The 138,037-nt window shown below is 47.4% G+C and overlaps 8 protein-coding genes and 2 non-coding genes across 23 annotated transcripts; 5 read left to right on the forward strand and 5 right to left on the reverse strand.

The window, feature by feature from the left end:
* Positions 1-1,440: 1,440 nt before the first annotated feature.
* STPG3 (sperm-tail PG-rich repeat containing 3) lies at positions 1,441-10,372 on the forward strand. The gene is made up of 7 exons (XM_035113537.2): positions 1,441-1,553; positions 2,272-2,343; positions 3,379-3,518; positions 5,750-5,838; positions 7,022-7,133; positions 8,992-9,117; positions 10,239-10,372. The coding sequence occupies exons 1-7, from the start codon at positions 1,441-1,443 to the stop codon at positions 10,370-10,372; spliced, it is 786 nt and encodes a 261-aa protein (XP_034969428.2).
* A 710-nt stretch (positions 10,373-11,082) lies between these two features.
* On the reverse strand, positions 11,083-16,509 carry LOC118084173 (large ribosomal subunit protein uL11). 2 transcript variants are annotated; one of them, XM_035113538.2, is made up of 7 exons: positions 16,258-16,416; positions 15,027-15,100; positions 13,914-14,012; positions 12,469-12,550; positions 11,830-11,916; positions 11,292-11,404; positions 11,083-11,182 (listed from the first exon to the last, which is right to left on the reverse strand). In XM_035113538.2, the coding sequence occupies exons 1-7, from the start codon at positions 16,292-16,294 to the stop codon at positions 11,177-11,179; spliced, it is 498 nt and encodes a 165-aa protein (XP_034969429.1). In that variant the 5' UTR covers positions 16,295-16,416; the 3' UTR covers positions 11,083-11,176. The 2 variants fall into 2 exon arrangements, with proteins under 2 accessions (XP_034969429.1, XP_060126214.1); XM_060270231.1 differs by lacking the exon at positions 15,027-15,100 and having other exon boundaries at positions 16,258-16,509.
* Positions 12,044-12,175, reverse strand: LOC118084597 (small nucleolar RNA SNORA65). Its single transcript, XR_004692519.2, has one exon. It is a non-coding gene; the product is annotated as a small nucleolar RNA SNORA65 (small nucleolar RNA).
* LOC118084595 (small nucleolar RNA SNORD38) lies at positions 14,837-14,905 on the reverse strand. The gene has a single exon (XR_004692517.2). It is a non-coding gene; the product is annotated as a small nucleolar RNA SNORD38 (small nucleolar RNA).
* Positions 16,510-16,817: 308 nt separating the features above from the next.
* Positions 16,818-49,642, forward strand: LRSAM1 (leucine rich repeat and sterile alpha motif containing 1). Of its 2 annotated transcripts, none has more exons than XM_060270660.1 (25): positions 16,818-17,020; positions 19,112-19,346; positions 21,203-21,259; positions 22,322-22,366; positions 23,196-23,273; positions 23,820-23,888; positions 25,392-25,476; positions 25,829-25,950; positions 28,023-28,113; positions 28,578-28,708; positions 29,277-29,306; positions 30,729-30,851; positions 32,347-32,486; positions 33,334-33,378; positions 34,002-34,072; positions 34,959-35,058; positions 36,274-36,361; positions 36,914-36,988; positions 38,696-38,776; positions 41,489-41,584; positions 41,899-41,997; positions 42,179-42,310; positions 43,331-43,412; positions 43,637-43,770; positions 44,275-49,642. In XM_060270660.1, exons 2-25 carry the CDS (start codon positions 19,275-19,277, stop codon positions 44,398-44,400), a joined length of 2,172 nt encoding a protein of 723 aa, XP_060126643.1. In that variant the 5' UTR covers positions 16,818-17,020; positions 19,112-19,274; the 3' UTR covers positions 44,401-49,642. The 2 variants fall into 2 exon arrangements, with proteins under 2 accessions (XP_060126643.1, XP_034968562.1); XM_035112671.2 differs by lacking the exon at positions 16,818-17,020 and adding an exon at positions 17,169-17,406.
* Positions 49,643-58,109: 8,467 nt separating this feature from the next.
* FKBP15 (FKBP prolyl isomerase family member 15) lies at positions 58,110-90,602 on the reverse strand. Of its 4 annotated transcripts, none has more exons than XM_035112668.2 (27): positions 90,346-90,602; positions 84,542-84,651; positions 84,046-84,175; positions 83,175-83,244; positions 81,665-81,739; positions 80,254-80,352; positions 79,835-79,981; positions 78,937-79,005; positions 77,926-78,069; positions 77,648-77,784; positions 76,078-76,126; positions 73,263-73,382; positions 72,639-72,720; positions 71,943-72,025; positions 71,034-71,124; positions 70,139-70,245; positions 68,898-68,993; positions 67,445-67,539; positions 66,799-66,901; positions 65,507-65,539; positions 64,468-64,639; positions 63,462-63,598; positions 62,825-62,908; positions 61,917-62,024; positions 59,953-60,380; positions 59,136-59,232; positions 58,110-58,646 (listed from the first exon to the last, which is right to left on the reverse strand). In XM_035112668.2, exons 1-27 carry the CDS (start codon positions 90,396-90,398, stop codon positions 58,572-58,574), a joined length of 2,994 nt encoding a protein of 997 aa, XP_034968559.2. In that variant the 5' UTR covers positions 90,399-90,602; the 3' UTR covers positions 58,110-58,571. The 4 variants fall into 4 exon arrangements, with proteins under 4 accessions (XP_034968559.2, XP_034968558.2, XP_034968560.2 ...); XM_035112667.2 differs by having other exon boundaries at positions 70,139-70,248; XM_035112669.2 differs by lacking the exon at positions 65,507-65,539 and having other exon boundaries at positions 70,139-70,248; positions 90,346-90,601.
* A 180-nt stretch (positions 90,603-90,782) lies between these two features.
* On the forward strand, positions 90,783-115,091 carry SLC31A1 (solute carrier family 31 member 1). 8 transcript variants are annotated; one of them, XM_035112661.2, is made up of 6 exons: positions 90,783-90,861; positions 94,578-94,748; positions 110,849-111,023; positions 111,864-111,936; positions 112,407-112,575; positions 114,033-115,091. In XM_035112661.2, the coding sequence occupies exons 3-6, from the start codon at positions 110,892-110,894 to the stop codon at positions 114,232-114,234; spliced, it is 576 nt and encodes a 191-aa protein (XP_034968552.1). In that variant the 5' UTR covers positions 90,783-90,861; positions 94,578-94,748; positions 110,849-110,891; the 3' UTR covers positions 114,235-115,091. The 8 variants fall into 8 exon arrangements, with proteins under 8 accessions (XP_034968552.1, XP_060126595.1, XP_034968553.1 ...); XM_035112662.2 differs by lacking the exon at positions 90,783-90,861 and adding an exon at positions 91,198-92,114; XM_060270611.1 differs by lacking the exon at positions 90,783-90,861 and adding an exon at positions 92,139-93,953.
* Positions 115,092-115,227: 136 nt separating this feature from the next.
* Positions 115,228-120,674, forward strand: LOC118084515 (barrier-to-autointegration factor-like). The gene has a single exon (XM_035114123.2). The coding sequence runs from the start codon at positions 119,465-119,467 to the stop codon at positions 119,714-119,716; it is 252 nt and encodes an 83-aa protein (XP_034970014.2). The 5' UTR covers positions 115,228-119,464; the 3' UTR covers positions 119,717-120,674.
* A 1,179-nt stretch (positions 120,675-121,853) lies between these two features.
* CDC26 (cell division cycle 26) lies at positions 121,854-125,037 on the reverse strand. The gene is made up of 2 exons (XM_035113361.2): positions 124,820-125,037; positions 121,854-123,799 (listed from the first exon to the last, which is right to left on the reverse strand). Exons 1-2 carry the CDS (start codon positions 124,898-124,900, stop codon positions 123,626-123,628), a joined length of 255 nt encoding a protein of 84 aa, XP_034969252.1. The 5' UTR covers positions 124,901-125,037; the 3' UTR covers positions 121,854-123,625.
* A 136-nt stretch (positions 125,038-125,173) lies between these two features.
* On the forward strand, positions 125,174-137,515 carry PRPF4 (pre-mRNA processing factor 4). 2 transcript variants are annotated; one of them, XM_035113359.2, is made up of 14 exons: positions 125,174-125,282; positions 126,440-126,617; positions 128,129-128,315; positions 128,418-128,505; positions 128,690-128,769; positions 128,997-129,090; positions 129,551-129,645; positions 130,128-130,186; positions 131,397-131,520; positions 134,142-134,231; positions 134,844-134,966; positions 136,121-136,228; positions 136,654-136,772; positions 137,192-137,515. In XM_035113359.2, the coding sequence occupies exons 1-14, from the start codon at positions 125,250-125,252 to the stop codon at positions 137,383-137,385; spliced, it is 1,572 nt and encodes a 523-aa protein (XP_034969250.2). In that variant the 5' UTR covers positions 125,174-125,249; the 3' UTR covers positions 137,386-137,515. The 2 variants fall into 2 exon arrangements, with proteins under 2 accessions (XP_034969250.2, XP_034969251.2); XM_035113360.2 differs by having other exon boundaries at positions 125,181-125,273.
* The last annotated feature ends 522 nt before the right edge of the window (positions 137,516-138,037 follow it).

Genomic DNA, 138,037 nt, shown 5'->3' on the forward strand with positions numbered 1-138,037 from the left:
ATTCTGTTATATTTTGTATATATTGTTACAAAAGTTGGCTGCCTGCCCCTCTCTCTACCAAGCGGGTCCTTCCAAGAGGGGTTGGTACCCCACAGCAGAGCAGGCAGCCTTCAGCCATCCTGCCCAAAATGGATCTCAACTGTTCTTCCTCCTTCCTCCCAGCCACCCTTGATCCCAGAGCAGTTACCCTGGAAACCTTCCAAACCCCCAGCCTCTGTTCACACCTCGGGACAAGGGGGAAGGAGTTCTCTTATATGTTAATGTCCCTCAATTGCTCTGTTTCCTTGATGGCAGTAGCTCAGCCATAGGAATTCCTCTGCAGCTTGCATCCTCCCTTCATGTCCCAAATAATCAAAATCCTAGCATTTATTAATTTATAGCATCTAGGGATTAGGTGCGCCCCCCCCCAAAAAAAAACATTAACACCATGCAACAAAATGTTTTGTGACTGAGTTTGTAGATTTTGAATTAATAGAAAACCAATAAAGAGTGAATTAAAAAGCAATTTCTCAGAATGGATCTCAGATGGGGTCTTTATCAATAAACTCTCAGCATCCTTATGAAACTATAGTCCCCTGAATTCCTTGAGGGAAACATTTAATACAGTGGAACCTCAGTTTATGAACACCTCGGTTTACAAATTTTCGGTTTACGAACATCGCGGACCCATCTGGAACGGATTCATTCACTTTCCATTACTTTCAATGGGAAAGTTCGCTTCAGTTTATGAACAGACTTCCGGAACCAATTACACCCATGCTTCAGGTTAAGTATGCTTCAGGTTGAGTTACTCCGCGGACCCGTCTGGAACGGATTAATCCACTTTCCATTGCTTTAAATGGGAAAGTTCGCTTCAGTTTATGAACGCTTCAGTTTAAGTACTCCGCGGACCGTCTGGAACAGATTAATCCACTTTCCATTACTTTCAATGGGAAAGTTCACTTCAGTTTATGAACGCTTCAGTTTATGAACAGACTTCCGGAACCAATTGTGTTCATAAACCGAGGTACCACTGTATGGTATCACAGTGTATGATGTGAATGTGGCCTAAATTATAGTTTTGCCCCGTCCTCCTTCCTACAATGGCAACACTGAGTTACCTGAGGAGGAAGCAGCCAGCCAGCCAGCCAGCCAGTGTTACCTCCTAGGCTGATTTTAAGCAAAAAGGCAGGCAGGTGGCCGGGGGAGAACTATGGTTAGTAGAGCCCCCCCCCCCATATTAGCCCCAAAGAACCAACCTCTGTTGATCATAGGTCTGCACCTAGCTGGACCGCCCTGTCTATCTATTCCCCAACCTTGGGGAAAACAGACGCCACCATCAAACAGCACAGAACGCATGGAGCCATGGAATGAGAGAACCCACCGATGTCACACAACGTGCAGCAACCATTCCGCCAGAGGGGGAACATGGGGCCAGTCAACATTGTCCGGCTGTAGAAAATGGAGTTCCAGCAGAAACATGTCAAGTTCTTGGCCCAGATGTACCTGGACACCAGCCAGAAAAGGAAACCCAAATCTCAGTTGGTTTTTAATAGGCACCACTACTTGTATCGGTAACGCAGGCAGAGAAGGCCTCAGGCATATGCCTGCATGCCCCGCAAGGCCAGATTCTCACCTAACCCCATTAAGTTAAAATGGGATAGATGAGTCTGGCTGGGCCAGAACCAACCCCAGGAATCCCCACATGCCACAAATACCCTCCCCATACCTGGCCTCAATAGCCCTGCATCACACCCACCTGCAGTGATTTTGCCTGGGTGGAATGTGTCCTTGAACTCTGATCATGCCTCTTGCCTGCCTGGATGGAGGATAGAGAGGGGTGTTTGTGCAGAAACTAGCCTCTTTTACCTCTGCCCCATCCTGCAGCACAGTGGCCAAACGGATGCCTAGGGGAATCCTACAAGCAGAACCTGAGTGCAAATAATATTGATGCATTCTTTCTATTTCAATTTATTTTTACTGTGCTGCAATTCTTTTTTTAAAATGTCAATAGCCCGGAGTGCTTCCCACAAGCATCTGGTCGGCCTCTGTGAGAACAAAGTGATGGATTAGATGGGCCTTTGGTCTGATCCATCTGGGCTTGTCTTATGTGCTTACATAAGGAGTGTCAGGAGTATAGGGAATAAATTTCAGTTTAACTAAAAAAAAATGGTGGGATCCAGGAAATGCCCGATTTCACCCACTGGCAGCAGTAGTGGCATTTACTTTTTTCTTCCATTTCCAGCTGCTGGGACAGCCTTTTCTCATTTGTTGTTTGTGTTTTGTTCTCAGGGGTCGCCTGAGCAGGGAACCTAGCTCAGCAGTGTTCTTCCCAGCAATTAAGTTCGGAAAGCAAAGCAGTAAGTAGGAAGGAGGTCTGAGAGAGAGAAAAGAGCAATCCAAGGCTTTCTCCCCATTGGTTTGTGGGTGCCCAATAGAGAAACCAATAGTGTAGTCTCAATGTAATTTTGTAAGGTAGAACATCAACCTTGCAAGGTAGATTAGACTGATAGACAGTAACTGACCAAAGATCAACCATTGCATTTCATGTCTGAGAAGATTTCTGAATGCAAGTCTACTCATTGCAAGTCTAGCCATTGTGCCCAGAGACAGAACTAGCAGCTCCAGTACCCGGAGTGGCGTGCACCCGGTGTGTGTGTGTGGATCGCATCCCGGGGGGGGGGGGACATGTCCCAAGGGTTGCGTCGACCGCCTCGAACGTCCTGGGAGGGTGCCGCCCACGGCCAGCATTGGGGAGGCGGTGTGGCGATGTCAACCCCCACCAGGGATGGCACCCAGGGGGCCACACCCACCTTGCTCTGCCTCTGATTGCGCCACACTCTCAAATTCAGGGCCTCTCTGTCTTCCTTATTTTAGACACTTACAATACCTATTGCCTTGAGGGGTAGACAAATCTGCAGAGCCCTGCAGCAGGACAGACAGAAGCAAGTACTATATTTCTTGCATGGCATGAGTAGCCAGTAAAGCGTCACATATTTCTATTAGGATCAAAAATACAGGGTCACCACTAAAAAGGCCCTGTTTATAGAGCTGAGAGACCTTGATGGTAAGGAAAGCAAGCAGAGCCTCAGAAGCTGGCCTTATGGAGTACAAATACGTAACACATGCGTCGTAGTTCAGGGCTGGGGAAACTGTGGCCCTCCAGATGTGGTTGTTCTCCCACTCCCAATAGTCCAAGTAAACGTGGCCAAGGCTCATGGATTTACAGAAGTTGTAATCCAATAATATATGCAGGACCACAGATTTTGCATTCTTGTGTTAAAAGCGTATGGGCAGGAGGACAGGCTTTTGGGGCAGGGGCAGCCAGGAAGCCTCCTTGCAGAGCATTCAGATCACAACCTGCATCAGCTGGAATGATCTTCTCTTTGCTCCAGGCAGTCGCACGACCCCAGAAGGCCGCTTATCGATGGCAGTGAACACGGACAGCCCTGGGCCAGCAGCTTACTCAGCCTGCAATGTGAACTTCCGGCAAACCAGTGCTCCATCCTACACCTTTGGGTGGAAGTCACCTTCTAAAGGTGCGAGTGGAGGGAAGGGATTAATAGAGCATGCTTTCAGTTTCCAGCTATGCATGAATCAATATGGTTTGTGTTTGGGCTGCTAGACCAGAGGTTTTCAACATTTTTGAGAGGCCATCTTGGATCTATCCTCTGAGAAGAAAAGCACAAGCCTTTGTTTCCTCTTGGCTAGTTAGTTTAGGATTAGAAACTCTACAAACAACTTCTTTGTTTTTATCTACCAATATCGCTTGGTGTGTTGTTACAGATGAGGAGGCTATTCATTTATAGTGTTGCATGAATTTGCAGAACTTCCTAATAAAAAAGGGCTTATTAGATGCAATGTCTCCAATGCAGAGAGTAGGGAAAATCCTAGGGCTAGCATGCTTGCAGGCTGAGTCTTTGAGAAAGGAGGTATTTTCTCGCTCTGGGCAAAGGCAATAGAAACTATCATATTGTTGTGCCTACTAGGGTGATGACTTTTTTTACAACCTCATTTCCCTGTATCATAATTTGATGATCTTTCATTAAAGATTAGATAAAATCTTACTTTCAAAGAGATCTGATAATTAAAAAAAACCTCACGCACAAAATGATTTTAAAAATTTTATTTATCAGTTTTTGGACCATTTTTGAAGTCACTGTAAGCAGATATAAAATTGAACCCAAGCTTTAGAGTCACATATATACAACATTATATAGGGTCATCAAAGACACAAGAAAGCTTTTTTTTAGCTGCAGTAACAGTATAGACACCGCTAGAGGACGATTGCTACCTCTCCTGTAGGTTCTGTTCCCAGCATGCCCGGCAGGGTCTGCTGGCTGAGTTTTGAGGTCCCCAAAAGGGGCTTTTACCTTGCGCAGGTGTGACATTTGTATACCCTATGTTGCTAAGATCACTGGCCATTGTGGAATGTGGTGTTGTGTCCAAATTTGATACGAAATATATATAGAATTGTTAATACAATTTTATGAAATGGTAAAACGACAAAAAAAATATAAACGGTTTGTGCGTAACCTTCTTAAATATTTCAATGGAATATATCTCATTTTAGTCATTAATAGGCAAAAGTTCATCCATTTGTGCTACAGGAAATAATTTTTGAGGGAAAAAAATGAAAAAGTCATCACCCTAGTGCCTACATTTCCCACCCTGCCTTGAGATCTAAAAGGGGGGAAAGGCACTATCTTTTCACAAAGGAGCAGCATTGTTATTCCTTCTACCTAATACAAGTGCTTTTTTTTCTAAAATGAAAAATAAAAATGTTTAGGGGTACTCTCATTTTCCTACTCATGTTGAAATACTGCCCCCCCCAATGAGGCCAAACTTAGATTCACAAAATGCTTAGGGGTATGTGTATCCCTGCATCCCCCCAGGAAAAAAAGCACTGCCCTTGTGTGTGCAAAAAAACCCCCAACAAACCTGACCCTTGTGTGTGCAGAACATGTGTGATTACAACAGGCAAGGTCTACTTTCTGGATATATTCACAAGTTACACTTTCCTCCAAGAAGTGGGGGACCTGAGGGCCACATTTTCTAGAAGGCAACCTTCTGGGGGCCACAATGGCAAAGGATGTGATATAGACTTACTGTAACAAAAAATAATAATGAATAGCTTATTCTACCAGCATATGGAGAGTCTGTTCAGCCCTGCTTTCTGTCACCTCACCCTGTTACATGAGTAGATTCAGGGTCAGCCCACCCATGAGGGAAGATGAGGCAATCGCTTCAGGCAGCAGGATCCACAAGGGCAGCACATGTGGCCACCAAGGAATGCATCGTCCAACCCCACTTCTGTTGCCACTGCTGTCACTAACTGTGGCATGCTTCTTAGAGGCCCGATCTGCTGTCTCCTCAGCAGCCCCACCCTCAAAGCTGCCTCTACAGCAGCCTCTTGGAGAAAAAATGGCACTGCTCTTCTCCCCCCCCCCTTCCTGCTGTAGATCTTTAGAATTGTAGAGTTATAAATTTGCAAGGGTCCCCCTGGGGTCATCTAGTCCAACCCCTTGCAATGCACGAATCTCAACGAGATCATACATGTTCCAGATGTAAGTCTTCACTCAGCTCTTCATCCCAGGTTGGGGAGGGGATGCCATTTTGTGGTTTGCCTCAGCTGCCAAAGTTTATTGGGCCAGCTCTATGTAGGCTGGGTCCCATGTCTCTTGGGATGACAGTTTGGGGCCTGGTTCAAAGTTCAAGGCTTCGTAACAACACTGATGCTGCCTCAACCTTGCCTGTTCTGTTTCTCCAGAGGGCGGAGGGCGGCGTTCTTGGCAGAAGTCTTGGTTTTTGAGCAATAACCCGTTCTTTAAGAAAGTGGATTTTAGCAACGAGACCAATGTAAGTGTCACTCATGGGGGTGTCCATTGGTGTTATGCCCCCTCCAATTCATACAGTTCAGTGACAGAGCACATGCTTCATTCATTAATTCATTGGAATATTTACAGTCCTCCCTTTCAGAAAGTGCATCAGATCCATAAATATCTATAAAATGTAAATATAAAGAATCAAGAGATGCAAGTCCTGGGGTCAGTCTCCATGTTGCAAAGATCAGGTAGCAACCTGTATACTATATAAATGCTAGTGGTGGCCTTGTTGTAGTTGGAAGCAGCCAGAAATTAAAGGCCCCATCCACACTATGCATTTGAAGCACCTCATACAAGTAGGGTCTGAGCACAAGAGTGCACTCTCTTACTGCAATTTCCAGCAGCTGGATAGCTACAGCGGGAAGGAAAACGGCGTTTCCACATGACCTGGAAGCTGTACGCCGGCTCCCTTGGCCAATAACGCAAGATGAGTGCGCAACCCCAGAGTCGGTCACGACTGAACATAATGGTCAGGGGTCCCTTCACCTTTAATTAATAATATAATAGTAATACCCCATGGATCTGACTGGGTTGCCCCAGCCATTCTGGGCAGTTTCCAACATATATAAAAACAGAATGTAACATTAAACATCTTCCCTGTACAGGGCTGATTTCAGATGTTTTGTAAAGATTGTAAAGTTACATATCACCTTGGCTCGGGGTGTCAACTCAGTTACATGACTGCCTCCAGTTGTGGAAGGCAGGGCAGAGCCATCATGGTTAGTAGCAATTGATAACCTTATCCTCCTTGAATTTGTCCATAGAATTATTTTAATCATTTCAAGACACCAGGCCAATCCCTCAGGATAATGGGAGCATCTGTGGACCAAAGTTGGGCAAGGCTGCTTTAGAGAACCAGAGATTTGGAGTCCTATTAACACCATACATTTAAAGCACTAGAATATCATGGCTTCCCCAAAGGAATCCTGGGAACTGTAGTTCATTAAGGATGCTGAGAGTTGTTAGGAGCCCCCCTACTCCATCACAGAGTTACCACTCCCACAGTTTCCTTGGAAGGAGGATTGATGGTCAAAGCATTATGGAAAATGTAGCTCTGTTGGGTCTCACTGGTCATATAGCCTTTATGCTCCTCCACCATGTGGGTCCCCTTCCCCAGGAAGGATCATGCAGCTCAGCTGTCGCTCTGTTATTTGCAGTGGCCCTCTCCTTTCCACTACGCCCAGCCCCTGGATGTCAAGCCAGCCAACCTGCCAAACAGCCCCCATTTCACCATGGGACAGAAGGGAGAGTTCATTTTTGTCAGCAAAAGTAAGAACATAATGGGTTAAGTTATCAAGAGGTATTTATTTCATAGAATTTTAGTGTTGGAAGAGATCCAGGGGGTGATGTAGCCCAGGGGTCCCCAAACTTACGTTGCTGAGGGCCGGTGCTGCCAGCGCCAATTGCGCTGTGGGCCGGAGTACGTGGGAGCGTGCACCCATACGCGTGTGCACACACGATTTCCAGCGCACTTCCGGGTCGCTGGAGCGTCGGAAATAGCTTGTGCGCATGCACATGGGCCTCCTCTGACCCAGAAGTGCGCCGGAAATGACGCTTGTGCATGCACACAAGCTATTTCCGACGCTCCAGCGACCCGGAAGTGGGCAGCCACGCTGTTAGGAGCATGCGGCAGCAGTGGGTGGCGGGGGCCACATAAAAAAGCCTTGCGGGCCGCATCCAGCCCCCGGGCCTTAGTTTGGGGAAGCCTGATCTAGCCCAAACCTTGCAATGCAATTTATTTTTTTGACAAATATGGGTCACAAACCCATGACCCTGAGATTATGAGTCTCATGCTCTACCAGCTATTAGCCTTATCTGAGTCAAGGTGTGCCCCAGGACTCTATTCTCGCCCTTTATTGCCAGCCAGGAAGCTGAGCACTTGCTGAGTGCAAACTCCAGATTTTTACCAGAAATCTGTCTTTGATAGGGTTCCTCCCTTTTTAGTGAGACATTGCCAGTAGCTAACACCTCTGCTCAAAGATTTGTTATGAGGCAGTTATTTGGGACCAGTTACTTGCACATTGCCTTGTCTATATAAACCCATTCGACCGCTTCAATTTGCAGATCTGACACTGTTACAGTTGCCAAGTTGCCACCCATTTATTCTGCACTTGCCAAGAAAATAATTCTTTTGTTATAGGACCCATTTTGGAACTCCTTGCCTATTGACACCAGGCAGGCACCTATGCCATACTTAACAGTATCACCACCTGCTGAAAACATTGTTTAGGCCAGTGTTTCTCAACCAGTGTGCCTCCAGATGTTTTGGGACTACAACTCCCATCATCCCTAGCTAGCAAGACCAGTGGTCAGGAATGATGGGAGTTGTAGTCCCAAAACATCTGGAGGCACACTGGTTGAGAAACACTGGTTTAGGCCAGCCTCTCCAGAGACATAGATGCCGACAAGATCTAATCCAGGCATCCCCAAACTGCGGCCCTCCAGATGTTTTGGCCTACAACTCCCATGATCCCTAGCTAACCGGACCAGTGGTCGGGGAAGATGGGAATTGTAGTCCAAAACATCTGGAGGGCCGAAGTTTGGGGATGCCTGATCTAATCTCTTACTGTTAATTTTAAGTATTTTAAATTACATGGTTTAAACGTTGAAAACTGCTTTTGTAAGCTATTTAGCAGTTTTCCTATGTTCAGACAATACTGTTTTGTGTGGGGGCAGCATTCCTGACCATGCATGTAGGCACACCACACGTAAACCTGCTCCACCCATTATGCCCCTACCCTTTTCCAGCCATGTCCAAGCTGCAGGGATGCACTGTGTATGGTCAAGCTTTCGTTGAATGTGTGCAACGGGGAAGTTGCCTGTGTGTTTTGTTTCATAAATACATAGGGTATCTACACTGCCCATTTAACTTGACCTCTTCACTTGGGTCCACTCAACACTACAAGGGGGTGGGCAAGAGGAGAATAAGTTGCCTTCCAATCAGTTGCTCCTGGCAGGAACAGCAAGTAGAGCTACCGGTATGCTAAGCATATCCAGGAGTGCCTGTCAGGGTTGCAGTTCTCAAAGTCAGTGCCTGGCAATGCCAACTTCTCCCCTCCCTCCCCATTAGTATCTGGCACCACAGATTGGACCGGCTTATCTCTGACGCCAATTTTCTCTTCCCTAGATAATATGATGGATCCAGCACCCAATAGGTACAACACAGAAAGGGCCTACAATCGTGTGATGTTTAGATCACCCTCTATAATCATCAACCCTCCCCAAAAAACCATGCACAGGTGGACCAGGAAAGGTGAGGAATGGTAACAGGTTCCCTCTCACCACTCTTTTAACTATTTACACTCGTACCTTGGAAGTCAAACAGCCTACTTGGTGGCTCTCAAACATTTTGGCTCCCGAACGATTAAAACCTGGAAGTGACTTCAGTTTTTGAATGTTCTTTCAGAAGCCAAATATTCAAGAGGGTTTCCACGGCTTCCAATTGCCTGCAGAAGCTTCCTGCAGCCAATCAGAAGCTGAGCTTTGGTTTTTGAATGTTTTGGAAGTTGAACAGACTTCCAGAAGGAATTCTGTTTGACTTCCACGGTATGACTGTACATAAAGGGGCAGGTGGAATATTAGTAAGGGTTAGCAGTAACCCTGACCATCGCGCCACTACAAGTGTATAATCATCCAGCAATTGGTTCACAGCCAAATATATTTTGGCCCAGGCTTTAACCCAGCCAGCATTTTTTTAAAAAATTAGACAAATACATGGGGGATAAGGCTATGTTCTCCCTCCACTGTCAGAGGCAATATGTCTCTGAATGCCAGTTGCTAAGAACCAGTGCCACTGCTCTCAGATCCTGCTTGCATGTTCCCAGAGGATCTGATCAGCCACTATGAGAACAGGATGCTGGACCAGACAGGGCTTTTTGGCCTGATCCAGTAGTGCTGCTCTTATGACTTCTGCAAACTTTTAGATTGTGTTGTAATGTTCTTTTGTATTTTTGCTGCTGCATTTTTACTGTTCAGGTGCAGTGGTAATTCTCACTGACTAGCTAATACTAAGTGTGGTTTAGAACAGGCTGGGGAAAACTCAAGGGCCTCCAGAAACTTTTCTTCTGAATCCCAACTCCCACCAGCCTCAGGCAGCATGACCAATGAGCAGAGATAATGGAAGTTGCAATCCAAAAGCACCAGCAGTAGTTTACCCACCCGTTCTAAGACGTTTAGTAAATAGACAGGCTAGGTGAAATCAGACTAACCTTTGCAAGGCGGTTACATTTTTTATATTGACTGCTGGTTAAAAGCTTCACTTGGAGCTGTTGCCATGACTGCTTGTTGAGCCTGAGCCCCAAAACATTTACATGTGCAGTTCTGGTCACTGCCATCCAGTTAGTTACCTTCTGCCACTTTCTTCCTTGATTGCAGACACCACCCCTGGTCCCGGCACTTACAATGTGGAGAGAGGGCACATGGCTCGCCTACCTTGCTCCCCCAGCTTCTTCATCCAAGGCGTGAGGCGACCCAAGAAGCACGAGACAGGGCCATTTTCAACGCTGTGACACCCCCTCTACCTGATTGCCCTGACGCTGCATGCCCCATTTTTGCCCAGTGTTTAACATTCCAGGCAGCTCTTGCAACTTTCAATACAGGCCGAGACTTGTTAAAAGCACAAATCCTGTTATCTTAGCCATCTGGGTATCCACCTAACCCAAATTAATGGGAGGGGGAATAATGTACAGTACCTAAGTAAAAAAAGAAGCTACATGGGTATAACAACTTAATAACAAAGCAGAGGAATCTTATTTGTGCAGTTGGATGACCAACACTATTTCACTCTTTTTCATGCAACTCCTTAAAAAATAGTGGGGTGATGGGACTCTGTAAAAATATATACCATTTAACTTAAGCTGCAGTTTTATAACTAGGAAGGCTCCACAACTTAAGTTGAAGTTCAACAGTGAGACTATTGGTGCCACCAGTGATGTTGTGGGCGGCGTCTCTTTTCCCCACTCCTGTCTTAAGACCTTCTAACCACAGTGCTTCGCCGTGGAGAAATGTGACTGTCCAAAAAGTAGGAAATCATGTGGGTGTAACTATTTTTTTACAGGCTTACATGTCTGGTGTGCATTTTTTTTATAGTGCGGAGTAGTCAGTCAGTTATTGCACATAGCCAAAGGCTGCCGCAGTGTACACAGAATCATAAAAAAACAGCCGCAGAATCTCTAACATGAGAAATATTCTTGATAGAAGTACGCATCAGAAAGAGAGCTATTATCACCACAAGTGTGAAACTGCATTTATTACCAATATTCAGCATACAGAACTTTTGCTTAAGTTGCATTATGTCCATTCAGGTAGCAGTCTTAGCTCTGTTGGGAAGAAATTAAGTTTGTAATTAGAAAAAGATGGTTTAATTTGGTACCAAGGTAATGTGAAAAATACATATGCAGTCTGTTTCATGGGAAGGCAGGCACTTACTGGAGGACATTCAACTGCACCACTATTGATATCATCAATGACGTCGTGAGGGTGTCGCCCATCGATATTGCAGCCAACAGACTGGGCTGTTCCCAGGATCTCCTTAATGGTTCCTGCAGAGGGGGCAGAAAAGTACATTATGTCATGATGGCTGCTGTGCTCATGACCTTTTTGCTAGATGGGTCAGCCAAGCATAGCTTCATCCAGATTAGAGCCCCCTGAATTGCATCACGCCAGCTACAACTTTACGGAAGGCATGGGTAGCCAATATGGGTAGACATTGCTGTTGGACTACAACTCCCAGAATCCCTGATGCCAAGGGGCATGCTGGCTGGAAATGATGGCAATAACTTGAGTCTCACAGGACATTCAAAGAAATAAAGCAAAACTTTGGGGGGGGGGCTGTAATAGTGAGGTACAAGGGGGCCTGGGAGCCAACTAAATAAAAGGCAGCTACATTTGCTTCAGCATTTGTCACATGGAACCCATGAGCTGATCATACATCCAGACGCTTCGCCCTCACCTTCCCTGTTTTTACCTGAGAGTTCCCGGGCCAAGGATCGGTGCCGCATCTGCCGGGCGATGTTCACGATCTCCTCAAAGCTGACATTGCCGCTGTGCTTAACTGTAAACAAAGAGAGAACTCACATTAGTCAGGCTTTGGGAGCAGACCACCAAAGGCAACACACAGAGCACCTCATCAGCCAGTCTTCTTAAAAAAATAAAAAGGGCCTGTGGCAGTGTTGTTCTGGCTCTGTTCCCATTCTTCGGCACAGAGTTACCCATGAAGAGAAATAACCCTGTTTCCTTGAATGGGGGTTTCCTCTTAGCTCACCACTGGAATGTACAAGCCACAGATGAAATTAGGCAGGTACAGTGGCGGGTGGCTGTTGCATACAGAACTACAGCATCACACTGATCCATATTATATATATTTAAGCTGTTTTGGCGTTGTTGCTTTCCAAATTTCCCATCTACCCTCATACAAACCAGATTTTTATGAGCATGATTGAGGACACTAGTACAGTTCCTTGAAAGGGCCTCCTGATTCTGGGAATTAAGTTTTTAATCATTTTATCCTAAATATTTGAAAAACAAACCATGGTTCTACTTCCATTTTCATAACTGCCCAGCTGCAATTCACCACCTAAGCACACCACCACCACCAGACACTCACTGTTTTTCTGCTTTTTGCGGTCACGGGGAGGCTCCTTCAGAGCTTTGATGATCAAGGCAGAGGCTGATGGGACCACCTCAATCTAGAAAGCAAAACAGTCCAGATTTGAGACTTGTGTGAGGCAGGGGTGGGAAGGAGGAGCAACACACTGACTACAGAAAACCTGACATGGAAAGAAAAATCCCATCCTCCACCACAGCTCCTCCCAACTCTCAGGGCTGTTATCTAACAAAGTTGTTTCATTCACATAAGGACTTATGCTTGTGCAACAGAACACCCTCCTTGCTTTCTGCCTCCTGTGCACCTACTCAATCTGTTCAGGGGCCCATGAGGAGCAGACACTCTGTTACAAAGGCAGAAGTACTTGTGCTAGTAAACGCTGGATGACAAAGCATTATTTCACATATAAACTCCTAAAACTTTTTAACATTAATTTAACTTATCATGAAACAAAACCATCCTCTCCTCTGTGAGGTTCGTGTCCCCAGTTTTTCGGCACAGGACTCTCCACGGGTAAGATAGAAGAGTTCTGCTTCCTAAGCTGGGGTTTGTTATTAGCTCACCACTGGAACATGCCAGTCACTGTTGCACGAAAGGCATGGTGGCGGGTGGCTGTCAGGAAAGCCCAGGGTCCCCCAGGAACTTAGCTCTGATCCATGGTTTATCACATTTTGGAGCTGACTCAAGGTACACAGCTGCATAGCAAGGGACGACCACGGCTGGCCTACCTCACAAGGCTACTGTTAAACAAAACAACCTTATAGCAATTTTATCTAAAATCCTTTAATTGACACTTTGCCGCTTTTGGGGGGCGGGGCAGCAGGAGAAAAAGCAAAACAAGTAGCAACTCCCGTCTCCCCTTATGGAAATCGTGCATGAATAAAGAACAGAGCAAGGGGGTGGGGTCAGATGCTCCTTTCTGCCCCTGCGGAAGAAAATGAGCCCATGATCGACTGCTATCAACCAGGGATTGACCTGTTGATCGCGGTCAACCGGTTTCACATCCCTTGTCTAAATCATCTTGACAAGCTGCTTTCCACAGCTTGATATCACAAAATTCCATGTAGCACAAGGAAACAATTAATTGGCATGGTATCAATTATTTTAATATACTTTAACGCAGAATAACTGCTGACATTCCTGATATCATGAACTACAACTCCCATCAATCCTGATCACTGGTCCTGCTAGCTAGGAATGATGGGAACTGTAGTTCAACATCTGGATACATTGCAACCCCCTAATGACCAGGACCGTGTTTTTAAGGTCTGGATCCAGAGACCTCCCACACAGCAAGCTGCATGGCACTCATTTTATCGACCTCGGAAGGATGAAAGGCTGAGTCAACCTTGCCAGGATCATGGCTCTGCGGCACCAGCACAGCTGGGCATTTTAAATGCCAGTGCTTTTGGCCACAGACACGTCCTTTGTGGCGTTGTCTGTACCTGAGCTTGCCTGTTCTGGATGGTCAGCTTAACTGTGATCCTCAGGCCCTTCCAGTCGCCGGTAGCCTTGGCAATGTCATCACCCACCTTTTTGGGAGACTAAAAGAAAAAGAAGAAAAAACCAATGGGATATTTTAGTCCTGTCCCCCAACCCCCCCCCCGCCAAACCACAGATTTAGGTGCTTCACTAACTACATTCTGCCTCAAGTCTCAAGCCATGCACCACCCAAGCAAGACATGTGGGAAACCTGCACTCCAGACATACAATGCTTGCCTTGCAAACAAGCTTTAAAATTTGTTATTATTTATTAACTAATTAAATTTCTATGCTAGCCCAACAATCATAGGGTGGTTTACAATATAAACAAAATATCTATCTAGTCCACAATGTATTTTCTGAGCCTCATCTGCATAGGCAGGTGGTGATACGTCGCATTGAGAAACAAAATAAAAAAATTCCTTCCAGCAGCAACTTAGAGACCAACTAAGTTTGTCATTGGTATGAGCTTTCATGTGCATGCACACTTCTTCAGGAGAAACAAATTCTGAAGAGCTTCCTTGCCTACTATCCTAGAGGGGTGACCAAAACCAGCAAGTAGGTACTGTAATTTAAAAGCCTGCAGGTATGTATACTTGTATACTTCAAGTATTTCCACTCCCCAAATCAAGTTGCATAAAAACAGAAATTAAGAAACTGCTGGGCAAGGAGAACGTTTTACTTATCAGTGTACCACAATTTCATTTAAACAATCCAAACAATTTACAGCATAAGCATTGCAGAAAATGTGCAGCTGGCTTAGTTGCCTGCCTAAGCCAACTGGCACTGAAAAGTTTTCTGCACGTGTTTAAACTTTAAAAAAGGTACCCTGCTGAATCTCTATGGGAAGAGCCTTCCACAGGAAATGGGCCAATAGTGCTACTTTGCCTTCAGAATTTGAACTATCACCACTTGCATTCAGCAGCAGAACTGGACAAAGTTTTCATCACAAGGCTTTGGGTTCTGTGCTGTACCAGAACAGAGGTCTGGATTGCTGCACCTGGCCCCTGGGCATGTGGCTCTCTACTCCCACTCTACCTCTTAGCATTCCTATGGTTGAATAAGAACTGACTTACCAAACCCAGAGGCCCAATTTTTGGAGCCAGAGCTGAAGTGGCACCAACTTCGCCCCCAGTGCATCTTAAGAATACTGTAAGAAAGGGGGGGAACCAGCACTTTAAATACAATTATAAGCCACTATGGTATCATGGCAAAAAAATACAAAAAAATCATACAGGGGATAAACTGCTGGAACATGGTAAGAGCTTCACCCTAAAGCAAGGTCTCACTTCCCTTTATCTGAGATTCCTGCACTGCAGAGGGTTGGCCTAGATGACCCTCGGTGTCCTTCCAACTCTATAATTCTATGATTCTAAGAACCATGTTCAAATTTCAGCTAAGCCACAAATCAGGGTGACTTTCAGTCTGACACTCTCTTGTCTTCCAGCACAGCATATATACCCAGGGTTGTTCTGAAGATAAAAATAATGTATGCACGTAAAAAGAACCATATCAATATGCTGCTTCAGGGCCTTTGTAGAAAGGTTAAAAATGAAGCAAATACATGAGCAGAAAGCAATCCTGTGAGCTGGACTAAATAGGCCTGATCCAGCAGGGCTAGTATTATGTTCTTAATGTATCACCAGAGCTGAATAACTTAAAGAGCGTTTTAATCAAGTCTATGAATCCTACCACTCCCAAATGATATAGCACTCTTTGATTTTCATGTAAGTGTTGTTGATGCACTTAATGCAGAAAGTGAGAATATTCAGTCGTTGGTTTTCAAGTTAAAATAATCAGGTCACAGTGCGGTTTGCCAGTCTGAGTACATAAATACCCTTGCATGTGGTGCAAGGCATCTTGCTTTCAAAGATAGGAAACTATAAACATAGTACAGAAAATAAACACAGGGTTTGTACGCTGTTGGTACGGTCATGTACAGGTACCAATACAAATGCATGCAAAAATAGATAAAACAAAAATACAACGGGGAGGAAAACCTAAAAACCGTGTTATATCTATTTAAAGTACCGGTGCCGTTTGAATGAGATGAAGGAACACTGGTCGATGTAATTTTAAAAATATACCATTAACTTGAAACGGGCTATGGGAGGTTCTGTGGAGAAACATAGCAAATAAAGGCTAAAAAGCAAGCTGAACACGCGGCAATCATTCACACGTGCCAGCCGGTCCCCCGCCCCCACCGAGATGTAGACGTTACCACTCCATAGGCCAGCCCAGGCGAGTTGATCGGGCCCCAACCCCAAATAAGCGGTCTTCCAAAACGCTTCGAGCCGACAGACTTACCGACTTTGATCTCGTTGGGGTCGAACTTGGGCGGCATGGCTGTGAATTGGATGCCAAGCTAAGATCCAAGGAGGATGGCGTCGGATTCAGGAGAACAGCGAACCCTGCCTCTACCGCAAGATCGATGTGGCCAAAGGACCGCTTGCGTGCGATTCCGCGGAATATAATATCTGAGATCTCGCGAGAGTGCTCTCGTCCGTCCTCTGCGGCTTTGAAGGTTGAGTCAAAGGAAGTCATCTTAGGCCTGGCCAAGAGGATCGGACCAAACTTCCGGTCCTTTACTGAAAAACCGCCGTGTTCTCTTTGAATTCATAGTACGTAGTGCTTCTCTACACCTTAGTATCTCTACTTTGGGTTGCCTACATCCTTCCCCACCAACCCTCCCGCCGCCCAACAAGCACCGTTGCTCTTCCAGCCACAACCTCGCGAGACTCTAAACGCCCTGCCGCCATGTCCACTATGGGCATTCACTGTGGAGGAGCGAGGCTGCATTCCCCATTTTAGATGTGGGCCCTGCCGCCATGTCCACTATGGGCATTCACTGTGGATGAGCGAGGCTGCAGTCTCCATTTTAGATGTGGGCGAGAAACCGAAGTCCGTAGGCACAAAGGATCGTTCTGGGGTGTAGCCTCTGTGGCTGGCGGGAACAGACCGCGAATATTTCCTGAGGCGGTTCGATGTTTGTTTATTCGTTTACGGAAGAGAAGTGAGCGGGGAGAACGACAAAGAGTTCGGCGGACGGCGGTGGTGAGGGAACGAGCCGGTGAGTACAGGGCGCGAGAGGGGACATTGCCGAGGTGGGCGTGGCTTAAGGCGTGGCTGGAGGCGTGGCTGCTCCTCAGCATTCCCCCTCCCTCCTGCACTTCTGGGTGTGGCCAAGGGAGCTGCTATTTCTCTCCTCCACCCCACCCCCGCCGTGTTACAATGGTTGCCTGAGAGCAGCCAAGGCTGTCATTGGGGCTCCTTCTCCACACCTCCTAGCATGACAGGCTTGGCAAAGCCGCACCTGTTGAGCTTCTGCCTACCCATCGAGCCTTCCAGCGCCTCTTGAGTGACAAGCGCAGCCCTGGGCAGTGGGCATGTTTACTTAGAAGTAAACCCCACAGTACACCCTCGTCTCTCCCCCCCCCCCATAGGGATTTCTCCCAGGTAAGTTACTAGTCCTCATGTCCCTGTTTTTCACCCGCTGGCTCTGATTGCCCGTTCCTGGGGAAACCGCAAGCGCTGGGAGGGTTGCTGCGTTCGGGTCCTGCTTTCGGGCTTCCTGCTGGGGCTTCTGGCCAGCCTTGGACAGATCCTGCAGGGCTCGCCTTATGTTCTTCAATTAACAGCCCAAGCTCTGCATGCAACCCAAGGCAGGGGCTCCCTAGGAAGCAGAAGCGCCAGTCCTTGTAGGGCATGAGGTGGTGCCAGTGGATCTGACGAAATTTGGTTTGAACCCACAGGATAGAAACCCAGCTTTTATCCCATTTGAATCCATAACTTAACAACTGCCCATCTCATTTAGACACCAGTTTGGATGTATGGACTGTGTACATTAATCTTTGATGGTTAAGTCAGAATTGAGGGGATATTCTTCATGTAAATACAAACTAGGAAGATTGTATCTTTCTTCCTCTTCTGACATATTTGCAATCTTGTATTAAAAGCAAAAGCTCCGTAAACAAAGTGCTCAAGGGAACAGTTCTCATGGAGATTTTGGGGAGTCCGGAAAGATTGCTGCGCCAGTTTAGACCGTATTTGGGAACTCTTACGATGTGATGCTCTTCCACTGAAAAACCAAAAGCTGAATGCTTTTAAAAATAGTCTGGTAGAAACGTTCTGGCAGGTTCCCTATATTCAGGGATCGGAATGGAGAAAGTCAGGACCTTCCTGCAGTTTGAAGTAGCATAGCGCTGCCTGCTTCATGATGGATGGAGATGGGTCAGGTCCAGCATTGTCTATCACTGCTGGGAATCACTTGGTTAAATGCCTGTCTGCTGGTAGCACTCAGGATTGTGGCTCATATTTGCTGCGGGGAGCAGGTGTGTGTGTTTTGCCTGTGAGTCCTGGAAGAACTGCTCCCTGCCTTACAGGGCTTTTCCCACTTGGACTGAGAGGATGGGGCCCTGACTGACTCCAGTTACAGAATAACTGACTCTTGGGCTGGGGTGTTGTTTAGGGTTTTTTGTTGCTGTTATTTATATTAATTTTTAATACACTGTATCTATTTTAGGTCTTATGATGATATTTGTGGAAATGGTTCAGTTTGGTTGTGTATTGTTTGACACCCTGGAAAGTCAGTCAGTGTAGACAATAATGAGATTGAGGAATCAAAGTGACTCAGCATAAGGCAGCTCCCTATGTTATTATGGGAGCTTTTCCTGTCAGTACACACCCATGCGATGAAAAGTTGCCCCTGTTGAAACACACAGCAGTGTGTGTTTTATTGTACTGGGAGTGGGAGGATTACAGGCACATTTTGGTCCAGTGGCTATCGGTGGCTGACCCCTTTCTTATACAAATGTCCCAACTTGTGTAACTGAGGTGCCACGACAGGGCAGGGAATGTGGAACCTTGGGCCCAGGGGCCAAATACTACCCTTTAGGTGTCTGTATGGCCCTCTGCACTCATCCCAGGCCACATACCCCTTAAGCCAGGCCTTTCTGCACCCACTGGCCAATTTTATGTGATGGAGGTCACAAGTGGTATCTGTTTGGCCACATCCACCATGGCAGCCCCTGGAAGGTTCCTCACAAGGGAATGTAGCCCTTGAGCCAGAAAAGGCTTCTTCACCCCTGAACTACAGAAGGGTTATTAAAAAGAAAATTCATTAATGTGTTTTGATTTATTCTCTCCCCCCACCCGCCCCCAGCTTCTCCAGAGGGCAGCACCTTGAGCAGAACTCGTCTGACATGAGCAGCTTCTTCTCAGACTGACAGAGATGTAGTTCCTGTTGCTCAGGTTGTGGTTGCCTACCTGCCTTTCGTTTCCTTTTTCCATCTCTGAATTGGAGATAAAGGGAAGACAAGAGGAAGATGCCGCTCTTCTTCCGTAAAAGGAAACCCAGCGATGAAGCCCGCAAGCGCCTTGAGTACCAAATGTGCCTGGTAAGTTAACCAGAGCTAGGTGGGCCAGCTGCTGGGATCAGGCTAGCGGGGGCTCCATTAAGGTCTGAGGAATCTCCTGGAACCCTGAAAGAATGTCATCACCTGGTCTTTTCTGTCCCTTGTTACAGATGAATCCTAAGCAGGCTGGATGGATGTAGCAGATCCACAGTATAAAAACCCTGCCGCCATGTGATAATTTGTTTCATAAAACTATACCAACTCTGGGATGATGCAGCTAAGGGGGGGGGGTTAGGGGGGTCAGGCCCTAGACCCACCGGGGATCAGCTGGTGCCTACTCCACACAGGCACCCAGAAAAACATGCCCCTTATTGGTGGAAAGTCTCTTATTGGTGGAAAGGAGTGGGGAACCAAACCAGCAGAGTTCCCAACAAGGATCAGGTGAGAGGCAATGTCAGAGCACTCCAAGATCAGCTTTGGCCTGGGCAGAAGCTTGGCTAGCAGCAGGGCCGTCTTAAGCATGATGGGTGCCCGGGCGCTGTGGTGCGGAGATCGCTCCGGCGCCCCCGCCCCACCCCGTTTCTTGCCGCGGCTGGTGGGCGGCCCCGCGGCCTGGCGCCCCGCTCCACCCAACCTACCCCTAGAGTCGGCCCTGGCTAGCAGGCAGGGCACTGAGCTGGTATATAGACATTCTTAGAAGCTCTTCCAGCCCTGGGCTGGTTTTCGAGCTCAGCCGAATCCTATCATCTACCTTCTGTCCAGGAGTCTGCTTGAGAAGATGGTCTTACATCCCAAGGAGACCTTGCCTGTAGTTGGGCTCTTCTCCAGATGGACTTGGTGTTTAAGGCTTTCCATTGGGCTTGAGACATGTTCAGCCTCAATGTGTCGGGACCACCAGGGGTCAGCGGAGAGCCTGGTGTATTGGAGCGAGGGCTCTCGGATGCTGCCTGGCAGCTTCCTCCGGAAGGTGGGACTGGGGCTCAGGAGGAGATGCAGACCCGTAGGGATGTAGAGGAGACAAGAGCTCCAGAGGGAGAGTTGCAGAGGGCGGACCAAAGCACTCAAGGGGGGGGGGCTCCAGGAGTTACAGCGCAGGTCCCTCTAGTGGAAAAGGTGCTCCACCAGCACCCTCACCCCAACAGAGGAGGCGGGGAAAGAGAACGGACCAATGGAGGAGGTTCAGGGTGCCCAGGGGGCTATGTTGGCAGAAGTCACGAAGGGAGGCGCTTCCGGATTCTGAATCAGATTAGTGCAGTCATGCTTTTTGATGCTCTGTCTTGTACATATGTATATAATAAAACCCTGTAAAAACCAAGCATGGGGTTTGGAGCTGCTGACTTGTGAAGAAGCTACCAACACCATTACACAATGCCAGAGGCCAAGCTCACCCCTGGTGCTGGTCATCTGTCCTACGCCTCATTGCTCCTCACTCCCAGATGGAGCCTGACCCAGGGCTTGGTGTAAGGCTGGAGCCTCCTGGTCCTTCTCTGATGAGGAGTCACACTGTCGAGGCATGACACCCACCTCTGATTGGGACTCACCCTGTTGGGACACCACATCTGTATTGTCTGCACCGACTGGCAGTGGATCTCTAGGGTTTTCAGAGAAGGGATGCTCCCAACCCAACCTGGTTGAACCTGGGACATTCTTCATACAAAAGAAATGCTGTGCCACCAAGCTACAGCCCTTCCCCAAAGTTTTTGGGTGGAGCACACCGCTGACAACTGGAGACTTGTAAGCAACATGGGTGCAGTGAGGTTTACTCGCGCCCCCCCTCCCTAAATATATATTACCTTATATATTACTTTGATTACATTCAGTGAGCAATTAAGATAAGGCCAGCAACCATCTCATTTCTGATTTTTGCAAATGCAGCTCACCTGTCTGTCTCTCAACAGGCAAAGGAAGCCGGAGCTGATGATATACTTGACATATCCAAATGTGAACTCTTAGAGGTACGTTTCTGGTGATGCTGACTCCCAGATGTTGGCCAAGTGGTTGGGTGGGAGATATGCTGTTGACATCAGAACCTTAGAAGAGCCCTGCTGGATCAGGTCAATGACCCACCTAGCCCAGCATCCTCTTCTCACAGTGGCCAGCCAGATGCCCCAATGGGACAGCCGCAGGTAGGACCTGAGCATAAGAGCACTCACTCCTCCTGCAGCATCGAAAAGCATTACTGCCTCCAACTGTGGAGGCAGAGCATAGCCCCCACAGCTAGTTGCCATGCATAGCCTTCTCTTCCATGAATTTGTCTAATATTCTTTTAAATCTATCCAAGTTGCTGGCCATCACTGCCTCCTGTGTGAGGGAGTTCCACAGTTACTATGCATTGCATGCAGAAGTACTTTATTTGCAGTGATAGTTAAGGATCAAAAGCTCTGCTGGTTTCACTTCTGGGCACTGCTTTGGAACTAAAAAAAACCCCATCCTTTGGGCATTATCTTTGGGTTGTGGTGTCACATTCTGAAGAGTGATACCTTTTATTATCATCCTTCAGCAGAAGATGTTATGCAGGAGCGGGTTCCTCTTTCCGCCTGTTTCAGAGGCAGAAATGTGTAAATAACTGTGCTTGACACCCATCACCATAGGATCTGTGTTGTACCTTGACATCAAGGACTGGGAGCTCCAGCCCTCCTGACGTTGTTGGACTCCAACGCCCATCAGCCCCAGTCAGTGTGGCCAGTGGTGAGGGATGATGGAAGTTGTAGTCCAACAATTATCTGGAGGGCTGAAGGGTCTTCTAAAGCAGAGATCTTTCCTCATCTGCATTTGCATTTCAATTGCTTTTATATGGTTTAATGGTTATAGTGCTTCTGTGTTTGCCACCCTGGGCTCCTTTGGGCAGAAAATGGGGGGGGCCTATAAATCTGATAAATAAAAGTAATGTGCCTCAAGTCAAAATGGCCCTTGCATAAAGTATCTCTTTTGTGTGTGTTTTTTCTGATCCCCCCCCCCTCCCTCACAATAACATTTTATCTGACCAGCATTTGGTTTTGTCCTATGCCTGCTTTTAGCTTCCGTATGGAGCCTTGGCGACCTGTAAAGTCTTGCAGAAGAAGGTAAGGGACATGTTTTCAATGGATTAGTACAGGCTTTGTCCAATGGGCAAAAGCTCTCCATACATTCTTGCCCTGCAGTTCTCATCAGCCCCAGCCAGCATGGCAGTGCTGGCCACGACTGCTGGGAGTGGTAGTCCAAAATGGTTCTGCTGACTGGGGCTGATGGGAGTTGTAGTCCAAAATACCCAGAGAGCATTAGGTTGAAAAAATCCATGTTGACACACAGGCCAGTATCATAAAATTAGGTGGTGGCATCTCTATGCATCAGACTTTTCCTGTGTCCTCCCCTGCTAAACAATTTATGAGGCTGGAGAACCCTCTTGTCCACGCAGAGCAAGAAATGGCTGGTGGCCTCAAACAACAGGCAAAGCCTCATATGTCCATAGTCAGAAATGGGGCCCTTTGAGTCCTGGCCAATGTGCTTTTAAATGTGTAGCGATTCCCTCTCCCTGTTGTGTTTTAACTTTCCTCAAACACCCTGGAAGGTTTTTCTGGGAGCAAAAGCAGCCCAAACCTATACAGTGTCCTGCTGTCAAGGACAATTTATTTATTGCCTCCCCCTGCAGATCACTTATTGCACTGGTTTCCCAAATCGTAGTAGCAGTAAACCATGATTTAAATGGGTGCACTGAAATTGCAGGCACCTCACTCCCTCTGCCCCTCTGTCTCCACTCCCAGGAAACAAGTCTGGGTTAGCGCTACCTCTGAACCCAGGTTCACCATTTATTTCTCTCCAAGCAAACCACAAGTGAGTTAGCCAAGAACAAACCTTGATTGTGGCTCCCAGCATCACTCTGATAGTATCCTCTCTGCTTCTTTCATTGCTTAGGTGCTGATTGCTCACACCAATTGCTTGACATCTCTGACCCCTAAATCCTGTAGCATCCTGAATCTCATAACTGTGAAGGTAACTTGAAACACACACTCTATCTCCCTCTCTCTTTGCAAATGACTCAAGAGGTAGGAAGGAATAATTGAGTGGAAGCTTCTGGACCTGGTAGTGAAGAAGGCACAGAACCACTGTGCGTGTGTAGACAGAAGGGGGACTCTTGAAACCAGGTCCCATTCCAATGTGATTTTGTTCCATGCCTTGTTTAAATATATGAGAGACCTCAGAGAGAGAAGGGGAAGGTGTCAGAGATACACAGAGAAGAATGGGAGGAAGAGAGAAGCAGGGTGTCGCAGACCAAGAAAGAGGAATAAGGGGATGTCAGGGACAGAGAAATGTGTGTGAGAGAGGGGAGGGAGGGAGGGGGTGCCACAGACAGAGAAAGAGGAAGCAGTTTGTCAGAGACAGGGAGAGAAGTGAGTGGTCTACTCTCCACTGGCTTTGACCTCTTATCAGGTTAGTGCTGAGGGAGTGTGGCCCTCAATAGGGGGAAAATCTTATCCAGCCCTGCTATGAAGGCTTACCAGATAAATGAATGGCCATTTTCCTTCTCTGCCCTTCCAGGTTTTAGATCTACATGACAACCAGCTGACCTCACTTCCTCCTGATATTGGCCAACTGACGTCTCTCCAGGTAAAAGAGACAAAATACATCCTGGGGGAGAATCCTGTTCTGAATTGTTTCTCGTATGCAGTGTCAGTGTGGTGACTCAGAAAGTATGGGAACTTTTCCATCTCTTTTGGGACCTTGAAGGCTCAGACTAGCCCCTCAAAAGTGAAACCAGGGGTTGAATAGAGAGCCTCCTTATTGCTTGAGGCTAGGGCCTTGCTGGGTGAGTTATCACAGAGCAGAAACAGAGAGAAACCTGTGTGGAACTGGCTGCCAGTGTGGAACCTGCTGATTGGCCAGGTCTCTATGAATACCAAGAGCCTGGCATTCCTGTTTGTTTGTTTAATGTTTTTATATCCTGACATTCTCTCAAGTTGGGATTCAAAGTGACTTCCAACATACAAAAGAATCATTGTAAAATACAAATAAAATCAGACCAGTTTAAAAAAATAGCTTAAATACATCAAAACACAATTAGAACCAGCAGTTAAATCCAATTTGCCCTGACAGCAGCTGAATGATCAGTATCATCTGCACCTTAGTTTCCAGAGGTCCATCCAAACATGAAGGTATTAGTCTATTGGCGGAAAGATAGCAAAGAGGGAGCCAGTTTAACCTCTCTTGGGAGGGAATGCTACAATCAGGGTGCAGGTTCTTTCTTGTGTCATCACAAACAATGCTTTCAATGTTGATTGGACCATGAGAAGGTCCTGCCATGGACTGGCTGGACACAGAGGAATAGTGGGAGGCACCTGCTGGGCACTCAAGGGACAAAGTTTTCAGAGTCCAGGGATTGGTGGTAGGACAACAATGCGTGGTCAGAGGGAGAAGCCTGGAGGAGGACGTGTTGAAAGCTGAAGCACTAACAGGTTCTAGTGAGCAGGGAGAGTCTGTGAGAGAGAGAGACGTCCAGAAGCAGAAGTAGAAGCAGAAGCAGGACAGGAAGGAGACCAAGAGGCAGAGAGGAGTCAGGTTGGTGAAGATACCAGGATGTCTCCCCCTCCTGCTGCCACAAGCTCTTCTCCCCTTCCCCTGGTCCCCCAGGACCAGGAGAGGCACGAAGAGGGAGGAGCAAAGACAGGTGCATTGGCGGAATCTCAGATTGCTTTGGAAGGATCTTGGGAAGAATCTAGGGGAGGAGGAGATTTAGGCAGCTGTGGGAAGGTGGGGACCTTCAGCCTCCACAACTGCCTCATAGGGGCAGAGTTGCTGTGCTCATTAGGCATGACACCCCTGAGCTGACCTTGTTTCTTCTAAGAAGGAGTTAATTTACTCTGTGTGATTTATTGCTGGCTGGCTCCCTTACGAGTGCTCACCTGAGGACCTTAGCACTTGAGATTTTAGCAGGGTCATCAAAACAAGACATTTTGTCTCCTGCCCTCCAGACCAGGCTGCTGAACTCAAGAGACTCAGCACTCTGTAAAGTGCACCGTCTGACTTGAATTTCACAGGAACCTCCTACAGCCTCTCCTTAATGAAACAGGAAGGAGACCGATCCCTCTTGTTTCTGCTCTCTGTCCTTGATAGGTCCTGAACTTTGAAAAGAATCTATTGAAGGCCCTTCCAGATTCGATAGGGGACCTTGTCCAGCTGCAGACGCTTAATCTGAAAGGTAGGAGGAAATGCCTCGTGCTGCAATCTGCAGGGATACGGGAACATATTTCACAGTAATAAAAACACATAAAAATAGTTTTATAATTAGTTGTAGTAAAAACATCCAATTCCTGCATCTGCCCAAATGCCCGGGATAACCAAGAATGTTGTTGCCTGGTGCCCAAGCAGTGACAAGGCTGGTACCAGACGGGACTTCCCCAGGGGAGCATTTTGCATTCTAGGGGTCGATAGGAAAAGAATGGAAAATGAAACTTCTGACATCAGCAAACCATTATACAAATACACACAAGCACACATATCCAAGAAGTGTGTTAATATCTGCGTCTTGCACATTCTGCCTTCTCTGGCAGGCAACAAGCTGAAGGAACTGCCAGCCTCCCTGGGTGGCCTGCGTAGCCTACGGACCTTAGACATCAGTGAAAACCTAGTGCAGGAGTTGCCGCAGGCACTGGCTCACATCCGAACACTGGAGGTACGTGCCCAAAGAGGTTTTTGCTTTGTGTGTGTGAGTTGCAAAATTCATATTGAGTGGAAGGAAGAGGTCCATGTGGAGCTGGAAATGAAAGCTTTGCTTCATGCAGATCATACTAGGATGGGGATGAGGAACTCTTCTCTTCCTGGGAAGCTTGTGTGCCAATCTAGCCTAGTACAAAGGGCATGAATCTCAAGACTTCTACCTTGTTCATCAACTAAGACTCTCCTCCAAGTGTCGTCTGTTGCTGAAGTGTGTTATGATTACATCAGTAGTTTAGTGGCCAGTTCAGAAGTGCAGGGCCCCCTTCTTGATGGTCAAAGCCACACCCCTTCACAGCTAGATCCCTTTCTAAAATGCAACAGTTTTATAATTATACAGTAATAATAATTAGTGATGGATTGCAGCAACCAGTGCAGATCTTCATTTGTTGCCTTTCAGCTAGATCTTCCATTTACTGTGTAGGAACTGTGCAAATGATTTGGAGTCCAACATCTTCTCTCAAAGTGACTAAGTTGTGATTCTCCTGGAAGTTCCATTGTACCTAACAGAACTTGCACACTATTCTCTTGAAACCAAAGCAGCTTTTGTTTTCAGGGTTCCTAAATGCTTAACTGTGGAGCTCACATAACTCTTTCTCAGAATTTCCCCCATTTGCTTTCTCCAGAGCGATCCTTGGAGCCAGCACTCAGAAGATGACTCCCCTTCCTTTCATTTTGATTGGCTCAAATCAACACAAAGGCTAAGACTTCTTCCCAGTGGCTAAAACACCCCCTTTTATGTGGATTGGGTGACACTGGAGACTGGGGCCATGTTGGGGGGGGGGATTGTAATGGATCTTTAGCCTTCCATGACCCTGGACCACTGCACTTCTGGGTTGAACAAAAGAGAAGAGGTTGTAGCCCACTAAGTTCTGCTTGGAGTAGACCCATCAAAATCAATGGGTCAAAGTCATTTGTTACCTTTCAAAGCATCTACTCTGAGTAGGACTAGTTCAGGAGATAACCCATGGATTTTTTGACAGTGGCTCCTTGATTTTAAAATGCCCTTCCTAGAGGAGCTCGATAGGCACTCACCTTGCTATTTTTCCAGCAATTAGTTAAGACTTTATTGTTGACCAGGGCAATTTGAAAGGGGTTCTGTTTGGGTTTTAGGTGGCTGCCTTTCAGTCAGTTTTCTTGTTTTCTGAGGGATTATGTTTTTCCTTTTATTGCATTTCATCATTATTGTGTGCTGCCCTGGGATCCGTTTCGAGGAAGGCATTTTGGATGTTAAAATGCATTTCAAAAGAATGTTTTTTTTTGTCCACCTCAAAAGGAATTTTGCAGGGCTAGAAAAGGTTCAGAAATTAGCAGCTAGGAGGATAAAAGGGATGGAGCAACTCCTGTGAGGGAAGGTTACAAAGTTTGGGCCTTTTTAGTTTAGAGGAAAGGCAGGTAAGTGTCAGGAGGGGGACATGATAGGGGTATATAAGATTATGCATGATGCAGAGAAAGTGGTTTCCTCCCTCTCATACTGCTAGAATTTGGAAGTGTTTCTGTTGCACTTGGGTGCTGCTTGTGGGCTTCCCATAGGGCAGCGGTGGCCAACTCCTGAGAGACTGCGAACTACTTTCAAAATTAAAATCTGGCAGTGATCTACCCCCGTTTTTTTAGGGGTTCAGGCCAAAGTTGATGAGCTTTTTTAAGGGAGGGAGAATGACCCGTTTTATAGGGGTTCAGTGACTTTTTTTGAAGCTCTTCTGAGTGAGGGGGAAAGCCCCCTATTTGGGGGAGGAACAGAAGCAGCCACTAACCTTACGGTCGCTGGCCAGATAACAGCCTCAGCTTCCCTTCTGCAACAATAGAGGCCGGCACAGTGAGAGGAGGCGGGGCCGGAAGGGGGCCAGCGATTGACCGCGATCTACAAAAACCTAGCAGGGGTCGACTAGTAGATCGACGTGTTGGACATCCCTGCCATAGGGCCATCTGCTTGGCCACTGTGAGAACAGGATGCTGGACTAGATGGGCCTTGATCCAGTAGCCAGGCTCCTCCTACGTTCTAAAATAATTATATTTCCGTCTGTTCTGCAGACACTGACCCTGGATGCTTCGTCCATGTCCTACCCGTCCAATGACATCTGCAGCGCTGGCACAGAGGCCGTCCAGCAGTTTCTGTGTGGAGGTGAGCAGAGCAGAGGGCCTGCCGAGTGCAAGCAGGGTGGAGAGGACCAGCCCATCAGTGCCTGTTGCCTCAGAGACTCTTTCCTTTCCTGCACGAAGGGCCTAGGGAGGGGCTGTAGCTCAATTGGAGTGCATCTGCCTTGCATGCAGTAGGTCCCAGGTTCAATGCCCGGCATCTCCAAGTAGGGCTGGAAGAGAACCTTGTCTGGAATTGGGAAGAGGGGCTGCTAGCCAGTGTAGATGGCCCTGAGGTACATGGGCCAACGGTCTGGCTCAGTATAAGGCCGCTTCCTATGAAAACGCACTTGCTGAATTCTGGAGCCACCTTGATGCATTTGGTGGTCAAGCAGGGCTCAGGTCTTCCTGACTCATTTTTAGTGCTCTTCCCAGTGCATCAGACTTAGGTGTGATGCCTGAGCCCTGCCAATAACTGACCTGCCCGTGCTGTCTTCCGGTTTCTCCCAGAATTAGGAATCGAGTACAATTCTCCCTCCCAGTATTTACTCCCAGTGTTGGAAAGTGATGGAGGTGATACTTCGGTGGACGGAGTCAGCAGGATGGTCATGAAACATGCGGAGAATGAGGCTGAGTGGCAGGTAATTTCTGAGAAGCAGGCAGTGGTCTTCAAATCAGGGATGGGGAGCCTGTTACTGTCTGGATGTCGCTGGATTTGCATCGCCCTTGACCAATTGGCCATGCCGGCTGCAAGGGCTGATGGGAGTTGGGCATCCTAACAGCATCTGGAGGGCCACAGATTCCCCAGCCCTGCATTACATGCACCCTAACAATGGTCACTGGCTCCTCTGAACTGTGAGAGGTAGTGTGTGTGTCTGTGTGTGTGTCTGTGTATGAATGAGTGGGTGGGTTGTGTTAAACCCAGTTAAATCCAGGCTCCTTTTGTGAGAGCCAGTGTGGTGTAGTGGTTAAGAGCAGTGGACTCGTAATCTGGTGAACCAGTTTCGATTCCCGGCTCCTCCACATGCAGCTGCTGGGTGACCTTGGGCTAGTCACAGTTCTCTGAAGTCTCTCAGCCCCACTCACCTAACAGAGTGTTTGTTGTGGGGGAGGAAGGGAAAGGAGATTGTTAGCTGCTTTGAGACTCCTTAGGGTTGTGATAAAGCGGGATATCAAATCCAAACTCTTCTCCTCCTCCTCCTTTTTCAGAACAAATTTATGGACTACGAGAAGCGGAAGGTAAGAAACATTTTCCATTGCTCAGCCCTCCTCCCTTTTGGGAAACTGTTATGCCCTCCAGACGGCTCCCTCAGCTTGTTCCATTTGTTTACTGGATCCCCAGTTTCTGTGGGACAGCATTATTTATGTACACAAATGGCTCACATATAATAATGATCATGATGATGATGATGATAGTGCCATCTGAAGAAAAATAGATCTGGCTCAGTTCCCTCAATTAGCAAATTCATTTGGATGGGAAAACTTTTGGCCCTTCAAGGTTGCTGTAGTACAGCTGCCATCATCCCTGAGCATTGAGCATGCTGGCTCAGTTAAGAGTCCAGCAAGATCAGGAGGACCACAGGTTCCCCCCCCCCCAGTGTAAAGTATTGAAATAATAAAAATGCTTCAGGCAGAATGGTTGCCAGAGCACCTTATACAAGATGAGTAGAATCATAGAGTTGGAAGAGACCACAAGGGCCATCCAGTCCAACCCTCTGCCAAGCAGGAAACACCATCAAAGCATTCCTGACAGGTGGCTGTCAAGCCTCTGCTTAAAGACCTCTAAAGAAGGAGACTCCACCACACTCCTTGGCAGCAAATTCCACTGCCGAACAGCTCTTACTGTCAGGAAGTTCTTCCTAATGATTAGGTGGAATCTTCTTTCTTTTAGCTTCAGTCCTTAACCTGCAAGTGTAGCAATCAGTCCTTAACCTGCAGGTATATAAGACATGGCACAAAAGGAATGAAGAGCGAAGAGGCAAAGAAGTAAGCTCATGCATTAGTTCTTACAAAGTTCTTGTAACAAGCAGCTTGGAAAGGGTTTAAAGAGAGAGGAGGAGCCCAAAGTGAGCTGGTTTGCCAGCTGAGTTGATGGAGTGGGCCCCCCGCTGTCCCATCTCACTCTATGCTCTAGCTTGATGGATTAATTGCCCACTGGGTGGCAGCTGAAGGAGAGAGGAAAATTCAATGGAAGATGAGGTGGCAGCGTTGTGTCTGGACCATACCGCTTCAAACTGCAGGTGTTAGCTCGTACAATTGAATGCTCCTCTGCTCAACCCCCTCCCCCAAAGAAAAGTAGCATATCTAGCCTAGCTTTTCCATGGCATACTAGATTTCTACATCTATGGGGATTATCTATTGGGAGGGTTTTTTTCCCCAAGAAGCTTTATTTGTAAGACTAGTTGACAACAAGCAAAAAAAAAACATGCAGGGGGATAACCCTTATTATATTTTGTGTGGGTGAGCTTTCAGTTAGGCAAGCTCCCACCCCCAACCCCCACCTGCAGTCTGTAGTCCAAACACAGGTTTGTTCACTTCCATCTGCTGTTTATGAACACACAAGCCCTGTCTCTCATCATGCACCGGGAGAAACACTACAAGCCACGGTATGTTCACATGCTTGCATGTGTGTGTTGATGAGGCTTCATTGGTCCTTTCCAGGAGCAAAAGATGCAGGAGAAGCTGGAGTTTGAGCGCTGGTTGGATCTGGAGCAGCGAGGTCAAGCCCAGCTCATGCACCAGAGCCATGCCCAGAAAGGGGAGATCCTCCAGAGCATGAAGGAGGTATCTTGCCTGTTTCCCTTTTCCACCACCACCCCGGACCCTCCTGTTGCTCCATGGTTAAGCTGCTCAAAAATATTTCTAAGTAAAAGAAAATGAAATAGGTCATCCTAGGATGGATTGATAGTTGCCCTGTAGGCAGTGATGACTGTCGCCCATTGGGACTGGTAGGGAGGAAGGCAGGGAGCCCAGCAGTAGATGGCGCCATAGCCAATGACAGGTAAAGACTGCTAAGTACTTTTGTCCTTATCCTCACTGCTCAGTTCTGCAAGGGGCCACCCAGAAACTAAGAAGGAAGAGAATGGGAGTGGGATGAGGAAATTCTGAACTTTAAGCAGGGCAGGGGGAAAAATGGATATGGAATCTGGATTGTATTACGGAATTGCTGTATCAAATGGGGGAAGGAATCTAGGGGAGAGGAGGAGGTATGGAATAATTAAGGATAGAAGAAAATATATGGGAATAGAGAAAGGATTAATTATATGAAATTTTTCTTGGGAGAAAGATTAGGCTAGAGAAAATATGATATTTGTTAGGAAAAAAATGTTTATATGACGTCTGAAAAATAGGCAGAGGTGTAGCTAAATAGAAAATTTAGGTTTAGGTAGATAGTTGGGCGGCTCACTGCCTTTATTCATCTCTTCTATTCTAGGGCCAAAAGGGGGGGGGATAGGAAAAGATGGAATATGTTGAAGAAGAAAAAGAGATAAAGTTTAGGAATAAGGATTAGCTGTAAGAGGGTTTATGTTAAAGAAAATGAGCTGAAATTGGGTCATATGAAACTGTTGTGAAAATATAATTTGGTCAAAAATGAAAATCAGTTGGGAGGTATCTGGGGAAGTCATCAAAACAATGCCAAGCAAATTATGAATTAGAAAATGGGATATGTGTGTTTTTTGTTGTTGTGTTTTTTGTGTGTTTTAATCAATAATGTTTGCTTAGATAGATAGTGGGGTGGACACTCGCCTGCATCTCTCCCTGCCATACTAGAGCCTCTTGGTGGCAGGGAGGGGTTCTGGGGGGAGGGAGGGTGGGGTGGGAAAAAACCCAATTATAAAATAGACCACCTTCGACTGCCCACTGTTCATGGGACTCTCTTGTGGCAGGAGGGGGCTCGTGGAGGGGGGGTCAGAAGAAGGGGGACAATATGTTCTGTATGTTTTTTCTTTATTATGTAAAATCAATAAAAAATTATTATAAAAAAGAAACTAAGAAGGAAGAAGCTGGCAGGCAGTGCTGCCACCCGCTGAACTGGTTGCAAGTAGGAGGGTAGGCTGGGGAGGCAGTGACCCATTCACCCCGATGGACCAGCCTCCACTGCCCATGAGAGAGGTTCATACGTTGGCTTATTGTGGTTGGGGAAATGTGCCATTCTGAGGAATCCGGATGTAGGCTTACCCTCGGGTCGCAAGGTCCAGGGAGGCCTCTGTGGGAGATAAGGCTGTCCTGGAGATCAAGTGAAACGGTCCTTTGATGCTGTTCTCCTCTCTGCTTGCAGGAGCAAGTGAAGCTGGAGCAGGGCCTGACCCGGCACCAGGAGCGCCTGGGAGAAGAACGCATGAAGCTGTTGGAGCAGCTGAAGCAGATGGAGCAAGGGGTTTCCGGCCGGATCAAGAAGCTGCTGGAAGAGAACAAGAGGTCAGAGGTGGTGTTGAGAAACAGCCTCGGGAGCTAGGGAGCTACGTTTGCAACTCTTGACTGTTTTCACTCCCAGTCTGGGTTCATTGCACCAAGGCTCAAAGACTGGATTTTCAGATCTGATGGTGTGACTCCAGACAAGGAATTCAGTTAGGGCTGGGGAACATTTTTAGGTGGAGGATCATGTTTCCTTCTGGCAAGGTTTCCAGGGGCCACTTGCCAGTGGTTTGTGGGGCCAGAGGCTAAAATAGGTGGAGCATCACATGCAAATTATATATTGGAACTCTCTCTCTCACACAGCTCTCTATCCTCCCATCTAGTCAACCAAGAGGCATTATCAGAGTTCAGGGGCACATACCAGCCAGGCAAAAACACTCAAGAATTTAAGTAGGGCTGGCAAGGGGGTTGGCTGGGGAGAGTCCCAGGGACCAGGCAGAGAGGCTTGGAGGGCCAAATTTAGCCCCTGGGTCTGAGGTTCCCAGCTCTCAAGTTAAGAGGTCAAACAGGAATACCCCTGTCAGGACATCCCTGATGTTACCAAAATTGGTCCAGGATTTTTCCTTTGAAAGTAAATCCCAAGATTCGTGGTCTGGAAACGCCAGGCCCTTCATAGCAGAATTAGTTTTTCTCTCGCTATCTTTTACCAAGATCCTTCACCCTGTTGCTTCAGCCATGATTTGGTTCAGGTGGAGAGTTTATATAGGGGCTGGAGGTTCCACTCCATGCTGGTTCTTAGCCAGGCGCTGGTCCACACAGGTGGTTGCATGAGCTTCCCCCCTCCTCTTAGAACTGAACAAGGACTAATAATGCCTTCTGGCATTCCCCCCCCCCCTTGCTTTCTTTCTAGGCAAAAGCAGAGCTCTGAGATTCTCAAATCTCTGGAGAATGACCGGTGAGTGTCCCAGATGCTCTTGGCTGGGTTAGGAGTGGGGAGGATGGTGCCTTTGCATGGGAACATAAAAAGTGTTGCCTGGGTCAGGACAATGGACGGTCTAGTTTAGCATCTTGTTCTCACAGGGACTGGCCAGATGCATCTTCTCACCACCACCAGCAACTCTCTGCATTCATAGGCATGCTGCCTCCATTGTAGCTTGCAGCCATGGATCACCACCAGGGAAAGGCCATAGCTCAGTGGTAGAACACCTGTTTTGCATGCAGAAGGTCCCAGGTACCATCCTTGGCATCTCTAGGTGAGGTTGGCAAAAGCTCCCTCTCTAAAACCCTGGAGAGTCGTTGTCAGTGTAGGCAGTAGTGAACTAGATGCGCCGAAGGTTTGACTTGGCATAAGGTAGCTTCCTGAGTTCCTAACATCTTTTCATCCAAGAGTTTGTCTTATCCTCTTGAAAAATTTCACATGCTATGCATAAATGGGAGATGACTGTTGCTTTCATGCCCAGGCTTCCCAGAGGCTTCAGTCTGACCTAAACAATGAAAGAGGCAGGGCAGGCCTTGTCATTGGCCGACAGTTGAGGGAAGGACATGCAGTGGCTGAATCTCTCCCTTTTTCGCTGCCAGGATCCGCATGGAGCAGCTGATGGCCATTACTCAGGAGGAGGCTGAGCAGCTGCGCAGGAAGGAAGTGGCTTGTGAGTGCGGCTGTGGAAGTTATGGAGTGGGACCCTTTACACCCCAGGCATAGAACTGCTGCTCCTGACTATGCTGATTTCTACAGAAAGAACGTGGGATATTTTCCCTCTCAAGGGCTGCATTCTCTTCTGGGCAGCCATCTGGGGGCCACATGCCAGGGTGGGTGGGGCCAGAAGCTAAAGTGGGTAGGACAACAAATATAAATTTTTCCTTTTGTACTGTAGCCTATTTTTTACATACACATGCACACACACACCCACCCGCTCCATCGTGACAAACGAGGTATTTTTTAGAATTCAAGGACACACTTCAGCCAGGCAAAAGTAAGGGCCAGAGTAAGGCGTTGTGTCTTGGGGAGGATTCTGAGGACCAGACAGAGAAACCTGAGATGCTACATTTGGCCCCCTGGGGCCTGAGGTTCCCCACCCCTGGCTTAGTGCGTGGAAGAGATTGTTAGGATGCTTTTGATACAATCTTAAGCAAGAGCGCTGCCCGCAAAATTCTGCACAAATCCCCCAAAACTCTCCAGGGTTTTGCACCATTGAGGTTTATGCACTCTGTATTTCTTGAGGTTTATGCACTCTGTATGCCGTTTTGGTTCCTCCTTCCCAAGAAGCAGACACAACGCTTCCCTCCCTACCCCTTCCTTGTTCTGCTCTTTGAGCTCTCCTGTAACACCCCCCCCCCCAGGTTTTCCTACCTCTGCTAAATTGTGGAATGTTGGAGGCAGGGAATGTATTTGGAAGCCTCCTGAGCTGCTTCCTGATCTCTGGAAATTTTTGGTGCTATTCTAATGTGCGGGAGATGGCAGTTTTTGAACAGGCTCCTATAAGCTCAGGAGAAGACTCCAGGGCCCTGACTTCCTGCGTTTTCTTTCCTCCACAGCGGCCATGCAGCAGATGCTGGCCGAGACCTATAAGAACAAGCTCCTGCAGGTGGCTTACGAGTCACGCCGGCAAGATCTCGTCAACCAGACCTGTTCCAGGTACTCCCAGAGAGAATGGGACATTTCTCTGCTTTGTGGGGAGGGGGCCATATTATTATTATTATTTAAATCTAACCTTTCATCCAAGAAGCATAATGTGCTTTCCCTCCACTTTTTATCCTCACAACAATCCTGCGAGGTGGGTTTGTCTGAGAGAGAGTGGCTCAGACTCACCCAGCAAGCCTTGTGGCTGAGGGGTGATTTGATCCCGATTCTTATCCCACAGGCTGACTTTCTATCCACAACACTGTACTTGTAGAAAGGGAGCTGATGCTGTTATTATTATTATTTTGTGTGTGTGTATTGCTGTGATTAACAAGAGAAAAGTTTTATACATGAGGTGAAATGTTTCCTGCTTTTCACCTCACTAGCTGCTCTGGCTGGAAAGGTGGAGCAAGCAGTTGCTTAGACATTTCGATTCTGAGGGCCGCATTCTGTTGGACTTGTCAGTAGCAGCAGTAGAAATTATGCCACAGGATTAGCAAAGAGGGATGTGTGCACTTGCCACCATATGCCCTCAGCCTGGAGAACCACACCAGCATCACTTAGCTTCTGCAAACGAAGCCCTTCTGAACGTTCAGTCTCAAAGCTCTGTAAGTGCCACTTTGGAAACAGCGGGCTTTCATTTTTAGTGGAATAGCTGGCAAAGGTAGAAGCTGAAATGTTTTGCCACATAAATAGAGCCTCTGTTTTGTTAATCACAGAAACGTATAGATATGTGAGTGCAGGGGTGGGAAACCTCTGGCACATCGGTCAGTCTTGCTCCTCACATTCAGGGAGTCTAATTATGGCCCATGATGCCATTCATTGATCAGCTGACATCACTTGTCATTTAGAGCGATTGGAAGTCTGGCAATAGATGGTGACATGGTGGTGTGCATGGGAGTGGGGGGTCCCTCCATCCCCATGTGCCAGAACCCAAGAACACCATGCTCACACTGGCCCTGCTAGAGTAAGCCAGAAAAGTGGAGGGAGGGGGAGAGGGAGAGGGAGAGGGAAAGAGAGAGTGCTTGGGGTATTGGCTCTGTTCCCTGAACCCACTGGAGTTAGTTTGGTTCCATCCTCTGACGGGCTTTGGTTTTTTTCAAACGTACTGATACTAGTGGCTCCTGTCCTAACAGCCTCTAAAGGTCTTCCAAAGTGCTTCTCACCCTCAGTTTGCGTATGTCTCCCGAGAGGCAATGGCGGTAACCCTTGGAATGTTTTCTCTTGTAGCCTAGCCAAGATGGATCAGAAGTTCCAGCAAATCCTAGCTTGGCAGGACCTGGATCAGAACAAAGCCATCAGCCAGATCCTACAGGAGGTATTTTGCTGGATATGGGTGCAAAAAGGGCACCTCTGTATGCAGGATGGGAGAGGGCGAACAAAGCAAAGTATGGACGGGGGGGAGAATCAGAATTGTAGAGTTGGAAGGGGCACAAAAGGACATCTCGTCCAACCCCCTGCATACCAAGTCCATCTAGCTAAGTTGTTAGCTCTTTCTGTGCTTTGGCCCCAGGTTACTCTTGGAGCACTTCTGGGTGGGAGGGAAGCGTTCTCAAAAGAGTTCCCTTGCCCCTTTTCATCACAGCCCACCACTCTGTTTTGGCTTATATGCACAGTGTTTTCTGTCCTGTTCTGTACTTAATAATGATTTCAATTTATGATTTGCCTCCTATGAAGCCATTATGGTTGGGACTGATAGGAGTTGTGGTTGAAAATGTCTACAAGTAGGCAAGGTTTGTGGCAACTGGGGTAAATCTTTAGGCTATTTCTCAACGCCCACAACAATGGGGCCTGATGTTATTCCGTTTGGAACATGTTCCCCAACTGGCAGGGGGGTGCTCTCCTGAACTTGCATGCTCTATTTTTTCAGAGTGATATGCAGAAGGCTGCATTTGAAGCCCTCCAGGTGAAGAGGGATCTCATGCACTGCCAGATCAGAAACCAGGTGAGCGGAAATCATGGGTCTGCAGGGACTGGAATTGGGTGGGATGAACAGTTCACAGTTGGTCCAGCTTCCTTCTCAAAGCCATTGGAACAAGGGGAGCTCTCTGGGGCTCTGGGCAGCTGAATCCTCTCCCTACCTCCCTCAGGCCCAGGAAGGTCTGCCTCATCTCTGGGGGCAGGAGGGAAGGGGGCTCCATTTGCATTTCCATCCCATGGCAACCCACGAATAGCATGATCTCCATTATTACAGTGGTTGCTGTGTATAAGTTTCTTCATTCATTTTAATTTGTTTCTGACCTGCTTGTCAAATCCATTCCGGCCAACATGTAACACATTGCTTCTTAAGGTCAGGCTGTCCCCCACCGGGGGCAGTGAGCTGTTGCCAGTGGTTTGAGGTGGTAGAGTTTGCAAGGTTGTCTGCGCTATCCCACCGCCCGGCCCTTAGCACTTGGCTAGCTGGGGTCCCAAAGGCTTTTTCTTCTGCCCAGGGAGAGGGTTTCCTGAGAGGTGCTGGTGTTTGTGGTCTTCCCTGTTCTCTGGTGGCTTTGCTGAACTGTAACAAGCTCTGGAACCTGCACCCAGTTTCTCCCAGAAGCCTCCTGGATGCTCAGTGGCTCACGAGTGATCCTAGGCTGGCCAGCTAACTAGTGGGAAGAGCCATAGCAGAGTGGCAGAGCACCCGCTTTGCATGCAGAAGGTCCCAAGTTCAATTCCCAGCAGCAATTTCCAAGTAGGGCTGGGAAAAGACTCTTTGCCTACAGCCCTGCAGAACGGCTGCCAGTCAGTGTAGACAATCCTGAGCTACATGGACCCAATGGTTTGGCTTGGATAAGGACACTTCCTATGTTCCTAAGCTACCTCCACTTCTAGAGTGAAGTGGGGGGTGTCTTTATCTCAGGACTGGGGCAACTTGTGACCCTTCAGCTGTTGCTGGACTCCAATTCCCATCAGCCAGCATGACCAGTGGTAAGGGACGATGGGAGTTGTACTCTGCTATCAGCTGGAGAGCCACAGCTTCGCCCAGCCCAGGTTTACAGGTATGTGAAACCTTTTGGCTCTCCAGATGTTGCTGCACTACAACTCCTATCACTCCTCTACCACTGACTGTGCTTGCTGGGGCTGCTGGGAATTGTAGTTCAGTGGCATCTTGCGGGCCAAAAGTTCCCCGGCCCTGCTTTAGCTGAAGGCTTGCATCTGGCCTTTGAGGAAAGGGCACCTCAGTTCCCAGGATAAGGTTTCCCCTTGGTTTTAGGAGAGCAGGGTATTTCATTGTGATTTGTCAGGGGAGGGGATTAAAGCTGCATTTCCAAAGACTCTTTGCAGCGGGCTTTGTTTATCCCCACATCTTTGGCCAGGGTTGATGAGAGCTGTGGTCCAGAGCATCTGGAGGATTCCAGGTGGGTGAAGGCTGTTCTTGAGGATCCCACCTGCAGTTTGCACACTCACAGCGTAAAGCTGGTCACCATGAGGACTCCCTTCCCCAGAGTGAAACCCTTCTTGGCCCCACAGCAGTGACAGGCAAGGAGGGTGCTGTGGGAGAGACCTCCAGGTGCTCATCTTAATTCTCCTTGGGCCAAATGAGTGCTAGAAACCACAGCAATGCAGTTATAGGACCAGGGTGCGAACAGCAGAGAGTGAAGTCCTTCCCAATGCAAGTAAAAACCGAACAAACCTTCCCCCTCCCCTCCTTGTTTCATCTTCTGCCTAGATTAAGTTAATAGAGAAAGAGTTACTGCAGCTGACCCAGCTGGAGTTAAAGAGGCAGCAGCTGGACACAGAGGCGCTGCAGGTACGTCAGCCTCTTTTGGACCTCTCCCTTGGCTCACGTTCTTCCCGCCCCGCTCTCCCTTCTGCTTTCTGAGGTGTTTTGGTGCTTGAGGCAGGAATTTGGGGGGATGAGACGGGAGGATTCCCTGGTTCCTGCCTCCTGGGGCTTCATTTAGCATGCACTGCAAACGCTACTGCTCTTGGAGACCTGGGGATCCACATGAATAGCCTGCTGCAGGGTTCAGAGGGGGAAGTGGTGGGTGGGCTGGCAGGAAAAAGGGGTTGAGATCTGCTGAGCATTCCACATTTCCTGCAAATTTTTAAATTTGAATTTATTTATTTATTTTGCTGGTTTTGCTTCAGTGTTTTTTTTTTTTTTTTTTGTTGTTGTTCTCAAATCGCCACTCCAAAAGCAACATCCCCAAAGAGCACTCCATCCTCTCCATTTGCTCTCCTCAGCCAGCGGAGGACAGGGTGTATTAATCACAATTAGTATACCCGGCTTTTATTTTGCAAGGTGGGGGAAAGTGGTGGGTTGGGGAAATCCAAGCAAGGCTCTGGTTTTCAGGGTTGCAGAAAGGTGTTTGAAAGTAGGAAGGGGGGGGGGTGTCAAAGCCTGCTCAAATCTCTGAAGCCAGGGCGGGAGCTGTGCAAACTGAGCAACTCTTTGCCCCGTGGCTAGCAGAACAAATGGAGTGGTGCAGAATTTCAGCTTCCATCCACCCAAGTGAGGGCAGAGAATTTGGGAGTAGCCAAAAACAATTTGGGATTTGGGATTAGCCATTAGAGTGATGACTTTTTTTTACAACCTCATTTCCCTGTATCATAATTTGATGAGCTTTCATTAAAGATTAGATAAAATCTTACTTTCAAAGAGATTTGATAAAAAAAAAACCTCACGCACAAAATGATTTTAAAATTTTTATTTATCAGTTTTTGGACCATTTTTGAAGTCACTGTAAGCAGATATAAAATTGAACCCAAGCTTTAGAGTCACATACATACAACATTATATAGGGTCATCAAACACACAGGGAAGCTTAGTATAGACGCCGCTAGAGGACGATGTTTTGCTACCTCTCCTATGGGTTCTTTTCCCAGCATGCCCGGCAGGGTCTGCTGGCTGAGTTTTGAGGTCCCAAAAAGGGGCTTTTACCTTGCGCAGGTGTGACATTTGTATACCCTATGTTGCTAAGAACACTGACCATTGTGGAATGTGGTGCTGTGTCCAAATTTGATACAAAATATATATAGAATTGTTAATGCAATTTTATGAAATGGTAAAACAGCATACAAAAAAATTAAAAACGGTTTGTGCGTGACCTTTTTAAATATTTCAATGGAATATACCTCATTTTAGCCATTAATAGGCAAAAGTTCATCCATTTGTGCTACAGGAAATAATTTTTGAGGGGGGGAAAAATGAAAAAGTCATCACCCTATTAGCCATCCTTGTTGTGAACCAGGCGAGGGAGAAACCTTTCAGCCCCCCAGAGGTTGGTGGACTGCAGCTTCCATCTCCTCCTGGCTGCTGGGGCTGCTGGAAGTTGCAGTTCAGCAACATCTGGAGGGCCACAACTAATTGCCTCCCCACCTGCTTTAAACAAACCTCAAACAGAAGGTTCTGTATGAGGGTGAAGGAACCTCTGGGGCTTTTGTGACCCAGCTTAGCACCTTTGAGTCTGTGCTGCATCTGGAGCTTGGGGAGCAGGCAGTGGAATATGGAGATGGGGAGAGGATGCATCCAGGATGGTCCAGGTCGAACTTCAAACCCTAGAGCTAGGACGATGTTTGCAAGCCGCCTTCTAGCCTTGGGGATGGGGAACATTTTACAGCAGCACTGCTTCATGGGCAGCCTTCCAGGGGCCCCGTGCCAGTGGTGGGTGGGTCCAGAGGCAAAGGTGGGTGGAGCAACTGATGTGACTCTTTGTTCAGTATGCCAAATTTGAGTACGTGGTGCCTCGCAAGACGAATTTAATTCGTTCCGCGAGTCAATTCGTTTTGCGAAAAATTCATCTTGCGAATCTTGGTTTCCCATAGGAATGCATTGAAATTTCTTTTTTTGCCCATAGGAATGCATTAATTGAATTTCAGTGCATTCCTATGGGAAACCGCGATTCACAAGACGAATTTTTCTCAAAACGAATGCGTCTTGCGAAAAATCCGTCTTGCAGGGCATTCGTCTTGCGAGGTAGCACTGTACAGTAATTGGTTCCAGAAGTCCGTACTTAACCTGAAGCATACTTAACCTGAAGCCAACTTTCCCATGGAAAGTGGATTAATCCGTTCCAGATGGGTCTGCAGAGTACTTAAACTGAAAGTACTCAAACCGAAGCGTACTTAAACCGAGGTATGACTTTAGCGGGAAAAGTCAGTGGTTCACTCCCCACCCCCCCCAATCTCCATCAAGGCAAGCAAGAAACATTATTATCACAGTTCATGGGCACAGCCTGGGGTGGGGGGATGCAACCTGGGGAAATAGGGCATGCCTTGGGGAGAGTCTCAAGGGCCAGGTAAAAACACCTGGAGGGCTGCCTTCAGATCCCAGGAGGCCTATGATTCCCCATTGTGGATGCCGGCTTGAGCATCCCCCAAAAGGTGGCTGGAGCAGCCTCTGCTTTGGAAGGCTTGCACTAAGTGGAAGAGCCAGCTGCCTCCTCTGGGGGCAGCCACTTCGCACTGCAGCACAGCCCTCATGGTGCATGCTTCCTAATGCCTGTGTGCTGCATTTCAGGAGGCAATCACAGAGCAGCGGCAAGCTCTCACTTACCTGCTGCAGCAGCTGCTGAAGGAGAAGAGGCAGCGGGAAGAAGAGCTGCAGGCCATCTTGGTAAGGAGACAACTCACCTGTGAGCGGGGCTGATTCTCTCTCTCTCACTCACACACAGGCTCAGCCTTCTGCCCGTTTCCACACCTGGTGGCTCTTACCCTCTCAGAGGTGCTTTGGAGCAGGCCAAGTGTCAGGCTACACTCCTGGAATCTGCAAAAGCTGCACACGATGATCATTTGTTTGCTTGTATATCCCACCTTTCCCCCCCAAGAAGCTCAAGGGAGGCATGCATTTGAACCCTGGTCTCTCCCAGACCCTAGTCTGACACTCCTAACCACTACACCACCCTGGCTCTCTGTTTCTCTTCCTTGCAGAGGGAGCTGGAAGCTAAGAGTGAGACAAAGCAAGAGAACTACTGGCTGATTCAGTACCAGCGGCTTTTGGACCAGAAACCCCTTTCACTCCGGCTGCAGGTGACTGGCTAGCAGAAGTGCTGGGTTGGAGAAGGTCGCCTTTTCCATGGGCTTCACTCGGTCTGGCAGCACCTTACGGTTCTGGCCTCCTCTTTCACCTGTGGCAGGTTCCAGGCTTCCTGGGTCTGGGTTTCCCAGTCAAGAGGCCACCTGGTAACACTGCTCTCCTTTTTCTTTGAAGGAGGAAGGACTGGAACGACAGCTCGTGAAGCTCCTGGCAGACCTGTCAGCTGACCAGTACACGCCCGTCTTTGCACATCACCGGATTTCGCTCAAAATGCTAAGCACCATGGTCCCAAGTGACTTGGCCAAGGTATGTGGGGAAGGTTAGAGCAGGGGTGGGGAACCTCAGGTACAGGGGCCGGATGCTTCCCTTATGGCCTCTCTGTTCAGCTCTCAGAACTTTCCTCTGGGCCGCACCACTGGAGGCTGGGCATGTGGGGCATAGCTGTCAACTTCCGGATTGGAAAATAAGGGATCAGCAGCGGTGCAGCAGCGGAAGTCACTTCTGCGCATGTCCAGACATGCGCAGAAGTGACTTCCGGTGCCGACTCTGCCCGATTTCCGGTGCCCAGACATGGGCATAGCAGCACCAGAAATCGGTTCTGCGCATGTCCAGACATGCGCAGAAGCGACTTCCGGTGCTGGGCTGCCCGTGTCCGCATGTCTGGGCACCAGAAATCGCTTCTGCGCATGCCCGGGCATGCGCAGAGGCAATTTCCAGCAGCACTCAGCAAGCCAAGTGAGTGAGCAGCCTGCCGGGAGCCGGGACAGTTATGCAGCTGAGAGCCTCCCTGGCCGGCAGGAGCTGCTTTCTTCTAAATCCGGGGGGGTTTACGGGATATTTTGTAATTCGGGATAACAGCGGGAAATGGATTTAAATACGGGGGTTTCCCGCGAAAAACAGGAGAGTTGACGGCTATGATGTGGGGTGCTCCCCGCCCCAGCTTCAATCTGCCCTCCCTCAGCCAGCCCCCACCTGCATACCTTCGCACAACAAGTCCGGGGTGGTGGTGGAGGTGGCACAACCTCTCAACTTCACACTGCTCTTAAGTCTCAGGGTTGCCCCTTGCAGGGAGAAGGATGGGGACAACCTTAGAATGAGTTGGCTCTGCCTGCGATTGGCTCTGGCTCCGCCTACCATTTGGGCTCCCTGCCTTCCGCCCTGCCAGTCTCGATGGGCACCCGCCACCTTTCGCCGAACTGGAGCGTAATTTGTACTGATATAGAAGTTACACACACAGTGAAATGGATAAAAGTAAACCTGGGAGAGAACCATGCTGTTCAGAAAGCTCCTTTCTGCGCTCTGCCATTTGTTTATGTCCTCTTCCAGTTGGGGATCACAGAGACAGGCCTGCAGCACTCCATCATCCGGAAGGCCCGAGAGATCCACGCCGTGGCTGAAACCATCCCAGGTAACTTGCTGGATCCTCTCTCCTAAGGACATAAGCCGCCTTGCACAGAGTCGGAGCAGGGATTGAGGTTTGGCACAAGCCCCATTCCCCTCGCCATCTCTCATGAGCTTGTTTGGGGCAGGGTGGCATTCTTCCACTCCCTTTCAGCCCAGCTCATCAGCAAAGCATCCACTCTGCATAAAATTGCTTGCTCTCAGTGACCAGCTCCTTCCAATTGCTTGCAGAGTTGCTGAAGCCTGAAGACGAGGCAGAGCTTGCTACTCCGGGGACCAGCAGAGAGCCCCCCACCGCCATGGCTCCTTCTGCCCCACCACCAGAAGAGCACCGATGTGAGTGTGTGGTCTGCATGGAGCGAGAGGTAGGTTGACCTCCACCCAGGAGCTTTGAAAGCTTAACCTGCATGTCGGGCAGAGTCAGTGATCCTCAAGAGGCATCAGGGACTTAGTGTGACACAATGGAATGCTACTCCATCTCTAGGCCACGGCTATAGAAAGCTTTCCTAAAACCCATCAATCCTAATCTGTGATGTTTCTCAAGGCCTGATCCAACAGGGATCCTCTGATGACATTCTTATCTTGTGCCTGAACTTGCTTTTTTCCTTCTCCTTCCCATCCCTTTTTCCTTGTGTGTCATGTCTTAGATGTCAAACCTGAGAGAAGAAACTGTTTTGTTTGTCAGATGCTCTGGCAGGCTTTTTTTGTGCAGGTAGGGGGTGAGGATGAAGCGCAGGATCAAAATGCTTTGGAATAAAACGCTGATCTCTGACGACATGTATGCAAGGGGCAGGTGGCAAGGAGACCCTGCTGTTGGTAAGAGCTGTGGTTTTAGCATTTGCCTCTTCCTCTTCCTCTCTTTCCTCCAGGCCCAGGTGGTATTCCTGACTTGCGGCCACGTCTGCTGCTGCCAGACCTGCTCCGAGGCCCTGAGCACCTGCCCGCTGTGCCGCAAGGACATCGTCCAGCGCATCCGTCTTTTCCACAGCGGATAGCCCCACGTGGGGACAGCGTCACTCTCATCATGTGCCCACTTCTTCCCCCTCAACCTTGCGCACTGGGTTGCCAGGGGTGGGGTGGGGTCAATGGTTCTTTTGGCGTGCTGCGTAGGCCAGTCCGGGATTTGCACTACCTCCTTGCTCTTTGTTTGCGTAACCATCACCATCCTCTGCTCACAGAGCATGGCTGCAATTCCCCCCCTCCCCAACGCTCAGCTGTTGGCTGTGGCTGCTCTAAGGCCAAGATGGAGGCACATCTCCGGGTTGAGGGCAGAACGGTGCTTGCAGTTCCTGAAAAGCTACCCTCACATTTTGGGGAACAGGCAAGCACCACGTCTTCTCTGGCAGCCTGGCTGGGGTTATTTAAAGATGCCAGTCCCAACCTATAGGCAGAGTGGGTTCTAGGGGCTTCAGTACAGGAGAAGTGATTCCCTGCTGTCTGCCCACCTAACGAATCAGGGCTGGTTGTGTATATTATATATATATACACACACACACACACACACACACACACACGTATGTATTTCTGTGGCTGGGTTTTAGGTCACTACTGGCTGAGTTGTAGCAGCACCCAGTGGAGCAAAAGTGCCTGGGAGCTGTCTCACCTGTCACCCTGGGAGAGAGTGGTTGGTGATTCCCAGCTGTCCAGCATCCAGCTCCCAATCTAGACCACTTTGAACTCTTTCCAGGCCAGCATTTTAAAGCTGCCACCCGCAACCTGGTGCCCTCTAGCTGGGATGACTGCATTAAGGACCCCCCCCCCCAAAGTGTGGGTGGGTAAGTCAAGGAAGAGCCCTGGTTGGGTGGAGGTCTCGTCCCACCCACTACATGTTTTTTGCTAGTCGAGTATGTGTGTGTTTGGGTCATCATCCCTCTCGGTTCATTGGTCAGTAATTGACCTTGATTGTCTGCCAAGGCAACATCTCCTCCAGAAGAAACCAACCTCCACCCGGTTTTGCTTGGCAGGTTTCCTGCCAAGAGAAAGTGGACACTCGTATTTGCAACTTCCAAGAAACAAATCCCTGAACCTTTTTCACTGCCTGACCGCTCGCTCACACTCATCGTCCTGTGTTCTCTTGGAGCCAGGTGAGTGAGGAAACCTTTTGGCATTGCTGAACCACAGCTCCCATCTTCCTCAACAAGCGTGGCCAGCACCCAGGGATTATGGGAATTGTAGTTCAGCCGCAACAGGAGGGCCAAAGGCTCCCTACATCTGAACTACCAGAAAGCCAAGAGGTTAGGTCTGTCCTTTTTAGCAAAGTCAGCCAACGTGAACGACAGTGCAATGCTTTATTCTATCACAATTCTCTCCAAAAGGATCTGCAAATATTTTATAAGTAAAAGGTAAAATGCATCAGAGGAATGAAGTGTTGTTTTGCCTGCCAGGAAGCCTTAGTCCCAGGTGCAGGTGTGGGGATTCTTTGCCACTCCAAATGAGACTGAATTACAACTCCTGTAATCATCCCTGGCCTTTGGCCATCCTTGCTGGGCCTGAGAGGAGCTGTAGTTCAGCAATGTCTGGAGAGCCTGAAGTTCCCCCACGCTTACAAGGAAAACTTAAAAGGAAAACCAAGAGAAGAGAGATTGGCGGAAACCCTATGGAAGGGAGGCCTTGCCTATGCCTGGTCATGGAGGCTGTGCCTCAGTAATCCCTCTCCACCCACCTACCCACAATTCCTTGCTCAGGGTGGTTCGTGCCCCATCCAGATAAGGTGCCTTGAGTCCCTGTCAGGAGAAACAGCAGGGTACAAATATAGAACAGAACCACAGAATTGTAGAGTTGGAAGGGACCCAGAGGGTCATCTAATTCAAACCCCTGCAGTGCAAAGATCTCGACTAGATCATACACGACAGATGGCCATCTAACCTCTGCTTTAAAACCTCCAGTGAAGGGTGAGTCCATAGGGAGAACATTCCACTGTTGAACAGCTCTTAAATTGTCAGAAAGTTCCTCCTGATGTTTAGTCAGAGTCTCCCTTCTTGAAGCCACTGATATTTGTGTGGGCCGGGTTTTAATGGGTAGCAGAGGGTATATTAATTGCAATTTATCTTTCCAGGCACCCATGTTTGTGGGCTGAAACAAAATAAAGCATAGGAATTTGTCTATAAAACTTTGTTTTGAGCACATCCAGCTAACAAAGTAAGGTGCCTTCCCCCTTCTTACCCCTCTTAAACAAAAAAACAGGCAGCAACTTGTAATAGGTTCACAGCAACAGTAGCAGTAAAAACCATGCAGGCAAAATACGGTATATTTACAGTATAACCAGCTTCATGCATGTGCCTAAAAAACCTGAGCTAGCAGAAGCATGTCTGCATCCATCAAAGGGGGAGAGAGAGCTACGTGAAGTACTATATGCTTCTTCCTATCCTATCCAGGTAAAGGAGTGGAAACGACACCACACAGCCAATTATATTTCTATGTTCTGAGTACAGTATCTGCCTTTCAGTAATACACCTCTGTGGTATTAACCACTTCTCATGCTAACTAGCAAGAATGTGCATTCATTCGGTTTGTCTGCTAATCTCAGGTGGCTTTTGCAGTCTGCAGGTGGCTATAGTATCTCCTCTCACTCTCTTCCAGGCTAAATGTACCCAGCTCCCTCAACTATACCTCATTCAGCAGTATATGGAGGGCCAAAAGTTCCTCACCACCAGGTTTCCCAATCCTACTTTGATGTTTCTGGGCTGCAGCATGAGGTTGTGCTGGCTTCACTTGCTGCTGTGCTCCCACATCCTCCGAAGAACCCCGCTGGGAAATCAGGGGCAAGGCCAGACAGACCTATGTGGCAGTTGGTGTGCAGTGTGGGCAGCACAGATTAGTTGGGGGTCTGGGCCCTTCCAAAGCAATGGAGGGTAGATGGGTCACTGCCTGGGCATTTGTTGTGGGGTGAGGAGCACAGCAAGGTCCCCAGGGAGGGTTTATCAGTCTTGTGCCTTGGGGTCTAGATTTGTGGGATTGCAAGTGGTAGGCCATGGGGTGTGAGGAGCCTGTGGTCACCTTAAGCTCCCACTCCTATCAGCCCTAGCCAGCGTGGCCGACAGCAAGGGATGATGGGAATTGTAGTGCAATGAACTCTAAAGGGCCAAAGGTTCCTCAGCTCCCTGTCAGGTGAGCCATACCCCTCCTTCCTATACTCCTCCCACCTCAAGACAAAACCAATTAGCTTTGCTTCTGAAGACGGACCTTTATAGGGAAATTTTTAATGTTTGGTGGGTTGCAAATAAATACTAAATTATTATAATACTATTTACCAGTCAATGGGTCGGTGCTTCAAAATTGCCTTCCCTTCCCAGCAGGAACCGACCCTGAGGCCTGAGTTCGAATCACTCTACTCACAAGTTCAGGGTGCCTATGCTAGGACCTTCACTTCTCCCAAAGAACCTTGCACACTGTTGCCCCTTTCGGTGGGTGTGGAGGGGCTCTCCCTCTCCCTCTCCCTCCACCCACTCACAGAGCCAAAATTCGCAGAGGTGCCCTGGGGAAAGAAGACACCATTATAGTGGTACCTTGGTTTACAAACTTAATCTGTTCCGGAAGTCCGTCCTTAAACCGAAACCGTTCTTAAACCGAGGCGCGCTTTCCCTTATGAGGCCTCCCGCCGCCGGTGCCCTTCAACCATTCGAATTCAGTTCTTAGACCGAGGTAAAGCTCTCAAACCAAGACACTATTTCTGGTTTTGCGGAGTTTGTAAACCAAATTGTTCTTAAACCAGGCTGTTCTTAAATTGAGGTACCACTGTACACATGAATGAAATATAGGCCTATGGCCCACTTTTGCTTTGCCCTTGGTAGAAAGGATCATTGGCCTCTGCCAGGGACTCAGGCAGCGGCTTAGCTGGAGCAACGACCCCTTTGTCATCATCACACGTCCTGCACGAATCTCTGTTTCCCCCAGTGTTGGTCTGTTTTTATGTGATTGCATCACATGTATCCAGCAGAGAAATAAAAACGGGGTATGAAACTCAAACTGCATTGTCTCTTCCTGCTCCCTTAGGATAGACAGATGGGCAGGTATCCAATGGTTGGCAGAACCCTTGGAACAGATTTAGGGGGGGGCACTGGGCAAGGGGAGGGGGAGAAGTTCTTGCACAAGTATGGAACCTTGTGCGAGCTGAATTAGTTACCTAGTGCTACTTTGGGTGCAACTGCAGAAAGAGGTGTGTTTGACATGGTTCCCAAACTTTCCCCTGTGGACCACTTGAAAAGTGCTGACAGTCTCAGTGGACCACTCAATGGTCTTTCTGCCTGCTGTAGCAGCTGTAATGCACGGTGCTGTACGATTTTTGTTGTATTTATATTGCTCCTTTTGTTTCTTGCGTTGTATTTTATTGATTTCAGTTTGAATTCAACCTGTGTTTTACGGGCCAACTGAATGAATTTCATGGACCCAAGTTTGGGAACCCTTGGCTCAGAGCTGCAGCATTTTATGGGATAATCCATGAGATTGATAGTGAGGTTGAACCTTAAATTAATAAATAGTTTCATCTTGTAAAAAAGAAATATTTATTTCAGGGCTGAGGAACTAGCTACCCTTCCCAACTCCCTGGTCTACCAGAACCAGAAGAGGTATGAAGAGGGAGGAGCACAGGCATGTCAGCAAAGTCTCAGATTGCTTTAAATGAATCTAGGGAAGGAGGAAATTTAGGCAGCTGTGGGAACGTGGGGGACCTTCAGGCTCCTCAACTGCCTCATAGGGACATGACCTATTGAGAAGAGTTGCTGTGCTCATTAGGCATGGCACCCTGAGCAGGCCTTTTTTTTCCTAATAGAGGTAACTTCTCTTACTCCATATGATGTCTTGCTGGCTGGCTCCCAGAGAACAAACTACCCCAGAAGGAGCATGGTACTACCTCTCCTGTAACACCCCACACACTAATAACAACACAGGCACTGTCCAGGATTCAAAATGGCACCCAACATCCACACATCAATTAAGACCTCCCACACACACGCCTTGAGCACTCTTGGCTCAACCTAGCGATCGTATCTCTACTTGTGGCTGAACATATGCCACAGAATGGGCAAAGTCATGCCAAACAGAGATTTCAGTCTGCCATCTTGATTCAAAATGGCACCCAACATACAAACAGCAATAAGGTCTGCTGCCTCAGCCTGGGAACCCTCATGGCAAGTTTGGTATTATAGATGGAGAGGTGTCCAAATGTAAAGAGGGCAAATGGGCAAACCATTTCCCAAAATATCAGTCAAGTCAACATGACTCCAGCATGACATCTGAAAAAGTGGGTGGGAGGGTGGGTGGGAGAGCTGGACTCCCCAGAGTTGGAATTCATAGATGGCAGAAAAAGCCAGTGTCTTGTCAATTCATAATTCCATTTAAAATCTGTTAAATCATGAGTCCCATCTCTTGGGAGCAGGAAAGAAGGGGCTGGGAAGCTGCCTCAAAGTAGCTTGACTGCATTCTCCCAGTTTTTCACGCTTGGTTGGGAAGCTGGACTGTCCTTTTTTTTCCAGGTGCCATGCATCACCAACTGCCCTTTGCCTTGGGTCCTCACTGCTGTTTACACAAAGATGCTAAGGTTGTCCTCCAGCCAAGCCACTGAATTTTAGGGGGTACAGCAGAGTTGCAGCTGGGAAAGGTCCTCCTCTCCATGTTCTCAGCCACAAAAGAATAAAGCTGTCTTAAGAGGCGTGTCTTATTTTGCCTGGAATCCTCCTCCTTGCTTGTGCCCAGTCGATGTGAATTAACTTTCCAGCAGTTGAAACTGGTTCATGAAGCCGAATGGCACACTGCCCCACCAACCTCAGCCTGCTCTCACCCTGTCCCCACCTGCCTTCCTCTGCTCTCCTCTCTCAATTGACCTCCATTTCCAGGGCACACCAGGGAATGCCTTTGCATCTCAGGTTTGGGCCCTTTGTTACTGGGAAATTGGAAAGCCTTGCCTCTCCACACCATGAGACAAAGATAAAGAGTTACTTGCACACATACCACACAAACCTCTCTGCCTTTTCACCTGTCAAACCAAAACCTCTAGCGTCAAGAGAAAACAACAGCAGCATACAATATATGCAAAGGCATTGCATCTGCAAGGGAAGCTCAGCTCAGGAGTCTGTGGCTCCCCGCTGAGCCCCAGGTCTCCAAACAAAGGAAAACAGGAAAAGTGTCAATACCAAATGTAGTGATTCCCTGATAAATGTATTTATGCACTGGGAAAACTTTAGAAATTCACAAGAAATAACTCATTGTATCAATCTTCTCAGTTCCAATGGCATTTAGGACCCAGGGAAGTGAGGTATAAGGGGAGGGGTGAGCGAGTCCACCATAATCCCTGAGATGTACAGTCACATCCGCATGGCCTTCCCAAGGAGTCATGACCAGTGATATCCTGCCCCAAGAGTGTCAGACAGATAACCATCTCAGTCACAAAGCCTATCCACCCCATAGTGGGATCAAGCTGGACAAGACAGAGGGATGTATTTGATTTGACTCAGGGACCAAGGAACTGTAAATACTTTCCTTTGTGAAAGACTATATTTGCATGACGGGTATGCCTTTTCTGTGACATATCTATCCTGAGATGTATCATGGAAACTTTGAAATATGGATGTAACCATTGATAGGGCTTCTGGCTGCTTTAGTCTTTGTGGCATTGGGGAGCTTTGTTGCAACAAGAAAGATCAGGTCTTCTGGCTGCTGTTTTGTTTCCATCTCCTGGCTAAAGTCTCTTGCTTGTGACGCTCGACCTGAACCTATGGGAGTCAAGGTTAGGTGATTGTGGGGTGCTCCAAGGACTCCCTGTTACACCTGAAATGGAAGGGTCTGGAATGCTCCTAAAATGGCAACCCTGGTGAATAGCCTTTGCTAACATGGGCGTACCCAGGATCAAAACTAGGGGGGGCACACCAGCCACGCCCCCCCAGCCACCCGATTGGCTGGCTGGTGATGATGTGCCCAGGATCCCCCCAGGAGGCGTGGTCAACGTCCACACACCCCAGAGGGGAGGGGGCCGTTTCCAGCCTTGGCCGAGGCAGCACACGGAGCCACCCGCGCTTGCGCTTCTGCCTCACCTGCTACTTTACTGGCAGCAGTGACTAAAACGAGGCAGTAGCAGCAAAGCTGCCTCCGTCGAGGGAAACCTGGACCTAGGCTAACTTCAGCCCACACTCCTTCAAGTCACAGTAAGCACAGCACAGAAAGTGCTGCCCCACAATGCTCCACGGCACGGGGCAGCACTTTCTGTGCTGTGCTCGCTGTGACTTGAAGGAGTGTGGGCTGAAGTTAGCCCAGGTCCAGGTCCAGGTTTCCCTCAACGGAGGCAGATTCACTGCCGCTGCTGCCGTTTCGCTTCAGCCGAGCAGGCCGAGGCGGAGCACAACTGGCAGTGTCCCTGCCTGTCGTGCCGTGCTCTCCAGCTGCCAGCTCCAGCTCGAGCTGTTTTATACCATTCCCCCCTTGCTTCTAGGGGGGCAGTTGCCCCCCTGCCCCATGCTGGGTACGCCCATGTTTGCTAATGTGTAACTTTGGAATGTGTGACAGGTGGTGTGTGTAAAAGAGAGGGGGGTGACATGCCTCACCGCACCCCCGAGACACTCGCCCCGTCCCTGCTAGCTCTGCCTCTGGGGACCATTGCCATTCTAAGAGAATGAGGGAGGTGTTTATGGTAAGTTCTGCCACATCTTTTTCTTGAAAAATAGCACTGGTTGCAGAACCTCCAGGTGTCCATATTTACCAGGAATGTGTGGGAATGTTCAGGGAGGTAGGAGAGGATATATTGTTTAATGATATCCTTTCTAACTTGCGTTAGCAAGTTCTATATTTTAGCAGAGTTTAAACATTCCCCTTTAAATGCATAGTGGTTTGCTTTTTGCAGGCTCGTCTGAGCCTCTCTATTTAAGATTCCTGGTAAGATCCCTTCTTGTCCCTCTTAAAAAGAATAGACACAACAATATTATTAAAGTCAATATAAAAGTAGTTTACTCACATCTATTCAGTTCACAGTTGGATCCCTGATGGCAGACTTAGATTACAAAAGTGTGTGTGTGTGTGTGTGTGTGTGTGTTTGTGGATGGAACTATCCCATAAGGGAGTTAGTCCCAAGTGACTGCGAACATGCAGTTACTTCTGCTCTCACATAGAGAAACAAAAATGGAGAAGCAGCAACATAAGGAGGTGTGCTCCCCTGTCTAGGTTAGGCCGTGCGCACCTCTAGTCACATGCAGAGGAAGTTTGTCCCAGCTGAGGAGGAAACAGGAAGTATTCTCCTGGCTGGCACAAAGCATCCCCTAGCATGTCCATTCTAGGAACTGCTGTGTGTTTCACATCCCACAGAATGTTCCTGATTTAGAGAAGCCATCCTGGTTTCTGATTTGATCTCAGAATGTCCCACTTTTCCTTAGGATGCCCCAATTTTCATTGGAGAAATTTTGGAGGGGATGGAGTTATCCAACCCCTGAGCCATCTGAAGGCAATCCTGTATAGGGAAGTTTGTTTAATGTTTTATTATGTTTTTATACATGTTGTAAGCTGCCCAGAGTGGCAGGGGCAACCCAGTAAGATGTGTGTGGGGTAGAAATAGTAAAACTATCATTATGGAATGGGAAGTCCCTATTTTCATCAGAGAAATGTTGGAGGGTATGTGGTCGTAAGCATTAGCATACTCTTGTTTTGTTGTTGTTGTTTTTTTAAAAAATCTGTGAAGCAATGAATGATATTCCTAGGCTGGCATGCCTCACAGCCAGTTCCCAGCACTGACCCCACCCCAGCCCCATGGAGATAGATCCCTTCACAAACAAAACAAGCCGGCTTCTGTTAACAAGTCATCAATTAAGGATTAAAGTTCAGCCTTGGTGTGGCTTTGGAATACAAAGATCCCTCCCTTATCTGCCAGCCAGCAGCCCTCAATTAGCACACTGGGGCTATTTAGCTGGGTCAGAAGGCTCTGAAGGCCACCTGGAAGGAGCCTGTCCCTGGGTTCCGAACTATTTGAGCTGATAGATGGGCAGAGCGCTCCTGGCTTTGTGGTCTGGGGGTTCTCAGTCAGAATCCCGAAGCAGGGGAGCTGGGAAAGAAACCATCTCAAAGGCAGTAGAAAAGAGAGGAGATGGCGCTTTTGCTTCCCGCCATTGATTTGCGGCCAGAAGCGCGCATGGCAGAATGTGGGATTTGCTACGAGGCATACAAGGAGGCTTCGAGTGGGCGAGTGCCGAAGTTGCTGTGGTGCTGCCATTCGCTCTGCCTGGCCTGTCTGAGGAAACTGGTTTGCCAGAACATGGCCTTCTCCTTCGTGGTCTGCCCATTTTGCCGCATGGTGACCCTTGTGCCGGAAGCAGGGCTCCAGGCCTTGAGGAACGACGAAGCCCTTCTGTGTGAGATGGCTCCCCAGAAAGAGCTGAAGCTGGATGACAGAGAGGAACCGGGAGACAGCAAAGACTCCCCGGGTGCCTTAGACCTGCCTCTCAGTGACTCAGTCCTGACTCTGGATGTGGAGTTCAACTCCCGGGCCGGCTCTCCTGTCTTCACTGTCAGTAGCATTGTGCCGGCATATCCAGCAACGCGTTTCCATTCAGGGCCGGGCTTCCGGAGCTGGTTCCATGTGCAGGAAGTGCAGAACCCTGTCTTGGTGGAGCTTCCCTACACAGCCTCCTCCCGAGACTCTGAGGCTCCTGCGTCTGTGGAGAACTTGAGGCTTTGTTTCGCCGTGACCATCATTCTCCTCATTGTCTCAGTCTTCTTTGCACTGGTCTTCTTCAAGTAGGGAGGCTGGGAAGGCAGGAAGAGGCACTTCGTGGATCTTAGTACATACAGACAATTCTCCCCAGAAATGCCTGCATGGCACCATATTTACATCTCTTCAGGTGCCAGGCAAAAACGTTCCTTTTTAACCAGCTTTTAACTATCAATGGCTCGATGGTTTAATGTACTGTACTGTATTTTTTTTCTCTCTCTCCCCCCCACCCCCCGGTTTTAACATACAGGGTTTTAATGCAAGCCATTTTCTAAGCTGCTCTGAGTTGCCAAAAGGAGAGGGATTCATTTAATTAATAAAAATAAAAATAGTAATTTAGGCATCTGTATGCAGCTTTCCAGCAACATTTCTTTTTTTAACCCAATGCTTTCCCAGAATTGTGGTTTGGACTTACTTGGGGGTTTAGAGAAGTTTTATCCAGCAACCCCATTCCTAATGGCTTTACTCAAAACGAGCCCCATTGGTTTACCATGCATTAGGTGCTGTCAGTACGCTTAGGATTGCAGACCTTCTGGGCATGCCCAGAAATTCATAAGTTTTGGGAAATGGTGCACACAGAAATCCAGAAATTAATAAAAGCATCTTTTGCTAAAAAAGCAGAGTCCTATCTTCTAGGTATTTTAGGTAGCAACATACCACATGACAAAGTAAATATCTTTTTATATGCTTCAACCCCCGCTAGAATGATAATTGCTAAAAATTGGAAAGGAACCCTCATACCGACAAAAGGAGAATGGATAAATAAAATATGTGAATACCTAGAATTGGTGAAACTTACACTTAATATGACAAAAACCCAAAGATGAGATCAAAAAACAATGGGACTGCTTAAATGAATATTTAAAGAAAACAGACATGGGGAACAGAACATGGTTATGTTTAGAATAACCTTGCAAGATGAGAGAATTAAAAACATACGTGTGGATTAGTATATATGCTTGAATTGTAAGAGTTTACGGAAAGACAGGGAATTTAATGAATACAATGTAAATTACTGTGTAGAAGGCGGTGGAAGTATCCGCTAAGATCTGAACTTCTTTGTATAAAATTTATTTTTTATATTTTTCTTATTGTTTTTTCGCCTTTTTCTAATTTTCCAACTTTCTGGTTTTTCCCCCCCTTAGATATTCTTTTTCTTTTTTTCGTTCTTTTTTCCCCTTTTCTTTTTTTCAAAGCTATATAATATTATCTGCATATGAATGTATCTCAATGTTTTTTTACATTTATGTATTGCAATAAATGCTATCTTAATAAATAAATAAATAAAAAGGATTGCAGACCTTTTTTGCAATGGCACCAAGGTGCTACCAGCAAACCCAGCTTCAATCTAGCTGCATGGGTCACACAAGACATATTGTAAAGAGCCCAGCTGGCTTCCAAAGTGCTTTGCTTTCATCTACCAAGGAGCAAAGGCAGACAGCTATTGAGGGAAAACATTGAGTGAATCAGCATCATCATAATCCCAGACATTCCAAGCAGTGCTGGTTTGCCCATGAGGCAATGTGAGGCAACCGCTTAGGGCAGTGGTTCCCAACAGGTGGTCTGGGGACCCCCAGGGGTCCGCGAGCTATGCCAGAGGGGTCCTCAAGATGCTATTAGATGCCAAGCCTCTGGCCCGCCGGAAACGGCGGAACTGCCGCCGCTGGTGCGCGGGCGCCAAGCGAGCCCGGTGGATCAACTGGGGAGCCACTGAAGGCCCCCCAGCGACCCCACCGGACCGAGGCTGAGTGCGCCCGGCCGGAGACTCGGCGGAACCCCTGGGCCTAGAGGCCCGAAACCGCCTTCCAGGCCGCGGACCCCGCGGCGACCGCGTGGGCGTCAGAAACGTCCGGCGTAGCAAGTGAGGAGCTGCTGAGGCCCCCCACAGGCCCGCCGGGCCGAAGCCGACGGCGCCCGGCTGACAGCCGAGCGGAGCTCCGTGGCCCGAAAGCTCCCACCGCGCAACGTTCCTGGGGGGCCTGCCTCGCGACTGCAGTCACCATCACCCCTAGCTACCCAAGAGGGGGAAGGAGCCCCCCCCAAGCGAAGGCCCCCGATCCCGCAGCTCCTGCGCGCCACACGGGGAGCCTCGTGGGGACTCGAAGAACAAAGGCCGCACCGAACCTGCTGGCGCTGGCGCTGCTACCGCCGCAAATACAGCCACCCCCAGAGGAGAAAAGAAGAGGGGACGACAGGGAAGAGAGGGCCCCACCACCACCCTCAACCCAGGTGAAAGGGTAGAAACCTCCTCCCCCTCCAGAGGGAAACCCCCCGACCCCCAGATGGCCATCACACCGCCGCCACCACAGCCACCACCACACCAACGCCCCCCCCCCCCCAAGAAGGATAAAGAAAAGAGGAAAACAACTGAAAAATAAATAAAACCACTTTTTAATTTTAGGATTAGGAATTAATGGGGGTCCTTGTCACAATAGCGGCTCGATGAGGGGTCCTCGAGAAAATTTTGTTGGGAACCCCTGGCTTAGGGCATCAGGATCCAGAGAGGCAGCAGATTCAACCTTCAAGGAATGAATCTCCCACTGCTGCTGCTGTGGTGAGAGCAACAGCTGTGGCTCACTCCTTCCTGCTCTCTGGGGTCTCCCGCGCTCTGCACCGAGCCAATGTGATTCAGGAAGTGTCCCTTTCCAGCCCGTGATGGCCCTTGAGTCCCACTTCCAACAGTTGACTCCCCCCCCTTTGTTCCAAAGGTAGATCTTTATTCCACTTCTTATTCCTGATTGCAGAACTTCACTCACCCCTTCTTCCCTGGCCAGGGGGTGGCACTATTTGTGGTTTGCTTTAGATGCCAAAATGTCTTGGGCTGGCCCCAGTTCCAAGATACAGCATAGCCAACAAGAAAACGTGACCTGGGTCCAGATTCTAAGCAGCAGGAGAGGGAACCGGCTTATGATCAAGCAACTCCTGCCCAGGCTGCAAGAGCGGCAGAGATGAGCTTGGTCACAGAGGTGGCCTGGTGTTTTGGTGATGTGAAGCGCAGGTTGAGTGTAGCCTCTGGCAGCAATTGATAGGAGAGGCCATTTCAGCCCTGCCATGATCTCTTGACCTATAGCTATCTGACCATCTGTCTAGGTATATGTATGGCACCAGGGTTTGCAAGCCCTAATGAACAGGGCTTCAAGGCAAGAACTGGAAACTTGCATTTGCAAGTTTTTCATGTAGGGAAAAGGCAAGTAAGAGGTGACAAAACTTTTCTCCCTGTCTCATCATACTAGAAATCGTAGGCACCCAGTAAAGCCAAGTGTCAACGGATTCAAGACATACAAAAGCAAGTACTACTTTACACAGCACATCCTGGTACCCATTCCCACAGGAAGCAGTTAGGAGATCCCTGAAAGAGCTGCAAATGCCTGGCAGTTTTGCAACAAACCCCCTTTTCACAGGGAACACTGCCCACTGTAGCACTGTGAACAGAACATGGGGTCTCCTACAGTTCCCAAAAATAACTTGCTGCATCAGAGTGTTTTAAATGTAGGTTGTGACTACAGGCGTGTGTCAGGTCAGTTCTTACAGACTCCTTAATTTCAGGAAAGGGGCTCCCCAAAATTGCTCTATCCCTGCCTCCCTGATCATCAGCATTGCAGGAGGTACTGAAACACTCCTGTTGAAATCTTGAGGAGGTGGCTAATAAAAAAAATGTTTTTAGGTGTTCTAAAAATGTTTTGTGTCGGTTTATTGCCTTGTTGTTTGCTGTACTGGGCTCCTTTGGAGGGTGGGATAGAACTGCATTGCAGGTGCTACATTGATGGCCTCCAAGTCGAGACAAGGACCACGGCACCACCTTCTGCCTATCATGAGTTCACCATTCAACCTTTAGGCAAGCCACTCTCTGTTTCAGCCTCCCCACCTGCAATACGAAGAGATTATTAATACTGGCCTCCCTCACAGGACTGGTGTTAATTCTTACCATACCAGGTGTATGTACGTGAAGCACCTAAGGTGCCCTATAAGTGGGTTTTTGGCCTACATAACCAAAAGTGAAAGAAGCTGAGGCAACAGGGTTAATTTATTTTAATTGCACTTTTATTATTAGTATTACTATTTTTTTCCAAGATCCAATTTTGCCAAGGTTCAAAACTGGAGGTGAGCTATGGCAATAGGTTAAGTTTGGTTTCCACAGAAAGGAGCTGTTCGAGGTGATACCCACCGCTACCCCCAATAGCAGCTGGGTCAAAAGGGTGCAGGGTGCAGGTGTGTTCGGCAGTGGTGAATTAAACAGTCAGGACTTTGAAGCTAAACGAAGTCCCCCAATTGATATTTGCTACCAAGAGAGAGGGGGTGGGGGGAGATCGTCACCCCTCTTCCTGCCAGCAGCCTCAAAAACCACAAGTTAAGGCCACCTCAGCCCAAATGAGCAATCTGGGGAGGCCCACAGGAAAAAACCCTGCTCCATCCATCTCAGCCCCAGATCAGCAATCACTGAAGCTCTTGAGAGAAGAAAGTATTGCCATGGCATTGCCAGGCCGCTCATCCCAGCAGGTTCAGGTCATCGTCATCGTCATCATCAAAGAGTGGGGTGGGGGGAGGCTGACCCTTAAGGCTCTGAAACAGAGAGAAAGAAAGGCAGGGTTAGGTCACTGCTGCTTGGCAGAGCAGGCTCTGACTCAGGTGGCCAGCTGAGCAGGCCCATCAGCAAGGCAAGGGGGAGAAGGAAGCCATGGATGTGGGCTCTAGCTTTCTCCTAGCAAGTCTCAGGGTTGCCCCTTGCAGGACTCAGCAGGGAGGAAGAGGACAAAACTGGAAGCAGTTGGCTCTGCTGCCTGTCAGCGGCTGTGGCTCCAGCTATTGTTAGTATTGAATAGTGGCCATTGACCCCAATAAAGTGATTGGACTGATTGGACTTGTTAGTCACTTGTTACTCCAAGGCCATAGCAGCTGAAAGCACGCTCGAAACATAAATACAGTATGAACATGCCATAAAACAGTAACAATACAGCCCCCGTAACAGCCACAGGAAAAATTGGGGGTGCCTTCCACCTTAAGCCGTCACAAATGGCACCATACACCACTGCACCCCCTCAAAGCTCTTACCACCTCTTCCTCTTCCTCGTCTTCTGCCAAGAGAGTTCCCGATGCAGATGGCTTGGGAGTGGCAACTTCGAAGAAACTACCCTTGTCCTCAAGAAGACTGCAAGAGAAAAAGACAGAAGGAAAAGGAGAGTCGGCGTGATGCAGTGGTTAACGGACCAGAACCCAGGGAGACCAGGGTTCAAATCTCTCCTCAGTCCTGAGACGCTCATTGGGTAGTGCCTACCTCACAGGGTTGATGTGGGGGTTAAATGTGGGAGTAGGGGAGTGCTAGCACTGATGTCAAATGAATGGAGCAGAGGGGTGTTGAGAATTCCATTCCTCCCGTGCTGCAGATCTGTGTGGGATTGTTACATGTCACATGTCTGTTTACATTCCAGCACTGATTGTTGGAGTCTTGCGAGAGGAAATTGAGATAGGCCGTTTCCGCTCTGTATAGTTTTTGGTTTTTGCAGCTCTCTCTCCAAGGAAGAAAGACAGAGAGGAGCCATGTTTTCTTTGTTCTGTTACGTTTGATTTAATTTGCAGTAAATTAGGCTGAGATGTTACTCCTCAAGGCTGAGCTTCTGTTTTGAACTCTGCCTGTTGTGTGCTCATGTCCCTGGATATGGGCCACATCAGCGTGAAGGGAGACCGGAGGAATGAATCCCGGGCGCAGCTGCAGTTGAGGGGAGGCACCAGGCCTCAGCTTTATCACCCAACAAGGGGGAAGCCAGGCTCTTCCTTTGTGCCTTAAACCCCATGCTATTAGGGGGTGGGGGGGAAGGCAAGATTCCTGTAATGGGTACAGTTCTCATTTCCCTCTCGCCCTGGCACTGACCTGGAATCTGCTTGCATAGGGCTGGACGTTGGTCTTGGCTGTGAGGCTCCAGCGAAGTCGAGCTGCTTGTCGGCTAGAGCAGCTTGAGAGGTGGGGCCAATGGTGTGCTGACTTGCCGCACTCTCCTCCTCCTCGCCCTCTGGACACACTGTGGGCCCCTGCACTGCAGGTGCCATCTCATCCGCCGCTGGTTTTGGAGGTGCCAGAATTGCAGTGTCTATTGTGTCCATTTCACCCTGAGTGCTTGGCTTCTCCTTCTCAATATTGGCGGAGAACCTGAGAGGCAGCTCTGCAGTTTGAGCAGAGGCTGCAGGAGTTTGTTCACCCAGTGCGGCACTTGGCTGCTTCCTTTCCGCAGGTCCTTCCTCCTTGGTGGTGCTGCTCCCCCTTTGCTCCTCCTGAATCTCCAGCAGCTGCAGAGTTATTGTCTAGGAACAAGTAGAGGGGAGGGGGGATTATTTGCCACAAAAAAAGACTGCAGCCTCTGATGAAAGTACTGTACAGTGGAACCTCGGTTTATGAACACCTCGGTTTATGAATTTTCGGTTTATGAACGCCGCGGACCCATCTGGAACGGATTAATTCACTTTCCATTACTTTTAATGGGAAAGTTCGCTTCAGTTTATGAACGCTTCAGTTTATGAACAGACTTCCGGAACCAATTACACCCATGTTTCAGTTTATGAACGCTTCAGTTTAAGTACTCCACGGACCCGTCTGGAACGGATTAATCCACTTTCCATTACTTTCAATGGGAAAGTTCGCTTCAGTTTATGAACGGTTACTCTGCGGACCGTCTGGAACGGATTAATCCACTTTCCATTACTTTCAATGGGAAAGTTCGCTTCAGTTTATGAACGCTTCAGTTTATGAACAGACTTCCGGAACCAATTGTGTTCATAAACCGAGGTACCACTGTATAATGGTCGGTCTCTAACCAGGACTCAGGAGACCAGGGTTTGAATCCCTACTCAGCCACACAGTCACAGCTAAGTGACTTTGACTTTGTAGTACATTAGATACAACCTGTTATTTCTAGAGAGCTGCTCCCATGATTAGGAATATTGTGCTACATGCCACCCCAATCCCTGACCGGTGCAAGATTCCAGGGGTCTAGGCACTAACCCAGAGTCTGTGTTTCCTTTGGAAACAGTGTAGACTGTGGTGTCATAATGATATATAGTTTATTTACACCTGAGCCTACAATGGAGGGGCCCCCCAGCATTACACTCCAAGAGAGTCCTGTTTTTCCCATTGCTGCAACCTCTAATTCAAACTGTCAGTCCGCATTGTGCTCTGATCCTGCCTCTCCAGCTTGCTGCATTTAATAGACTGAAAGCCTTTTTTCCTTTGATCACACCATAGCCAACAGAAATCCTAAAAATTCCTCCTAACCAAAACATTGGCACTGTCTTCAAACTCACTATCTCAAAGCTCTGCCTGGGGCTTCACCCATCTACTGGTTGGTAGAGTTGTCTGTCTTGCTGATGGCCCATCTCTCTGTCTGCAGCACATACTGTATACTAAAATTGGATTGATAAAGAGGTTAGCACGGCCTCAGCAAATTCGTGAAGTGTTCCATTTTTAAAAAAGATGTTTAATGTTTGACTATGTTTTATATATGTGTTGGAAGCCACCCGGAGTGGCTGGGCATAAATAAAATTATTAATATTGTCATTATCATCATTATTATTAGTTCTCTAATGGCCCACCTCTCAAGCGATCTCCCCAACACAGGAAGCTGAGTCCAGCTATTAAGCTTCTGACTTTCAGTTTCACTCTCCAAGGACTGATGAATTCTAACACTTACTAAATCCAGGACTTATGGGCAGATTGCACCCAAAACTCTGGCACCCAAACCCATGACATTTGGAGCCATACAAAAAGGAAGAGAAATGATAGACCACAGTTCACTCAATTTGCATCTTATTCAGGTGTCAGGATCAATCTGCCCTGGGCTGTACCTTGATGGTGTTCAGGACAATCCCCAGGACCTCCTGGCCGGTATAGGACTCCTCCAAGTTGAACTGGCCCCGCAGGGACTGGAAGACCTCGTTCATGATCTTCTTCACCTGGGGCAGGATGATGCCAAAGAGTCAGAAGGCAGGGAAGCTACACCAGCAGGGGCAGCGGGCTTTGAATGAAGAGCTTCTGGACAGCCAAATGTGGTTGTTGTTGATGGTGATTTCATTTATTCATTTATTTTACAACCAACATACATTATCTGGATAGCATCCATGTGCCAAGAGATGGATGACATTGCATTGTGCTGTTCAGACTAACAGTTAACAACTCCCGATTGAAGTTACAGAAGCATGGTTTGCCATTGTTTTTCCTGAATGTGACTAAGATTTCTCTCCACTGCTTGTCCCCCCCACTTTCCTTAACACTTCTTATTTCTGGAGCACCTCAGGGTTGATTACAGAGAGAGGAGCACATCTGTGTATATTTTTAGGAGATACCTTATTTGTGAGTCTCCTGTGGGAGACTGTAAACTGTTTTAACTGCTGTTGCCTCTCCCAACCTGGTGCCCTTCTAAATGTTTGGGACCAATTAGGCAAGCCACATTTCACTCTGTATTGTGGACAGGGAGTCCTGTTTGTCTCTCTACAGATTGTATACAAGGTAAAATCCCACTCAACTGCCTGCATAGAATTTTTCAGGGTCCTCCAGCCTTTGACTACATGTAATTTATGAGTTGCTTTTTCAGCTAAAGCTAAGCTCCATATACTGTACATTTGCACCAAGCAGTTCAGTCTCTGCATCACTACACAACATCGCACTGGCTCACAGCACAGATGTGTAACAAGCCCATGGGGCACGTTAGAACCGCAGACTCTCCATCAAGAGGTTTTAAGGGAGCCTCACTGACCTTGCCTTTCACAGGCTCTGGCTGTTCCTGCTGCGGTGACAGCTTCTCGTTCTCTGAGCTTCTTGTGGTTTTAAGCAGGGAAAGCTAGAAGGAAACCAGCATTAACTAAGTGGTGGTGCGCAGACCACAGTTCAGGAGCCCCTGTAATAAACAGTAAGCAGAGGGGCCTACGGCAGACATGCGAACCCAGCAGAGTGAGCAGAGGTGTTCTAAGGATGGGTGGCTCCTGCCCATTAAGGTGGGTGGGGCAGAAGGCAAGGAGCCCAATGACAGGCAGAGCCACATCCTGATTGGCTGTAAGGAAGAAGCCAAGCAAGTGGTGGCTGGGTGAGGGCAGTGCCCCGTTTGCCTAATAGACCAGCCTCCACTGACTATGACCTCTTGGGGGCTGCCTGCCAGTAGTAAAAGTAGGCGGAGCAACACACATTAATTTCCCCACTTGTCCCTTTCAATCCTTCATTTAAGAAGAAGCATGATCAGAGTTCAAGGGCATCTTCCAGGGAGGCAAAGAATAGCCAAAGGTGCAAAGCTGGTGTGTGTGTGTATGTGGCACTGGGAGAATCCTAAGGGTCAGCTAGAGTTTTCCAGGGAGCCACTTCTGGCCTTGCTGATGAATTTTTTCACCCCTGGGCACTACCTTCTCCAGATTCTCCTTCTTAATGCTGAGATCAGCCAGCTCCTCTTCCAGGGCCGTCACCTTCTCATCCAACTGCTTCCTGCTCAGCTTCTCCTCCTGGTATCTGCTTTTCATGTCGTCAGACGACTTCTGAAGTTCTGTGGAGGTGGGGCACAGAGCCGGTGACAGATGGAAGCCTGTGCCGCAGTGCATGTCCTTGTTTCCATCCACTGCTGTAGCTAAGCCTAAGTACAGTGCCATCTGCACTATATGCTTTGAACATATAGCCGGAACAAACCACACTTCCCAGGATTCCTTGGGAGGAAGCCATGACTGACTGCAGTGGTATGATAATGCTGTATAGCGTGGATGGGGCCTCCGTGTAACTTTATAGACATACAGTATCACATGTTTTTTTCTCACTCTGCTCTTGCAAGCAGGGCAAGGAAGATCCAGAATCTGCACAAACGCATTTTCTATTATGTTACATTATGTTATTGTTGTTTGTAAGCTGGAGATTCACTTCAACAAAAAAGCAGCATAGAAATACAATCAATCAAGTTTGTAAAGATCAGAAGCTCTCCTTTTTTAAACAGATGGAATTAAAGTCAAGAGCAGGCTTCCTCAAACTCAGCCCTCCAGATGTTTCTGGCCTACAACTCCCATGATCCCTAGCTAGCACGACCAGTAGTATGGGGTGATGGGAATTGTAGTTTCAAAACATCTGGAGGGCCAAATTTGAGGAAGCCTGGTCAAGAGTCTTTGAAGGAGATTTTGTCCCTGAATTTTTAACAGCTACACTGCAGGAGGCCCTAAGGAGCAGGACCTCCAGAGGTTGCTGGACTCCAACTCCCATCATCCCTGGCTACGCTTGCTGAGGCTCATGGGAGGTGAAGGCCAGTAATACCTGGAGGGCCATAGGTTCCCTACCCACAACCTAAAGAATTTCCTAGGATGACAAAACTACTCTGCACATGCTTGGATAGTGCTCTTCTGCCATTTCAGCGCCTCCCTCAGCTTCCCTTACCTGCCAGCTGTGTATGCAGTTGGTTGACCTGGGCTCTGTGCCTCTCCGACTCTGTCAGGGCTTCATTCAGTTGGGAGTGGAGATCCATCCCTTGCTTCTGATGATGGGCCAGCTCCAGCTGGAGCTGGGAGATCTGTGCCGTGGCTTCCGCTAGCTCCTTGGTGACCCTGGCCTGCAGCGCAAAGGAGCAGAAGAGACAGGAGAACACATGGGGAAGGAGAGCCCACAAGACCTTTCCTGGGAGGATGCAAGAGCTGTGCTATTGGAGGCTTCCAAATGCTAATAATGAGTCTCCCAGGAAACACCCTGCAGGACTGGTCTACTGGAAAGGCTATGAGGAGCGGTGGGCCGGGGAAAGGCACAAGCCTTGGGCTTTTTAGTTCAGGAAAAAGCATGCACAACAAAGGTGCATAAAATGGAAAGCAGAAAATATTTTCTCAGAAAAATTCAGGACAAACAAAAGAAAGGACATCTTCACACATCAGAGCTCTCTCCCACAAGATGGAATGAAGGCCACCAAGTTGGATGGCTTTAGCAGCGAATTAGACAAAACAATGGAGCAGGAAAAGCTATCCACAGCCACCAGCCACAAGGGCTAGCGTCTCCCTCCAACGTTGGAGGCAGCATGCTGTTCCTGGGAATTGCAAGTGGGTGAGCTCAGATCTTGTTTGTAGGATTCCCTTTTGGGACATCTGGTTGTTAGAATAAGACGGGCTTTTGGCCTGACCAAGCCAGGCAAAAGCACTCAAGGAGGGTGCAAAGTAGGACTGGTGAGGGTGCGGGCTTGGAAGAAGTTTTGAGGGCCAGACACATAGGCCTGGAAGTTGGCCTTTGGTTCAGGGGCCTGGAGTCCCTGATTTAGCAAAACCCATTGTCACTGAAGCTAGGATGCCAAGGCACAGAGAGGCTTCGCAGAGAGAGACACCTGCAGAAGGTGTGGGGTTTTAACCTGCTAAAAGTATGAAATGGTGATCTGGAAAAGTATGAGGGGAGGAAGGAAGTGCTCATGTAATCAGGACACCCAAGGACATCGCCTCACCTGTTCCCACCCCTGATCCAGTGGCGGCATGTGCTAGAGAGAAAAGCGGCGACAAGGAGAGGAGAGTTAACACCACCAGAAGCAAAAGCAGCAAGAGGGGAGAAAGAGTTATCAAAAGAGACAATGGCATTCAGGGGTTAAGCGCACTCTGCTTATTCTGTGGTTCAAGGGCTGATTATATCACTGAAAATCCCAGCGGCCTCAGGGTAAAATGCATGTAATATGCCTTAATGACAGGGTTTGCATGCTGATGCCCAAGCAAGAACAGGCCACAGCAAACCTTGACTTGCATGCTTTCCCCTTACATCTCCTCCTCTCGTGTGGCAAGGAACCCTGACACTTATGCCTAGCCATGGTTTGCTGTGTTGCCCAGTACAACAAGCTGCAGTTAACATCAACTATGGTTAATATCAAGCACACCAACTTCAAATGGTTTTTTCCAATAAGCTAACTTCAGAAACTAATTCTACTTAACATAAATGGCTGCTCTCAATCCAGACAACAGAGGAAGCAATGGTTACCTAGAAGTGGAAACTCTCACACCCTTCTGCTTGGCTGCATAGGAGGTGGTGAGGGGTACGTTCACTGTGCTTGCTAACGCCATGAGAACCCACAGTTTAGCATGGCATGTGAATGCAGTCAACGAGATCGTACTGTAGCCCAATGTGGTGCATTTTTTTTCTTAGCCACTCTGTTAAATTTTAAAAGGACATTCTGTTGCTCTCTCATATTCAACCTGAGGTGCTTTTCAAAGGATTACCTGAAGCTTATGAATCTTTTACCTGTATGTGCATGTATACCTAGCCAGTCGTTTGTTCTACAGTGGTGCTTCGCTTAACGAATACCCTGCTTAATGAAATTTCCGCTTAACGAAAGGTTTTTTTCCTAGCGGAGGTTGCCTCGCTAGACGAATTCGTTTTACGGAAAATTTGTCTAGCGAATCGCGGTTTCCCATAGGGATGCATTGAAATTCAATTAATGCGTTCCTATGGGCAAAAAAAAAAAATTCAATGCATTCCTGTGGGATTCGCTAGACGAATTTTTTGTTATAAGAAAAGACCAGTGGAACGAATTAAATTCGTCTAGCGAGGCACCACTGTATTTTGTTGTTGCTGCTGCTCAGATACGTAACTTATTTCTGGCCTGCAGGCAAAGGGGAATTGTGACCTGCATTAGCGATTGTGAACTCAGGGACGGGATCCTGGGATAGCACTTGCCCTCCTCACAGCTTCAGTCACTTGCCCACCCACCCTGCCCCTTCGTGTGGTGGCTGTCACACTACCAGGGCTTACCTTCTCCTGTTCAGCATGTAGGACCCTTGCCTGCGTGTGCTCCATGGTCCTCTGCAGTGAGGTGCTGCTCTGCTCTGACAACAGGTTGCTCTGCTCCACATAGCTGGGGGAGATATTTTTTTTTACACAGGTGAATGTTTGCATGATTTGATACTTTCCATCCTCTCATGTAAAAAAAGAAATCAAGGCAGCATCATATGTAGACCTAACTTTTCAAAAGCCACCTAGGAGAGCTTCTATCCTTTATATCAGAATCGTAATAGTTGTTCTTATTATTTTCTTTATATCCCAAGGAGCTCAGAGTGGGGGTACATAGTTCTCCCTTTTTTTAAATCTTCACAACAACCCTGTGAGGTAGGTTAGGCTGAGAGAGAGAGTGACTGGCCCAAGGTCACCTTCATGGCAGAGTGGGGATTGGAACCCTGGTCTCCCAGATCTTATTCTGACAGACACTCTTAACTGCTACCCCACACAGGCTATATTCCTGTATTCCTCTATTTGTCCATCCAGCCCAGTACTGTCCACTTTGACTGGCAGCAGTTTGGGGTACCTGGGGTTTGAGCCAGGCCCCCTGAGCTTTAGGCTTCAGCCACAAATACCAACTGTTTCTCATAGAGCAGTAAAAGTGAGCAAGAGTCTCCCTCACCGTTGGTTGCGGTCAATCAGTTCCCCAATCTTCTTGTTCTGCTCCTCAATGCGGCTGCTCTTCTCAATGATCTCCTGTTTCAACCTCTCATTTTCCTGTGGCACAAAGAGCAAAATGGAATGGGTCAGAGTCAATCCTGGCCTCTACAACTCTCACAATCTCCAGCCAGCCTTGGCCAATGGATAGATGGGGACTATCTCCCCCAACCTCTCTTGGGGACTCAGATTTGAGGAGAGAAATTGTTGCGGCCTTTCGCCATGGTCATGGACAGAACACTGGGCAGTTTGGAGCTGCTCCCCTTTTGCAAACCTCTTAGGTAAACTTAGCAAATTCGGTTTCTCTCCCTGTCCCCATCTTATTTAACTTTATTTAGTAAGCAAATTGTGAGACAGCTGTTCTGCATGAAGCCATGGAAGCAACATATATGGTAAAAGCAGAACACAGAAATCCAAGCTCTGAGAATGAATAAAATCAGTTTCACAAACTGTGATACAATAAGCCCATCTATTCTACTCAACTTTTAAAACATCAACACCATTTCAGCAGGTATAAAACTTGATCTTCGTACGTGACACGTCAGGAAGGAAAGCCCTCCAACGCAAGCGTGCTTTCAAGAGGCATCTAAACAGCATCACACTAAGCCCTGGTCTGATTTGGGCTTGAAACTGATTCTGGATGTCTGGAGCTGCGATACTAAAAGCCCAATTGCTAGTGCAGCCTTAGAGGAACTGGAGCAGAGGAAGCTCCCTTAGCTCAAGCCAGATAGTTGCCTATATCTAGCTCAATGCAGCCTACAACAGGGGCGAAGAACCTCTGCCAGTCCAAAAGTTGCCTTGCCTCAGGATCAACTGTCCAGGAGTGGGCGGGTCTAGGGACAAAAGTGGGTGGAGCGTTTGCATTGACGCAATTTCCTGCATCTGTGCATGCACAGACACGATTTCCAGCGCCGCGGAAGCGAGTCCCTGCACCGTGCTGCACCGGTTTTGCGCAACGCGTGGGGACTCACCAAACAGGGGACTCGCCAAGCAGGCCGCTTGGTTCAGGGGTGGCTCGTGGGCTGGTTAAATGACCCCTGTGGGCCGCTTGTGGCCCATGGGCCTTAGGTTGCCTACCACTGCCTTACATCGATTGCTCCACGTCCAGGCTAGCAAGGGGCAACAGTTCACAAAGACACTTCCAGCTGGCCAAAAGAACTCAAGGAGGGTGCTGAGCCGGAACAGGGAAGGATAGGGCAGCATTTGTGCCCAAGGCTCCCCAAGACTCTACACTGACTGGCAGCGTCTCCTCCAGGGTTTCAGGCATGGGGTCTCAGCCCTGCCAGGAGACGCCATTGGGGATTGTACCCAGGACCTGTTGCCTGCAAATCATATGCTCTGCCACTTAGCTGTGACCCTTCACCTGAAGGTAAAGCAAGGTTCTAGTCCTCATGCTTTCAAGTACACAGGCTCTTTACCTGCAGGATACGCTGGATGTTACTCATGATCATAGAGCTTTCCATGGTAACAGAAGAGACACCGGGGCCAGAGTTTTGCTTCCGCAGTTCCTCCAGCTGCAAGGGGTGTGGGGAGAGAAAGGAAAAAGGAGGTGCAGATTGAAGCATCAGAACATGGGAAAGAAGAAGCCAGATCAGGCCTGGGCCCTTTGTGCTGCTCAGTATCAGACCACTGGGTCCATCTAGCTCAGTGCTGTCAACACTGGTGGGCAGCATCTCCCTGGGTTTTCAGACTGGGGAGTTGCCCAGTCCTACCTGGAGATGTTAGGGAGCTAACAGGGAACCTTCTGCATGAAAAGATGTGCTCCACCTACCTAGCTGAAGCAACTTCCCTAGTCCCAAACCTCCCTCCCCCCGAGATTAATAAAAGCAGCTAGATACAGTTTTCCAAACAGTATGAAACAGAAGGAAAACCTGAAGGTAGATTGATTTCACAAAATGTATATACTGCTTGATTTTTAATTTTTATTTTATTTTATTACCGTTTAGCTATCATTTTGTTTTATTTTTTTATTTTTTATAATAAATTTTTATTAAACCTTCACTTTATCATACCATAAATATGCATGCCATCCAAACGTATTATTATAACCTTCTAAATCTAATACATCAGTGTTTTCTAACATAAACCATTCTTTCATCCAGCAAATGGCAGTTGCTTCATAGTAAATCTTTAAATCCGGTTTTATTTTTATTTTTTAACACAAAACCCCAAAGCTGTTTAAAAGCCTTAAAACAGTTGAACAACAATCAATATCAGGCAGGCACTTTCACTGTACAGGTAACTCCCCATCTGTGTGTGATTGGTGGGAACACCTTTTTTGACCCTGCAGGGGTGTGGGGCAAGCTGACATGCACAGTGCCTTAGAATGCAACCCCCATGTAAATGGGGAACTGCCTGTACCCTTTTCAGCACATGCTTCTTTAGATCTCTAGAATGCCGATATGTTTCTAGTTTTATTTTTTTGAATATTTAAATCGTTTTCACTAATAATTCTATTATTTTATTCTTTTTGTAAAGTTCTTTGTGGGTTTTTTTTATGAAATAAAGTAATCAACAATACAAAACCAACACCTCAGGCGAGGGAGCTTTTCAGTCCACTGGAAAAGCCTGTTGCAAGGAAAACACCTTCCTATTGTTTCCAGAAAGTGCTAGCAAGGCAGTTCTTAAGCAGCTTCCTATCCCAAAAGTTCTGTATTACCTTGACTGACAGCTGGTCCATCTTGTCAGCCACCTTCCCAACGGCCAGCCGGACCTCTGTGTTCTGTTGCCGGGTCTCTGTCAGCAGGAATGAAGCAATGTCTCCAGCTGCTGTGACAGGAAAGAAAACTCTGCAAGGTTGTGTTTTGTTATTGTTTCAAAATGAGACTATCAGCAGAAGCAAATAGAAGGGGACGGGGCAGGAAGAGAGGGGGTCACACCAATCAGAAAGGGCAGGGAGAAAAGAACACAGTTGTTCTTGAGCATCTTAACAAACAGCCGTGAATCTTCTAGGGTGGGGGGGACTTTAAGGCAACTTAGCTGCCTATTCCCAGCTTTTAAATGGCTGGAATAAGGCAAAAGGAAATGCTTCTTCACACAGTGCAGACTTAAAACTGTGCAACTCTCTTCTGCGGGAGGCAGTGATGGCCACCAACTTGGATGGCTTCAAAAGAGGATTGGACAAATTCACAGAGGAGGAGAAGGCTATCAATGGCAACTAGCCATGATGCCCATGTTTTGACTTCACAACTGGGGGGTGATAAATGCCTCTGAATACCAGCTGCTGAAAAGCACAGGAAGGGAAAGGTGCTCAGATCCTGCTAATCCTCACTGGTTGGCCATCGTGAGAAGAAAATGCTGGACTATATAGGTCACTGGCCTTGCGTAGGCTCTGATGTTCTGAACGGGGGAAGTTCTAACTTTAATGCTCAACATGTAGGATTTCATTTCCTTCTCTTATTATTTATTGTTTGCTTTCTTCATATATGGCAAGCCTGCTACCAGACTTTTGGGTTGTCAATAATTTTAATAAAGGGTTTTGCTTTTTTTTTTTGAAAAAAAGTTAATGTTTGAAAGCAGCTCCCAATGCTACATAGTGCAGAGTTTGAACATACCTTGGAAAGGAGCTGGGCACAACCCAACAGACTGGAGCTGGGAAACTGCGGCGCTCACTTGTGGGTAAGCATATGGCACCCCTGCATAAGGCTGAGAACACAGGTGGGGGAGGGAAAGGAGAGTCAGGTGACTTGTCACACTGACCAGACGGCAAACCGGTTCCCCCATAAAAACAGCAGGATTGCTTTAACCCTGCTCTCAAGGGCTAGATGACCCAAAGGCTGAGGACTGCAAGGGATTCTCTCCTGCAAAAGGCAATAGCGGACAACCATTTGGACAGCTACAAAAGAGGATTGGGCAAATCCATGGGGGAGGCAGCTATTGATGGCTACTGGCCTCGACAGCTAATGCTCCACCTCCGTGGTTGGAAGAAGGAATTCTTCTGAATGTCAGAGGCTGGAAACTGTGGGAGGGGGAAAAGCTCTTACACACAGGCACTGTTTGTGCACTTTGCACTGAGGCATCCAGGGAGCCACTGAGAATAGATGCCCCCCTGTGAACAGGATGCTGGACTAGGTGGGCCATTGTCCTGATCCAGCAGAGGTTCTTCTTACATTCTTCTAAAGATCATCCAATATATAGAAGATCCCTGCTGGATTCGGTGGAAGCTACCTCAGCACTGCGAAGGTAACAAACTGCTTCCCTCCAACCCAAGGCTATGAATGCTGCTAGGTCTTAATTTATTGTTTCTGGGATTAGCACCAAAGGGCTATTACCTTCATGGTTATGCTGCAGCCTCCCTATTTTGCAAATGAAGACCTGACACAGACAGAAAAGGATGAGGAAACATAGCCAAGCCTGCTAGTCACATGCCCCTGTCTTGAGCAAACCAGGGGACAGAGCATGAAGTTGTGGCTCACCTGACAACCTATGAAAGAACCTTTCCCTGCCTACAAATAACTCCTTACCTGACAGTTTTGAGGGGCTCTTGGAAGGGGCTGTGGCTGGGGGGCAGCAGGTGCCTGGAGCCCCGAGACAGCTGGATGAGGAGCTAGAAAGAAAGCAGAGGCATCAGCGTTGTCCTCCATCATCATCATCATCATCATCATCATCATCAAAATGTTTGTCTCTATTTCCACCCAAAGGAGCCCAGAGGAGTAAGCACACAAACAACAGATCAATTCAAGCATCTAAACACAATGCCAGTGACAGACGCAGACTGGGAAAGATCTCTGCTCAAACTGATCTACAGCAAATGAAGGACACTGTGCCCCCATCCCCACACATCCGGATTTCCTCCACTTTCCATGCACAATCATCATGCTGGCCTCTGGATTGTGCCCAACTAAATTCTACTGAGAAGAGCCCTGCCAGATCAGGCCAGTGGCCCCATCTAGTCTGGCATCCTCTTCTCACAGTGACCAACCAGGTGCCCCGATAGGAAGCCTGCAAACAGCACCTGAGCACAAGAGCCCTCTCCCCTCCTGCGGTTTCCAGCCACTGGCACCCAGAAGCATTCTTTGCTCCAACCGTGGAGGGAGGGCGCAGCCACAGTGCCAGTAGCCATGGGCAGCCCTCTCCTCCATGAACTTGCCCAACCCTCTTTTGAAGCCACCCAAGTTGGTGACCATCACCAAGGCGCAAGAAGGGAACACACATTTTACCTTGCATTGCCCATGGAGGATGGGCCATTGGACGGTAGTCGTTCGGACAGATGGTTGAAAATTCTTGCATGGCATTCGGCTCCTGAAGAAGACTATGCACAATTAACCCTCCTGGGAAGTGGCAGGGACCCTGGAGGCTTCAAATCCCACATCAACAAGAGAGGCATGCCAGAACATTTGTAGCTATGTTTCTTTTAAAAAGTTGTAAGCCGCTTTGAGCATAGTTTTAACTTTGGAAAGGCATCATACAAATATCCTTACAAGGCTTTCCCTCAAATTAAGATTCAGACCCAAAAACTGTTTGGGGTGACTACTAGATCTAGGGACGGCAAGACCCTCAGTTTCATGCAAAAGGCCCCAGGTTTGATACCTGGTAGGCAGGGAATGCCCCCTGTCTGAAACCCTGGAGAACCAAGAAGGTTTGTAATTAACTAAAAAAAAAAAAAGGACCCTCCCCTCCTTCACTGCCAGTCAGTGTAGACAGTAGGGAGTTAGGTGGACCAGCAGTCTCACTCGGTATAAGGTAGCTTGCTATGTTCATCAACAGTCATCTTGCCAAACTACCTGAATTTCAGCAACAGCCAACACCCACCCCACCCCCACTGGGAATTTAAGCTAACACACCTCTACCTCCTTGTCAACTGAGTCTTGCTGGGGTGCAAATGTGCTGGAGAGGACAGGTAGCATGGGCTGACCCATCTTTGCCATGCGGGAAATCAGTTTCACTTTTGTTGCATCAGGATTCTGGCCAGGGAAAGAAAGAGGGTGGGGGGGAGAAGAGAAGGGAAGAGAAATTGGTGTTATAATTGGCCATCCAGGCTTTTCAGAAATGGAAGTTATTGTTTGTCAGAATATGACATCTATATATATATAAATGTAAGCAGACCATGTTTGCGTGTCTTCACCGAAACCGCTGGACCGACTGCGTTAAAATTTTGACACGTCACATGCGAATACGCGAAGGATCTTATGCAGTTTGCGTAGAGATTTCACACCTGAGGCAGGTAAAACCCAGATTTTAGGAACTCAACACAGCACCATCTAATGGCCAATGACACAACTACAGCTACAATACACAACTCAAACAGCTCCTTGTCCAAGGGTGGGGGCAATATCCCGACGTCATAAAACGCAGCATGCTGTAACCGCCACCACGCCAACTCCTGCTCAGAGCAACGACAGGATCCTGCCGCTTGGGCCAACAGCTACGTGAGAGGCACCCAGGCTGTGCCAACACCAACACTGCTGTTGGAGACAGGCCGCCCCACACCACCGCCACAACCACTGCCGTCACACACCACACACCCCGAGAGGAAGGCCAAGCCCCAACGCCGCCGACTCCGGCATTGCTGATGCCGCAACGAAAGACAGAAAGACAGACAGACCATGCCCCCCCCAACCACCACATACGCTCTCACACCCAAGTCGGCCGTGCCACCAACTCCGCCCACACCAGCGACGCCATCAGGGCCAGGCCGAGCCCTGCCGCTGCCGCCAAAGCCAACACATCAAAATAAGGCTTTATCTCACCACACCACACCTCCCAACACAAGCAGCCCCTCCCCCACTGACGCAACCACTTCCACTCCACGGAGGAGTGGCCAGGTAACACACAAAATCTCACACCCAAAGTCTCCAAACTTCACACCATGCCAAGCTGCCCCACTACCCTCCCACCCCACCACACACACACCTCCCAAACATGAACTATCTTATTCCTTTCTTCCTAATTTCACACACAAAGCCACAGCAATGCGTGGCAGGGCCAGCTAGCCAGGCTATGAAACAGGGAGGGTGATTGAGGGGACCTTCCATCTAAATGTTGTCGGCTACAAGTCCCCAAGCCAAAGTGACCTCATTGTCCAGCTAAGTAAAATAAAAGTGGTTTACAAGCTCATACAATAGATTTCCAATCTTTCTGCATTAGGTATCTTCAAGGTTGCTTAAAAAAAGAGAGACTCCTCTTCCCATATCATGGGATGCACCCAGTAAAACAACCTCTCTTACCCTTTCAAAGCCTAACATTGGATTTCAAAATGGTGGTGAGGGCTGCCACACCCCCTGGGCAGGATTAAGCTAAGGGGACCAGAGCCCAAGCAAGATCCCCTAAGAGAAAGCAGCTGGTTTGTCCTTCTCTCTCTCTTCCCCCCCCAACCTGCCCGCTGTGGCTTCCTTTGTGTGCCTGACAATGCATGTCAGATGCCCAGTACTTAGGCCTTAGTTAAGGGCGTATCAACCAGCTGAAAATGGCGGCAGCACTGAGATAAATTCAACAGAGTAAATAATTTTTGATGGGTGTAAAAGTGGAAAACTGATTTGAATGGTTTAGTAAAATATGCAGGAATGTATAATATATAAAAAGAAACATGGAAGGAGAAGAAGGGAAGTGGCTGGATATTTTAAAGTTTGTAAAATGTTTATTTTGAAATGTAAAATAGAAAACTTTAAAAAAAATATATTATAGAAAAGGGCACAGCAACCTTCACCAACCTGGGACCCTACAGGTGTAATGGACTACAACTCCCATCAGCCCCCAGCCAGCATGCCCTCTGATAGGAAATGGGAATGAAATACACAGATCAACTAAGATGTTGTAAACATGCACACCCATGGGGGGGGGGAGTGTTTTACATTTATAGAACCTTCCAGTGCAGGGTTTCCCCCCTGATGAATGCACCATTTTATTGCCACATTTTCACTCTAAAATGATTAATGAAAGATCCTTAAAAGGTAAAGGGGCCTCTAACCATCAGGTCCAGTCGTGTCCGACTCTGGGGTTGTGGTGCTCATCTCGCTCTATAGGCCGAGGGAGCCGGCGTTTGTCCACAGACAACTTCCGGGTCATGTGGCCAGCATGACAAAGCTGTTTCTGGCGAACCAGAGCAGCGCACGGAAACGCTGTTTACCTTCCCGCCGGAGCGGTCCCTATTTATCTACTTGCACTTTGATGTGCTTTTGAACTGCTAGGTTGGCAGGAGCTGGGACCGAGCAACGGGAGCTCACCCCGTTGCAGGGATTTGAACCGCCGACCTTCTGATCAGCAAGCCCTAGACTCTGTGGTTTAACCCACAGCGCCACCTGGGTCCCTGAAAGAACCTTAAAAATGCATTTATTATTATTATTATTTTAAAAAACCCTGCTTAGAAACCCATCTCAGAAGTCTATACAAACACAATATCAAAGGTTAGTTACACGTAGTTACTGATGATATGATTTTCCTGTGACATACCTTTATTACGTGGGAGCTTTTATTAAATATATATATATATATATATATATCACAGGATCAACAGGGAAACGTAACCCGAGTTTCTCAAAAAATGCTCACCAATAAGGATCCCTCTCTCTATGAGAGGACCAAGTTACTTCTCATTGCTTTGGTCACAATCAACAGGAACTATACAGTCAATAGGCAGATTTGGCTCCAATGGGGACTTACCGCTAGCTGTTCGCTAATAGAGCTTGATTTGGCACGCACAGCTTGCTCCCTGCGGTATGGAAGGAAGGGAGTTAACAAACCTGAATACTGCAGGAAGAGTCTATTAAGGGGTGGGATACTCAAACTGGCCTTTGGGACTCTGCCTCGGCCATGCCCCTCACCAACCCCACCTCATGACCTCCCCAAGGGAGCTTTAGCCTGGCTGGAATGTGTCCTTGAACTGTGACAGTGCATCTTGCTTCCCTGGGCAGGGAGAGGCGTGTGCAGAAAGAAGCCCCACATGGTGTATTTTCTGGCTGCACAGAAGGCAGGAGCAGCATCTGTTGCTCTGTCCACTGGCGCCTCAGCCCAGCCCTGGAAAGTGGCCCCTGCCAGGTTGTCTATGAGACAGGATTCTTTGCAGGAAGCCACGGCTGTTGAAAGTGGCATGGTGCTATTTGGAACGTATGATTTACTGAATTTGTATACTGGACTTCATCTGTAGAGCTCTCTTTTTTTTAAATGCTTTGGTTAGGAACTGGTGTTTATCTCTTTTACTTATCCAACTAAGAGGAATCTCTCTCAGAATTATGATCTCCTTCCCATTCACTACTAGATTTTCCTTTCCCTTTGTTTGTAGCATTTTATCTTTTATCCAATTTGATGTGAATGTGATTAGACAATCCCCTGGCCATTTATTCTCTCTCGCTTTCCTGGAGTTTACTCTAAATATTCTTTCTGTATGATTTAATAGTTCTTCTTCTTGTATCTCTAGCCACAGGGCTAATTCTCCTATTACAGTGGTACCTTGGGTTACAAATGCTTCAGGTTACAAACGCCTCAGGTTACAGACTCCGCTAACCCAGAAATAGTACCTCAGGTTAAGAACTTTGCTTCAGGATGAGAACAGAAATCGTGCTCCGGCGGCACGGCAGCAGCAGCAGGAGGCCCCATTAGCTAAATTGGTGCTTCAGGTTAAGAACAGTTTCAGGTTAAGAACGTACCTCCGGAACGAATCAAGTTCTTAATCAGAAGTACCACTGTAATTTCCTTTGGATATTTCCCCCCTCCTCCTCAGGTACACCCCTGAATCTGAGTGTTTTTTCCCTTACTCTGCATTTGTAATATTGATGGGGGATCCCATGTGGCGTCTTGTTTAATTTTATACTCCTCCAGTTCTTTTTTCACCTTTTCAAATTCTTTCCCAGTTTCTTTCTGCTCTTTCGCCGATTTTCTCACAGCTTCCTCTAAGGTTTGTATCTTGTTTTTTAATTCTTGTGTTGTTTTGGATGTTTCCGTATTTTTACCCCAAATATCATTCACCTGTTCAGTCACTGCAACTGTCGCTTTTTCCTTCTACCTTCCTTCTACCTTCTCTATCTTTTCCTCAATTCCTCTTACTCTTTCATTCATTTCTTCATCCACAGATCTCAAGGTGGTACAGTGCAGATGGGGCCTGAGTTATGCATCTGAAGTGAAGGCCGAAAGCCTCAAACACAGAGTTGGCAACATATTTACTGCAGAGTTAGGATGCGACAACTGGGAGAATGGAAGGCTTTAAAGCTAAGAGCACCCTCAATTTATTTCTCACCCTGGCTTTGGAGCGGGAGTAGGAGGAGTCAGCCATGCTGAGTCTGTAGCGGGGCTTTCTGATTGTGGTGCTGGTGAAGGTGTAAGCGAGTCCCTGGGGCTCTGTCCAGCGGAGCCAGCGTCCTTTGCAAACCTCACCTAAGGGAGCAAGAGAGGGGCATCATGGAGTTTGGTTAAGGCAACCACTGCCTCCATTTTTAGAACTTTATCCAGACGGTAGAACGACCACCCAACAACCTTCCGAGGTTCTCTTGGTCTCTTGGAGGAAGACACACTCACCCGTTTGACTTCCACCTCAAAGGCCAGCGTTGAGTCCGGAGGAATGCGTTCAGCTTCTCCCGAAGGCCCGTAAGCCAATGCTGGCGGGATGAGGAGGAACCGCCTGCCTCCTTTCTTCATGCCGATCATCCCATCTTCCCAGCCCTTCAAGTTCCAGAAATGGAGAACCAAGCAGAAAACAAGTTTGGGTTTTCTGAGCTAAGTGCCAGAACCACAAAACCTTCGCCAACCTGATGTCCAGATACCTTGGACTCCAACTCCAATCTGCAGGCACTGGCTGGGGCTGATGGGAGTTGGAGTCCAAAGCATCTGGGTGAGTGGTTCTCAGGTTGGTAAAGGCTGATTGAGAGCAGAGCACAGGAATACTGACAGTTCTCTTGCGTCTCGAGGGAAGTAGCTTTAAAGCAGGGATGGAAACCATTCCCTCCGGGGCAACCTTCTTGGTGGGGAGGAGCATGCCAGGAGTGGGCGGGGCAGGAGGGGAAAGCGGGAGGGGCAACGAATGTAATTTTTACCTTTGTACAATAGGCTACTTTAGACACCCACTCACACTCCCCCCTCTGTCTCTCATCCAGGACAGCAAGAGGCAACATTGGAGGTCCAGGACTGTTTTGGTCCAGGCCACAGAGCAGGCTTGGTGAGGGGAATGGCGTGGGGTGAATCCTGAGGGCCAGTTTCAGTCCCTGCTGGGCCTGAGGTTCCCCACCCCTCCTGTAAAGAAAGGGCAAGTCTGATTGGCCAGTAGGGCAGGGTGAGGAATTTTACAGGGATTGAGGGACCCTGTTGGGGCCTCCCACTCCAGCAGATCCTGGCAAGTGCAGACAAGCTGGGACAGCTACCTGCCTGCAGTTCTTGAGGAAGCCATTTGATCAGGATTTGAGCTCAAAAAACATCACTGCTATTCAGCCTTCCACACAGCCCTGGCTGCTGTACTCTGCTTTGATGTGGAACTGGAGGCAAAAATCCCTAACCAGGGCCTTGCACTGTGGTGAAAGGATGGTGCCACCTTACCTTGATGACTTTCCCAGAGCCTAACTTCAGACGCAGCAACTTCTCTTTGTTTACATTCGAGTCGAAAACCTGTTCAAAAAGTGGAAGGTCGATGGGGTGAAATGACTTTTAACGCGGAAGGTAATAGGTTCACGTTCTGCTACTCCTGTTGCTGAGCCAACAGCAATGAGTATCAAAGGACGGGGCGCAGCTCAGGGACACAGCACCTGTTTGCAGGCAGAAGGTTCCAGGTTCAACGCTGGCATCTCCAAGTAAGGCCAGGGAAAGGCTTTTGCTTGAAAGCCTGGAGAGCTACTGCCAGTCAATGTGGGTGATGCCAACCTAGACCAGTGGCCTGATGCAGTGCAAGGCAGCTTTTTATGTTGAATCGCCTACCTAGCAGTGCCTCCCATGTTGCAGACTGGGTAAAATGAGGTTGAGAAATAGGATCCAGTCCTTGGAGACTGGTGTAGCTCAGGGCCTAACAGCATGTGCTTCCCAGGAAGAAGGTCCTAGGTTCTCTCCACGGCACCCCCAGTTTAGAAAGGGCTGCAAGGCTGGGAAAGGCCCCACCTCTGGAGAGCAACCAATGCAAACCCCATGGAAAAGCACTGGCTACAGCTCATTGGAGTTGGGGGGGTCAAATGCACATTGAGCTGTGAAGCAAGCTGGGTGAGGCTCATCAAGCCCCTCTCCTGTTTCAGGGGGAACTTCCTTGCAATGTTATTGAAAGGCAAAAGGACAGGGTTGTGGGAGAAAAGGGCTGTATGCAAACTAGAATCCAGGAGAGGGAAACCTGCGGCCATGCAGTGCTGCTAGAGACTTCAACTCCCATCATCCCCAGCCCCTGGAGGATGCCACAGAAGTGCCCACACTCAGTATAAAAAGAGCACCAGCCAACCCCTCTGCCAGGTCTCACCTGCCCAAGACTGCCGTTCTGGAGCAGCCAGCCTGTAAAAGTGATCTCCAGGGCATCTCCAGTCTCCACACCTTGCCCGTCTCCGAGAACAAGATCCTGGTACAACACTGAGTCAGGAGGACTGCTGTTATACTTGGCAATGCACAGCTGCGAAGAGGAAGAACCAAGACCTTTGTGTCATTAGCCTGCATTGTCACCTGCACCTATGCAATCTGGCCCAATGGCAGTACTGGTTGAAGACCCCAGGGGCCTAAAAAGGCCCCAACTGGCTACGCCACCATTCCTTGCCCTCCCTGGATACTTCTTAGTGGTTGGGCAGAGAAACCATCTGGCGACTGATGCAAGAGAGCTGAGTCCAGATTTCAGTGTCTGGACAGCCACCCCACCCCACCCCAAAATGCAATGCATGCCTCTGGCACCTGCTTGCTGAAGTCCACAGCCACCATTTCTGATTCAAACATGATGGACCAATTCCGCCTCTGATCATCATAAAATGTGCAGTAGTTGTTGGGCTGCACCTGTGGAAAGAGAAAGGAGAAAGTGGAATTCTGAGCAGCAGACAGCCTCCGCTCAAAACAACTTTCTTCCTGATGGGTACAGTGGTGCCTCGCTAGACGAATTTAATTCGTTCCACGGGTCTTTTCTTATAACGAAAAATTCGTCTAGCGAATCCCATAGGAATGCATTGAATTTTTTTGGAATTTTTTTTTTGCCCATAGGAACGCATTAATTGAATTTCAATACATTCCTATGGGAAACCGCAATTCGCTAGACGAATTTTTCATAAAACGAATTTGTCTAGCGAGGCAACCTCCGCTCGAAAAATCCTTTCGTTAAGCGGAAATTTCGTTAAGCAGGGCATTCGTTAAGCGAGGCACCACTGTATTGCTAAAGACTTTGGGTTGTGTCCCAATGTTAGCCCTACTCAGAGCAGACACATGAAAATTGATGGGCATGATGAACTTTGGTGCATTAATTTCGGTGAGTCTACCCTGAGCAAACACACACACACACAAAATCAACATAGTGTGTCATGTTTAGAAATGGGGAAATGCTATAGGATTTTGGGGTGGAGGGCTACCCCAAGGGACGTTACAGTAGGATAGAGGGCAGAATGCCATCTACTTTACTTTGTTACATCCATGTAAGCATTTTAACCATATAGACGCCCCTTGCTTCTAACACTACTCAAATATAATGGGTTGCAACAAGCAGTAGCCCTACTCAGAGACCCACTGAAATTAATTGACCACAGCTTAGCCCTCATAAGAAATGTGCATTTCAAACAATATCATACCACCAAGGGATCCTGGGAATGGCAGTTTGCAAATAGTGCTGAAATGTTGTTGGGAGACGCCCCTACTCCCCTTGCCACAGCGCTACAATCCCCCCAGTTCTGTAGGAAAAGGGACTGACTGTTCAAACATGAAGATAGCTGGGTGTGACCTTGGACCTTGCTTCTCAGCCTCACCTACCCCCACAGGGTGTTTGTAGAGATTACATGAGGGAAAAAGAAAACCACACATACCACCTTGAGAAAAAGGAGGCATAGAAATGCAATTAATAAGCAAAAAGGCAGACCATTAAGTTCCCAGTATTTTCTTTTGCAACAATTATTGTTGCTGACCTTCCGGATGCACAATACCTGGCTTATTCCGAGTGATTTCTATTACTACATGAGAGATCTCCAGGCAGCCCCATGGTTTTCCTAGGAAGTCTGCTGTCCAGGAGCCAAACAACTCCACACCTGCTTAGCTTCAGCAAGATGGGTTGTATCGTGTATCTTCAGCCTATGCCATGGTCCTTGCAGATCTTAACATCAAAGCTTACCGTGAGTACAAACCAGGCGTGGATCCTGGCGGTCGCAATCTGCTGCAGCTTGCTGATATAAAGCAGCACTCTGTACTGGATTCCGCAAGAGACGGAAGGACAGAAGAAAACAGGAGCAAAAGTCAGGAATCAAAAACTACGGGGCTGGCTGTTTTCAAAAGCACCTGGAGCTGTTCTTATACCAGGTAGCGTTTCCACAGCACCCCAGCAGCCAAATGACACATTAACATACAAATACATCAGAGGTGTTCATCATAGAAATTGCTTCCATTGCAGGTGTTTGGCTTAGTTCAGGCATAGGCAACCTTGGCTCTCCAGATGTTTTGGAACTACAACTCCCATGATCCCTGACCACTGGCCCTGTTAGCTAGGGATCATGGGAGTTGTAGTTCCAAAACATCTGGAGAGCCAAGGTTGCCTATGCCTGGCTTAATTACATGTGGAGTGCCTTCGTTACAATGGAGCAGGTGTGGGGAGCCTTTGGCTCTCCAGGTGTTGCGGAGCTACAACACCCATTGGCTCTCGCCAGCATGGCCAGTGGAGAGGGATGATGGGAGCTGTAGTTCAGTGACATCTGAAGGACCAAAGGCTCCCTACACCTGGACTGTGGAGAAACCAAGGGGTGAGGTCTGTCCTTTCCTGCCTAATCAGCTAAACGGGAATGACATCCCAGTGTTTTATCCTGTCCCCACCACCCTCACCTGCAACGGGGCAGTGCGACAAGGCAATCATACCAAAGTCTTCCTGGAATAAACGCATATGTTTCCTGATGTATTTTATCCGTTGATTGTAAAACACCTGTGAATCCTTTCACAGCAAAGTGGGGCAGAACAAACCGCTGAAGAGCTAGCTGAGTGGGCTGAAAAGGACAGAGGCTGGGAAAAAATGAATTCCCTTTCCAACATAAGCTGCTGAAACCCCCTTCCTTTTTTGAGTGTGGCGGGGAACATTTATTGATTTTTCAAGTCACGACAAAGTTACCTTCTCTCCTCCCTCTACCCACTCCACACACAATACCCCCTAGGCCCTTCTTTTGTCGAGATTCTAGTCCACATGGTTCTAGTTAAATAAGAGCACAGGGAGCTGCCTTGGACTGAATCAAACCACTGGTCTCTCTAGCTCAAGACTGCCTACTCTGACTGACAGCAGTGTCCCTAGCCCTACCCAGAGAAGCTAGCGAGTGGATTTGGGAGCTTCTGTCTGTGAAGTGGATGCTGTTTTACTGAGGATAGCCCCTTCCCCGCTGCGAATACTTTTTGTAGAGAAGTTTGGTAAGAATAAGAAAAAGGGGAGCTATAACCCCTTGTGAGCTGATTGGGCAGAAAGAGACAGGAGCCAGAACAGCACCTTTGGTTTTCCCAGAGTAAGACAGGGTCAGGAAACCAGGATTCAAACAAAGGGAAGCACTTGCTTAGCTCAATCTACAGCAACCTGTAGTACAAAACATCTGGAGGACAGCAGGTTGGCAGAGAGCCAGGCTAGTTCAACACACCACACCTCTTCCTCTCACCTCTTTGGTTGCATGGCTGCCCACTATGGCTGCTCCGTACTTGCCATGTTTCACATATTTCCCATTGGTACTGGAATGAGAAGAGGACACCTCTTAGCTTCCCATAATCGTTGCCACCATGCCAACCCCTTGGGTTATATTTAGCAGCTCTTTACAAAGACTTCCCAGGGGTTGTTTGACTCCCATCAGCCCAGGACGTCTGGCCAACGGTGAGGGGTGATGCTGGGGTGGGTGGTAGTAGTCCAGCAACAAGCTCCCCATCCCAGGAGGTCTCTGTCCTTATTTCGTTTCGGTGTTGGCTGGTGCCTCATTGGAGCGGAATGCAGAGAGCCCAACTGTAGGTAGCACCAGAGCCAATGACAGGTAGGGCCAGCCAAGTCTAGGGCTGTCCCCATCCTCCTCCCGGCTGTGTTCTACCATGGCAACATGGACACTGAGAGGGAAGAGGAAGCTGACAGGCAGTCCTGCCCTCTGCATCGGTTGCATGTAAGAAGGCAGGCAGGTCGGAGCCAGCTGAGGGCAGAATGAGGGGGTGGCGTCCTACTGGACCTGCTTCCACTGGTATGGCATAAGGCAGGGAAATCAACAGCACATCAAGCCAGAGTCAATGATATCCACAGCCTGATTGGCTGGAAGTAAAAAAAAAAAAAACCACACCAGGCAGGTGGGGGCAGGCTGAGGTTGGGGAGGCGGTGCCCCATTTGCCCTAATCGACCACCCCCCACTGTTGCTCAGTTCCACCTCTTTCCGAACAAGATCCTGGTGGGCACAGCAAGCCAAGCAAGATGGAGAGATGATTGCAAAAGATGTGAGCACAGGACTTGGGTAGCAAGAACACACTGCAGCTCATCCCCTCTGCTGTAGTACTTACAACAAATATGCATGAACAGCTGTAGCGAAGAAGACTGAGTGCACTGCTGCAGTGGGCGCAGGAGCAGCAGCGGGTGCAGCAGCAGGTGCAGCAGCTGCAGGAGGATGCTTCTGGGTGGACAGACCTGGAGCTGGAGCAGCACATGAGAAGGGTAAGTGCTCTGTTGCAAACAGAGCATTTGCTTGCAAACATCAGGCCAAGGTAACTCCCTTGTTTGGGGACCAAACCAGTTGCTCAGATTAATGGAAAATAGGAAGTTGCCTTGTATGGCGTCAAACCACTGGGTCCATCTACCTCAGTGTGGTGAATACAGATTACCAGCACATTTCTGGGGCCCCAGGTCAGGGGTCTCTCCCCCGCGCTACTTGGGAGTTGCCACAGACCAACCCAGCTGATTCTGTGGGACTTCAGAACCAAAGGCTGGACTAGATGGGCCACTGGCCTGGTCTACAAGGGCTCATCTTATGTTCCTAGGGATTGTGAACAGTTTACTTACGGGTAGCTGATTGACCTTTCTTAGGCTGCTTGGGTGGCATGTATTGGAATAACACATTTTCAGATTCTGTAGCTGTCTGATCCTGTCCAAAGAGAGAGGCCAGCCTGGTCCTGTGCAGAGAGAAAAGTAATCATTCACTTCACAGAGAGAGAGGCAAGCGGGTGGGAACAGCAACGAGACATGTATGTGCAAGCACAAAGATGCTCATGTTTTCACTGCAGGGTGGCGATTTTGTTGCAGCCTTCCCCAAAGACCAGAGGGTAATGGATTAAAAAACTAGAATCCTGTCAGTGATTAGGATGTTGGCCACCCCACTAGGTCATAATACTTGCCAAAGGGAGCTTTGCCCAGTCTCTCTTGGGCTAACCAGCCTTGCAGAGCTGTTGCGAGAAATTAATGCATACAACTAACAGAGCAGACACATTGTGGGTCTTCTCTAAGCAGAACGTAGTTGGAGACAATCCCTTCTTTTTCCTATCAAGTTTCTATAACCTCTCAAGAACAAAAGAAAAGCCTGCAGGATCTGGTCAAAGTCCCAGCAAGTCCAGCATTCTGTTTTTACAGTAGCCAACAGAACCCAAGCACAAGAGTCCTCTCTCCCCTCCTGTGGTTTCCAGCAACTGTTATTCCGAAGCATTGCTGCTACCAACTTGGTGAGCATAGCCACGGTGACTAACCATCGCTAGCCTTCTCCTCCCTGAATTTTTCTAATCCTCTTTTAAAGTCACCCAAGTTGGTGGCCATTCCTGCCTCCTGTGGGAGAGTTCTGTAGTTCAGTGTTTCCCAACCAGTGTGCCTCCAGATGTTTTGGGACTACAACTCCCATCATCCCTAGCTAGCAAGACCAGTGGTCAGGAATGGTGGGAGTTGTAGTCCCAAAACATCTGGAGGCACACTGGTTGGGAAACACTGCTGTAGTTTAACCGTGCATGGTGTGAGAAAGTACTCTCTTTTGCCTTTCCTGAAGGTCTTCCAACATTGAGCTTCTTTGGACGTTCACAAGAGGGAGAGAAACTGTTCCCTATCCACTTTCTCCTAATCCCTATCCACTTCGCCTAATTTGATAAACTTCTATCATATTATCTCATACTTGCTTTTTGTCTAAACTACGAAGTCCCCAAAACTGAAAAGACTGTTGCCAAATTAATGCACCCAGGCTTTTACAGAACATAGTAAACAAAACAAAATTTAAAAGGTATCCGTTATTGCAAAGATACAAGCCCCTCTGCTTGCGGTTTACCTTTCCCCACACAGGGAGATTCACTGCCAGGAAAGTGGGGAGAGGGAATAAACCTTGATCAACACAAGTGTTTTTCCCTACAGACATTCAGAAGTATCTCATCTCAGGGTTGTTCTGGGAGCAGAAACTTACCACACATCCTAGCCCACTTCCCCGCACTCCTGAGAGCTAGAAACTTGCAGATTAAAAAAAAATGAACAAACACTAAGACCAAGTATCTTCAAACATTAAATTTCCAGCCTTAGCCCCAAACTCCATGCTATACTGAACAGCAAGCAAAAATATCCAAGGGGTGAAGTGCCCATTTTAAAATGCCTGACAGCACCCCAAACAGCTGGTCCAGATGAAACAAACCCGTGGACTGCCTGCCAAAGGTACTCTGTCCGCCGTAGGTCTGACATCGCTGTTCAAGTGCCTCAGTCGGTTCTCCAGCTTCCACCCATTCAATGTTGGCTGCTGTTTTCTCGTGTTATTACCCCTCCCCTCTCTTTTCCATCCTGAAGCATCAGCAAAGTAAGGCGTGTGCAGTGGGGGGTGAATTAAACAGCTAAGGTTTCGAAAGGCAATTCTGCGTTTGCACAACAGCAATCCTCTGGAATGGCTGCATGACCTTGTGAGAGATACGAAAATCTATCCCGTATAATCCCTAAGCAGTTCTTATAGGATTCTAGCTAGGGAAAAACCACAACACTTAAATAAAAACAGAAAAAAACTGTTAAGGCTAGATAGTTAGATGATGATGATGATGATTTTGTAAAGGCACAACCTTAGGTGAAAACTCCCAATGAAAGCTCCTTAGTGAAAGCTAAGATTCCCAGTACAAATATATAAAAATAAAATAAAAAAACTGTCCAATAGCACCTTAGAGACCAACTAAGTTTGTTCTTGGTACAAGCTTTCGTGTGCATGCACACTTCTTCAGATACACACTTAGTTGGTTTCTAAGGTGCTACTGGACATGTTAAAAATATTTTTATATATTTCGACTGCGTCAGACCAACATGGCTACCTACCTGAATCTATTCCCAGTACAGTATTTCTCAGTTCTATGCCAAGAACTAGGCTCTGAGCACAGTGGTGGTGCAATTGAGGAATTCACCAAGCTCCTACACCCGCATTTCCTCAGTGTTTGCCCTTCTGAATTCTTTTATATTCCTGTTTTTTTCTGAAAATCCTTCCCAAACTGGAAACTACCACCAATGATCTTTCCTATTCCTCAATGTATTGCCAATGCAATGTTCCTTGCTGGATCAGGGTTCATTTTTAAATGCTTCCTCATCCAGGAATCCACTGCCACAGGAACAGGCAACAAGTCAATGAATGCCACCCCAACCTTGCTAAATCCAAATGCACTTGTCCCTTTTGTGCAACCAGTGTTCTCAGCTTGCTTATCTCACTGAATTCTTGCAACACTCCCTCGGGGTCCAGACAGTTAACCTCCCCCAAGAGTTCCAAGGCAACACCATCATGTCCGCTCATGATATGGCACGTGGGGGGGGGCATTTGCAGTTCTCTAGAAATTGCTGGACTACAACTCCCTTTGTCCCTGGCCTTCAGCCATACTGGCAAGGACTGACAGAAGCTGGAGTCCAGCCTCAGGTTCCTCAATAGTGCCTTATGCCCTCCTTGTGGCCCTCTGACATGGCAATGCCCATAATAATTCCTTGATAAGAGCTCTAGCCAACTTGCTCTGGAAGAATATTCTACTGTGGGGCAATCTCTCCTTTGGAGGCACAGATTTGGAAGGAGGTCGTTATGGAAACAAGGCAAAGCCTTCTCCCCACCAACCACCATAGGACATGAGTATACCCAACGAAAATGTCATACCTGAAAGGAAAAAGATCAGGAACATAAGAAGCTGCCTTCTATCAAATGAGACCCTTTGCCTATCTAGCTCAGCACCGTCTACTGACTGGCAGCGGCTTTCCTGGGTTTCAAACAGGGGCTATTCCCAGCCCTACTTGAAGATACCAGGGATTGAATTTAGGACCTTCTGCCTGCAAAGCAGACACTTAATTTCCCCCCCAAAGCAATCCAAAAGAATCAGCTCACCTAATAAAAGGACTTTACCTTCAGCCTTGGGGCGGGGGGAAGCTGCAGCTTGGGGAAATGTCTTTTGCAGCAGGAAAAACAAGCTGAGTTGAGCTGCAAGAGGTGCTGCCCTGATTTAGTTTCCCAAGGAGACTGACAGACACCCCCACCCCTCAACTCAAGCTGAATGCCCTTGCAGAGGATTCTCATTGCTTTACCAGAGAATGTGGGATGGAGGACAATTTAGCATGTTTAGGTTTTGTATACCCTGCCTTTAGTTGGATAAAACATTGATTTTTTGTTAGTTTACTTGTCTCTGTGGTTCCATAAAAAATTGAAAAAAAATTAAATGATTTCTTTAAAAAACCTCATCAACTTGCCCATGCACCTCAGCCCAGCTTGAAGGCCATTCCTGTGTGTGTGGTTGGATGTCTTCTTCCTAGGAACATAAGAAGTGGCCTTACATTGAGTCACATCCTTGTTCCATCTAGTTCAATTTCATCTATAGCAACAGCTCTCCAGGGTCCAAGACAGGGACCTCATCTGCACTATGCATTGGAAGCACTATTATACTTCTTTATGCCCTCATGGCTTCTCCTACAAAGAATCCTGGGAACTGTAGTATGTTAAGGGTGCTGAGAGTTGTTAGGAGACACCCTTTTCCCCTCACAGACTTACCATTCCCAGAGTTCCGTGGGAAGAGGGACTGCAGTTACTCTGAGAATTGTGTGTGGAAGCAAAAACTATTGAAAGCTGTATGATACTGCTTTAAATGTAAAGTGAATATGAGATCAGGAAGTTTTTCTCGGCCTTATTTTGCAGATGCTGGGCATTGAACCCAGAACCTTCTACATGCAAAGAAGATACTTCACCACCCTGTAATGCCAGTGTTGGAAAGTGTGGGTTACAGAGGTTGGATCCTGCAGGAACAGAGCACTTAGCTACATAGGCTCTGGGCCTGATTCAGCAGAGTTCTCCTTATGACCTTAAGCTCATACAAGTCTGTGAGGTAGACCAGTATTCCCAATCTTATAGGAAGAAGTGACCACAGCCTGAAAGACAGCAGATTAACTTAAATCATGTACGTACTGAATTGGGGACTTTCCAAGTGATACCCTTTTCTCTTGCCTACTAAGTATCACACCAATTCCTGAAGCAAATTAATCAGCTACGAGTGTTAGGAAGAGTGAATCCTAGCTGACCAAGCTGCAGACCTACATTAACCTCCAGATGAATCGTCCTCTCATGGGGCAATTAGGGTTCAGTGGCCACTTTATTCAGGTGGCTATAGGTCACTCTGACCTTTGCTCACTGCCAGTGTTGCCAAAAGCAACAGTGCAGTGCCCTTATTTTGAACATCTAAAATGTCACAGTGTAAAGGGCACTAGAAATCTTTATTTAGGATCCCTTTTGTAGAAGGCATCTAAGTACACAAACCACCTCCTCCATTCAGTCCTGTTACTGGCAGCCACTTTAGTGCAGGATTAGAATGCCAAACTGTGACCTGGGAGATCAGGGTTCAGATCTTCCAAGTGATGAAGCTCACTTTGTGACTTGGGGCCAGTCACTCTCTCTCAGTGTAACATCAGCAAAGAAGAAGTGGAAATAGAAAGCTAGAATCAAGAAATGGGAAAATATTTCACCACAGCACAGGCAACAGACATTTGCATGCAAATCAACCCTATGTACGTTCATGGGGAAGTTCAGTTGAATTCAATGGCGTCTACTGCCAAATAAGTCTTGCTTTTTAAGAATACAGTAATCCTCCTTTCCCTAATAACCCTTGGGCTTCCTAGTCCGCAACCATTACTAAAACATAATATATTCCCTCACTCTACAAAAGGTGTGGGGTACCTTTTGCCCTCTGGATTGTTGCGCAAGTGTACGCCCATCACCAGTGGTGTAGCGATCTGGGGTTGCGGAGGTTACTATTTCTGCAGCAGAGTCCCTGCCTCCTGTACCCAATCATCTTGAGCGGCGAACTTTTTAGCCACTTCATGCTCCAAAGCTAAGCATGTAAGAAACAGTGAAAACACAAGGCACTTCGGTTTCAACTCAATGCTGGCTCTGCTCAGAGTAGGACCACTGAAATGGGCGGGCATAACCAACGCATAGCTTAGCCTTAGCCGGATGCAACCCAGTCTCCTATTTCATCCTTAGCTGTACGAAACCCCGCCCATTTTATCCTCACCAACAACCCAGTGAGGTAGAGAGAGAGAGAGAAGGAACCTTGCTGGCTCAAAGACGCCTAGCTTAGTTGAACTTCGCCTTCCCTTAGCGCCTAACAGCACGTATTTGCAGACAAAGCCCTCTGCATATGCTCGGAAACACCCTTAGCAAGCCTAAACACACACACACACACACCAGCCCCACATACAGTCCCTGCCCCACATACTGCCCCAGCCCCATACAGCTCTAGTCCCCTCACACAGCCCCCCTCACGCAGCCCACCCCCACAGCCTCAGCACACAGACAGAAAGAGACACGCACACCCCGCATCTCCCATGCACGCAGAAAGGCGCCGCATTCTCACCCTCCCGCCGGAAGCTGGAAGGCGTCGTCTTCTTCTTCCATGTCCCCTAACATCCTAACGGCCCCTCGCCCCCCACACCCCTCGGCTAAGCCCAAACCGGGAGGCGAGTGCCGCAAAGTGCAGCGCTGCAACTTCTCCGCCTCGTCGCAAGCGCAAGGCTGTGGAAGCGAAACTAGGAAGCGAAGGCGGCCGGCGGCACGTGATCACGGCCAAGCACTACCGGTCACCAAATGGCCCAAACTTCCACGCGGGAGAAAAACGCGTCCACGGGGGCGCTAGATCCGCTGCTACTGCTGCTGCCGCTGCCGCGATTTTAGCGGCGGGGCTCTTATGTTTGACAGAAAGGGAGGGGGACACGGCTGGACCAATGGGAAGCTGGTTTCTGGGAGAGGGAGGCGGGAGGGCGTGTGACGCTCGCTCGATGCTGGCCAGTGAGGTGGCGCCTCCGCTCGCCGGGCGAAGAAGGGACACGTCTGAGGAGGTCGAGGGAAGGAGGAAAAGGCGAAGAAGGAGCAGGTAGGCGGCGAGCGCAGGGAGCGAATACGAGGCGGGTGCCGGTGCCGGCGCCTCATCCGGGGGGAAGGCTGAGGGAGGTGGACGAGGAGGCAGGGAGCGAAGATAACTGGAAACAACTCCAATTTTATGTGTTCCTCTATCTATATGGTAACCGTGAAAAATAATAAAACAAATATCATCGTTACCTCAAGAATGATTAATAAATCCTAAGTGGCAGAGGAGCAAGGGGAACGGAGGGAGCCTGAGGGTGAAAAGGAGGAATGAAACGGGGGTGAAGAAGGGCAGGATTCCGAGGGGGAGGCAGAGGGCAGGAGAGACGAGGGCGGGAAAGGCGGGAGGCTGGGGCTCGGGAGGTGGGAAGTGCCGTTGTATTCCGATGTGGCATTTTAGTTCTTGTTTATTATTGCTTTCGTCTGATTTCATAACCTTTGGGTGCATGTGCCACACAGTACACTTAAGTAACATTCAAAGCACATGCTTCCCTCCCCCAAAGGATCCTGGGAATTGTAGTTTGTTCCTCATGGAGCTACATTTCCCAGCACCCTTAAACTTGAGTTCCCAGGCTGGCTGCATACACACCATGCGTTTAAAGCATGTGTCTTTCCCCCAAAGAACCCTGGAAATCGTAGTGTACCCCTCACTAGGCTACAGTTCCAAGCACCGTTAAACTAAAGTAGTGCCCAGGGTTCTTTGTGGGGAATGTGTTTTAAATGTGTGGCATTTGTGCAACCTGGTTGCAAATGCAACATACATTTAAATCACATTTCCCCCCTTCAAGTTCCCCAAACCCTTTACAGACTACTGTTCCCAACATTCTTTTGTGATGAGAGGGAATTGTGTGCTTTAACAATGTAGTGTGTTCACAGCCTCAGTTGTTTTACTGTGAAGTTGCTTTGAGGTACTGTACCTGAATGCAAAAATGTCACTAATAACTGTGGAATAATAAATAAAAATAAAATTAATTCAGCGAAGAAGAGCAAGGATGGGTGAAAGCAGAAGATGGGCAGAAGAACTCCGTTGCTGCATCAAGCCAAAGGCCTATCTAATCCAGCTTTCGGTGCTGACAGAGGCCAACCAGATGGATGTCCTCATGGAAAGCCTGCAGGCAGGAGCTGAGTTCAACAACAGTGCTCCCCACTTGTGAATCCTAGCAGCTCATATTCAGAGGCAGACTGCCTCCAACAGTGGAGGGAAGACATAGGCATCATGGCTAGTAGCTGTTGCTTGCCTCTGAAAGCCATTATTGTTTGTGTGTGAGTGTGTTGTATTTAAATGGGATTTGTAAAGTGTTGGGGGACTGAACGGGAATGGGTGACAGGATGAAGAGGTGGGTTAAGGAAAAGAACATGAGAGTGAATGATAGGCGAGAGACAGAGGCCAAATGAGAAAGGAGAGTGGTAGTAGAGAATGTTGAGCTAGCTGGACTAGAGGTTAATGTTATATGGGAATGGGGAAGTGTGTATTTATGACCAGCAGGCCTTCCAAAGTGCAATTCTAGGAAGCGATGTAACTCTCTAGTTCTTTTATGTCCAAACAGTTTCTTGAGGGATTTTTCTTTTTAGGTTTTTCAAGACTGGGCTAGAAAGAATCTCAGTTTCCAAGCTGGTGAAGAAGTGTTTGCTGGTTTGGAAGACAAACAGGCTCAAAATACAAATAAATCAATAAATCTGTATTGTATAGGAGTGATAAGATAAGATATCTTTATTGTCATTGTCCCCTTGTGGGAACAACAAAATTACTCGGTTGCTACATCCACTCAGATAAAGCATTCCGCATAATCCAAAATTACAAAACCTAATTAAAATCAGTAAATATAATACAAATAACAAGTAAAATAAGATGACTTCAAAGTCCAGGCTTTCCATTTAAGGCCAAAATCGCTCTAGAGAAGAAACTGTTCCTGAGACGGCTCGTTCTTGCCTGCATAGTTCTATATCTCCGTCCCGATGGCAGGAGCTGAAACAAATGGTGACCAGGGTGCGTTGGATCTCTTGATATGTCTAGTGCTTTCCTAGTGCTTTTGGCTCTAGTGCTTTTCTATGTCTAGTGGCTTGTGTGAAATGTTTTTTGCCACCCTTGCTTTGGAGGTGGCAGTGTTGTAGGGCACTTCCTAGATAGGCGGACAGGGGTAGGTGGATAAGTATTCCAGGCATCTGGTTTCCCAGGCTCCAAGAAGTGTGAAGGTGGCACCTAGAGCTTCTCAGGCTTGAACTGTCATGAGTGCTGCTGACTACTAAGGAGTAGGAAACATTTTTTGCTGGTGTAGTCTAATTCATTCTGCCCAGAAATGCACCCTTAGTTATTTTCTTCTGTGCCTCAGGTTCCATTTCTGGGCTGTTGTCCAGGATCTCCTGGTTTAGAATGCCTTTGTGTGGAGAGTTGGCTAGGCACGTCTCCCAGAAGAATTAAGAACTGATTTGAAAAAGGCTTTTACACTCTTGGAGATTAACTTTGTAAAAAAAAAAACTTTCTGTAATAAGAGTCCTTCTCAAAATGTGATTTGAAACTTGAGAGTTTATAAGCCAGCTGTATTTTCCCTGTCAATTGTGTCTTTGAAAACTGCATCACCAGAAACAGCAGATTCAAATTCTTTGTACTCATTCAAATCCTAAAAGATATTGGTTAGATCGGACAAATAGCTGAAGAGGAAACTGAGCTGGTGTAGCCAATAATGTGGGATTTAAAAGGTTTGGTGATGCATCTTACTCTAAACACCCATGGCATGTCATAGAAAATAATCCAGCTCTGGGATCATCTCTTGAGGTTAATTCTTGCATTGAACAAGTGGTGTGCCTTTCATTCCCATACACTGCTCCAGTAATGTTTGCAGCTGAAGCCTACATTTCAAGAAAGTTCCAGGAATCAGCGAACAGAAGCATTGCTGATTTTTCTTCAATGTCTTATAACAAGCTTGTAAAGTTTGTGTGGCCTGGGTAGCCAATTCACAATTTGTGGTCACCAGAACATGCCCTTGCTACAAAGGGTCTGCTGCACTGCAACACAGTGCAAGATGAAGGACAAAGATGCAAGGGTGTGGTATCTTTCCCTGTCTCTGTACCTGCATCATCTTCCTCCAGCTCAGAGCCAGAAAGGTAAGACAGAGGTTTGTTTTGGCTCTCTGTTCACACCCAGCAAGTGCAGAGCTAAAGTAAGCTGTAGGCTTCTGACCATGTTTGGGACTGGGGAGGGAGTAATTATTTCTACCCCTCTGCAGCTCTAATGTCAGAAGAAGGCCTCAGACTTAACTCACTCACAAGAGCACGTCTGACTCCTTGCCCTGATGTAGGAAGCAAGCACACCCCAGATGCAGGGGTGGGGGAACCTTTGGTCCTCCAGATGTTGCTGCATTCCCATCAGCCCTAGCAAGCATGCACAATGAACAATAATAATGGGAGTTGTACTTCAGCAACCTCTGGGGGTGGGGCAAAGGTTCTTCACACCTTTGTTAGAGCACGTACACTGTTTTTTTAAAAAAAAAAATCCCAGAAACCACATTGCCCTGTTCTAGCTGTTTGATTCCAGTCACTGTGCTATCCATTTGACCTTGGACTGTGTATTTGCCAGATCGAGAGTGTTTTCATGAGAAGAGGGCACAAAATAAATATCAACATGAGGGCAACTTTCCTCCTTTTACTATGTACCTGCCCATGTCCCTGGAGTTCTTAAAGGTGGTATTCCTATTGACTAAACAGTCCATTTCTTTTCTTTCTTGGCAGTGTACAGAAATCATCAATCTGCTGCCAGGAGTTGGAGCTTATGCTTAGGTGTTCAGGAGCAGGGCTGAGCACACAAGCAACGGAGAATTACAGATGGTATAGATTGTAAATTTTACACAGGATAAGAGCTATCTCTTCAGTTGTAAACTTTTGAAGCCATCCATAGTTAAGGTAAGCTTTTTGGTCTATTTTAGCTTGTTAGTTAATGCTTGTTTATCTTCCAGCAGTTCATTTATTTTTCTGGACACTAATTAGCTGGCAAATAGATAGAGAATCCAATTTGTTCTTCTAGTTTCGTGAATAGTTAAAAGAAGGAGGTATTGCCGACCTAGTGGCCTAATTCAAGATCTATTATGCAGTGTGTGGACTTCATTAATGTTACTCCTCAAGACAGTTCTCCACCTCCCAAAACCTCTTTGTTCCCAGTGTGATGAATATTTTATGAGAGGTTTATCCCTGACCCCCTTATCTCAAAAGGGTTTTTTGTCAATACGCCTTGGTTGGCTTTAATCACGTCATCATGATCTGTGCTGAAAGGAGTGTCAGCAGCTGATAACTAGTCTGCCATCATTCCTCCTCGGAAGTTGAGTTCAGTAAGGCTTTTGACAGTTCCCCATGATATTATTGCAAAGAAGGTGGTAAAATGTAGGCTGGATGAGGTAACTGTTGACTGGTTCACTGACCGAACCCAAAGAGTGCTCACTAATCATCATCCTGGAAAAATGTGACAAGTGGGGTACCAAAGGGTTCTCTCCTGGGTCCGCTGTTATTCAATGTCTTTAAAAATTACTTGGGTGAAGGAATTGATGGGGATGCTCATTAAATTGGCAGATAACACCAAATGGGACAGGTAGCTAATAGATTCAAGATGACCTTAACAGATTGGAGAACTGGACCCAAACTAACAAAATGAATTTCAATAGGGACAAATGCAGGGTTCTGCACTTAGGTGGGAAGAACCAGATTCACAAATAAAAGATCGGAGACACTTGTGAAAAGGTCTTAGTGAACCACAAGCTTAACATAAGTCAACAGTGTGATGCAGCAACGAAAAAGCTAATGCAATTCTAGACTGCATCAACAGAAATATAGTGTCCAGATCAAGGGAAGCAACAGCCCCATTCTGCCTTAGTCAGACCACACTCAGTATATTGACAGGCTGGAACATGTGCAGAGGAAGGCAACCAAGATGATTAAGGGTCTGGAAACAAAGACTTCGGGGGAACAGTTGGAAGGAGCTGGGTATATTTAGCTTGGAAAAGAGGAAACTTAGAGATGTGATAGCCATATTCAAATATCCCAAGGACTGTCATATGGAAGACGGAGCAAGCTTGTTTTATGGTCTGGAGCAGGCACCCCCAAACTGCGGCCCTCTAGATGTTTTGGCCTACAACTCCCATGATCCCAAGCCAACAGGACCAGTGGTTGGGGAAGATGGGAATTGTAGTCCAAAACATCTGGAGGGCCGAAGTTTAGGGATGCCTGGTCTGGAGGGTAGGACTTGAACCAGTGGCTTAAGGAGATTCCAACATCAGGAATAACTTTCTGACTGTAAGAGCTGTTCAACAGTGGAACAGACACACTGGGGAGGTTGTGGACTCTTCTTCCTTGGAAATTTTTAAGCATAGGTTGGATGACCATCTGTCATGGATGCTAGATGCTTTACTTAGGGTTGCCATATTCCCAATGGTAAAAATCTGGACAGAGTTGTTGAGTTGTTTTTTTTCTTTGAATCAAAGTTGCTGAGCTTTTTTTGGGAACATCTCTCTTTTGGGGGGCGTTTCTTAGATTTTTTAAGAGGTTTTTTTAATAGCCCAACTTGACATACGTCCAGGTTTTCCCAGACATTTTGCCGATTCTGCAAAAAAATGTCCAGACACCATTTTATGAACAATTCCTGGACATATGGCAGCCCTACTTTAGTTGAGATTCTTGCATTGCAAGGGGTTGGACTAGATGACCCTTGAGGTACCTCCCAACTCTACAATTCTATGAAATACTATGGTCACAGACCATGTAAAGCTTCATAGAGGATAAACCATGGTAATTAGCCTAGGTGCTTCTGCTTTTTGCTGCTTAAACATTTTAATTTTCTTGCAGTGGCATCTAAAGCAGGCCTGTTTCTGATAAGAAGGGACAGTCTTAATTTGTGCTGACTAGTCTGCTTACCCCAGAATTGACTTCATGTTTGTTGGATTGGGTGGTGTGAATTAAAGTTAAACTTAATTAAACTCAGAGTAGAGCTATTGAAATTAATGGACCTAATTTCATTAATTTCAATGGGTCTATTCTGAATAAAACTTAGGTGAATGTCCTCCCCTCTTGGTTTTTTCTTTCTTTTCTTTTCCCCCACAATCTCAGGATCTATCAACCAGAGTCAGATGCAAAAGATACACAAGATTTAAAGGGCATGTGTCTAAGTGCATTTTGAACCTAGGGATTTGTTCTCAGTACAAGAACTGAACTGAGCTCACAGTCCTCCTGGTTAGCCTTCAGCTTTTTTCATTTCAGCAGCTTATTCTTATGGAAAGAATAGTTGTTTGTTAAACAAAACAAAACACCTCGTCGAACAACTGCAAGTTACTCAGAGATCTACTAGTAGATTCCAATCCACCTTCTGAACACCCCTAGTCTGTTCAGTAGTTAATTTACTTGGCAGTAGGGTGGGAGAAAACCTTGAGAGTACACAGTGATAATACGAAAAGGCTTGCCTTGACTCCAGAGGAATGATTCTCTTCTCATTGTAAAATCTTGGCACCTCTCCTCAGAGTGGGTGTTACTTGAACATAGGGTCCACAGCTAGAAAACAGTTGCAAATCCCACAAGCGACCCATACAGAGAGTCACTCACAAATGTGCGTCACATGCCTATATTCATGTGCCTTAAAGTTGATCTCTTCTTGTCCCTTGTCAGTGTCATTTACCCATGCCTGTATGGAGGCTTCCATACAGAAAACTGTTTTTTTCTTAATCTAGAGTAGTCTGTGGTTTGGGTCATATGACTTTCTAGGCTAGCAGTGCTTAATCACATGTCATACAGAATCTTTAATTGCTAGAAATAGTGGTACATTGAGGAAGCAGGCTGACTTGGTTTTGGTTAGTTGCACCCCCTCTTTTTGCTTCTGTTGCCACCTCCCCAAATATCTCTATCAGAATGAGCTTGTCTCCTCCGTGGGGGTGATGGCTTCGAAGAAGAGACTGTGAAGCTGAAGCAGCTTTGGGGAGTTAATAATTATCCTCCAGGTATACACAGTGGGTCTGGATGCTGCATGTCAGTGCCATTGAAAGCGGCTGTGTGGAAACTTTGATCTGTTGAGGGATTGTTGGCAGGGGTGGAAAGCTGGTCTCCTGCCAGCTGTGAAATGGGGAAGCAGATGGGGAGAAAGGAAGCCCCCAACCCCTGCTGGCCTATTCAGGATTTCTTGAAAAGCATTACATGTTTAAGAAAGCCAGGAAACTAGATTATTGGAACTTGCAAACCTTTCTTGTTCTGACGCCAAACAAGAGTTCAGTCTTTCCCTGTGCTCATTGGCAGCAGGCTCTGGTAGACCTCAGGTAGTGGTCTTTCCCATCTACCTGATATCCCTCTTAACCTGGGAATTCCTGCATGCGAAAAATCAGCTCTTACATTGAACTATGAGTCCTCTGGGGACCACGTAGCTTGGATTCCTAGTGGGAAGGGCGAGCTGCATTTCCCACCGGCTGTGCCATATACTGTATGCAATTCTTTATCTTTGACAACTTCAATATCTTTCTTATGACCAAATGCACAGCATGTTGTCACAACATGGCCTAGCTACCACTATATCTTCCCTCCCGCCCAGCCCTCCTCCAATCAGCTGCTCACCTGATTGAGGGTAATGTTCAAAGACAATAACCTTTGAATAATAATAATAATAATAATAATAATAATAATATTTTATTTATACCCTGCCCATCTGGCCGGGTCTCCCCCGCCACTCTGGGCGGCTTCCAACACACATTAAAATATCACAGATTAAAAACTTCCCTAAACAGGGCTACCCCCCCATCCCAGAGCTCCGTACCCACAATATGTATTTTGGCAGATTGAATAATCTTCCAAAATACAGAGTCTGCCTGTCTGCTGTTCTTTCTAGGGGATGAGAAGGACCCACCTAACACAAACCAAACTGCTCATTGTTCCATTTGGCTGAGGTCCTTCCTGGTTTTGATACCCGATGATGCCTACAATTGCTAGGTGCTATACTAAAATAAAGAGTGGGTTTACATACATTTGGCTGTGTGCTGAATCTTTACAACACAGGAAAGGGCCATAACTGAGTGGGAGAGCATTGGCTTTGCATGCAGAAAATCCCAGGTTCAATCTCCAGCAGCTCCTCCAAGTTAAGGTTAGGAGAGAGTTCTGCCTAAACCCCTGGAGAGCCACTGCCACTCAGGGTAGACAGTATTTAGCTAGATGGACCAATGGTCTGGCTCAGTCCTATGTTCTTGCTGTACAAAGTGTATAAGATGCTGTGGGGGTACATTGCCATTCAACTCTGAATGAAACTTAATGCCTCATTTCTCCCACCTTGCCACACTTCTCCTTATGTTTCTGACTTTTCTGTAAACTGTCAGTACACACTATCTTCCGTTATGTGTTCCTCCATCCAGATTTCACTGGCAGTATTCACTGCTCCTGGCTGTTGGCCCCCACAGACACCTGCCCCAGCAAGCAATGGACTTACGTCAAAGGCTCTAATCTGCCAGCCCACTGGCCTTATCATGCCAAGACAAAGTTAGGTGCTGTTCCAGAGTTCAAAGTTGCACAACAGTTGCCTGTAGCCAAAGGGTTGCGGCGCTTCTTTTGGGTGAGGGGACCAAAACCATTACTCCTGTTTTCTTCTGATGCTGCAGTGACTTTTGGCAGAACCCCACTGTAAGCAGGTTTACCATCTTTTTTGGGGTCAGCATGGGCAATGGACCTGCTTCAATAACTGTAAATAACAGGAAATAATAGTGATGATCTGCTGAGGGAAGAGGGGTTTGAATCTCTTACAATATTGCTCTTTGCCCTGTAGTGTGGTTGGCATGGCTTTATTGTTTACCTGGATCCACCTTGCACCTTACACAAGCTCCTCTCTGGGAGGAGACCTGTCTGAGGAAGGGCTGTAGCTCAGTAGCAGGCATCTTCAGGTAGGGCTCAGAGAGACATCAGTCCAAGAGTCTGGGGAGCCTTCTGCTAGTCAAGTCTAGACAATACTAAGCTAGCTGGACCAATGTTCTGACTTTGTATAAGTAAGTCCTATGTTTCTCTCAAATGCTAAGCACACTCTTTGGTGCAGAACGTCTTGGTGTGTGGCCTGAAAAGCCTGTCCTCTTTTGGTTTCAAGAAGTCAGATATTGTTCCTTTCTGTCCTCATTCTTCCTGCCTGGTCTATGCTGCTTCTTTCCAAATGGGAAGAGTGAATGCAGCAGTCTACCCTCAATGATCCCCTGGGCTAGGTCAGGAAAGTTTGCTACAGTGCTTGCTCATTGTTTGGAGAGTAGAGTATGTGGTGCTGCACTATAATGTCTGAATCCTCTACCTCTTCCAATGTGAGCAGATGAGGAGGAGGAGCTTCTGCTGTGTCTTAGATTGGTTGTGTCTTAGATCGGAAGAAAACACAACAGTATTTTTTTGCTGTCTGGGGAACACTGCTGTAGGATGTACTAATTTTCATCCACCTGGGAGAGGAGGAGGAATTATTTACTGACAATGAGCTAATTGCAGTAATATATAGACCAGTTGCCTTTGAGGTTTGAAAGAAATTAGGGGTTAATATTGGGATTGAGGCCACTTCAGTCTTTGTTGTCTTTTTAAGGTTGTGAGCCACATTGCCAGGAAAGCATTATATGGAGAATAAAAAGGGGATTTGGGGATGCATTGTTGTCTCCAGTCACTACTTGTGAGCTTTGGAATACCTATTTGGATACTGTTAGATGAGGAGGTCTCAACCAGGTGGACCTTGATCTGATTTTCCAGAGCAGAGGTGCGAGAACCTCTGGTTCTCCACATATTGGACCATAACTCTCATGATCATCCCATATTGTTGAATCACAGGTCCCTCATCTCAGCTCTAGAAGGATTAAGTGAGAAAAACAGTTGTGTGGGATGGTTACAGGTAGGTAGCCATGTTGGTCTGAGTCGAAGCAAAATAAAAAAATTCCTTCAGTAGCACCTTAAAGACCAACTAAGTTTATATTTTGGTATGAGCTTTCGTGTGCATGCACACTTCTTCAGATACAGTGTGGGAGACTGTTATCTCCAGAATTGAATCTGAGCTGCATCACACATTAGAGAAGCTATAAGCTACCTCTGAACACTCATGAGCTTCTGTGTTCTGACCCCTGACCTCAGGTTCCCAGGAGTAGAGGCAGTGCTCTCCAAATACTTGAATCTGTGCTAAAAATAGCAAAATTTTCAACTGTGGGATTGGAGTGTGGGAGAGACATTAAACAAAACAAACACGACTGAGCAAAATCCTTATCAACTTCATGATTATAAACATGCAGAAACATGATCCTAATAGTATTAACTTCTTTTTAAAGCTTAAAGATAACCTCACTGGCAGGATAAGTTGTAAAACCTGTACCTCCGGTGAACGTAGACCTCTAGATGTTTCAATGCAGCTGGGTGTGACTTGCCTGTCAAGTATGTTGTTGCTGTGATAATTGTCCCATCATAAATACTTTCTGCGCTGGCAGCTGATTTCAAGCTTTTGGAGTAGCCAATAGGGTGGCTAGCTTCAACTTCCTGCCCATGGAACTTGGTCTCTAGCTGCATAAATGTGCATGCACACATATAAAAGGCCTAATAAAAGTAGTGTGCCGCTATAAGAAATGACTCACAAGGTCATGCTTCTGTACTGTCCAATTACAGTGGTGCCTCGCTTTACGAATGCCTCACACAACAAAAAACTTGCTAGACGAAAGAGTTTTGCGTTGTGCGAGGCATTCGTAAGACAGCAAAATTTTCTATGACCGCTGCTTCGTCTTACGAAGTGCGGCCATAGAAAGCGGCAAAGGAAGATCAGCTGTCAGCACGGGAAACTGACAGCTAATCTTCCTTTGCCAGGGGGGACGGAGCCGAAACGTGGCGGTGTGGCGGCTGCCCCTGCCTGTCTTCCCCTTGGCTCGGGGAAGACAGGCAGGGTCAAACAGCGCCCACTGCGATTCTGCTCTGTCCCCCGCCGCCGCCTCTCGCGCCTGCACCCCCCGGCACGGAGCGCAACTTCGGAGACCTATGTATTGGTGGCTTACGAAGTTGTCGTAAGCCACCAATACATATTTTATTATTCAGTCACAGACCCAGTAAATCATAAGCCATAAATCAGCTTGTTTGCCAAGTGAGCCTGGTTTGCAACCCAAATTTGAAAAATAAGGCAACTCAGGGAGGGTATAGGGAAGAGCAGGGTAAACAGAGAGAGCAAAGGTTTACAACCAAACAGAGGCAGTGATAAGGAGAAGAAGCGAGATAATGAGGTCCTTTGTTTGTTTGTTTGTTTGTTTGTTTGTTTGTTTGTTTAAAAGGAGAAGAGGAGGAGACTGAACGTATGAGTTGTATGTGTCTGGATATAAAATTGCAACCGCTCTTTGCTTGCCATTTCTCTGAATATTTGTGGCAGCCTGGGCAAACACTTGGATCAAATCCTGTTGTGGCTCTTTCCATGAATATTCTTCCCCTCAACAACTCCTTTTTGCAAACTGCTGAGGTTCAGGGCTTGAAATGTGGTGGTATTTACTTTGGAGATGAAGTGGTTAATACTTGCAAAAGGATGTCAGGAAATTGAATAAACTGGGAGCAGCATTCTGGTCTCATGATGTTGAGATTAAGAGTATCCATTGCAATTGGCAAGAGAGAGTGTGAATGAACAGCTCTGGGGTCCCTCATCTCTCTTTAGCAGGCAGAAGGTTAGTCTGAAAAAAGCTTGGCTCAGAGGTAAGAACCCCTAACACTGTGTTTACCTGCCAGCTTCTGTCTCACCTGTATGTATTGGCTGTTATTTCTAACTCTGCATGTGTAGCAGGGAATTTGTTCCGGTTAACAAGGAGAGAGGGCTAATTAGATGCTCCCCAGCATTTGTTTGAAGTTTATATCATTTGTCCTGGGAGGTAGAAGGGGAATAATTTACGTATGTGTGTCTGAGCTGTGGACTATGCTGTCTGCTTATGGGATGGATCAGAGCACCAGAAACAGTAGCTGTATCTCACTACAATCTGGAGAGCATTCCTAACTAGCATTGTCTGCTCATGTGGAATTGCTGCAAGATGGGAACATCCCAATGTGGCAAACCATTTGTTATCTGCCTCATTGCACGGCTGCTATTTTTCCAAACCTGGGATCTGGTGGGGAGGGGAAAGGTTACATGTTTGTTGAACAACCTGGTCACAATGGAAACCCAAGAAGCGTGATGTTTAACTCTTGTTCTTCTGGGAAGACCTGAGGGCAGTGATTAAAGGGCAGAGGGATATGTGAGTGTTGAATTTTTAAAAAATATTGTATTCTACATTTGTAAGTGCTCTGCATCTGTAAGTGTTGGGTAAGAAGGAAAGTCATTTTGATTTGTACTTCCTTGAACAGGTACATGTTGGAGGAGGGAAGCTTCCTGGTGCTATAATCTCCTTAGCAGTGTAGTGTTTTGATTTAAGAGATTTTGAAATTAAAATAAGCCTTTATTGTCACTACACCACCTGTGTGCAATGAAATTAAACGAGCCCCCCCCCCCGTTTTGCTGTTAACTATTGGATGTGTGCTGCAGTAAAGCTTGTTAGCCACTCAATTATTATTATTATTTAATCTTAAGGGTTTTGGTTCAAATCTATTTTTACAACTGCACATTGTTGGCTGAAATCCAAAGCCCTACTTAGACTCGCCCAAGTGTTTTCTTAGACCCAGTAGGACTTTTTCCTTTTGAACAGCTGATGGGCTGTGCAACAAAACTGGTTTTGAATCTCCCCTGCAGTTTTGCTATTGAAGTGGGGTTGCTTTAGGTGGTTTACACATCCTGTATAAGATAAAACAAAAATTCTTATGTCTATATGTGTATGTGGGGGGTGGTGGCTTTTTTAAATTAAAAAAACTTGTTCTGATTCTGCTGGCCCTGAGGAAGGAGTGAGATCTGGGCAGGACACTTTGTCCACTGGATATTTGATTTGGTTTTGGCCTGGTACCAACATTGTCAGCTTTGGGGCGCTGAGCCTGTTTGCTCAGGCTTTTGGTTTTACAGTGGTACCTCGGTTTACAAACACAATTGGTTCCGGAAGTCTGTACTTAACCTGAAGCGTACTTAACCTGAAGCGAACTTTCCCATTGAAAGTAATGGAAAGTGGATTAATCTGTTCCAGACGGGTCCGTGGAGTACTCAACCTGAAGCGTACTTAACCCGAGGTATGACTGTAATTGGTTCCGGAAGTCCTTACTTAACCTGAAGCGTTCTTAACCTGAAGCGAACTTTCCCATTAAAAGTAATGGAAAGTGGATTAATCCATTCCGGACGGTCCACGGAGTACTTAAACTGAAGCGTACTTAACCTGAAGTGAACTTTCCTATTGAAAGTTATGGAAAGTGGATTCATCTGTTCCAGACGGGTCAGCGGAGTACTCAACCTGAAGCGTACTTAACCCGAAGTATGAGTGTAATTGGTTCCGGAAGTCCATACTTAACCTGAAGCGTACTTAACCTAAAGCGAACTTTCCTATTGAAAGTAATGGAAAGTGGATTAATCCGTTCCAGATGGGTCCGCGGAGTACTTAAACTGAAAGTACTCAAACCGAAGTGTACTTAAACTGAGGTATGACTGTAGCAGGAAAAGTCAGAGGTTCACTCCCCTACCGTGTTTCCCCTTTTAAAATACGTAGTCATAAAGTAAGCAATGGCAGGGTTTTTAAGCATTTGAGAACTATAAGACATACCCCAAAAATAAGCCATACTTCCGCACCAGCTAGCGGGACCCAGCATGCCGGCCGCAACAGGAGGAGGAAGCCTGCCGGGTCGGGTCGGTGCCCGGAAGCGGCGGTGGCTGCTGCAGTGCCGATAAAGCATGCAGCAGTGCTGCATGGAGCACAAGCCAGCAGGACCCAGCTCCTGCAATGCCGGCCACGGCAGGAGAAGGAAGCCTGTCGGATCGGGTCGGTGCCCGGAAGTGGCGGTGCTGACAAAGCGTGAAGCAGCGTTGCACAGAGCACCAAGGGCACGAGCGGCAGGAGGAAAGAGAGAGAGGCTCGTTGCTTGCACACTTTAAGAGAAGCAGCCAGAACCGATCTCCACATTCCGAGCCTCCCTTTTGCGCGTGCGGGCATGTTAAAGCCCCGATCAGTTCACTCCCCACTTCTTCCTCGCCATCCCTCCCTTTCACACGTTGCCTTGACCCCGCAGCCCCCCTCCCCGGCCATCTTCCCCTAAGTGCTAAGTGCAGCGCTGCTTCGTGCTTTGTCAGCGCTGCAGCTGTACTCTCTCCCTCTGTGTGCACGTCTCTCTCTCTCCCTGTGCGTCTTTCTCTCTCTCCCTCTGTGTGTGTGTGTGTGTGCACGTCTCTGTGTGTTTGCGCGCGCGTCTCTCCCCCCCCCCGGACAGAGAAAAGGTTCTGCTTCGTCTCGTCATTCAGCCACCCCGGCCTCCTCACTGAGGGCCGAAGCCGCTCCCCTCCCCCTGCTCCCCTTTCATCCCTCCCCTCCGTTGGTCCGTCGGTTGGGGTTGCGCGCGTGCGCCAGGGGCGTGGGCACAAGCCTCGTCCCCCTTGTGCTTCTCTCACAAGCGTCTCGGAGCGGGACGGGTCACTGCCTCCCTCCTCATTCCCCGGCCAGCGTGAGAGAGCCCGGGGAGCAGCCGCTATACCTCCGCGCGCGCACACACCCGGCCGCCTCCGAAGCCATGGAAGCAGGAGGGAGATGAGCAGCCTCCCCCCAATCGCAAGTGCTTCGACTGTGACCAACGCGGTCCCACCTACACTGACATGACAGTGGGCAGCTTCGTGTGTACCTCCTGCTCCGGCATCCTACGAGGTTTAAATCCACCTCACAAAGTCCCTCCCCCTGTGTGCACATCTGTCTCCAAGGCAGGTGGCCATCCAGCCTCTGCTTAAAAGCCTCCAAGGAAGGAGAGCTCTTGACTCAGGATGAGTAGGAGGGGAAAGGGAGAGAATAGAAGAGGCAGAAAATGGAAAAGACCATAACAGAGTGGCAGAGCACCTTGTGCTCTGTATGCAGAAGGATCCCAGGTTTAACCCCCAGGTACCCCCAAGTTTGAAATCCTGGAGAGCTGCTGCCAGCCTGGTTGACAGTAAAACCTGGATAGCTCAGTTGGCTAAAGTGTGGTGCTTATAATGTGCACGGAAGAGAGCGCCGAGCGTCCTGGGCCAGTGGGACCCAGTTGTACCAGCACTTTAAAAAAAAAGACACTCCCTGAAAATAAGCCACCGTGTGTTGTTGTTTTTTGAGGAAAAAAAGTTATAAGACGGTGTCTTTAAAAAAGGGAAAACACGGTAGGAGGCTGCAATCTTGTGCCTCCTAGGGCTTACTTGCATGGGATTTGTGTTGTAAAAGCATAAATAATCTTCATAAAATAGGAATACTTTTAAGACTCAGGCAGGTAAAACTGAATCTAAAAAAGAAGTTAATGTAGCGACAGCCAAAACACCATTGAAACAAAGTTTTCAATAAATGAAAAAAGAGAAGTGGCTTGACAAATCTCCAAGTGGGGAGGTGCCACTGTTGAAAAGGCCCTGTCATGGGTACCTTTGTAGCTGATTTTCCCAAATGGGACAAGGAGCAGAACCTCGAATTTGGTTCAGTTAAAAAAAAAAAAGTTCAGTGGGACATGTTAAACATTGGCTGCAAAATACCACTTATATGTTGACAAAATTCAGAGAGAATAAACCTGAGCAAGTGGGTTCAAATTGGAAGAAAAAATTATTTAGACTGGGGATGGGAAACCTCTGGCACTCTGGGTAGTGTTGGTCTCCAGTTTCCACCAGCCCCTGCCAGCCCAGACAGTAACCAGGGGTGATGAGCATTGTAGTCCAATAACAGCTGTACTGTAGGCTAGTTTCCCATCTCTGACATAAACATTAGGAAGAACCCTGATGTTACAATCTGTTGGGCAGTGAGACAGAGTGTAAGCGGAGGTTTGATGGACATCTATCAGACTCCCTGTATGTAGTACTACATTTACGAAGTGTAGAGATTCCTTCAAGCTCAATAGCTCTATGAGACCCTCTGCATGCAAAGCGTGTGCTCTGCACCAGGCCACAGCCATTCAAGGACCAGTTTCTATATTTAAAGTTGCAACCTTGGAGCTATACACAACCCTTTAATATGCATGTGAGTACATGGTGTGCGCTTGTAGCGGGGGAGGTTGCCTAGCACTGGAACACATTCAGCTCTTGATCTTCATGCTTTTTCATCATTTATGCTAATGTGCAGAGCAGACACAGTGTCGAGAGGTGCAGCCCCTCCCTGCCCTGAGATTCAGCTGCCAGGATTCACTTGGGTTGCCCGGGCTGCTTGGAAGTCCTGCCTGCGGCAGACAATAAAGTGCTTTCAGGCTGAGCCACTGGCTTCCTGTCAAGAACCGCACACTTTGCTTTGGGGGCTGTAGCTCTTCTTCTGCACTTGACTGGCTATGTTGTGCAGGGATCTCCTTTTGCAGTGGCTGGAAAACCTCTGAGCATCTGGTATTGCTATGTAAGCTGTGGGCCTTGGCATGTTTGTGGGGCAGGAAAGAGGCTCTCGCCTCTTTCCTTAAGTTACTTACTATTGTATATTCTTATTTGATACCCACCTTTTTGCCTGACGTTACGCAAGGCAACTTACAGATAAAAAACAAGAAGGGTTGAAAACATAGAAAAGACAGTAATTAAAAACAACTAAACATTCATAAAATTAAAAATGTATACATATATAAAATCTATTAAAACCGTATCAAGAATTGCAATAAAAACAGCACAGCGCCAGACTTTCATTAAAAGCAGTCAATTCCCCCAAGCCTGTTGGAACAAGAAGGTCATCACCTGCTGGCAGAAGGACAACAAGGAGAGAGCCAGTCTAGCTTCTCTAGGGAGGGAGTTCCAAAGTCTGGGAGCAGACACCGAGGATGCCGTCTCCCACGTTTGTACCAAGCATGCCTGTGAGGGTAGTGGGACTGAGGGCCTCACTACTGCTGCTGCCATTACCATATCGAAAGTCATTCAGAGCTGGGTTGGATACTGTAACATTCCAACCTTTTACCATAGTTTCCACCCTTGTTTCTGCCCTAGAATCATAGAATCATAGAGTTGGAAGAGACCACAAGGGCCATCCAGTCCAACCCCCTGCCAAGCAGGAAACACCATCAAAGCATTCCTGACAGATGGCTGTCAAGCCTCTGCGTAAGGACCTCCAAAGAATGAGACTCCACCACACTCCTTGTGAGCAAGTTCCACGGTCGAGCAGCTCTTACTGTCAGGAAGTTCTTCCTAATGTTTAGGTGGAATCTTCTTTCTTGTAGCTTGAATCCATTGCTCCGTGTCCACTTCTCTGGAGCAGCAGAAAACAACCTTTCACGCTCTTCCATATGACATCCTTTAATATATTTGAACATGGCTATCATATCACCCCTTAACCTTCTCTTCTCCAGGCTAAACATACCCAGCTCCCTAAGCCGTTCCTCATAAGGCATCCTTTCCAGGCCTTTGACCATTTTGGTTGCCCTCCTCTGGACACGTTCCAGCTTGTCAGTATCCTTCTTGAACTGTGGTGCCCAGAACTGGACACAGTACTCCAGGTGAGGTCTGACCAGAGCAGAATACAGTGGTACTATTACTTCCCTTGGGAGACTTCTTGGTTTGCCCCATGCATAGGGATTCTGTGGCCCTCCTGATGTTATTGGACTCCCCATCACCTTAATGAAGAGTTATTAATCTGTGGATTAACGTTGCAAGGTGATTTGTGGATACATTCTTAAAACCATTTTAAATAATTTTAAAAGCAGCAGAACAACTGTGTATAGGTTTAAAAGCAACACAGGATGAACACCTAGGCAGAGACCTTTTCCTCTTGTTGAAACAAAGATGAAAACAAACAGTCTTCAATTGTTTCTGGAAAGTACAGATGGCAGGTGCCTAACATATATTTTATTATTATTATTTATTCAACTTATACACCACCCTATACACGGAGGTCTCAGAGCGGTTCACAAAATATCTCAAGAGGAAAACTCAGGAAGATAGTGGGATGCCCACTATCTGGTTCCCCATTCCTGGTTTACACATATAAAATCGCTGGCACCACCAATCCATTTCTTCCTTCATAACTTTCCTTGGAGTCAGTCTTCTGCTTTATTCCCTGAAAGTCCTCATCCCTAATTGAAACAAAGCCAACGTGTGGTAGACTTTGATAATATTAATTCCTTGTTATTCTTGACTTCCTTCTTCCCTCTCTGTTGAAATTTAGGCTGTGAGCTTCTTTGAGCAAGGACATGGCTCTCTTCCTGCACCACTCCCCAAATACATTACTCCTTGGAAGTGCCATGGCATTATAAACCATAAAACCCCATTATCTAGCTGAGTTTTCCTGACTCAGAAAAGGGGGGAGGCAGGAGTTTGTGTCCAGTGTCCATCATTACTAGCTTCCTTACAGTACCTGTAAAGTACCTTCTTTATAGTACCAAACTACTATATAGTTTGGACCACTATATGGTAAACGTTTAAACATCTCCTTGCTTGGATTTCTTATCACTTTTCCTCCTGTGGAAACAGCTACACCTTTTCTCTCTCTTTCCCTGGAGACTATTTGATTATCCGTGGCAATGAGATTAAAAAGATTTCAGTCCAACCTTCTGTGCACTTAACCATCTCCCGCCTCATTAAATTATGAAGACATGGGGGAGGCTGTTGCTCTGGCAATGGGGACTAGATGGCTGGGGGCAGCCGATGTCCTTTTCTGCTGCTGGACAACGCCTTCACCTAATGTGACTGTAGAGATCTGTTCCCCATAAAACGCCCAGTTGCCAATTAGAGGGGAAAGTTTCCATGCATTTGACTTTTGAGTTGATGTAATTTAAAATAGGTCTGTAGCACAATTAAACCCTGCAGCAACAAAGTTATCTTTGTAGATGTTTGTGGATAACTCCTGCAGTTCCCAAGCAGAGATTTGATAAAAAGCATGTCCATTTTTGCTTATTCCTGCTCCCTGTCGCGTCATAGAATTGTGGGTCTGGCTACAAGGTGACCAGGTTCTCTTTTGTCCTCTGTGTAGTGTAGGAGGATGCTCATTGGGCCTGGTGGACCAATGTTATGAAGAATATCAGTAGGTGGAGCCTGAATCAGTGATAGGTAGAGTGAGTTTTAGTCCAGCCTTTCCCCCCCTTCTGAGTTCTACAAGGGCAGCACTGAGACTTAAGAGGAGGAGTCTGGGCTGGATGTAAGTAACGAGGCAGGCTGGGGCTGGCAGAGGGCAGACTGAGTTTGGCGGGGCAGTCTCCTGTTTGCTCTACTATGTCTAGGGCAGCCTTGGAAATTATTACGGAATAGTTCCCGGCCTGCTACATGCTTTTAACTACCCTCTGACACCCTTTCCTTCTCCAGTTCTTAAATGCCAATTCCTTCTGCCAAGCTACTAAGGGACTCTTCCATGGGCTTGTTGCCCTTCACAGCTGGAAGAGGTGAATGGGATAGCTTTGTACTGCTCTGTCTATTATAGTATAGGTCAGGGGTCGGCAACATAAGGCCCATGGGTCACAAGTGGCCCACAAGGGTCGTTTAACCAGCCCACGAACCGAGCCACTACTGCTTCATGGTCTGATCTAAAGTAGACTGTAGCAGCATCACCATATAAATATATGGGGGGGGGGATAAAAAGAAATGGGTCCCCAAATGCATGCTTGAGTTGAAGTTGGGTCCCAGGTCTGTAAAGGTTGAAGACTACTGCTGCAGGTGACTTTGGGCCACTCGCCGGCTTTCAGCCTAACCTCAGAGTGGTTGTGAGATACAATGGAGCAGAGAGGGGAAATGATGGAATATAAATAAAAAGCACTTTTAATGAATGTACTTCTCCATATACATGTTAGCTATTCTTGCATTGCGCAATCTTCCAGAACTGATTTCCATATCCTTATAAGGTCTGGAAACTTGGTTTTCCGAAAAAAATTAAAAGAGTAATGAACATTCCAGTGTTTGTGTAGAATATCCCTAGGCTTGGTCTAAGGGCCAAGTTTCTTAAGATTAGCTACAGGCATGCCTCTTCCGCTAGAGGTACTCTCTTCTTAATGTCTTCTATTGTGTGTGTGTCTTCCAGGCTTCTACAGCATCCCCTGCCCTCTAGTTCCTTGGGGATCAAAATGTCCAACCATCACATGGCGCACATGGGCCATGATATGAATAGCTCAACAACGCCCACCCCAGATCCTCACGCACACCATCATGCCATGACATCATCGGGGCATATGCATGACGGAGGAATGATGATGATGGTGAGTAGAGCTCAAGCAATACCTCTGGTGCAGAAGCTGTGTGACAAATTTGGCCTGCCAGGCCTCCACATTGGATGTCAGGTGTAGGGCAGGCAGAGATGTGCTGCTTGTGCACTTGAACCTTGCAGAAAGTAGGATTTGACTCCTGCTTTCTGAATGGTAGGGTATATCAGCAACATCACCAGATCTACTAAAAAGCTGTCCAGGTCCAGAAGGACAGAGGGAAGCAACAGCACGCACATCCCACTTAGACTCTTCAACTCTGTGGGTGCCGACTGCCACTCACATGGCCTGTTTGTGGCCCCACCAAACTTTAAGCAAAGTGCTGATCAACACTAACGGCAAGCCCTGTGGCATCCTGATCGGTGACTTTTTGGTGAAGGTGACCCCTGCCTGAAGCAGGGCTTGCTAATTGGCACTTGCAGCAAGCCACACGAAGGTCAGCTTTGAAGTTGGGTCACCTGACAACAAGATGATGTTGAACGATTGACAGGTAATTTCAGAGGGTCTTCAAACCTTAGTGGAACTGCAAGTTTCTCTGAGACGAGCCTCCTTCCATCTCATGAATTGGGAGTTCAGCTGGTGACTGCAGATGGCGACTGGAGAGTGCAAATGTTGACGACCCTCTTCTCTCACATGCACACATTCACCACCCTTGGATCATGCTGGCAAAGAGGGAGGCAATGGGGTGGGGCTGGGTGAGTAGGGTGCCACTCCAATGGATTTGCAGTCTCTGTGGTTCTAGTCCCATGCAACCTGTTTGAAACTGTGATGCCTAAAGACCCTGCCACTCACAAAGCTGCATTGTGGCATTAAATGGACTCCTTGTTTCTTGTGCAGGATATGACCTTCCACTTTAGTTATAACAATGTGCCTTTGCTGTTTTCCGGGCTTGTCATCAACACTGCTGGAGGTGAGTGAGTGATTTACTAGGTGCCACTGAGATGGGTTAAAGTATCTGTTGCCCAAACCACAGTCTGGTGGAGGCGTGGGGGATGTTGGGCCACATACAGCAACAGGCAGGAAAAAAAAAACATCAAATAATCTGCCAAGACCCCCAGCAATTTTCAAGTGGTTCTTAGGTGGGGGAGATGGGGGAGAAAGTTTGGGAACTGTTAGATTTACTGATTTATGTGTGGTAGATCAAGACTTGTTCCATTATCCAAACCTCCTTGGAAATGTTAACAATGGGGATGGGCCATAGCTCAATGGTATATCACATTCTGAATAACTTAATGCTGGAATCAATGTTGCTAAGTAACAACCTCAGCCAATCAGATTGTAGTATCACTTGAGTGCTTTACTTTTACTGTACCTTAACTGGAGTGCTGATATCTCAGCACGGAATAGATCCAGGAACTTTCCTCCTTCCCACTCTGCTAGAAATGGCTGGTGCATTTGTGGCCATCTTCCTCCTGGCCATGTTCTACGAAGGCCTGAAGATTGCCCGAGAGAGCCTCCTTCGGAAGTCGCAAGTCAGCATCCGCTACAACTCCATGCCAGTTCCTGGACCAAATGGCACAGTCTTGATGGAGACACACAAAACAGTTGGGTACGCACGCTCTTTCCATCTACAGGGGACTTTAACATGGGAAACCCAACAGGGGAATAGCCAGTTCATGGTCCTTTCTTACCTAACTCACAATACTTGTGGTATCTCACAGAACAGCTTTTTTTCAGCCCGGTGCCCTCCATATGCTTTGGACTACATCTCCCATCAGACCTGACCACTGGGGTCATGCTGGCTGGGTCTGATGGGAGACAGGAGTCCAAAATTATCTGTGGAGGATACCAGTTTGGGGAAGGCTGCTGTAGAATCAGAGATGAAAGAAAGCAGGGTCCATGGTGCAGGTTGCAGCTTCAGTATCCCTGGCAGATGGTTTTAAATACCACCCACAAAGAAAAGTCCACCACCTCTTGAGGCAGACTATTCCACAAGGTTATATCCAGTGTTAGCCATCCTACTCAGAGCACCCATTGAAACTGATGGACACATCTAACTTAGGCTCATTAATTTCAATCGGTCTCCTTCGGGTATAGCCTAAATGGATACAACCCCTCTCAAACGTTTACCCCCATACCTGCTTCCTGTCCACTAATTCATCTTGTTTGGCATACATGGTCTTCTCCCTCCCCACAACAACCCTGAGAGACAGTGACTGACCCATAGTCACCTAGTTAGCATTGTGACTAAGTGAGGATTTGAACCCTGGTCTCCCAAACTCAAGTCTTACACTCTGTTTCCCATGCCACTCTTGTTCTCATCCTGTCCTCTGGCGCAATAGGAATCAAGCCCACTCCCGCCATAGGAATCAAGTTGGCTATGATGCCTCTCCTTAATCTTCTCAAATTCAGGCTGAACATTCCCAGTTCTTTCAACCATTCCTCATAATACTTGGTATCTAGACACCTTACCATCCTGGCTGCCCTTCTCTGGGCATGCTCCAGTTTGTCAATTTGTGTCTTAAAAATTGGCACCCAGAACATGGCTTGACCAATGCAGAATAGAATGAGCGCTATTTGTCATGTTCTGGATGTTTTGCAGCCTAAGATTACGTTACTCTAGTGTTGTTGTTTCTGTACCATCCTTTAAATTTAGCTTGTGATCCACCAAGTCACCTAGATCCTTTTCATGTACACTGCACCCACTCCAGTCTCCCACATGCTATGCTTGCAACCAGATTTTGTGTGTGTGTGTCCCTAAATGCAGGACTTCACATTTATTCCTGCTGAACTTCCACCCTGTTGGTTTCAGCCTTGTTGTGTCAGGAACCAAAGTGGGCTGCTCCTTCTCCAGCAGGGGGGACAGGCTCCATTCTATGCTAAATGTGTGAGAGAAGTGTCAGTTTAATTCTTTCTTATTACACCTTGTTCCTTCAGTTTGTAGGTCATTTATAGATCTTATCCCTTTCTGGTTCCAAAGTCTGCCATTCGTAGTCAGTCCTTGCCCACCCACCCAGCATGTACTGAATGTTTCCTCTCTCTCTCTCTCTCTTTCTAATTGGTCAGGCAACAGATGCTGAGCTTCCCTCACCTCTTCCAGACCGCGCTGCACATCGTCCAGGTGGTGGTCAGCTACTTCCTTATGCTTATCTTCATGACCTACAATGGCTACCTCTGCATTGCCGTGGCAGCAGGCGCTGGGACAGGCTACTTCCTCTTCAGCTGGAAGAAGGCTGTGGTGGTGGATATCACGGAGCATTGCCATTAACACCAGACAACGGGTCCAGGCCTTTCCCTACAGCCTTTGGCAGGGACCAGGTGCAGCCCAGTCTTACTGGAAACCAGGCCAAGAACATCCCATATGATGCCCCCCCACCCAACTTTCTGGGGATGAAACCTGTGCCTCTCACCTCTCTCCCCCCCCTCCCCATTTATCCCTCCTTCCCAATAAACATGGGCTCCTGACTGGTGGAAAGAGTGCTGATCGCCAGCTAAGATAGCCTGCTTAGAATGGTTGGCTTTGTATGCTAGATAAAATTAGTGTGTTTGATTGTACTTTTTTGTTTTTAGACTGTACCATGATTGAAAATAGCTGGCAAGCTGACAGGAAAATTATTCCACGTTCTTTTCATAATACTTTTAAGTAGCATATGCTCTCTTTTTTTTTTGCAGGGGTGGGGTGGACAGGGTGCAAGTGGATGGCCATACTCAAATCAGTGGTAGCAGAAAGGTACAGAGAGCCTCAGTCATTATGCCAGTACTTCTTTCTGATAATATAACAGAGGCCTGTGTCATTTTCTTGGAGGCTCTTGATCACTTGTTTCCTCAATGTTTGAGTCTAGTATTGTGCTCTTCTCCCAAACCCCCAGGCCAAGCAGTTTATGCTGCCCTGGTTTTGGGCAGCCTGTTGCCTCTGGTCCGGGAACTGCTGCAGCACCTGCTTTCCAGAACAGCAGTGGGCCTCTACACATCAGCCAGGGGTAATAGGCCAACTTCTAGGAACAACACATAGCTCGTGTGCAACTGGGACCTGCTGATTTAACGGTGGGATGTGCAAAAATGAATGCAAATGAAACCAGTTTTCAAAGTAGCAAGTTCTATTTTAAATAAACTGATGGAACAAAACACTGGCTTTGTTTCGACTTTTGGGTAGGGAGAGTGTCTGTCTTATACAAACGGTTTGCATATTGATCCACAAGATTGGAACTCCCTCAGACCAGACTGGTTGGGAAATCTTTAGGCAGTTTCTGCTCCAGCGATTCATCGGTCATTCTTTATTGTGGAAGGAGTAAGTGGGTGGGTTTCGCTCCTGTTATATTTCTGCAATGGCTTTTGTCTATTTCCTGGCCCCTTTAAGATAAAGACCAGCACAGGAGTTGCCAGGGAGCACACATACCTATTACCCCCTCCAGACGTTGTTGAACTACAACTCCCATCATCCTCCCTAGCCATTGGCTGATGGAAGTTAGAGTTTAGCAGCATCTGAAGGGCCAAAGGTTCCCCACACCTGCGTTAATCCATTTACAGGTAGGCATCTCAGTTTGCATTTTCAAGCAGCAAGCTAGCTAGGGATCAATGTCCTTGAAATGTCTAACCATCATAAGAAAGTTAGTTTCCCTCCTAAGAACACTACTGGTTTTCTCTGAAGTAACACTATCCCAGAAGAAAGTGCAGGTTGTGCCGGTAGTTCCTGGTATGTTCTAGATCTAGCCCCAAAATAATAGTGCATGTCTCAGGATGCTGATGGGCTGGGCTGATGGGAGTTGTATTTCAAGACATCTGGAGGGCCAAAGGTTTCCCCACACCTGCCCTAAGCCCGTCAGCAATACAATGTAAGAAATCTGTCCCGGAAGGGTTACAGGGCTCTGTTGATGGCATCCAGGGCATACCTACCTTCCCCAAAAGGAACAAATGTGAAGAATGGCAAACCAATTATCTGTTTTAGTGTCATGCAAGAGGCTACTTTCTTAGGTAGAAAGGAGGACCTGGAGGCTGCAATTGGGCATTAGTGGCCTATGTTGCATGCCAGTGCTCACTTGATGACCCTTAATATACAGATTCAAGAGCTGCTTTGTAGCAGACCACACAAATACAACTAGAGCTAATGAAGGATGTAACTCTTTTTTTCTGTGCTGATTAATACACAGCCAGTAGGGCCTCTGGGTTTATTCACAAGGAACAAGGAACTCTGCAAGAAAAACATCTCATGAGGGACTGGGCCAGTTTTCCCATCAATACAACAAACAATAGTTTAAGTTTGCTGTAGAGAACCTTTGGCCCACCAGATGTTGCTGAACTACAACTCCCATCATTCCCAGCTGTTGACCATGCTTGCTGTGGCTGATGGGAGTTGTAGTTCAGGAACTTCTGGAGGGCCAAAGGTGTAGCTGGAAGTGCCAAACAGCATCAAACTGAAATAACTGATACAGAAGCCGAATAGGACTTTAATCAGCATTAGTTTGTCCTGCAGTAAAACGTTATGTAGCAAATAGGCTCCTCCCACTACCTCATTCCCCGGCAGCAGGTATTCACACAGGCATTACTACCTCTGTATCTAGAGGTTAGGGACGCGGATGGCGCTGTGGTCTAAACCACTGAACCCTTGGGCTTGCCGATCAGAAGGTCGGCGGTTCGAATCCCCGCGATGGGTGAGCTCCTGTTGCTCGGTCCCAGCTCCTGCCAACCTAGCAGTTTGAAAGCATGCTAAAAAGTGCAAGTAGATAAATAGGTACCACTCCGGTGGGAAGATAAACGGCGTTTCCATGCGCTGCTCTGGTTTGCCAGAAGCAGCTTAGTCATGCTGGCCAGATGACCCAGAAGCTGTCTGCAGACAAATGCCAGCTCCCTCAGCCAGTAAAACGAGATAAGTGCCACAACCCCAGAGTCGTCCATGACTGGACTTAACGGTCAGGGGTCCCTTTACCTTTAGGTTATCTAGCTAATAGCCACCAATTTATTTGCTATGAATTTGACCAATCTCTCTTTAAAGGCATCAAACCAGTGGTCATTGCCAAATCCTGTGTCAGTGAATTCCATAAACTAATTTGGATGTTCGTCGTTTTGGGTATGTCTTGACTCTGTTGCCATTGATGAGGTAGAGCATTGCGTAGCAGATGAGGGTTCCCTGTACATGTTGGAACTACAACTGCCAGCACCCCTGGCCATTTGACTAGGGTTGATAGGAGTTGGAGTTCACAACATCCGGAGAGGGCTGCCAATTGGCTACCCCTGTCTACAGGAGCCCTTTGGGCAAGTTTATTGGAAGCTAAAAATGAAAGCAGTGTATCATTTAACTCTTGGTCATTCAATATGTTATTATGTTGCTTAGCATATAATAAGAGAGGCTTTCTTTTAATAATTTGCCTAAGCTCTTCCCTGAAACTACATTTATTGAGTCCTAATTCAAATAAAACAGCTCCTCTGTAGGGGAACACTTAGGACTGTAAAGGAAATATTTTGGGCTGATTTCTTAGGCATAATTTCTTTAGAAGGCATCTGCAACCCTTCTTGAGCAGGCTTGGCTTTCAGTCCCTGCATATAAAAATCATACCCACTTTTCTGCTTTAGACTTCTGCAAAAATTGACTTTGGAGGCAACAAAAGAGTAGAATTTAGATAGGCATTTGCTTCAAGTGGTTTTTTTTTTGTTTTTGATTTTTGCAAATTGCTTTGAGTGTGGGTGGTTCTTTTCATCCAAGATCACTGCGTGCCCCAAATGAATAATACTTTGTAAGTAAAGTTAGTAACTTTATAAAGTGAGATGTAAGGTTATTACAGAATTTCTGCATGCAGTCTGTCTTTAGCATGAAGCAAACAAACTGTGTCCTAGTTTGAATGTCACAGTCAAATGGCTTCTCCAGGTCTATGTTGTTGTGTTTTGTGTGTTTTTAACATTTCACTATACACTAAGTCACTGAGCTAGGTGCAAGCAGCTTCCAACCTCCTCTGAATCATCCCTTTATAGGCAAGATGCTCATACTAGGGATGGGGAACCTTTGGGCCCACCAGGTACTGCTGCACAAAAGTTCCCATTTCTGACCAGGGGCTGTGCCGGTTAGGCTAATGGGAGCTGGAGTCCCAACATCTGCAAGGCCACAGATTTCCCCAGCTCTGCCCTAATGCTAGTATCAGTGTGCTCCTAGCTTTAGGAGACTTAAACTTTCATTTTATATACAGATGGGAGGAAACCAGTCTCTTCTAGTGTGCCTAATCTTGACTTATATCTTATGTATAACTGGAAGCAAACCAAAACAGGCAATTTGCATCTTATGCGCATTTAACATGTGATTTTAGCAATACATGCTTGGCAGCAGCTACATTCCAGCCTTTTTCTTCTGCCTCTGTTTCTCTGCTTGCTCCCTCCCATCGGTCCACAAACCGATGTCTGCCCAGGCAAGTACTGCTTGGCATGTTCTGTGAGTGGGGTGCCTTTGGTGGAAGTGTAGTAGCTCTGAGAATGAAGATCCGCAATGTTCTCATGAGAAGTTGCAAGAAAGGCTTTTCGGTCTGGGTGTACTTGAGGCCTCCAGCTTCCTCCCACCTCTGAGCCTTCAACTTGCCAGTTGCCCCCTTTGAATAGTCATGGCTTCTCAAAGAATCCTGTGAACCTCAGTTAAAGGTACTGAGAGTTGTTAGGAGACCCACTTTCCCCCTCACAGAGTTATAATTCTCAAAGTTCCCATGGTAAAAGGATTGACTGTTAAGCCACTCAGGGAATTGTAGCTATAAGAGGGCTAGGGGTTTACTAACAACTGCAGCACCCATAACAAATAAAAGTTCCCAAGATTTTTTGGGAGAAATAATGATTGCTAAACATATGGCGCAGTTGGGGTCTCATTTTACTTGCTAAAGAATTGTGTTGCTGGTGCTGTATACCCCACCGTGCCCAATAAACAATGGTGCCTTTCAGTATCTTTTCAGACTTGTCTCTCTCTTCTAGCAAAATATTCTATGGCAGATGTACATTAAATCCAGTTTGAGATTGCCCATCTGATAACATTATATAAGTACAGATGAACAGTCTATGTATGTAACTAATAAAGCAGAATGTATCTTATAGAAATTGTGTGTGTGTGTGGAATGTTTCAAAGGACCCTGCATGGCACCTAGCAGTACCATGAAGCTAGTGTCTTTTTTTTTTATGGCCAGCATATTTCATGCATTTCGGTGTCAAAACATTTTTTAGAATCACACACAGGAGATAGATTTTGATGCTGCCTCCCTATATATACTGGCCACATTCACAAAACACATTTAAAACACTATTGTTTTAAATAGTCATGGCTTCGCTCAAAGAATCCTGGGAACTGATTTGCTAAGAGGGCTGAGAATCGTTAGGAGAATCCTTTTCTGCTCCCAGAGTGGTTTATCAATCCCTCTTCACAGGGGACTCTGGGAATTGTAGCTCTGTGAAGAGACTAGTGGGTCTTCTAACAACTCTCAGCACCTTTTGGTGGGAGCGATGGTTGAAGCTCGAGAGCAGGCAGAGCTGCAGGCAACATGACCACCAGTCAGAAGCATCAGGACTTTGTGGCTGAGCCCATGTGGGACAAGTCTCTTGGTACTTTAGCTGGCATTGGAGATGTACTTGGCAGGAAGCTGGAAGACAAAGGCTTTGACAAGACGTACATGGTTCTGGGACAGTTCTTAGTGCTGAAGGACAAGGACCTCTTCCGCAAGTGGCTGACGGACACGTGCAGTGCCAACACCAAGCAATCCAGACTGTTATGGCTGCCTGGAGGAATGGTGTGATGCTTTCTTGTGAATGTTGGCCAAAGCCTGATGGATGCTGCGAGGGCTTTTGTAGTTGAATAGAGATTGCTCCTCCCCATCTCTCTCAGCACCTTCCAGCATCTACACAGGCTGCTGAAGGCTATTGCTCCCAACACTGGGGTGGGGTAGGGGAAGCCATGGTCGCCTTTTAATGTAACTGAATCTTTTTTCCTCCAGGGACAGGATTGAGAAACATCAAATGTTCTAATTTGATGCTCCATGTAGGTCATTGTTTTTTACGTGGCTTTAATAGCAACCCCCCTCACTGTTAGGCCACCCAACTCCAGAAACAGAACTGTCTGCTAACAATAATGGAAGCTCCCCTACTCCCTTTGAGCTCCAATTAGAATGAGGTTTACCCGTCAATTCTGAAGACAAAAGATGTTAGTAGGATTATTATTTTTGTGATTTCTCTCCAGTGTTTGATCCCCACTGATATAAGCAAAAATCTGCCCTTATTCCCTTATTGCAGGGGTGTCAAACTCAAATTCATCGGGGGGCGCATCAGCAGTTTGGTCACCCTCAAAGGGCCGGTTGTATCTGTAGGACTATGTGTCCACTCTTTATTATCATAAATTATTGTCACTGCATTCAATTATTACTGTTTTTTGTAATAATGTAAGTAATAACTAGCTCTGAAAGCAGAAACATAGTCAGAATAATGGCAAGTAGATATTCAAACGTACAATTATTGTACAATTTATTGAAAAATGATTTTTGATAACTGCACTGGGTGGTGGAGGCTCGCTAGGGTTTCATGCAGGACCTTTGCAGAGCTACTAGTACCTGGAGATGCTGGGGTCCTTCCGCATACAGGACAGATGTTCTGCCAGTGAGCCACCACCCTTCACCAAAGGGACTGGCTGAGGTTGACTCACTGGAGCTGCTCTCCTGGTTCCAGGGTTTAAGGGCCAGAAGTATAAAGCAGCATCCTATGTTTCTGAGGAGAGGGAGAGGGAGAGGGAGGGGAGGGGAGGGAGGGAGGAAGGAAAGAGGTGAGAGAAAGAAGAGTAGGAAAGAAGGAATAAAGAATGAAAGAAAAAGAAAGAGGGAGAGAAGACAGAGATAGAGAAGGAAGGAAGGAGAGGGAAAGAAAGAATAAGAACGAGAGAGAGGAAGGAAGAAAGGGAAGGGGGGGTGGCCGCCTTGATTCAGCGCCAGAAAAGAGCGCGAAGGGACCCAGGGGCAAAAAGCATTTCCCGTGCAGCGTGAGGCAGCGGGTGTCCGTTTTAGGAGAAGTGCGTAAAGCCTCAGAGTTGCACGTTCGTGAGGCTGAGCCGCTGCTGAGCTCACGTTCATGAGGCTGAGCCGCGGCAGGAGGAGGAGGAGGTGAGGCAAGAGGAGGCGGAGGTGGCGGCTTGCCGGAGAGTCCCGAGCCTCTGGGACGCAGCAGTGCACTGCAGCACTTTGAATCCTCCTCCTCCTCCACACAGTGCTGCTGGGTGCTTTGTCTGTGCTTCAGCAGCAGCCGTTTCCAGGCGCCGAGCCGTGGCAGGAGGAGGATTCAAAGTGCTACAGAGCACTGCTGCATCACAGAGGCTCGGGACTCTCCGTGCGGCACTGCCGGGCACTGACGCAGCAAGCTGCCTCCTCCTCCTCCTGCTGTGGCTCGGGGCGCTCCACGCAGCGCTGCTCTGGCCACCTTTCTACCCCCTCCGGCCCCAGCTGTTTGTTGGCGCTTTGTCGGCGCGGCGCTTCAGCAGCAAGGTCCCGCTGCTGGGCCCTGCTGGCTGGGGCGCTCGGCGGGCCACATGACGATGTCTGGCGGGCCGGATTTGGCCCCCGGGCCTTGTGTTTGACACCCGTGCCTTATGGGGTACACAAGAGCCCTTATTGGGTTCTCCATTGGAGAATATAACAGAGGCCAACCAGAGAAGTTTGAGAAGCAAAGCCTTTATTTTTGCTGTTGCAACAGGGTCCCTCCCCTCACGCAGGAGAACAAGGAAGGAACCCAGAACAAAAGAGAACCTCCACTTTTATCAGTTTCCCCATCACCAAGAAACACCCCCAATACATCATTCCTACATCACAACTATGTAATCAATACTTCACAAAAAAGGAGGGTTCAAGGTAGAAATCTGAGTACTTTTGACACCTCTCCTAGTCCTCCTCTCACCCCTCCCAGGTGTGAATTCCTAAACACAAAGAGAAATTAACATTTTCGTAAGAGTTGATCACTGTTTTGTTTGGAGGAGTCTTCCATTGTGAATGAGATGGCTAGCAGTCTGGCACCATTGATGGGGAAATGTCCAGGAGGCTCAGGATTATGGCTCCCAAGTTGCTAGTCATGTGGAAATGTGTGTGTGTAATTCAGTGGGGTGGGGGAAACTCCAACAAGATGGATATCACTTTAATTCTGGTCAGTTTGGGAGAGTCAAAATGGTTTTCAGGCCTGTCTTCCTGTACTGTTTGCGTGGTACATTTATGAACATTTATTATATATGTGTGACCTCGAAATTCTTATAACACCACTATAATTTTTATGCTACTCGGTTTATTGGCAAGAACCCAAAATCAGCTGTGTTAACTATTAAAAAAACAACTCTTAGCAACTGTATCTGCAGCTCCCAGAATTCTTTGTGCCAGGTTATCTGATAATGCCTTATCTGCTTGCCTTTTCTGGTAGTCTGGCCATTCCTTTGAGATGGTAATTACTTAATTCCTGAGACAATGCGAAGGTTCTCTCACCCCCTCCCCCTCCTTGCAGAGAAACATTTGGTCAGTTGGGGAGTCAAAATGGTTTCAGGACTGTCTTCCTATGCTGCTTCAGACATGTGGTTTATATATTTATTTACGTGTTTGCTTGGTACATTTATTAGATATATATTTATTAGATAAGACCTTAAAATTCTTATAAGATTAGAAAACTATAAAAATAAAGAAAAAAAATAAGTTTGCAAAAGGGGACCCAGGGGTTAAACCACAGAGTCTAGGGCTTGCTGATCAGAAGGTCGGCAGTTCGAATCCCTGCAACGGAGTGAGTTCCCGTTTCTTGGTCCCGGCTCCTGCCCACCTAGCAGTTCGAAAGCACATCAAAGTGCAAGTAGATAAATAGGGACCGCTCCAGCGGGAAGGTAAACGGCGTTTCCGTGCGCTGCTCTGGTTCGCCAGAAGCAGCTTTGTCATGCTGGCCACATGACCTGGACGCTGTCTGTGGACAAACACCGGCTCCCTCGGCCTATAGAGCAAGATGAGTGCCGCAACCCCAGAGTCGGACACGACTGGACCTGATGGTCAGGGGCCCCATTAACTTTACCTAAGTTTGCAAAACAATGATTACCATGTGGTTAGGGCAGATCAATGTGTCAGTGTCCACTTATGACATATCAGCAAAAGTCGCAAATTGAAAGATAACTATAGCATGTACACAAAAATCGATTTCAGATTTGAAATCAGCATTGAAAGAACTTATAAGAACAGTTGGAAATTCTCATGCAACAGAAAGAAAAAAAATGTTCCCCATAATCTAGGGCCTCTCAGTTGTAAATAGACCCACTCTACAACCACCTCAAAGTAAATATATATATAATACTGTATGCTCAATTTCACTTCTGTTGCTGCACCCGTCAGCAAGGCTCACGGTCTCTTTCACTGTCCATTTATGTTTATACAATGAAGCATGCAAAGTTAAAAAGAAATATTTTATTAAGCACAGCAGCCTAGCAAAGTTGCACAAAAGAAACCATCACGTAAGGCAGAGATCCCATTTTTGTAGGGAAAGCAAGACTTGCTCTGCTTTGAGGAGGAATTCCATTTAAAGCCTAGAGGAGAGAAGCTCAGTCTCTTCTGCTATTTCTAAAAAGAGGCTGTCGGGCTCTTGAAACAAATTCCAGCTTTCTTCCAAAGCTCACAGGTTCCAGGGCACTGCCACTGTCCACCCTCTGGGCTCTAGAACTCAAAGTTCCCAAACTGAGATGAACGGTTGTTTGGTTTGGGCTGGGGTTTGTAGCCAATTCGGTCATGTATCATCTGTTCCCGGCTCTTATGATCAGTGTTGAGTCCCAGCGCACCCTCACCATCGCTGGCTCCCACCACGTCCACCTCCTCACGCTTCCTACGACTCTGTGGAAACAAATGGGAAGCATGATTAAAGAAAACTTCTCCAGGACAATCACATATGCGCCCCCTCCGCCCATGACATGTTTTCTTTTTCAAATATAGCTGTAATGAATCAGGTTCTTTGCTTTCAGATTTAGGACACTGCAAGCTGTCAAAAAGTTCTGCCACAGAAAGGGGCCAAAGACCTTTACTTATGAGTGCAGGGGGCCAACATGAAGACAACCTCAAGCATAATTTGGGATTTAGATCTGCTACTGTGTATGCACAAACACACCTTCTCACAGGAACACAGGTAGCCGTTTTATACCAAATTGGACCACTGTTTCATCTTGCTCAGTATTGTCTACTCTGCGGGATTTCAGGCAGGGAGTCTCCCAGCCCTACCCAGGAGACTGAACTTGGGAGCTTCTGCGTGCAAACGAAATGCTTTACAACTGAGCTTATGGTCATCTAACATAAAACACAGGAAGCTGCCTTTTACTGAGTCAGACCATTGGATCCACTTAGCTCAGTATTGTCCACCCTGTTTGGCAGCACTTCTCCACGGTTTCAGGCAAGAAGCCTCTTCCAGACTTACTTGGGGATACTCACAATTTAACCTGGGACCGTCTCAATGAAAAAAAAAACCCTTTGCCACTGAGCTGCGACCTTTCCCCAGCCAACAACCTTATATTAAAACAAGCAAACAGCAGCCCTGAGGAGCCAGTGTCCTTTCTCCATACTGTGCAGCACAGTTGGAGGGGGGAATTGCGCCCAACCCCAGCGGGTGGCTCTACCTCACCACCTGTTTACTCAGTACCCTCCTTAGTGGGAGAGAGCAGCCCGGGCCGGGCAGCTCAACAACAAACAGGATGGCTACTCCCCCTGTGAGGAGAAACAGCTTTTTAAAAAAGAAAAGAGAGCAAGGACAAGAGAATCTCTAAGCATGTGCAGAGTGCGCAAACAACAACAACAACAACAACACCGAAGAAATATGGGCAAGGAGCGCTTCGCCGTCCCGCAGCCAACCACCCACTCACCCACCTCGAGTTCCTTGCGGGCGCCGTCGAACTCCTCGATGTCGTCCAGCTTCAGTTCAAGCCGCGTCGGTTTCCGCCGCAGCATCTTGCAAGCAGACCTTTCCCCTGCGGCTCTCTCGCGCGTGCGCAGCAGCTCCCCGCTCTTTTCTTCACCTGCACCTCTGGCTCAGGCGCCGAAAGCCAGAGGCTCGATCCCACCATGCCCCACGTCGCCGGCCAGCAACCCGGAAGGTCCCGCTCCGCATCACCATGGAGCTCCAGGGAGGCTAGAGCGGCCCGCTCTCCGGGATGGAATGGAAAGGCACCATTGGCTGTGGCGCTCCGCGAGGGCGGGGGGAGGGAGCCGCTGTGCCGGAAGTGTTTGTGGGGAGCCCGCTGTGTGTGATTCCCCCACTACACAGCCCCGGTCTGAGAGGAAGGGTCGGGAAATCGCCATGGCTGCGTCGCGGATCGCCCCGGTGAATAAGGCAGGAAGCTTGAAACTGGGATATAATGCGGTTTCTTAGTTTATAAAACGTGTATCTTTTCATAGAAATGATAAAATGAAAAATCTGTTTGAAATAGACACCAGTGTCTACTTATTTACTGCGGTGACTAACGTAACCTCACTTCGGTAGTAAAAGTTTTTAAAAGCGTAACGGATTGTATCCAACTAAAGCGCAATTCAAGGTTGGACTCATTTGAATTAATAAATATCACTCGCTTGCGGCTGTTAATTTCAGTGGTTCTACTCTTTCAGTTGAGCTGAGTTGGGTTCAACTCAACGCTTCGGCTTCTGCCACAAAAGGCAAAATGTTATGCTTTAAGATTTCTAATATTTCTGCTGCATTAAAACAACAAGGCATTCTTTGCCACCTTAAAGACTAACAAACATTGTTGTTGCAAAACCACCTATTAGAGTGGACTTGTAGTCCATGAAAGTTTATGCCAGAATAATAAAATATATATGTTGGATTGCATTCAGTGCTATCTCTACACAGAGCAGACCCACTGAAATGAATAAACATAACCAATTGAAGCCCATTAGGTTTATTGGGCCCACTCAGAAAGACATAGATACAGCCCTTTGCTTTTAAAGTACCATGATACTCATGGAGTAACATGACTGTTCCTGTGGAATATTTTATGTTAGTCACTGTAATAAATATATTACCAAACAGAATAATCCTTAACCATGTCAACTTAGAGGAAAGTCCTATTGAGTTCAGTAGGGCTGACTTCCACAGAGGTGGGCTTAAGATTGTGGCTTTAATGATTAACAGTATGCTGGGATCCAAAACAAAATTGTCCTATGTACTGTATGATGGGGAGGGGGCTGTCAGATGTGGGCAGATGTCATGAGTCAGGAGTATAGGGGGAGGGGAGTTGGTTGCTGCCGTTTGGCCCCATTGCTCTTCAGCCTCCTCTTCTGCCTGAGTCTGGACTGCTCTCTGCCTTAAGTCTCTTCCTGCTCACTAAAGCCTGTTGCCTCTTCTTCCTCTGACCATGCATCACTGTCCCCCTGGCTCTGAGCCTTCTTCCCCAGTTCTCTGCATCAAGCCAGCCCATGACAGCAGGTGGGGGGAAATCCACATTTGCTCTCTTGCTTCTCCATGTAGGCTACTGCTGAGTTTCCTTCTTGCAGGGTTCAAAAACAAAGGCTTCAGATGAAGGGGATGCTCCTCCAGCCAAGAAAGGCCCGATTTTCTATGGGAGCTTGGAGGAGAAAGAGCGAGAGCGCCTCCTCAAAGGGGAGTCTGGGATGATGGGCAAGGATGCGGTCAAAGCAGCTATTGAGGCTGGCAACATCAATATCACCAGTGGTAAGAGATGGTAGTGAGCTGACTGGGAGATGGAAAGAAAAGGATGGAGGGAAGAACTGCTAATTGGGGCTGATAATTTGTTTAGAATGCTTGTAAGCAGGCCATTTTCAGCAAATGCTCTCAGAAGCTCACAGTTCAATACTAAAATTACAATTAAATCAGGAAGTCTTTTAAAACAAATCACACTAAAGCATTACACAGCATAATAGAGATTAAACGAGGTGCTGACATAAAACCACATGCTGCAATAGGAACATTTTAAAAGTCTGTGCAAGCAAAGAAGGCAGTCACCTGGTGCTGACAGGATGCCACAACTAAGAAGCCTGTGTCATTGTCCACCATACTTCCAAGGGTGGGAGGACCTAGAATAGATCTTAATGTTTGGGTGGGTTCCTGCGGGAACAGGTAATCTTTCAACTAGCCTGGCCCCAACCCATTTGGGGCTTTGTAGGTCAAAATCTGCACTTTGGCTTGAGCTTGGCAATGAACTTTAATCCAGTGTATCTCTTTAGGACAGGCAAAATAGGTTCCACATGACCAGTCCCATTTATTTGCTTTAACTCTAGTTTCCAAGCAATCTTCAAAGACAGCCCCAAGTACAGTGCATTATAGTAATCAGTCCATGGATAAATGTGACGAGGCTGTCTTTATCCCAGGGATGCTCTCAGTTATACATACAGTGGTACCTCCGGTTACGACTTAATCCGTTCTGGAGGTCCGTTCATAACCGGAAACCGCTCGTAAGATGAGGCGCACTTCCGCTAATGGCGCCTCCTGCTGCTGCTGCGCCGCCAGAGCGTGATTTCTGCTCGCATCCCCGGGGTAAAGTTTGCAACGAGGGGCATCTACTTCCATGTGAGTGGAGCACGTAACCCAAAGAATTCATAAGGGGGGACGGTTCGCAACACGAGTTACCACTGTAGTTCTTTACAGGAGAAAGCAAGCAGGAGATAATCCCTGCCCTGAGGTCTTTATAATATAAATCTAGATACGGGTGGCAAGGAGCAAAACACTAGATGAGAAGGAATGTCACAGGTGGCAGCAGATCAATGTGGGTACACTGTGCTTAGGTTTCATTTCAGGGGAGGAAATGGTTGCTGGCTAGCTCCTGCCCATCTGCAGGTCCTTTTTGTTCCCTCTGGATATAAAAATGTGTACTGCCAGTGGCCATAAGAGATTGTGCTCTCTTACCCCACCCTCAAGCAGTACCTTAATTACATTGTGCCTTTGTATGGATTTTGATTTCAAGCCATTTGGGGAGCCAGTTTTGACTGAAAAGAGGGGTGTAGATCAAAGTCTTAAGCCAAAGGCCTCAATGATTAACATAAGCTTTGACCTGGACACTCAAGGAGCAGAGAGAGGTGGCACAACATATACCACATATTGTTGCTCTTTGCTTGTGGCTTCATTGAAATGAAGCAAACTTATGAAGTGAGGGTCAAGATTTGAGGCGCTGTAGGGTTCTGTTGGGGTTGTATTTCTTATAACTTTTGGCTTTCTACTGTGATCAGGTGAAGTTTTTGACTTGGAAGAGCACATCAGCGAGCGCCAGGCAGAGGTCCTGGCAGAGTTTGAGCGCCGGAAGCGTGCCAGGCAAATCAATGTTTCCACAGATGACTCTGAGGTCAAGGCCTGCTTACGAGCCCTCGGGGAGCCCATCACACTTTTTGGAGAGGGCCCTGCAGAAAGGAGGGAAAGGTGAGAGAGGATGAAATTGACTTGCTCTCACTTCCTTTTCCAGTTCGTTGATGTGACTCATATAAACAAAGGCAATTTAATCTTCACTTTATTTCTCAACAGGCTACGTAATATTCTGTCTGTGGTTGGCACAGACGCATTGAAAAAGACCAAAAAAGATGATGAGAAGTCCAAGAAATCAAAAGAGGAGGTAATAAATTTTAAAGCAGCTCTGGGATTTCAAATGGGAGTCTTCACAAACCCTAGGACCTGCATACACAGCTCACACTTTCCCACTGAGCTCTGACCTTTCCCCTTAGCTATAAATGTGTGCCCACTGTACTAGCCAAGTCTCACAAGAGATTCCCACCCCTTTAATGTTTCATTTCTCTTAGTATCAGCAAACCTGGTACCACGAAGGACCAAATACCCTGAAGACGGCCAGACTGTGGATCGCCAACTACTCCCTCCCTCGGTAAGGGGCTGGAATTGAGAAATGCTAACACAAATATTGATGAGGCCTTGTATATCTGTTGTCCCTAACTAGAGTGGTGGTGATGTTTGAGAAATGGGGAATTTCAAACCCACCTCAAAAGACAGATGGCACATGGCAGAAGAATGGTCACCATTACAACTTTCAGGCCTCTGCAAGGGTTGAATATGGGCAAGACCTGGTTACATTAATTTTTGTTCCCTTCACAGGGCAATGAAGCGATTGGAGGAAGCCCGGCTGCTCAAGGAGGTCCCTGAGGCCACACGGACATCCCAGAAACAGGAGCTGCACAAATCTCTAAGGGTAAGTGGGACCCATCTCTGCTTTGGCTTAAACGTTCTGGGCACTGGGCTGCTGCAGCCCAGAAGGCCCCCGAGATGCGGAGGTTCAAGTGAGCTTGCAGAAGGCTTCTGTGCCTCTGCTTCTCCTCACCATAGTTCAATGGTAGATTAAATGCTTTGAATGTGGATGGTCCCAGGTTGACTCCCTGGCATCTCCATCTCCAAGGACACCTGGACAAGGAAAGATCTCTGCTGGTTGCTTGGAATTCAGCTGCCAGTTCAGAGCATGTAACATAGCACTAAATGGGCCCACCAATTTAGCTCAGTAGAAAACACTACTGGGGGTGAGGTGGGGGAGCAGCCTGGGCAGGAAACTTCATCTCTTTTCTTTACCATCTCAGGGCCATCTCATTTTAGTGAGCCCTTCAGTTCCTCTGGTGGCAAAATACTGTATTATCTTTTGTTTTTTGTTTTTCTTTCAGTCTTTGAATAATTTCTGCAGCCAAATTGGGGACGACCGGCCTATCTCCTATTGCAACTTCAGCCCCAACTCCAAGCTCCTGGCTACAGCTTGCTGGTAAACTTTATTCTGCTTTTCATTATCTCCCTCCCAACCCTGCTAAGTTCTCCTATAGTGCACAGAAGAGGCTGCCTGAGCTGTTGAGGGCAGTCATAGAATCATAAAATTGTAGAGCTGGAAGGGATCCCGAAAGTCATCTTGTCCAACGCCCTGCAATTAGCAAGCTCTGGAAGGCTATTGTGGGAGTAGTTTTTAGAATGTGATAATGCTGTGGGTGCATTTTATCATTTTGCTGAAGGTTGTTTTTAGACTTGCTATCTTCTGTTTTGTTTTTAGACTTGATATCTTGCAACTGGCGTGTGTGTTGCAATTGAATTTTGCTTGGTTTTAATATGTGTTTGGTTTTTTTTACTCTCCTAGCTTCCTTGATTGGTTTTGTTTGGTTGGTTTTGTTTGTAAAACAGAAAGACAAAGGATAGAAAACATTTTAAGATAAAATAAAATGCCAGTCAGTTTTCCTTCTGCCTTTCCTCTCCCAGGAGCGGTCTCTGTAAGCTGTGGTCTGTGCCGGATTGTAATCTCATCCACACTTTGCGAGGTATAGTATCTGACTCCCACCACACCCATTGCCAAATCAGCCTGCTTTTTTCTTATTTTCCTCAAATGACTGGAGCAATTATATGGCTGATTAGGAGCATAAGGCTACATGTGTGGGAGGCTATGAATTTTGAGAGTGGTGTTGTGCAAACTTCTTCCTTTTCTTTCTTTCTTTTTTTTGTCCACCTTGGGCTTGGGTGAGATGGCATTCCTTTCTGGAAGACAGCCTGGACTCTCATAAACAGTGTTGGGAGTCATATCCTATAGGCCCACTGCTTAGCTGCTGACTAATTCAGGGCTTGGGAACCTCAGGCCCGTGGGCCACATGTGGCCCTCACAGCCTCTCTGGCCCTTGGGACTCTTCAAACTGCACCAACCCTGCTTGGCTCCCTCCTTTAGTGTTTTTACAGTGGTACCTCGACTTACGAACGACTCGACAACCGAATTTTTCGACTTATGAATGGGGGTAATGGCCGCGTGCTTACAAATGTCTCGACATCCGGGGGAAAAACCACGGCGGTTTTAGATAGGGATTTTTCGACTTACGAATTAGATAGGGTTGCTTCGACTTATGAATTTTTCCGTTTTCAATGCATTCCTATGGGAAATCGCGTTTCCAATGGCTTTTCTCGACTTACGAATTTTTCGATTTATGGAGGTGCCTTCGGAACGGATTAAATTCGTGAGTCGAGGCACCACTGTACTTGGGTGGAAGGTGTCCTTGAATTCTGATCATGCCTGGAAGGAGACTAGAAATGGGAGTGTGAAGGCAGGTAGCCTACTATACAAAGGGAAAAGCTGCATTTGTTGCTCCACCTTCTTTTGCTTTTGGCCCCTCCCACTATTGGCATGCAGCCTTCCTCCATTCAGGCCAGCCAGAGTCATTTTCAGAATTCAAGGATGCAATCCAGGCTGGCAAAGGACACTCAAGAAGGGTGTGAAGCAGGGACAGTGAAGTGTGTGGCCTGAGGGGAAAGAGTGAATTAGTGTGGGGAGAGTGCCAAGGACCAAAGTGGAAGGCCTTGAGAGCCACATTTGGCTTACAGGGCCAAGGTTCCCCACCCCTGCTTTAGCACAAAAACTAAATTTGGAGTGATTCCCAGTCAAAGAGTCTCTTCGGAGCAATAGGAAGAGGCCCAGACTCAGACAGAGGAAGCAAGCTTAAAATTGGCTGGCTCTCAAACTGTCTGTCTGTCTCGTCTGTTCCCAAGGGCACAACACCAACGTTGGAGCCATTGTCTTTCACCCCAAGGCAACCATCTCCCTGGACAAGAAGGACGTCAACCTGGCTTCATGCGCAGCGGATGGCTCTGTCAAACTCTGGAGTCTTGAAAGGTACGCCTGGGCCCAGGAAAATCAGTTGCCTTCCTTTCCTTATTGGCTGCTGTGGGTGGTAGAGAAAAAATTAAAGCAGCCTGGAGAATGGCTTCCTGTTTAACCTCCTTCTGCAACAAACAAAAAGCTAACACAAGTGATTGAGGCAGGGGCATGACCACACTATACTTTTAAAGCACGTGGCTCCCCCCCCCCAAGAATCTTGGGAGCTGTAGTTTGTTACAAGTGCTGGGAATTATAGTCCTGTGTGGGTGAACTATAGTTCCCAGAGTTATTTTGCCGTGGGTGCTTTTTGGAGCCTGAGGCTCAAACTGTGAGGTGGGGGGGGGGGGTTCCCACTTCTCCCCCATGTCATACTTGTCTTACTTTTTACACCTCTTGTCTTGCTATGTCCCCTGTTAGTAGCACCCAGACAGGCTGGGTTTTTTCCAACAATCTGGCACTGTGACTCTTGGGGAAGACAGTTGATTCTGTCAGTGCCTTATCCAAGGAAACAGAGAGAGAGCAGATTCTTTAATTGGGCCTCGGGGAAGAGGTTTATTTCTGTCAGATACTGTTGCTGTGGGCAGAAGCATCAGTGGCGGTAAATTTGCACTCCTTCGTCAGTCTTGGATGCCTGTGAGGTCATAGAACCATATAACTGTTTAGGGAAGCTTTTAATGTATGATGGATTTCTGTATTTTAATATTTTGTTGGAAGCCGCCCAGAGTGGCTGGGGGAACCTGGCCAGATGGGCGGGGTATAAATAATAAATTATTATTATTATAACTGTCAAGTTGGAAGGGACCATGAGGGTCATTGAATCCAACCCCCTGCAATGCAGGAATCTTTTCCTCAAACTCATTTAGTGATAGATTTTCTCCCACCTGTTGAACTCAAGACCCTCTTTTGCAACAGTGAGGGACCTGTGACCCATGGGCCTGACTGGGCCTGGCAGGGAACCTGATATGGCCCATGGGGCCATTTTTGCCAAGCCGCGCCTGCCCCACCCCTGACATCTTGTATCATATGGGGCAGGTAAAGACACGGCTGCAAAAGGAACAAGTAGAACAGCTTTAAAATGTGTTGTTCTGGGGCCGCTCTGTGGCTTGTTCTATTGATGTCAAATTCAAACCCCACTGGGCTAGGCTTCCTTCTGGAGTTCCCTGAGTTCCTTCACCTTTTATTTAAGAAAGTCAGGGTTGCGTGTACAGGATTAGATCATTCCAGCAGCATGGGGGCTCAGTCGAACTGAAGAGAGCAGCTACAGTAAGTAGAGCTGGTCTAGTAACTCTGATACTTGAGGAAGTAGAACTCCCTCCTGCCAATGAGGTTACTGGTTCACTATCCAGTTGCTATAGAATCATAGAAGAGTTGGAAGAGACCACAAGGGCCATCCAGTCCAACCCCCTGCCAAGCAGGAAACACCATCAAAGCATTCTTGACATTTGGCTGTCAAGCCTCTGCTTTAATACCTCCAAAGAAAGAGACTCCACCACACTCTTTAGTAGCAAATTCCACGCTTTCTTTTGGAACACAGAGTTGTAGACCCATTGAATTGCATGGAAATGGTTAACCTAGGTTCATTAATTTCACAAAGGAACTTAATTGAATACAACCCCATAGGAAGCTGCTTTATAGCAAGCCAGACTAATTGCCTCTCAAGGCCACTGTTGTCTGCTCTGATAGGCAGTGGCTCTCCACAGTTTCAGGTGGGAGGATTTCCCAGCCATACTTTGAGACATCAGGGATTGAATCTGGGATTCTTTTGCCCGCAGAGTGTGTCTACCACTGAGCCACAACTGCTCTGCTTGGGCAGTCAGGGTTTTCCCTTCTGTTTTGAACGCCCTTGGATTACTTTAATATTTGTACTTTGCAGCCTTGGGAACAATGGCGAGTAGCCTACATGAAGCATCCCAAGCTGCCTGTGTATTTTTGCAGTCAGTCAGAGACAGCATTGTTTGTTTCCTTGTGAACTAGTTTTGCAAGACCAATCACAACATATTTTAGGCTTGAAAGGCAGCAAGCAGTGTACAAATCTTATAGTGTACTATAACTAAGCTGTTAATAAAGTCATTGGATAAAGCCAAGCTAGTCTGTGAATCTCACACTGAGAGCCAGTGTGGTGTAGTGGTTAAGAGCGGTAGACTCGTAATCTGGTGAACCGGGTCCGAGTCTCCGCTCCTGCACATGCAGCTGCTGGGTGACCTTGGGCTAGTCACACTTCTCTGAAGTCTCTCAGCCCCACTCACCTCACAGAGTGTTTGTTGTGGGGGAGGAAGGGAAAGGAGAACGGAGAATGTTAGCTGCTTTGAGACTCCTTCGGGTAGTGATAAAGCGGGATATCAAATCCAAACACTTCTCTTCTTCTTCAATAACAACTGAAACCCTTTTCTCTTCTGGGCACCTTTCTGGGAGGTCACTTACCAGTCGTGGGTGGAGTAACTACTGTAAATTTTACCTTCACACAGCAGACTAGTTTCTGTACACACACCCCCCCCAGGTCCTCCAGCCAGCCAGCTAAATCCACCCAACACACTTTCCTTTCCCCTCTTCTGTATTGTTGCCTCTTTATTTTAGTCTCTCTTATGGGACAGCCAGCACCATCAAGAATTCACCATGAGATGTTGTGTTTCTTTCAGTGATGAACCAGTGGCTGACATCGAGGGACACACAGTGAGAGTTGCCCGGGTGGCATGGCATCCCTCTGGCAGGTTTCTGGGCACCACCTGGTAAGTCAGAGGAGGGGGTGCAGCCCAAAGGGCCACACATGGCACCTGGTCTAATTTATTGTGGGTAGCAAGGATGAAAATAAATAGGGAAATGATGTGACGGAGAGAGAGGAAAAGCAGAGCGCGGCAGAAAGGAAGAAAAGAGAGTGCCTTCCATTGTTAGTAGTCTCGCCACCACTGGCAATGCCACCGCCATGGGTTACCTTCAAAAGAATTCTGCCCTCGATAGAAAAACAGTTGTTGCGATCCCCTTGTGATATGTTACTACTTTCCACTCAGCCCAGCACTCATTACACAAGACTGGAAAGTGAGAGGTCGGAATGGGAGGAAGCTGCAGTTGAAGATCCCAATACCTCAGTGAGATTGGCAACTGAGCAGGGAATTGAATTATGTGTCCTAAATGCTACACCTATCCCTGTATCAATTGGATGCTTGTCTTAAATTTGTGGGGGCTGGGGGCAGATTAGATTAATTCCATGATCTCAGCTTGGAGTGGAGATCAGGATAGACAATCCAGCCACCTGCTTGAACTTTGGGGGGGGGGCAACCAGTTGGGGCATTGTGAGATATTCACATGAGTCTTTGTCTCTTCTCCACTCCCCCCCCCTGCAGCTATGACCACTCTTGGCGCCTGTGGGACCTGGAGGCTCAGGAGGAGATCTTGCACCAGGAGGGGCACAGCAAAGGAGTCTACGACATCACCTTCCATGTTGATGGCTCCCTTTCTGCCACTGGGTAAATCTACATGCATATGCACATCCTAACCCTTCCTGGGGGTGTCACTGAGCGAGTATCAGCCAGTAATGATGCTCATTCTTGCTAGTTCTAAAATGCCAGAAAAGAGAGAGAACTGGCTGGGATTCTACCTTCAGAAGATCCTACTCAAGCTAAAAAGTCACAGTGGAAATTCTAATGAGGGAGGGGCCATAGCTTTGATAAGAGTGTCTGCTCTGCGTAGAGAAAGTCACAGCTTCAATCCCCAATGGTTATCTCCCTGTCTATAATCCTGGAGAGCAGCTGCCAGTCAGTGTAGACACTACTGAATTAGATGGACCAATGGTCTGACTCATTTCAAGGAAACTTCCTTTGTTCCTAATAGCTTGACTGTATTCCTGAGTTTATACACTACAGTACTACTCATTAAAATAAAAGTTTCAACTATTTAGGGTAATTTTAAGATTTGCCCCATCGTTCTTAATCTGCAGATTCTGATCTGGGCAGCTCTTGCTTAGCTTGTTTGTAATTGAGTTGATGCTTCATTGTCATATAACTATGTTTTGGAACTTCCTGCCTATTGACATTAAGCAAGCTATATAGTTCTAGGCACCTGCTGAATCTTTTCTTTTCTTTTTACAAACCTACCCAGATGCATAATTTAGTTACTTTGTTTTTAAAGTTCTACTTATTTTTATGCGTGTTTATAATGCCAATGGCTTTTATGTATACAGTATTTGCTTTTTAATTGTTTTGTAGATTTTAGCTATATTTCACCTACAGTTTTTGTACTCCTCTTAGATAACTTTTTGATTTAAGTGCATTATAAATATTCTAAATCTATGCAAACAAAGTGTGCTAATTAGACTTTGCTACATGTGATTTGCCAGGTAGGTCAGATCTGGGTCCTGCTTGCAAAACTTTGGCTCTGCAGACAGGAGGTGGTAGTAACATGGGAGGCAATCCGAGCTGTGCAGAAAGGCTTTGCTCCAATTTAACAACTGTGGTTCACAGAAGCTCCTTTGGCTCCTGTATAGTGATGTTAGGAGGCACCCAGCCTCAAGAGAAAAGAAGATCCAAAGATGGCTCGAAGTGAAGCCTCTTATTCAAAGTGGAAGCACAGGAAGGGGTTTGTGTGAGAAAGAAATTGTTTGACATTTTCCTCTTCCTTTCAGTGGCCTTGATGCATTTGGCCGCGTTTGGGATCTGCGCACGGGGCGTTGTATCATGTTTTTGGAGGGTCATCTCAAGGAGATCTATGGGATCAACTTTTCCCCTAACGGGTAAGAACCAATTTGCCATCCCCTCTTGGGGTGCAGGTCTTAATATTGACACACAGACAACTAACTTCTGCTTAGAGTAGATTAATTGAAATTAATGGAACGAATTTAGTTTGCACACACACTATACCGGCACACTATAGGTGGTAAATGTGCATTCAAAGCACATTTACCACCCCAAATCATCTTGGGAGCTTTAGTTTCACAGAGCTTATAATCCCCTATGCCCTTAGTAAGCTACAGTTCCCAGGATTCTTTGGCAGAAGTCGTATGCTTTAAATGTATGGTGGGTACATAGCCTCCCCCCCTTCCCCAATATATTTTATTAAAGCTTTTTCGTAATCATGTAGGATTATGAATAGGGTTGAAACTGGGAACAACCCCCTTGCACGCAAACCCGAATTCCTCCTCTTCTGTACTTCTCATAGGTACCACATTGCCACTGGCAGCGGCGACAACACCTGTAAAGTGTGGGATCTCCGCCAGAGAAAGTGCATCTACACCATCCCTGCCCATCAGAACCTGGTGACAGGAGTGAAATTTGAACGTAAGTTTCTGCAGCTGCTAAGCCTTTTCCCAGAAACTGAGGATATATAATGGGTTGAAAAGTACCTCTTATGGTTTCTATGTGCAACATAGATTCCCAAGACATGGATATATATACCACTCCCCACCCTCCCCAAATACACTGGCTCTTGAGAATAGCCTGTATGCTCTGTTACTCGCCCTCCCTCTTCCTGCATCCCCCCTGTTCCCTGCTTATGGTTGGCTTTTGGGTAAGGTTTTGGGGGAGCTGGTAGCACTCTGGAAGTTGTTGGACTCCCAAATCCCACCAGCCAGCATAGCTAATGGTCATGGACGATGGGAGTTGTAGTTCCTCACCCCTGCTCTAAGTGGTGAATCTCTATATTGCCTCCTTAGTCCTCCTCCTCACTTCCTGTTATTTTTCTGTTTCCCGCCACCCAGCAAATCATGGCAACTTCTTGCTTACCGGAGCTTACGACAACACAGCCAAGGTCTGGACGCACCCAGGCTCATCACCGCTGAAAACCTTGGCAGGACACGAGGGCAAAGTCATGGGCTTGGACATCTCCCTGGATGGGCAGCTGATCGCCACATGCTCTTATGACAGGACTTTCAAGCTTTGGATGGCAGAGTAGGGGGAAGGAGCATTTCTGCCAGATTGGCCCTGCCCAGCTCCCGCAGCCAAGGAAGGCAGCCTGCTGTGACACCCTGGGACTCCGCCACAGATGGCTTGATGTCCTTCTGGGATACTGCCGCCTCCTCACACATGCACACCCTCTGGTCAGGCCAAGCTGAGTTTGAGAACACCTTCCCTATTGCATTCCGCTTCAGTTGTGTCACCTTGGGTGCTAACTGAGCTGGTAGGGTGGGTTGTTCCAGTTGTTATTTGGGAGTGGGGTCACAGCTTCTTACTCGGACAGAGACTTTTCTTGAAAAACGACACCCTAACATTAAAGCAGAGTGGCTGCTTGAAAATGGTGAAGCCTGTGTGGGTTGTGTTTTTGACAGATGGTTTCTTGAGCCAAGCAGCCTCTGGTGGTGGGGTGCCTCCCCTGCCCCACCCCCCAGTGCTCAGCTTTCCTATTATCACTCCTGCATTCATAGAAACATCAAGTTGATAGTGACCTTAAAGATCATTAGCCCAGGAATGGTGAAACCACAGGCCCCCTAAGCCAAAGGTGGCCCTCCAGGCTTCCCTGTCTGGCCCTCAGGACTCTCCCCAGGCCACAACCCTCCGCAAACCATGTTTCACATCCTCCCTGAGAGTTTTTACCTGGCAGGGATGTG

This window comes from Zootoca vivipara, chromosome Z (genome assembly GCF_963506605.1).
Source record: "Zootoca vivipara chromosome Z, rZooViv1.1, whole genome shotgun sequence".
Classification (NCBI taxonomy): domain Eukaryota; kingdom Metazoa; phylum Chordata; class Lepidosauria; order Squamata; family Lacertidae; genus Zootoca; species Zootoca vivipara.

Excerpts from the sequence above, each read along its gene's own strand:
- STPG3 (XM_035113537.2), top strand. The coding sequence starts at position 1,441 with ATGGAGTTCCAGCAGAAACATGTCAAGTTCTTGGCCCAGATGTACCTG. Across the intron at positions 5,839-7,021 it reads ATTTTAGCAACGAGACCAAT|TGGCCCTCTCCTTTCCACTA; the intron begins GTAAGTGTCACT and ends TGTTATTTGCAG. Across the intron at positions 9,118-10,238 it reads GCACAGGTGGACCAGGAAAG|ACACCACCCCTGGTCCCGGC; the intron begins GTGAGGAATGGT and ends CCTTGATTGCAG.
- LOC118084173 (XM_060270231.1), bottom strand. The coding sequence starts at position 16,494 with ATGACTTCCTTTGACTCAACCTTCAAAGCCGCAGAGGACGGACGAGAG. Across the intron at positions 14,013-16,257 it reads CCCCAACGAGATCAAAGTCG|TCTCCCAAAAAGGTGGGTGA; the intron begins GTAAGTCTGTCG and ends TTTTTCTTTTAG. Across the intron at positions 11,405-11,829 it reads CTTGGCCCGGGAACTCTCAG|GAACCATTAAGGAGATCCTG; the intron begins GTAAAAACAGGG and ends CCCCCTCTGCAG.
- LRSAM1 (XM_060270660.1), top strand. The coding sequence starts at position 19,275 with ATGCCGCTCTTCTTCCGTAAAAGGAAACCCAGCGATGAAGCCCGCAAG. Across the intron at positions 33,379-34,001 it reads AAATCTCTGGAGAATGACCG|GATCCGCATGGAGCAGCTGA; the intron begins GTGAGTGTCCCA and ends TTTCGCTGCCAG. Across the intron at positions 36,989-38,695 it reads ACTGCCAGATCAGAAACCAG|ATTAAGTTAATAGAGAAAGA; the intron begins GTGAGCGGAAAT and ends TCTTCTGCCTAG.
- FKBP15 (XM_035112667.2), bottom strand. The coding sequence starts at position 90,398 with ATGTTAGGGGACATGGAAGAAGAAGACGACGCCTTCCAGCTTCCGGCG. Across the intron at positions 68,994-70,138 it reads TGGACCAGCTGTCAGTCAAG|CTGGAGGAACTGCGGAAGCA; the intron begins GTAATACAGAAC and ends CACCCCTTGCAG. Across the intron at positions 67,540-68,897 it reads ACATCCAGCGTATCCTGCAG|GAAAATGAGAGGTTGAAACA; the intron begins GTAAAGAGCCTG and ends TTTGTGCCACAG.
- SLC31A1 (XM_035112661.2), top strand. The coding sequence starts at position 110,892 with ATGTCCAACCATCACATGGCGCACATGGGCCATGATATGAATAGCTCA. Across the intron at positions 111,024-111,863 it reads ACGGAGGAATGATGATGATG|GATATGACCTTCCACTTTAG; the intron begins GTGAGTAGAGCT and ends TTTCTTGTGCAG. Across the intron at positions 112,576-114,032 it reads GAGACACACAAAACAGTTGG|GCAACAGATGCTGAGCTTCC; the intron begins GTACGCACGCTC and ends CTAATTGGTCAG.
- LOC118084515 (XM_035114123.2), top strand. The coding sequence starts at position 119,465 with ATGACCACCAGTCAGAAGCATCAGGACTTTGTGGCTGAGCCCATGTGG.
- CDC26 (XM_035113361.2), bottom strand. The coding sequence starts at position 124,900 with ATGCTGCGGCGGAAACCGACGCGGCTTGAACTGAAGCTGGACGACATC. Across the intron at positions 123,800-124,819 it reads GCGCCCGCAAGGAACTCGAG|AGTCGTAGGAAGCGTGAGGA; the intron begins GTGGGTGAGTGG and ends TTGTTTCCACAG.
- PRPF4 (XM_035113359.2), top strand. The coding sequence starts at position 125,250 with ATGGCTGCGTCGCGGATCGCCCCGGTGAATAAG. Across the intron at positions 126,618-128,128 it reads CAACATCAATATCACCAGTG|GTGAAGTTTTTGACTTGGAA; the intron begins GTAAGAGATGGT and ends TACTGTGATCAG. Across the intron at positions 128,316-128,417 it reads CCTGCAGAAAGGAGGGAAAG|GCTACGTAATATTCTGTCTG; the intron begins GTGAGAGAGGAT and ends ATTTCTCAACAG.